General features: G+C 38.3%; 1 pseudogene; it reads right to left on the bottom strand.

Moving 5' to 3' along the window:
• Nucleotides 1-139,441: 139,441 nt before the first annotated feature.
• LOC138985433 (cytochrome c oxidase subunit 3-like) overlaps nt 139,442-144,179 on the bottom strand; it is a 7,782-nt pseudogene continuing 3,044 nt past the window's right edge.

The raw sequence follows: 144,179 nt of genomic DNA on the forward strand, positions 1-144,179 counted from the left end.
GAAATAGTCACAGGGAGCAAATGGAATGGAGGCGGTAGCAAGACGGGTGATTTATTTGTTTACTGTTTATGACTGTGCTGGGTCTTTGTTGCTGCTGCGCTCCAGCTTTGCCTAGTTGTGGTGAGCAGGTGCTACTTCTTAATTGTGATTCGCGGGCTTCTCATGGTGGTAGCTTCTCTTGTTGCAGAGCACAGGCTCTAGGCTATGCATGCTTCAGTAGATGTGGCACATGAGCTCAGTAGTTGCGGCTCTCAGGCTATATATAGTGCATGGCAGGCTTAGTAATTGCGACGTGTAGGCTTACTTGCCCTGAGGAATGTGGACTTTTCCTGGACCAGGGATCAAACCTGTGTCTGTTGCACTGGCAGGTTCCTAACCACTGGCCCACCAGGGAAGTCCAAGGTGATTTTTCTTTGATACAAGATTTTCTCTTTTAATCACTTTTAATTGAAAATTTAAGAATAGTTTAAAAAACTCCAGAAAATCCATATTAAGGGATTAGATGAAATCATGTGTGTAAAACTTTCAAAAATTGTGAACATTATCGAATTTAAATCATTTCATTCAATAAAAAATTACTCCAGAAAATATCAAAAGCAGAAACTCATACAATATAAAAATCTTTAATATCATGTCTTCTTAAAGGGGTAATTATGATACCACTCCCTTTAGTTACCTCGGGTACTGTTCCAAGAATGTTCAGAAGTTCCTGGTCACTCAAAAGAGCAAAGATGAGGCAAAATGATGTATGAAGGTATGTGAGAAAGACAAGAGATATGCAGGAGAGTGTCAGGGGACAGCCTTGATCAAGAGTAGCAGGTCAGAGGATGATGAAGGATGAAGAAAAAAGAAACAGGAGATCATAAAAGGAAACTGTTGTATAAATGTATGAGCCAACTAATACTGCTACTGCTAAGTCACTTCAGTCGTGTCCGACTCTGTGCGACCCCAGAGACAGCAGCCCACCAGGCTCCCCCGTCCCTGGGATTCTCCAGGCAAGAACACTGGAGTGGGTTGCCATTTCCTTCTCCAATGCATGAAAGTGAAAAGTGAAAGTGAAGTCTCTCAATCGAGTCCAACCCTAGCAACCCCATGGACTGCAGCCTACCAGGCTCCTCCGTCCATGGGATTCTCCAGGCAAGAGTACTGGAGTGGGTTGCCATTGCCTTCTCCCATGAGCCAACTAATATAGATCTCTTATTTAGAAATTTAAATATAATTTAAATTTGATAGAATTTCATCACTGTCTACAGCTGATCCAGAAATGTTCCAAAAGCCACACATGTAGCATTGGGCCATTTGGAATAGCAATTTTCCAAGGGAAAGTTTAGATTCTTAGATTCAACATACAATGATTAAGTTCAGGAAACCAAATAGTGGATTGAAGCCAAATTTTACATGAGCATCATATATAAACCATTAAAGGAGTCTCAACAGATATGTTTTTTTACTTTAAAATGCATATTGGAATTTATTTTAAAATCCAATAAATTCTCCATATGTAGTTAGTGGTAATAAATGGTCTATCATGGGAGAAATACCAGAATAGCCAGTCCTGTTCTTAACTCTAAACATCAAAAGGAGTCCACAGCAAAGCTTGCCTTAGAGAAAGTCACAATAAATATGCCCCTAGGCTGTTTCCAGTTTTATTTTCATTTTTAAGAATTGCTAGTTAAATACCACTGATAAAAGTAGGAAATTCTTGGCAAGGCTTTACCTTTATTTATAACAATGCTCCTTGAGTAATAACATGTGTTTGACATCCATGATCCCTCAAAAGAGATACTTGAGAAGGTATTTAGCTGCCTTTTTCTATAGGAAGAAAGTTTCTGAAGACTGTGACTAACTGCCCTGAGGGGACATATGTCAGAGCTTGGATTCAGCTTTCCTTAAGTGTCCTTTTCATATAAGCACAGAATCTAGAGCAGTTAGTTCAATGCCCTTGCGTTCTTGTGTGTCCATTACTGGTTCTGTATCTATGGACATACGCGTATAGGTTTTCAACAACTTACTGACAGAAGCACAAGGGTGCTGAGCTCAGACTCACGCCTCTGAGGAACTTTACTTTGGATGTTAGCCTATGTGCTAAACCTCATGAAATTTTATACATGGGCAGAGAACACAAGGACACAAGACAAGCAGTCTGATCATTAAGCCTCTCTTTCATTTAAAACAGGTTTTTTGAGCCAAAGCAACAGCATTTTATTTGGTAAGCATCTTTTTCTAATGCAATATGAGACATGACTTTAAAATTTACTCATAAAAGTGTGTATTTTATTCCAAATTTCATTCTCCTTTCAAATGTAGTTTTTGCATAACTTTAAGATATTCTGAAGGAACGATGCTAAAGCTGAAACTCCAGTACTTTGGCCACCTCATGTGAAGAGTTGACTCTTTGGAAAAGACTCTGATGCTGGGAGGGATTGAGGGCAGGAGGAGAAGGGGACCACAGAGGATGAGATGGCTGGATGGCATCACTGACTCGATGGACGTGGGTCTGGGTGAACTCCGGGAGTTGGTGATGGACAGGGAGGCCTGGCGTGCTGCGATTCATGGGGTCGAAAAGAGTTGGACACGACTGAGCAACTGAACTGAACTGAACTGAAGATATTCTGCTGCCGCTGCTAAGTCGCTTCAGTCGTGTCCGACTCTGTGCGACCCCATAGACAGCAGCCCACCAGGCTCCCCAGTCCCTGGGATTCCCCAGGCAAGAACACTGGAATGGGTTGCCATTTCCTTCTCCAAGATATTCTGCATGAATTAAAATTGGCTGTTTTTTCCTTCTCTTCTGATTACTATTCCAGTCCTCTTGGGATTGGCTTAGTTACATTAAAAGAATTTTACTTTATTTTTTCTTTACCCTGGATCTTCATCTCTGAACTTGTTCATTTACACCTTGAGTCAATGACATTATTCAACAGTGAAGTAAGGTCACAAAAAGTATTGATTATAGGTCAAATAGATTTGTGTGACTCTCACAGGATGTTGTGTAAAAGTGAGCTAAGTGGGACAATTCTTGTTTTCTGGTAAAGTAATTGAAATCTTTCAACTGTAAGGCTTTCTCTTTTCCATTTGTGAAACTTGGTTTGACTAGGATTTCTTTCCTTGAAAACATACTTTCAAGAATTATTTTATTTTTAAAACAGAACATGATCTCAATAGAACAATAAGCCAAGAATATGATCAGACAATTCAAAGAAAAGGAAATGACCTTTAAAAACATGAAAAGATGTTCAAGTTCATGATCATATGAGAAATGTACTTAAATATTATAATGGAATGCCTCATTTTTTAATTTATCAGTCTGGGAAAGATTTACAAATTTCAGTTCAGTCGCTCAGTCGTGTCCAACTCTTTGCAACCCCATGAATTGCAGCACGCCAGGCCTCCCTGTCCATCACCAACTCCCAGAGTTCACCCAAACTCATGTCCATCGAGTCAGTGATGCCATCCAGCCATCTCAACCTCTGGCATCCCCTTCTCCTCCTGCCCCCAATCCCTCCCAGCATCAGGGTCTTTTCCAATGAGTCAACTCTTTGCATGAGGTGGCCAAAATACTGGAGTTTCAGCCTCAGCATCAGTCCTTCCAATGAACACCCAGGACTGGTCTCCTTTAGGATGGACTGGTTGAATCTCCTTGCAGTCCAAGGGACTTGCAAGAGTCTTCGCCAGCACCACAGTTCAAAAGCATCAATTCTTCAGCACTCAGCTTTCTTCACAGTCCAACTCTCACATCCCTACATGACCAATGGAAAAACCATAGCCTTGACTAGATGGACCTTTGTTGGCAAAGTAATATCTCTGCTTTTTAATGTGCTATCTAGGTTGGTCATGCCTTTCCTTCCAAGGAATAAGCATCTTTTAATTTCATGGCTGCAATCACCATCTGCAGTGATTTTGGAGCCCAAAAAAATACTCTGACACTGTTTCCACTGTTTCCCCATCTATTTCCCATGAAGTAATGGGACCAGATGCCATGATCTTAGTTTTATAAATGTTGAGCTTTAAGCCAACTTTTTCACTCTCTTCTTTCACTTTCATCAAGAGGCTTTTTTAGTTCCTCTTCACTTTCTGCCATAAGGGTGGTATCATCTGCATATCTGAGGTTATTGATATTTAGCTATTACTTTATTTTGAGAAAGAGATAAAACATTCATTATGATATATAGTTGGGATGGTATAAATTATTGAAACTTTTGAAAGTCAATTTAACAATATTCATCAGTTAAATATGCAAATGTCCACTGCACTGAAATCTACTCCTAGAAATTTTTCTTATAGAAACCCTGTCATGCATACATAGAGATGTTTGTACACAGTTACTTGTTATAGCATCCATGTGTTGGAATACTTTGGAGCTACTAATAAGGAAAAGCTATAGAAATTGATATGAAATCAACTCCAAGTTATATTAACTAGCAAAAGTAAGATACAGTGCAAGTTTATAGAGTGCATTGCTACGTGAGTAAAAGAAAATGGCACTATATACATATACATGTTACTTATGTGTGGATGTGAAGTATAATGAACTGGTAAAATAAATGACCTCTCAAGTGGACTGCCAAATTGAGAAGCTAGGAGAATAAAGTGAACAGAAACTCACTTTTTAGTGTGTATCTTTTTCTCCTGTTCAGATTTTTTAAAAAACCATCAGCACTATACTTTTATTTTTTTAAAATAGCATTAAAAAAAAGGTAAAAACTTATGCCCTTAGCTACATGATGGTGTGTAAAATAAAAACAAAAAATGCCAATACATATAAAGGAGTTCTATTTACCTGCTTTAATTTGATAATGGTGATATAAAATCCTTAAAAAATGCATATTAATGATCTTAAGTTATACTTTATGATACTACAACAGATAAAAAATGATTTAGACAACTTACTGCTTTGTCTACATGGCAAAAACATGTTTGTTACACCCTTGTGTTTTCCACATCCATGCATAGTCAAGAAATTCACACCAGGATAGGCCTGACCATCTGGTCTGTTTCCTCCTGTCCTTTCATACTCTCCTCATTATTTCCCATGTAGATCAGTACTTGGCTAGCTTTTTCTGTAAAGAACCAGAAATTAAACACTCTAGGCTTCGTGGGCCAAGAGGAAAAATTGAGGATTTATCTATGTGTTTATACTACAAAAGAGAAAACAAATTTTTCTACTTTTTTATTGAATAAATTAAAAATATAGTAATTGAGAAAAAATGTACTGTAGGCCTACTAATGAGAAAAATAGAATTTTTTTCAGGGAGATGAATTTTGCTTAATTGGAGTTCAAGGTTAGTGTTCCCTATCAAGTTGATTGAAAATATTTGTAAAAACCTTATTTATCTCCTGAGCCAAATAAAAAGAGGTAGTAAGTCAGTTTGGGCCCAAGGGCTGTAGTTTTCCACTTCTAATTTTAAGACCAGTGTCTTCACCTACCAATCTACCTTCCTGTTGCTAGTATTTTGACAAGTGGATCCAATCTGCCTCAGAGATATACTAACCTCTAGTGTGACCACCCACTCTTCTGCTGAAATATTGCAATAATTTCCCACCACTCAGACGAGAGAACAAAGCTTGAGCCCTTTGGCCCATCATGCTAGGTCCTCCGAGCACACTCTTTGCCTAATCTCACCCTCATCTTCTTCCTTTCCAGCCACCAGTCCTGCTCTCATCCCAGACATACCAACTCATTTTGCTAACTCTGAACTACTTTCCGGCACATCACATGCTGTTTTACCACCTCATACTTGCTGCTTCACTGCCTGGAGTCTTCCCTTCCTTCCCTTGATGGGCTCCCAGTCACAGAGTTCTCACCACTCACCCCTCTAGGAAGACTGGCTGCTCCTCTCTCTACCCTACCACAGCAATATAACAATTTCACTACTTCTGTAGTTTGCCTGAACTTCCATTCTTGAATGGATAAATTTATTGTTTTTATTAGTGGTAGATTTCTATTGCCTTTCCTATCTCTGATTTATAATTGCTAGCCTCTAGAATATGCCTAGAACACAATAGTTACTCAATAATTTTTGGTAAACTGAGATATTATCAATTACAAAGCAATCATGGCGGTGAATACAATTGACAATACAACCTCCATCCACCCACTTGTTCAGTTGCTAAGTTGTGTTCCAACTCTGCAATCCCATGAACTAAAGCACAACAGGCTTCCCTGTCCTTCACTGACTCCCAGCTTGCTCAGATTCATGTCCATTGAATATGTGATGCCATCCAACCATCCCATCCTCTGTCACCCCCTTCTCCTCCTGCCCACAATCTTTCCCAGCATCAGGGTCTTTTCCAATGAGTCATTTCTTTACATCAGGTAGTCAAGGTACTAGAGCTTCAGCATCAGTCCTTCCAATGAATATTCAGGACTGATTTCCCTTAGGATGGGCTGGTTGGATCTCCTTGCAGTCCAAGGGACTCTCAAGAGTCTTCTCCAGCACCACAGTGTGAAAGCATCAATTCTTCAGCACTCAACATTTTTTATGGTCCAACTGTCACATCCATACATGACTACTGAAAAAACCATAGCTTTGACTATATGGGCCTTTGATGTCACTGTTTTCTAATATGCTATCTAGGTTTGTCATAGCTTTTTCTTCCAAAGAGCAAGCGTCTTTTAATTTCATGGCTGCTGTCACTGTCCACAGTAATGTTGGAGCCCAAGGGAAAAAAAAAAATCTGTCACTACTTCCACAGAAAAATACCCCAAGCTCCCTCTAGGAGAGCACATGTCATGGCAGTGTGGCCATCCAGAGCATATAGGGATCACCCCGATGTATCCAAGTAGCTCTCAATCCTCTAAACACTAAGCCAGTGAGTCATTAAATCAACCAGATCTTTGCATGACACTCCTTGAATCTGTGCTCACTGATAGCATCATCCAAAGTCCCTGATTTTGTTCTCTGAATCTGTGATTTTGATTTTGTTTTGATTTGTTATTTTAGATTCCACATATAAGTGAGATTATCCATCCAGTGTTTGTCTTTCTCTGTCTGACTTATTTCACTTAGTGTAATTCCCCCAAGGTACACCCATGCTGTTGTAAATGGCATGATTTCATTCTTTCTATGGCTTTTCATATATATGTGAATATATGAGATATATACATATGTAGGTATATAGGACAGATTATCCATCCATCCATTGATGGACACTTTGATTCTTTATCTTGGTTATTGTAAATAATACTGCAATGAATATAGGTGTGCATATATATTTTTAAATTAGTGTTTTAGATTTCTTCAGATAAATATCCAGTAGTGGAATTGCTGGGTCATATGAGAATTCTACTTTTAATATTTTGAGGAATCTCCATACTGTTTTCCATAGTGGCTGCAACAATTTGCATTCCCACCAACAGTGCACAAGTGTCCCCTTTTCCAACATCCTTGCTAATATTTGTTATTATCTTTTGATAATAGCCCTTCTAACAGGTATGAGATATTTCATTGTGGTTTTCATATGCATTTCTCTATTAATTAGTGATGGTGAACATACTTACATGTGTCTGTTGGTCACCCGTATGTCTTCTTTAGAAAAATGTCTCTTCAGACCCTCAGCCCATTTTTTCATCAGATGTTCGCTTTGTTGTTCAGTTGTATGAGTTTGTATGAGTTGTACCAGTTTGTTGTTCAGTTGTATGAGTTCTTTATATATTTTGGATATATAACAGATATGTAACTTGCAAATGTTTTTCCCGCTCAGTAGATTGCCTTTCATTTGTTTCATTTTGTTCATAGTTCTGTCTGCTGTATAGAAGCTTTTTAGTTTGATGTAGTCTCACTTGTTTATTTTTGTTTTTGTTACCTTTGCTTTTGGAGCCAGATTCAAAACTTCATCACTGGGACTGATGTCAAGTGGCTTACCACCTGTGTTTTCTTCTAGGAGTTTTATAGTGCTAGGTCTTACAGTCAACACTTTAATGCATTAGGGATTAATTGTTGTGTATGGTGTAAAACTGTGGTCTAGTTTCAATCTTTTGTGAATAAGTCTTTTTAAAGTAGTAAAGAATTCTGCTTCTGCTAAGTCACTTCAGTCCTGTCTGACTCTGTGCTGCCCCATAGACGGTAGCCCACCAGGCTCCTCAGTCCCTGGGATTCTCCAGGCAAGAACACTGGAGTGGGTTGCCGATTCCTTCTCCAATGCATGAAAGTGAAAAGTGAAAGTGAAGTCGCTCAGTCGTGTCTGACTCTTAGCGACCCCATGGACTGCAGCCTACCAGGCTCCTCAGTCCATGGAATTTTCCAGGCAAGAGTACTGGAGTGGGGTGCCATTGCCTTCTCCACACTCAAAAAAAGAACCACTACTCATTTGCACAAGTTAAATTTTCTATCATTGCTATTGTTCTGCTGCTGCTGCTGCTAAGTCACTTCAGTTATGTCCAACTCTGTGCAACCCCATAGATGGCAGCCCACCAGGCTCCCCCGTCCCTGGGATTCTCCAGGCAAGAACACTGGAGTGGGTTGCCATTTCCTTCTCCAATGCATGAAAGTGAAAACTGAAAGTGAAGTCACTGAGTGGTGTCCAACTCTTCACGATCCCATGGACTGCAGCCTACCAGGCTCCTCTGCCCATGGAATTTTCCAGGCAAGAGTACTGGAGTGGGGTGCCATTGCTATGTTCTAGGGGTTCCAGGAAGAGCTTTTCATCAAAATATTTTAATCTGTGTTTTCATATAGATAGTGACTGCTGTGTATAATTTGGGGGACTATGGTATTCCAAAGTATTTCCCATCATTATGGGTTTCTATGTTCCATCCTACAATAAAATAGCATGCAATAAAAATTTCCGAGTGATTATATTTTCTGATCATTACTGTTAAGGAGTTCCATGGCCTTTACCAAAGCTGGACCTTGTGCCTTGGATGTTCTTCCTAATGCTCATGATTTCAAATCTTACTCACAGTTTCGAATCTTATGGTTTCAAAATCCCCATCTTACCTGGCTTGCATGTCATGTAATCTATACCAGTCCTCACTCTAATATGTCCATTTAGTTTTCATGTTTTATGTTATTTCACTGTCAGCTTCTCAGAGGTCCATTTCTATTCTTGAAAGGGAAAGAAAACCTGTTGTATTTCTGTTCTAGACAGATGTGGCCTGAGGGAGAAGTATAATACAAGGTACCCTAAAGGTTATGAATGTATGCCTTCTAAGAATGTGCTAATGTGCGAGAGGATATAGATGCATGAGAAATGCATAGGCAATTGTGGGCATGCATAGAAAACACACGCGTCCGCGTGCACACACAATCTCTGTTTTAAATTAATTTAGTCTGGGCCTCATTATACAAGAAACATTTTTTGTTCATCATTTTGCCTTTTGTTTATTCAGCCTATCAAGAGTGCAGACTGTATCCAAAAAACAAACAAATATGATAAGAAAATATCACACATAGGTGATACCAAAGTGAAAGTGAAGGTGAAGTCACTCAGTTGTGTCTGACTCTTTGCAGCTCCATGGACTGCTATCAGGCTCCTCCATCCATGGGATGTACTGGAGTGGGCTGCCATTTCCTTCTCCAGGGGATCTTCCAAACCCAGGGATCGAACCCTGGTCTCTGGCATTGCAGACAGATGCTTTACCATCTGAGTCCCATAAATGGGTATTCAATAGCTTACCCACTCCCATAAAAACATTGTTTTGTCTATTGATTAATTGCACTGTTTTAAAAAACTGACTATTGTAAGCTCATTGTCACTCATGGCTCAGCTAATTAAAGCAGAATGGCACTAAAAAGAAAACTGAAAAAACAAGTACTGAGTAAAAGCCTTTGAACCATGGATGTAACCCCATGGTTTGCCTGTTCAGTTCTTTAGTTTGGTGCTCAAAATGCCTCTCAAGTGGACACGGACACAGCAAATGGAGTTTTTTACTTAGTTACATAATGGAACCTTAGAAACCCAACTCAGTTCCCTTTAAAAAATAATCTGTGCAGCATTATACTCATGGACTGTGTCCTGTTCAGCCAGAAAGACAGACTCAATCTGGACACGTTTCTTCTCAGGACTTTGAGTTCCAATACAAGGCTTCCAAATAGTGTTATTAATGATGAGTCAGTTCAAAATAGAAGTGGTACAAACCACGTATTAAGAGAAGCCACTTAAATTGAACAGCAGGAAAGAACTGAAACCAGAGAGCAGACTGGAGGCAAAGTATAGTTGACCCAGTTTGAAGGTAGCCTGCAATAGAAGTCTCTTCTGATCTACCAAATCAATTCCTTCAACCTATTCCTCAGTCTTTTTTTTTTTTTCCTGAGATGAAATCTATGCAGAATTTCTATTTATTGTTAATATTATCAATTTTTTCATTGAAGTTTGTACAAATACACTGCTTTTCCCTTCCTCTTCTAATTTTCTTTACAAAAACCAAGTTCACCCTAAGAAGCATTTTAATAGTCTTTTTCAGTTACAGTTTTTAACTTTGAGATGTCTTTTCTATTAATATCTCCCTTATATCATCCCTTTCTTGCATTTAATGGCTGAAACAACATTCCAAAATTCTTCCTTTACCAATATTATGTAATACTTGCTATTTTTTCCCTATGTCTTTCATCTATCCTAAGTGGTCTCTGACTTTTTTCTTTCTGAGTATTTGTTGGAAATGTCTTTGTCCTATTGTCAGAAATGTTAATTTTTTTCCTGATAATTTTCCATATCTACGTATATGCTGGCATTTGTGAAATAGTACAAAAATCTCAAGTCCTAAGCAACACAATAATCAAAAGAAAAAAACCCAGACACAGGTTGCTGTGCATAAACAGTAGTAACAGCCACTCACTCCCTCACAGAAAGCTATCATAACATTACTTAGGATCCCTTTTACATTCTAATTGTTATACTTTGGGTTAATTAATAAAATATTGACAAAGTGTTTAAACTTCTGTTAAAATGACCTGTGGACCCAAAGCAGTTAAGTGCTACTGATCAGAAACAAAATTTCAAATTTCTCCAAGTTTATCTCTGAGAAATATCTGTTAATATAAACATACTTCTCTGTAACTCTTTTTACCTGAATATATACTAAACATTGGGCTTCCCTGGTGGCTCAGTGGTAAAGAATCCAGCTGCCAGTACAGAAGCTACAGGAGATGCAAGTTCAGTCCTTGAATCGGGAAGATCCCCTAGAGGAGGGAATGGATACCCACTCCAGTATTCTTACCTGGAGAATCCCATGGACAGAGGAGCCTGATGGGCTACAATCCATGGGCTCACAAAGAGTCAGACATGACAGAACACACACTCATTGAGTCTATTTTAAATTATTTTTATTAAAATATAGTTGATTTACAATGTGTTAGTTTCAAGTTACTAGCACCATGACTCAATTATGTATATATTTCCCTGTGCTGTACAGTAGGTCCTTGTTGTGTACTCAGGAGTTTTTAATGTGTGAACAGCACTGTTCTTAATTGCTTATACAGTCGAGAGAGAGAATTCTTCAAGAGTTCCTCATGCCCTTATATGTCTTGCTAGGGATGTTAATAATGCAAGGTCTTAATAGCCCATTTGTTTGTTTAGTCACTAAGTCACATCGGACTCTTTTGTGACCCCATGGACTGTAGCCCACCAGCCTGCACTGTCCATGGGATTTCCCAGGCAAGATACTGGAGTGGGTTGGCATTTCCTTCTCCAGGGGGTCTTCTTGACCCAGGGACTGAACCTCTGTCTCCTGCATTGGCAGGGAGATTCTTTACCACTGAACCACCTAGGAAACCCTAATTAGCCATTATGCAAGCCATTTCTCAGGGTTGTATTTACAGCAAGGAATGCCAAGAAGGGAGTGGCAACCCATTTCAGTATTCTTGCATTGAGAACCCCATGAACAGTATGAAAAGGCAAAAAGATAGGACACTGAAAGATGAACTCCCCAGGTCAGTACGTGCCCAATATGCTACTCGAGATCAGTGGAGAAATAACTCCAGAAAGAATGAAAGGACAGAACCAAAGCAAAAACAGCATGCAGTTGTGGATGTGACTGGTGATAGAAGCAAGGTCCGATACTATAAAGAGCAATATTGCATAGGAACCTGGAAATATATGTCCATGAATCAAGGCAAATTGGAAGTGGTCAAACAGGAGATGGCAAGAGTGAACGTTGACATTCTAGGAATCAGCAAACTAAGATGGACTGGAATGGGTGAATATAACTCAGATGACCATTATATCTACTACTGTGGGCAGGAATCCCTCAGAAGAAATTGAGTAGCCATCATGGTCAACAAAAGAGTCTGAAATGCAGTATTTGGATGCAATCTCAAAAATGACAGAATAATCTCTGTTCGTTTCCAAGGCAAAGCATTCAATATCATGGTAATACAAGTCTATGCCCTGACCATTAATGCTGAAGAAGCTGAAGTTGAATGTTTCTATGAAGACCTACAAGACCTTTTAGAACTAACACCCCAAAAGATGTTTTTTTCATTATAGGGGACTGGAATGCAAAAGTAGGAAGTCAAGAAACACCTGGAGTAACAGGAAAATTTGGCCTTGGAGTACACAATGAAGCAGGGCAAAGGCTAATAGGCTTTTGCCAAGAGAACGCACTGGTCATAGCAAACACCCTTTTCCAGCAACACAAGAGAAGACTCTATACATGGACGTCACCAGATGGTCAATACCGAAATAGATTGATTATATTCTTTGCAACCAAAGTTGGAGAAGCTCTATACAGTGAGCAAAAACAAGACTGGGAGCTGACTGTGGCTCAGATCATGAACTCCTTATTGCCAAATTCAGACTGAAATTGAAGAAAGTAGGGAAAACCACTAGACCATTCAGGTATGACCTAAATCAAATCCCTTATGACTATACAGTGGAAATGAGAAATAGATTTAAGGGACTAGATCTGATAGAGAGAGTGCCTGATGAACGATGGACAGGGTTTCATGACATTGTACAGGAGACAGGGATCAAGACCATCCCCAAGAAAAAGAAATGCAAAAAAGTAAAATGGGTGTCTGAAGAAGCCTTACAAATAGCTGTGAAAAGAAGAGAAGCGAAAAGCAAAGGAGAAAAGGAAAGATATACCCATTTGAATGCAGAGTTCCAAAGAATAGCAAGGAGAGATAAGAAAGCCTTCCTCAGCGATCAATGCAAAGAAATGGAGGAAACCAATAGAATGGGAAAGGCTAGAGATCTCTTCAAGAAAATTATAGATACCAAGGGAACATTTCATGCAAAGATGGGCTTGATAAAGGACACAAATGGTATGGGCCTAACAGAAGCAGAAGATATTAAGAAAAGGTGGCAAGAATACACAGAAGAACTGTACAAAAAAGATCTTCATGACCCAGATAATCACGATGGTGTGATCGCTTACTGAGAGCCAGACATTCTGGAATGTGAAGTCAAGTGGCCCTTAGGAAGCATCACTACGAACAAAACTAGTGGAGGTGATGGAATTCCAGTTGAGCTATTTCAAATCCTAAAAGATGATGCTGTGAAAGTGCTGCACTAAAGTGTCAGCAAATTTGGAAAACTCAGCAGTGGACACAGGACTGAAAAGGTCAGTTTTCATTCCAATTCCAAAAAAAGGAAATGCCAAAGAATGCTCAAACTACTACACAATTACACTCATCTCACAGGCTAGTAAAGTAATGCTCAAAATTCTCCAAGCAAGGCTTCAGCAATATGTGAGCCATGAACTTCCAGATGTTCAAGCTGGTTTTAGAAAAGGCAGAGGAACCAGAGATCAAATTGCCGACATCTGCTGGATCATCGAAAAAGCAAGAGAGTTCCAGAAAAACATATACTTCTGCTTTACTGACTATGCCAAAGCCTTTGACTGTGTGGACACAATCAACTGTGGAAAATTCTGAAAGAGATGGGAATACCAGACCACCTGACCTGCCTCTTGAGAAACCTATATGCAGGTCAGGAAGCAACAGTTAGAACTAGACATGGAACAACAGACAGGTTCCAAACAGGAAAAGGAGTACGTCAAGGCTGTATATTGTCACCCTGCTTATTTAACTTATATGCAGAGTACATCATGAGAAATGCTGGGCTGGAAGAAACACAAGCTGGATTCAAGATTGCAGGAGAAATATCAACAACCTCAGATATGCTGATGACACCACCCTTATGGCAGAAAGTGAAGAAGAACTAAAGAGCCTCTTGATGAAAGTGAAAGAAGAGAGTGAAAATGTTGGCTTAAAGCTCAACATTCAGAAAACTAAGATCACGACATCTGGTCCCATCACTTCATGGCAAATAAATGGGGAAACAGTGGAAACAGTGGCTGACTTTATTTTGGGAGGCTCCAAAATCACTGCGATGGTGATTGCAGCCATGAAATTAAAAGATGCTTACTCCTTGGAAGGAAAGTTATGACCAACCTAGATAGCACATTAAAAAGCAGAGACATTACTTTGCCAACAAAGGTTCATCTAGTCAAGGCTATGTTTTTTCCAGTAGTCATATATGGATGTAAGAGTTGGACTATAAAAAAAAGCTGAGCACAGAAGAATTGATGTTTTTGAACTGTGGTGTTGGAGAAGACTCTTAAGAGTCCCTTGGACTGCAAGGAGATCCAACCAGTCCATCCTGAAGATCAGTCCTGGGTATTCATTGGAAGGACTGGTGTTGAAGCTGAAACTCCAATAGTTTGGCCACCTGATGAGAAGGGGTGACTCGTTTGAAAAGACCATGATGCTGGAAAAGATTGAGGGCAGGAGGAGAAGGGGACAACAGAGGATGAGATGGTTGGCTGGCATCACCAACTCAATGGCCATGAGTTTGGGTAAATTGCAGGAGTTGGTGATGGACAAGGAGGCCTGGTGTGCTGCGGTTCATGGGGTCACAAAGAGTCGGACACGACTGAGCAACTGAACTGAACTGAATGCCGAAAAATGAGATAATGTTTCCTATTAGGACCAAGAGCAGGCCAACTTACTGAATGTTATAAAAGAGTGGATTCCCCAAGCTTAGTGTTCCTGGGCTACAACACAAACCTACTGTGTGCATAATGTCTTCCTGGATCCTTTACATACAAACCTGATACTCTTGCTGCTTGCTGACCATCAATAGTGCATTCCTTTGTCTCCAGCACTGAAGTTGTATATATTTTGCTAATATCCATGAAAAAATAACAGTGTAAGTTATTAGCTTTTAAGCAGAGTAAATTAAATTCCAGCCCCATATGTGTGTGTGTGTGTGTGTGTGTGTGTAATTTAATCTCAAAATATTTTACGAGGTGAACACTACTCTAGCCCCATTTTTATAGACAGGGAAACTAAAACATATATAAGAAATTCAATCACTTACCCTAAATCACATGGCTGGTAAGGGTTGGAACAAGGATTTACACCCAGGCCATTTGTCTCCAGAGTTCATGTCTTTACCTCTATGTTTTTTATACCACTCTAAGGAGACATATTCCTTCCTGCGATTCATGGGGTCACAAAGAGTCGGATACAACTGAGCGACTGAACTGAACTGAAGGAGACATATTAATTCATTTATCATTTATGTTTTAAAAGACCTTTAATTACTTTTCTTAGGAGTAAAAGCTACTAAAGCTTAACTAAAAATTTGTATCTTAAAGTAGTATTCGCAATGTAATGAAACAGAATGACACACTTGTACAGTAAAAAAAAAAAAAAGTTTTTTTTCCCATGCCAGAATGTTACCAGAATTTGTGTATCTTTTACCAAACAGTAATAAAGAGAATAACGCAAAGTGATATTCTTCCTCTCTCCAGACCTTCATGGCATCTCAGACATTCTCCCAGGCCAAACTCAAGTGCCATTTCTCAACAAATCTTGCCTGAATAGCTGCATATGATCTCTCCGTCCCATTTCCATTTTCTGTCTGGCTGGAACTTAGCACCTTAGCCTGTGCATTCTCCTTATTCCGTGTTGGTCACTTCCCTTTCTAGACAGTTAGTTCCTTAAAGGCAATTTCTACTTATGATTCACCTTTGAGTGTGATGCTTTGCATCTGTTGAGAAATGATACAAAGTACTAGTTAAGAAATGATTAAAAAATAAAATAAAATCCAACAAGGAATTTTAAATATTTTTTAACAAAGAATGTTTGAAGCAAAGTAAGATATTCAGATTTCCTAAATCTCTGCTGTGATTGCCCGACAACAAAAGTAATGTTTTCTCACTGTAAATTATAGAAAAACATACTGAATTTATATTCACTGGTGTATTATTCATATATATACAAACACACACACAGACATACATATATATTTGCTTTCAGTTGAATGTTCTGATATTTTGAGGGTAAGAGGTGTGTATTTTCATCATGTTTTCCCACATGATAGCCATCACAAGGAAGATAATCACATCACATCTCTTCTGCCTTTAAAGCCCACACTGAAACCGACTGGTGTCATTTCAGGGGTACTCCAAAGAGCCCTGGTACCACAGTCCTATATGTCTCAGTGCCGAGAAAAATTCAGTGAAAGCAAAGTGATAGATAAGAAGTGATTTATTAAAATAGGATGCTTGTGAGGCTTACAAGTAAATGGGTGAGAAACGGCACACCCTGAGGTCTTAGTGGTTTACAGTTTTATAATCAAAGGAAAAGGAGAAGACCTTCTTTTTCTTGAGTAGATGTCATGTTTTTGTCTTCAGCTCCTCCTCCAGGTTGAGCAGGAGAGTTTTCTTGTCCCTACATGGTCAAGCTAGATCCACAAATTGTTGTTTCTGATGTGTGCAGAGAGCATGTCCTAGGGACCATTAACTTGCTGAGCTCACTTGGCAGGATGTGGGTCTTGTGCCACCATGGTTTTAGGGTATGTCCCATGCTTTTGTTCCCTGCTTTTGTTGCTAAACAAATCTGCTTGGGTTTGCAGTTAACCAAACCTGTATTCTCAAGTACTTATTAACTTACAGGGGTTTCCTATGTTTTTCTACTTACAATCCCCTAGTGGGATTAACTATTGAATTACCTATTGTGTCCCTTCCTTCTGTCCCTATCAACACCTGGCCTCCTCTCCAGTCTCCCCCACTCTCCAATCTATTCCACTACTAGATGGATTTTTTAATATTCTAATTTCTCTACACTGTGATTCTACTCAAAACCTTCAGTGACTCTCTGTTGACCATAATATAAAGCAGAACTCCTTGAGAGCATAGCCCTTCAGTCCAGATTTAACATGAGTGACACCTATTGCCTGCTTCTTTTCTACAGGAAACATTACTTCTGTCAAATTGACCTACTCATTATCTCACACATGTCCCTTGCATTTCTCTGCTTTTCTCATCCATGGGATAGAATACATCTAAATCTTTCACATTCTTCAAGGGCAAAATCAAAGCCATGCTTTTCTTAACACTCTGGTCAAGAATTTTGCCCCTATTCTCACATTTTTCCCTGTGGTGTCATGCTAGATTTACTTTATTCCATGTTATTCTTCTTACCTGAGGTGGGATTGTGATGTGTATTGAAATTTTTGCACTCCACTAAATGTCATCTTTCAAAGATTTCCCTCAGGAACTATTCCAATAATCCTCACATTATTTGAAATATTTCAAGGGCTCTTTCCTGGTAATAGCAGCACCAGCTTTGCTAGAGACCTAACCATTTTATTTTTACAAGCTCCCTTGGTTTCTGTAAAATAAAAAATATGGCCCAACCTGGTCATCCATCCTTTTTCTCAAAATCAATTTCCAATGATTTTTTTGTTCCTTTTTTAAAAAGTACTTTCTTTCAGAGGGAAGAAATTGACCACAATTGAGGACATCCTGAAAAATACACCATGGGTTGTAAAAGCATATACTCCTTGCCATGATTTAAAAAGAAAATCTTTTCCTTAGATTAACTGATAGAAATAAACAAAGGTCAGGTCTATGAGCATTTACATTAGTAACCAGAAGTTCCAGTCACCCTGTAGAGTCCTTTAGGGTTCATTTACATCACTTTTGGCAGTGACTTAGGCCATGGTTTTCCCATTAAAACTTTTTTCCAACTGGCATGACATGAAAAATTGAAATATTTTGTCATATTTAAGACTGTGCAATAATAAAAGAGCATACTCCATTGCCTGAAATTGCAGACAAATGTGCTTGCAAATTCTTTCTCTGTGGCCAGAAAAGCAATGGAGACTTTTACCATGGAGAGATTGACTATGAATTTCCTCAGTATTTCTGCCACTTCTAAAGGCATCAGCTGGGTTAAATACATTAATGTTTTACATCTGTGTATATGTTGATGTAAGACCACTGTCAAGTACATCTTCAGACAGAAAACTAGTGATGGTACATCTGCATTAAATAAAACCTAACTACATTGCCTTTCTCAGAAAGTCTGTGGGAAGATAATATGCCTCTACCACCATTTCCATTTGGTTTCATTTGTGGAAATGAGTGTTTTCCAGCTTTTAGATGATCTCTAACACTACAGAAGCCAAAAGTACAAGTTTAGAAGATTTTCATCAAGAACTCACTGAATTTTCCATGAAATTTTACTGAATAAGATCTAACAAAAATTCTTTTTTTTTTTTTGGTTACTTCTGATTTTCTAAAGAAAATATCTTAATTTTATCCATCATTGCTTTTTTTTAATCTATTTAAGTAACCATAGAAAGAGCTTTAATGAAATCTTTTATGACTCCTGCATCCTATATTCCCAATATTATTGATATAAAGAAATTATAACAAGAGTTTAGGAAGCTGTTTAAAAATCATTAAATAAACGCAAAATTTTGTATGTTTTATTTTGATATGTTTTTCTTCATAGCATGCTGTCACTCTCCACCCTTTTACCATATGTTATTTCTTCACTACACTTACTAACCTGATTTTATATTCTTTTGTTCTATCCGCTGATAGTCATGTATTATCTAGTTATCTACTAACCTGATTTTACACTCTTTTATTCTGTCTGCTGATAGTTACCTGTTATCTAGTTATCTGTGTCTCATTAGGATATAAGGAAGCCCCATGAGTGCAGGAAGTTTCTCTTCCTCATTATGATATTTCTAGCACGAACAGCAGTATATGTAGGTCCTCACTAAATATTTACTAAATGTAGAGATGATTTAATTTTCAGTAACTCCTAACTGACATAAATTTGTACATCATATCAGGAACTGGGCTGTAGTCTTGTAATAGGGGCTCATAACTGGGTATCCCTAAATTTATACAGCAACATTTGTATATATGCATTTCATGATTTGTCATACATTCTCTCAATAGATCATAAACCCCAAAGGGACAGAGGATTGTTGTTATAGAGGGGGAAAATGAGAAATTATCACTTATGCCAGGAAACATCTGGAATTGAGACAATGGAGAGAACCAACCATGGAGCTATTGGGCATAGGAAAGAGCCCTTTTGCATTCTGTTTGAATATTCCCCAGTGACGTTTTTCTGGAGATTCAGGACCAGAATAGAAAAAACCATCATGATGGAGACACATAGATGTGAATTATAAAATGCTAGAAGATAGTTTTATTTATTCAAATGAGTTCCCTGTATTTATCTGTCTCTGACATACTCACTGAAATCCTGACAACAACTGATATGTTGTCATCTGGAGCCCCAAATCCTCAACTTTTAGAATCTTGAAGGTTAGTTTACATTAACTATTTATCTATTTCATACCACACTATAATTTATTTAATATTTTCTGGGACTTTTGACCTTATGTCTTTAAAGGTTGAAATTTGTTTGGGCCAGTATGCTACTGGAGGAGTTTGGCAAATGTTAACAAGAAAAATAAATCATAAGGTGTTAGTTTGAAAATGAATCTGTAATCCTATGCAAGCAATAAAAACTGGAAAAAAAAATCTTATTCAGTACCCAGAAGAGAAAGTACTAATTCAAGCAGTGCAAGTAGTGAAATTTAGCTATTCTTTTTAAGCAAATTAAAGCATCACCTTAGTTAAATTCAAACCAAAAATTACACATTCTCAACAAAATTATCCATTCTCTCAAATATTACACATTCTCAAAAAGAATCCAAACTTACATATTAGGCCATAAAGCAAGATGTTAATCCAGGACAACCACAGTATGGCTTTTAGCACTCACTATAAATTACCTTGGTTCACACTGAACCCTGGCTCAGGGAAGACTACGGTTTGTTAGATTTATTCAAGCATTATCTCATTTCCTTTGCCAATAGTTTACTGAATTTACTTTTTTTTTTTTAAGTGGGTTTGCTTCTTTTTAGTTGTTTTTTCTCTTTCCCTTGTAATGTCATTTCATTGGATATTTGGGCTAGTAACAGAAGACCCTTAAGTCACCTTTAAAGAACAAAAGCATCTTTCATTTCACCTTTTACTTACCTAATAAGTAAGGCAATCTTTCGTGCTTGGTTGATTAAGCACTTGGATAGTATTGTCAAGGACCCAGGTATTTTCTATCTTTCCATAGGAAGATCATCACTGTTGGTTTAGCAAGATACCCAGGACAATTACAAATGCTGTATGCAAGCATGACAATTTCAAGAAGAGATAAGAATACTCTGAAGAGAAACTTCCCAGATTACCAATAGCAGGTTTATCCTTGTATTTTTGATGCCCTGATTAAGTCATATTTCTGATCTAACTACACACTCCATCTTCTCCTGGTTATGATAGTTATTTTTATTGTTGTCAGTTTTTGTTTTCTCGTATAGTTTTAATATCTTAATTAGTATTAATAAAATGATAGCACTTAGCCTTCAGACTGCAGACCTTTAAATCTTTCTAATGTTTGTGAGGAAATGCCAGCAAGGTTTAAAAAATATATGTCCTCTCTCAGCACAGCTATAGAAAAGCAGCTATTATTTTGCATTATAATGTCCATATTAAATTTAATTCTAATAAGGAAACTTTTTACAAGAGCTAAACTTCAACAATGGTTTTATATTATTGAAAAAAACCTTTAACCTCTGAAGTACTTGTAATGCTGAGTGGCTTATTTCATGTTGTCCAGATAACGGTATCAAATTGACATCACTATATTCTAAAATGTATAAACGTCCTGAGTTTATTAGGCCACAAGAGAATTAATTGACATTTTCGGGCTTTCCAGGCGGTGCTAGTGGTGAACCCACCTGCCAATGCAGAAGACGTAAGAGGCATGGGTTAGACCCCTGGGTGGGGAAGATTCCCTTGGAGAAGGGTGAAATGTTGTTGTTGAACCATGAAAGACGCCAGGATTCTTGTCCTCTGGAGGAGAATTCAATCCAGGGACAGAGATGAGGCTTGATCGCTCACAGCTTTTGTGTAATAGAGTTTTATTACAGTATAAAAGTGATAGAGAAAGCTTCTGACATACACATCAGAAGTGGGCAGAAAGAGTACCCCCTTGCTAGTGTTAGCAATGGAGTTATATACCTTTTAATTAGTTATTACAGTGAATCAAAAGAATGTCTCAAGTTTGTGAAAATTTTACCAGACCTACTCCCATAATGTACATTCTAAGATATCAGGACTAGTCAGAAGGTTTTCAGGAAGGAGAAACTGTCTTCCAGCAGGATACATTGTTGTTGTACAATCCCTAGTACAGAGTTTAAACTGAGTTGTGTAATTGACTAAGACTAAGGAATAGGAAAAGGAGTACGTCAAGGCTGTATATTGTCACCCTGTTTATTTAACTTATATTCAGAGTACATCATGAGAAATGCTGGACTGGAAGAAACACAAGCTGGAATCAAGATTGCCGGGAGAAATATCAATAACCCCAGATGTGCAGATGACACCACCCTTATGGCAGAAAGTGAAGAGGAACTGAAAAGCGTCTTGATGAAAGTGAAAGTGGAGAGTGAAAAAGTTGGCTTAAAGCTCAACATTCAGAAAATGAAGATCATGGCATCCGGTCCCATCACTTCATGGGAAATAGATGGGGAAACAATGGAAACAGTGTCAGACTTTATTTTTCTGGGCTCCAAAATCACTGCAGATGGTGACTGCAGCCATGAAATTAAAAGATGCTTACTCCTTGGAAGGAAAGTTATGACCAACCTAGATACCATGTTCAAAAGCAGAGACATTACTTTGCCAACAAAGGTTCGTCTAGTCAAGGCTATGGTTTTTCCTGTGGTCATGTATGGATGTGAGAGTTGGACTGTGAAGAAGGCTGAGCACCGAAAAATTGATGCTTTTGAACTGTGGTGTTGGAGAAGACTCTTGAGAGTCACTTGGACTTCAAGGAGATCCAACCAGTCCATTCTGAAGGAGATCAGCCCTGGGATTTCTTTGGAAGGAATGATGCTAAAGCTGAAACTTCAGTACTTTGTCCACCTCATGCGAAGAGTTGACTCATTGGAAAAGACTCTGATGCTGGGAGGGTTTGGGGGCAAGAGGAGAAGGGGATGCCAGAGGATGAGATGGCTGGATGGCATCACTGACTCGATGGACGTGAGTCTCAGTGAACTCCGGGAGTTGGTGATGGACAGGGAGGCCTGGCGTGCTGCGATTCATGGCATCGCAAAGAGTCGGACACGACTGAGCAACTGATCTGATCTGATCTGAAGGAATGTAGAGGGGAAAAAAAGTTTGTCCTTTTCTCTTCCTTGAGAATTCCAGACCCTTCCCTCCTTGGAGACCCCCAGACTTCTTATCAACCTACCTAGGAATTGACTCTCTCAAGGGTATGGCAACCCACTCCAGTATTCTTGCCTGGAGAATCCCACGGACAGAGGAGCCTAGTGGACTACAGCCCATAGGTCTTCAGTCAGATGTGACTGAAGAGACTTAGCACACAAAAACAAATAAAAGATGAGCTTTTGTATATCTGATTTAAGAGAGAAAAACTATTTCCAAACAAACAAAAACTGAGAGTTTGTCAACAACAAAGCCCGTGTTGTAAATATTAAAAGGAATTCTTCAGGCAAAAGAAAAATCATCCTAGAAGGAATAAGGAAATGCAGAAGGAATGGAGACCAATGGAAAGATAAATTAAAATGGGGCTAAATATAAACAAATATTGACCATATAAAAATTAGTAATGATACACATGGGGGTTAAGAAATATATATAATTTAAAATGCATGCAACAATAACAAATGTGAGAGTGAGTCAAAGGATTGTATGGTTGTAGTATTATTTGGGAAGTAGGCAAAACATTCATTTATATCAGACAGAGTTGTCCCATTGAAATATTATGTCATGCAAGCCACTAATGTAATTTTAAATTTTCTAGGTAGTCACATTAGAAAAAGTAAAATCAGTAACATCTGTTTTAATGTATTTTTATCTAAGTAACATTATGAAATTTTCAATATATAATCATTTTTTTTTAATATTGAGATATATTACATACATTTTTGTACTAAATCTTCAATGTTCAGTATGTTATACTTACAGCAAATCTCAACTCAGACTAACCATATTATAAATGCTCAATAGCCACATGCAGTGACCACTATGTTACATGAAACAATATCAGGCCCTAATAAATCAAGGATATATCTTTAAATCTTTACAGTTATCACTAAAATTACTAAAAGTAGAAGAATATATAGTCCTCAAGTATGAGAATAGGAAAAAATGGGATATTAAGTAGAATTACTAAAGTAATAAGTTCTAATAGTGCCCTGCCCAGATCTCCTTTATCTGGCCAGCGTACCTGCACTCCAACTGTTTTGAGTGTTTGCTGCTTATGGCACAAAGCTTCCCTCATCTGAAGAATTGCCCTTCACCAAAGGGGAACCAGTACCCCTGGAGGTTATTTTCCTGACCCCCAACAGGAAGTCAAACGCAATGACTGACAGACAGAGGGCAAAAAGACCTGGAACCCTTGGCAAAAGAGTAGACCAAAGGAACATAAAACAAGTGAGACAAATAAATATAGTAGATATAAACCCAAATATATCAGCAACTAAATTAAGATGTATATGGTCTGAGTACTATAGTTAAAAGATAAATACTATCAGATGATATAAATATGTTTTTAAAAAGCCGAACTATATATGCAGGTCAGGAAGCAACAGTTAGAACTAGACATGGAACAACAGACTGGTTCCAAATAGGAAAAGGAGTACGTCAAGGCTGTATATTGTCACCCTGCTTATTTAACTTATATGCAGAGTACATCATGAGAAACGCTGGACTGGAAGAAGCACAAGCTGGAATCAAGACTGACGGGAGAAATATCAATAATGTCAGATATGCAGATGATACCACTTTTACGGCAGAAAGCGAAGAGGAACTAAAAAGCCTCTTGTTGAAAGTGAAAGTGAAGAGTGAAAAAGTTGGCTTAAAACTCAACATTCAGAAAACGAAGATCATGGCGTCTGGTCCCATCACTTCATGGGAAATAGATGGGGAAACAGTGGAAACAGTGTCAGACTTTATTTTTGGGGGCTCCAAAATCACTGCAGATGGTGACTGCAGCCAAAAATTAAAAGACGCTTACTCCTTGGAAGGAAAGTTATGACCAACCTAGATAGCATATTCAAAAGCAGAGACATTACTTTGCCAACAAAGGTCCGTCTAGTCAAGGCTATGGTTTTTCCTGTGGTCATGTATGGATGTGAGAGTTGGACTGTGAAGAAAGCTGAACGCAGAAGAATTGATGCTTTTGAAGTGTGGTGCTGGAGAAGACTCTTGAGAGTCCCTTGGACTGCAAGGAGATCCAACCAGTCCATTCTAAAGGAGATCAGTCCTGGGTGTTCTTTGGAAGGACTGATGCTAAAGCTGAAACTCCGATACTTTGGCCACCTCATGTGAAGATTGGACTCGTTGGAAAAGACCCTGATGCTGGGAGGGATTGGAGGCAGAAGGAGTAGGGGATGACAGAGGATGAGATGGCTGGATGGCATCACCAACTCTATGGACATGAGTTTGAGTAAACTCCGGGAGTTGGTGATGGACAGGGAGGCCTGGTGTGCTGTGATTCATGGGGTCGCAAAGAGTCGGACACAACTGAGAGACTGAACTGAACTGAACTGAATTATATATATGCTCCTTATCACCCCACTCCAGTACTCTTGCCTGGAAAATCCCATGGATGGAGGAGCCTGGTGGCTTACAGTCCATGGAGTCGCTAAGAGTCAGACACGACTGAGCAACTTCACTTTCAATTTTCACTTTCATGCATTGGAGAAGGAAATGGCAACCCACTCCAGTGTTCTTGCCTGGAGAGTCCCAGGGACGGGGGAGCCTGGTGGGCTGCCGTCTATGGGGTCCCACAGAGTCAGACATAACTGAAGTGACTTAGCATAGCATAGCATATGAAAAATAAACTTATATATAAAAGGACTCAGAAAGATATACTCTACAAGCTCATGCCAAAAGAAAACTGATTTTGCTATACCAATATCACATATGATCTACTTTAAAGCAAGAAATATCTCTAGAATAATAATAAAAGTGTCCATCTACTAGGAAGATATAAAAATTATTTTGTATACACCTACTAATACAGTTGCACAATATGTAAAGCAAAATTGACAGGCTTAAAAAGAGAAATTTACAAATCCACAGAGAGGCAGAATTTAACACATCTTTTGGATAAGTTTCAAAATAAACATCCAAAAAAGCTTGAAGCTATAGTAAATCTGAACAACACTATTAATAAAATAATAGCATTGTTTCATTAAAATGCACAAAAGAATGGCACCATACACAATTTTGGCTAGTATATATATAGAACATTTACAAAATCAACCGTATTTGGGGCCAAAAAGCCAAACTCAAAAAATTTAAAAGGACTTGAACAAATTAAATGTGTTATTTCATCATAGTAGAATAAAACATGAACGTGAAGTCGCTCAGTTGTGTCCGACTCTTAGCGACCCCATGGACTGTAGCCTACCAGGCTCCTCTGTCCATGGGATTTTCTAGGCAATAGTACTGGAGTGGGTTGCCATTTCCTTCTCCAAAGTAGAAACCAATAACTAAAAGAGAAATAAGGTCCTCAAACATCTATAAGTTAAACAATGTGTTTCTATGTAACTAATGAGTTTAAAGGGAGAAGGCAATGGCACTCCACTCCAGTACTCTTGCCTGGCAAATCCCGTGGATGGAGGAGGCTGGTAGGCTGCAGTCCATAGGGTCACGAAGAGTCAGACACGACTGAGCAACTTCACTTTCACTTTTCACTTTCATGCATTGGAGAAGGAAATGGCAACCCACTCCAGTGTGCTTGCCTGGAGAATCCCAGGGACAGGGGAGCCTGGTGGGCTGCCATCTATGGGGTCGCACAGAGTCAGACATGACTGAAGCAACTTAGCAGCAGCAATGAGTTTAAGATGAAATTATAATGTAATGGTAAAATACATGAAGTGAATAATGACTGAAGTAACATATTTTGAGATATCTAGTTGAGCTATCACCAAGCTTAGAGAGAAATCTATAACTTAAATTCATGTCTGAGGAAAGTAAAAAGTCCGAATATCAATTGTTTAGATATTCATCTCAAGAAATAAAAGATACCAAATTAAACTAAAAAAGAGGAAAAAAGGAAAAATAAATATGAGAGTAAGGATAAATAATAAAAATAATAAAAAATAAAGGACAAAAATAAGAAACATAGATGCAAGAAAAAAATCAATGTCAAAAAGCTGATTCTTGGAAAGACTAATGAATTGACAATTGACTTCCTAGCAAGTCTAAACAATAAATAAATATATATGTATTTGTGGTATATATCACAAATAACATATATCAAGAGATGTAAGAAGTAAAAAAAAAAAAAAGTAAAACCACAGAGGGTGGCAGAAATAAATCTCTAGGCAATCTAGGAATAAAAAGATTGTCTATAATAAAAAAAATTTACTGAAAAATACAAATCAATAAAAGGGAATTATCTTAAACTACAGAATACTTATTGAATATTTTAAAGCTATCACAAAATTGTACTTAAGTATGAAATATTGAAAACTGACCTCTAATTTTGGGAATGGATGGGAAAATGTTGTCCACTATCAGCCTTTGTATTTGACATTGTACTGCAAATAATATCCAGAATCAGAAATAGATTATTGTTTGATAGCATCAAAAGTTGAATGGATGACTAAATGGTGATATATATTCACACCCTGGAGAAGGGAATGGCAACCCACTCCAGTATCCTTGCCTGGGGAATCCCATGGACAGAGGATCCTGGCTGGCCACGGTCCATGGGATTGCAAAGAGTCAGACACTACTGAGTAACACACACATATAATCATACAGTGGAATACTGTGCTGCAAGGAAAAATAATAAACTATGGCTACACTAAACAATATGAATGAATCTCATAAATAAAGTGATGAACTAAAGAAACCAAAGACAGGTGTATACTATATTATTTCATTTATATAAAGGTAAAAAATATGTAAAAATATATTGGTGGTAAATAAAAATAAAGATAATAGTTAACTTTGTGGCAATAATCACTAGGAAGGAGAAAACTGGGACTTCTGGGCTACTTCTTTGGTTCTCTGTTTCTTGATCTGAGTATATGATTACATGGGTTTGCACTTATAATTTGTGCTCCTTCTCTCTGTGTCTCTCTGATATTTTTAATGAAATATTTATTTAGAAACAAAAGTGCTTAATACTTATTAGATGTTCCTGGTTCTTTCTGGGGTGTGTGTGTGTATGTGTGCATGCGTATGCATGTATGCATACTTACTCGCTCAGTCGTGTACAACTGTCTTGGCCCCATGGGTTGTAGCCCACCAGGCTCCTCCATCCATGGGATTTCCCAGGCAAGAGTACTGGAGTGGGTTGCCATTTCCTACTCCAGGGGATCTTCTCAACTCAGGGATTGAACCTATGTCTCTTGCATCTCCTGCATTGGTAGGCAGATTCTTTACCACTAGCACCACCTGAAAGCCCATGAAAATATGTTTGTTGTGGAAGGCAGATTAAATTTTTTGAGACAACCTATTGAGTTATCGTTTGCTTTATATACCTTTTATAATTATATTTTAGAAAGAACATTTCATGTTGATTATTGTACATATACAATCACCATTTAATAACAGCTGAAATATAGAATGACCAACCTAGACAGCATATTAAAAAGCAGAGACATTACTTTGCCAACAAAGGTCCATCTAGTCAAGGCTATGATTTCTCCAGTGGTCATATATGGATGTGAGATTTGGACTCTAAAGAAAGCTGAGCACTGAAGAATTGATGCTTTTGAACTGTGGTGGTGGAGAAGACTCTTGAGAGTCCCTTGGACTGCAAGGAGATCCAACTAGTTCATTCTAAAGGAGATTGGTCCTGGGTGTTCATTTGAAGGACTGATGTTGAAGCTGACTTGCCACCTGATACGAAGAGCTGATTCATTTGAAAAGACCCTGATGCTGGGGAAGATTGAGGGCAGGAGGAGAAGGGGACAACAGAGGATGAGATGGTTGAATGGCATCGACAACTCAATGGACATGAGTTTGGGTAGACTCTGGGAGTTGGTGATGGACAAGGAGGCCTGGCCTGCTGCAGTTCATGGGGTCGCAAAGAGTTGGACACGACTAAGCTACTGAACTTAACTGAAATATAGAAAATAGAGAAAAACTATAAATTCTGTTACAAATTATGTTAAATAACCTTTTAAGTTTTCATTATTACTACTCACACTAAGAGTATGGTCTTTAAAATATGCTAAAAAGGATTTTTTCTAGTAGTGAGAAGAAAAGATGTAAAGTTTAGATCCATTATCTGGTGGAGGCAACAGAAATCTTTCAAGTATGAATAAGGTGAGCTAAGTCATTTGCCTAATGAGACCCTCAGCACTCTTTCAGTAATCTCATTTTATCTTTTTTTTAATGCAGCTTCCTCTATTGTGTGTATATTTATGTAGTTGATGCATAATCTTTTATATATTATACGTGTACAATACAGTGATTCACATTTAAAGGTTATATACCAAAGAGCACAATGAAATAGCAGTCCTCCAGACACTGTTTAGTTTTGACAGTGAGTACTCTTATTTTTTTAAATAAATAGAATTTTTAAAACATCTTCTTTCTCTCTACTTTTCTATTTTCATGGAGATCCATGTAGGTTATGGAAAGTCTGTGGAGGCTTGTGGGATGAGTAGAAAGTGTGAGAACTGCTGATTTCTGTTGAAGCAGTTGAGGTCTTAAGATGAATGGGGTTTCTGATCTACCACATTACATCACTTCTGGTTGTATCAAATTTACATCTACTAAGCAGCACAAAATTTTTGTGGCAGACGTCTTTTGCCCACAGTCTAACACAAGAACATATGGAAATTGAGTTAAATATTTGATTTGACTCAAAGCATAATACACACAGAAAAATGAAGCAGAAACATGTATATAAAAATATGAGCTTTTTTCACAAATCTGTTTCTACTCAGAAGGAAAAAATCTTATAATAAAATATTTTTGTGCTATAATAAAAGACTTCCTCTCTCTTTGCTTTTCTCTCCTCCGGTCTCTCTCTCTTTCTCAGTCTCTCTTGTACACACCCAAACAAAATCTGATTTTACAAAAAGCAGAAATGCAATTTAGATGGCCTGGGAAAATAATAGACAAATGATATCATAAATTTAGAAAATGCTATTGGAAAAATGTCTGGTATAAACAAATAGGGAAGCTGCAACGTATCAAATTAGGTAATTAAGCTCTTTCTTCTCTAAAGCAAAGGAATATCAGAGTGAAGAAAAACAGTAAGTTCTCCTTGGAAATTGAACCATGGGGTCGCAAAGAGTCGGACACGACTGAGTGACTGAACTGAACTGAACTGAAACATCATCCATAAATATTCATACCATAAGTTCCCTTTTAGACAAAAATTTTAGAATTTAAACAGAATTTTAAAGGGAACTTGTTTTTAATGCTAAAACCTCTGGAGGGTTTGTGTTGGATGGTTAATGGGTGCTTGAGTAAGTAATACAATAAATAATAGTCTTGAGTCACAACAAACCTTAATAGGCTTTTTCAGTAATCAAATATTAAAATTATTTCAATAAATATTTATGTTATATACTATGATATATTACTTATTTTTTCTTTAGTCAATAATCTTTTAGTGTAATCAAAATAAAAATAAATTGTATATTTACTTTCATTTTTACCATTTCCAACATTTTTTTTCTTTGTATAGACACAGGTTTCTATATGATAACATATTCCTTCTATCTAAAATACTTTTTAACTTTTCTTATAGTGAAAGTTTGTTGATAACGAATTCTTTTGTCTTTCCTTGTCTATAAAATCTTTATTTCTCTTTCATTTTTCAGTGATAGATTAACTGGGCACTAATTTCTGAGGTAATTGTTTTTTTCTCTTTCAGTGCTATAAAGATGCTCCTCCGTCATTGTCAGGCTTCAGTTCAGTTCAGTTCAGTCGTTCAGTCATGTCCGACTCTTTGCAACCCCATGAATTGCAGCACGCCAGGCCTCCCTGTCCATCACCAACTCCCAGAGTTCACTCAAACTCACATCCATCGCAGAGAAGGCAATGGCACCCCACTCCAGTACTCTTGCCTGGAAAATCCCATGGATGGAGGAGCCTGATAGGCTGCAGTCCATGGGGTCCCTAAGAGTTGGACATGACTGAGAGGCTTCACTTTCACTTTTCACTTTCATGCATTGGAGAAGGAAATGGCAACCCACTCCAGTGTTCTTGCCTGGAGGATCCCAGGGATGGAGGAGCCTGGTGGGCTGCCATCTATGGGGTCGCACAGAGTTGGACACGACTGAAGCGACTTAGCAGCAGCAGCAGCATGTCCATCGAGTCGGTGATGCCATCCAGCCATCTCATCCTCTGTCATCCCCTTCTCCTCCTGCCCCCAATCCCTCCCAGCATCAGGGTCTTTTCCAATGAGTCAACTCTTTGCATGAGGTGGCCGAAGTATTGGAGTTTCAGCTTCAGCATCAGTCCTTCCCATGAACACGCAGGACTGGTCACCTTTAGGATGGACTGGTTGGATCTTCTTGCAGTCCAAGGGACTCTCAAGAGTCTTCTCCAACACCACAGTTCAAAAGCATCAATTCTTCGGCACTCAGCTTTCTTTATAGTCCAACTCTCACATCCATACATGACCACTGGAAAAACCATAGCCTTGACCTTGTCAGGCTTAGATAGCTTCTAATAAAAAAGTTTATTATAACTCTTAGCTTTGTTCTCCTTGTGTATCTTTTTTGCACTAGTTGCTGTCTAGATTTTATCTTGGTCTTTAGTATTGGTGTGTCTAGGTGTTTTCTTCCTTTCTCTTATGTACTTTTCCTCCCTTCCTCATCCTCCCTCCTTTCTTTCTTCCTTTCTTTTCAGTATTTCTTCTATGGGTGTTCTATGAGTTTTTCAAGTCTTTGATTTAATATCTTTCACTATTTGAGAGGAATGTTTAGCCATTATATTTTCAAATATATCTTCTCCTCTTTCCCTCTTTTTATTTTGGAATTTCAGTTGCTCATATTTTAGACTGTTTGACATTGTCCCACAGTTCTTGGACCTACTGGCCTTTTCTTCCTTCTTTGTGTTTGCTTTGAATTTTTTATTTTTGACTGATCTTTATCTTTGTTATTATATCTTTATTTCTGGTATTTCCATTTCATAGTTTCCATTTTTATGCTAAAATTTTCTGTATGTTCTTGTATGTTATCCTTCTTTTATACTAGAACCTTTAACACATTACTCAAAGTTTTCCCTTTTAAATATCATGCCTAATTATATTGTCTCTTGGTAAAAAGTTACTTTATCTTGAATTTTTGGAATCACGTCATTTTTGGTTGAAAGCTGGATGTCACATATAGACCAGTAAAGACTGAGTTATATACAGATTATAGATATATGCCTAGAATTGGGCACACATATTCTTCTACTATACATTGGAGAGTTGAGTCAACTTAGTCAAAAGTTGGGGGGGTTCCCTGGTGGCTCAGATAGTAAAGCGTCTGCCCTCAATGCGAGAGACCCGGGTTCGATCCCTGGGTCAGGAAGATCCCCTGGAGAAGGAAATGGCAACCCACTCCAGTATTCTTGCCTAGAAAATCCCATGGATTGAAGAGCCTGGTGGGCCACAGTCCATGGGGTCGCAAAGAATCGGACACGACTGAGCAACTTCATGGAGTCAAAAGTTGAGTAGACTTTGGGTTTTGTTAGCTCAGTGTTAACCTTCTGCACACTACTGACTTCAGATTCCTCTGGAATCACCTTGTACTTAACGGGGAAGTTGAGTTTCCAGAGAATAATTTTTAATGTTCCATTTCCACTCTCAAGTTTAGTCTTCTTCTGTGAACGTAACCTCAAAGACGGTTTCTCATTTCTTGCCTCTCCTCCAATGATAGACTGTTGTTACTTGTTATTTGGTGTTAGCAAGCCTGGTGGTGGAGGGGGGAAATATTCTCTGTTTCGTCCTTTATCCTTTCTTAGGCAAGACCTCTTCTCACAGAAAGGGATTTTTTGGTGATTATGCCCCTTGGCTACTTGTAGTTGACTTCTAATAGTCTGGGCCAGGGGGAATTCCTTCCCTTCCCTCAGGAGTTAAAGGTGGTTTTTTGTTTTTGTTTTTTTCTGCTCCCTCTCCTATCTCCAATTATGTCTGGGAAAAACAGTATTTGCTGCCAGTTCCCCAGAGGCTTAAAGTTTTTATACCATAGAAAAAATAGAAGAAATGATCCAGGCATGGGTTTCTATATCCCTCACTGCTGTTCCCCTACCTGAGTCCTGTATTGCCAGGGGTCTCTTTCTGGTCTACGGCCCCCATTCTCAATCTATCTCATGGGAAACCAATGAAGGCCATGGAAAAGAATCTGGAAGTGGGTACAAAATGCCTTTGTGTCTATCATTTCAGGTATTCTACATTAAGACCCAGAAAACTGGTTTGTGGGCTAATCACTTGTTTTTGTAAATAAATATTCAATGAAGTGTGGTCATATTCAATCATTTGCATAATGTCTATAGTTGTTTTTGTATTATAAACACAGAGTTGAGTACTTGCAGCAGATACCTTGTGGCCCACAAAGCCTAAAATACTTATTATTTGACCTTTATATATAAGTTTTCCAATCAATGTTCTATATTCCTACACTAACCTAAAGTTAGCCATTAGCAATTCATTTAAAATTTAGGTAATTTCTACTTACCTACTTTTTGATTGCTCCATTTTCTTCCCATGCTCTATCCCAAGTAAACTCACTTCCCCATATTTTAATAAAGCCCCCTATCTTTTCTTAGTTTTCAGGTTGCTTGTTAACCTATGAAACTCAATTCTCTGGTTGAAGAAATGTTATTTTGTCAAAGTGCTGGTGTTTTATGGATTTTTTCTTACTTTTTTTTTTTTTTTTTTAGGTTTCTCTTATTGTTATGTTGGAAGTGATTCTGCTTTCAGTTTGTTTTTTTTTGTTTTTTTTTTTTTTTTTAACATTCTAGCTGAAGCCCCTCATTGAAATTTTAGTTTGGTATGCTATATATTTTTTTTTTTCCCAGTCCTGTGAAAGTTCTGGCAGCTCTATGTGGGGTTAAAGGTGACCTCCTCCAAAAAGGCTTATGCCATACTCCAGTCTGCTGCACCCAGAGCTCCATCCCTGTGGCAGTCCACTGCTGACCCGTACCTCCACAGGAAATACTCAAACACAGTTCTGTCTCAGTCTCTGTGGGGTCCCTGTGTCCTGGTGAGCACAAATTTTTTTGAGCTCTCTTACCTCTCTGGCAGGAATGGGGTTTGATTCTAAAGGTGAATTTGCCCCTCCTACCATTTTGCTGGGGCTTCTCCTTTGCCCTTGGATGTGGGGTATCTTCTCACAGCCAGTAAAGCAAAGCACAGCTGCCACTCCTAACCCTGGACATGGGGTATCTCCTCTTGGCCACTTGCCAGCTCCAGCACCACACAGTCACCACTTGCTGCTCTTGGAGGACACAAACAGAACCTTGTGCACCAGGACCCAGGAGAAAGGAGCAGTGACCCCACAAGAGACTGAACCAGACTTGCCTGTTAGTGTCTAGGAGTCTCCAGTGGAGGCTTGGGTTGGTGGTGGCCTACTGCAGGGTTGGGGGCACTGAGTGTAGCAGTACATGTATAGGATGTTTTGAAGGAGGTCACCATTATCTTCATTACCTCCACCATAGTTTGGCTCCACATAAACAGCAGGGAGGGAACACAGCTCCTCCCATCAGCAGAAAATTGGATTAAAGATTTACTGAGCATGGCCCTGCCTATCAGAACAAGACCCAGTTTCCCCCTCAGTCAGTCTCTCCCATAAGGAAGCTTCTTACATAAGCCCCTTAATCTTTCTCCATCAGAGGGCAGACAGACTGGAAACCACAATAACAGAAAACTAACCAATCTAATCACATGAACCTCAGCATTGTCTAACTCAGTGAAACTATGAGCCATGCTATGTAGGGCCACGCAAGACAAACGGGTCATGGTGGAGAGTTCTGACAAAACGTGGTCCACTGAAGAAGGGAATGGCAAGCCTCTTCAGTATTCTTGCCTTGAGAACCCCATGAACGGTATAAAAAGACAAAAAGATAGGACACTGAAAGATAAACTCCCCAGGTCGGTAGGTGCCCGATATGCTACTGGAGATCAGTGGAGAAATAACTCCAGAAAGAATGAAGAGACGGAGCCAAAGAAAAAAACAACACGTAGTTGTGGATGTGACTGGTGATAGAAGCAAGTTCTAATGTTATAAAGAGCAATACTGCATAGGCACCTGGAATGTTGGGTCCTTGAATCAAGGCAAATTGGAAGTGGTCAAACAGGAGATGACAAGCGTGAAAGTTGACACTTTAGAAATCAGCGAACTAAAATGGACTGGAATGGGTGAATATAACTCCAGTGGCCATTATATATACTACTGTGGGCAGGAATCCCTTAGAAGAAATGGAGTGGCCATCATAGCCAACAAAGAGTCCAAAATGCAGTACTTGGATGCAATCTCAAAAATGACAGAATGATCTTTGTTTGTTTCCAAGGCAAACCATTCAATAGTATGATAATTGAAGTCTATGCCCCAATCAGTAATGCTGAAGAAGTTCAAGTTGGATGGTTCTATGAATACCTACAAGACATTTTAGAACTAACACTCTAAAAAGATGTTTTTTTCATTATAGGGGACTAAAATGCAAAAGTAGGAAGTCAAGAAACACCTGGAATAACAGGAAAATTTGACCTTCAAGTAAAGAATGAAGCAGGGCAAAGGCTAATAGAGTTTTCCCAAGAGAACACACAGGTCATAGCAAACACCCTCTTCCAACAACACAAGAGAAGACTCTATACATGGATATCACCAGATGGCCAACACCAAAATCAGATTGATTATATTCTTTGCAGCCAAAGTTGGAGAAGCTCTATACAGTCAACAAAAACAAGACCAGGAGCTGACTGTGGCTCAGATCATGAACTCCTTATTCCCAAATCCAGACTTAAATTGAAGAACATAGGGAAAGCCACTAGACCATTCAGGTATGACCTAAATCAAATCCCTTATGACTATATAGTGGAAGTGAGAAATAGATTTAAGGGACTAGATCTGGTAGAGTGACTGATGAACTATGGAATGAGGTTCATGACATTGTACAGGAGACAGGGATCAAGACCATCCCCAAGAAAAAGAAATGCAAAAAAGCAAAATGGCTGTCTGAGGAGGCCTTACAAATAGCTGTGAAAAGAAGAGAAGCGAAAAGCAAAGGAGAAAAGGAAAGATATACCCATTTTAATGCAGAGTTCTAAAGAATAGCAAGGAGAGATAAGAAAGCCTTCCTCAGTGATCAATGCAAAGAAATAGAGGAAAACAACAGAATGGGAAAGACTAGAGATCTCTTCAAGAAAATTAGGCATACCAAGGCAATATTTCATGCAAAGATGGGCTCAGTGAAGGATAGAAATGGTATGGACCTAACAGAAGCAGAAGATATTAAGAAGAGGTGGCAAGAATACACAGAAGAACTATACAAAAAAGATCTTCTTGACCCAGATAATCACGATGGTGTGATCACTGACCTAGAGCCAGACATCCTGGAATGTGAAGTCAAGTGGGCCTTAGAAAGCATCACTCTGAACAAAACAAGTGGAGGTGATAGAATTCCAGTTGAGCTATTTCAAATCCTAAAAGATGATGCTATGAAAGTGCTACACTCAATATGAGAGCAAATTTGGAAAACTCAGCAGTGGCCACAGAACTGGAAAAGGTCAGTTTTCATTCAAATCCCAAAGAAAGGCAATGCCAAAGATCTGCTCAAACTACTGCACAATTGTTCTCAATTTTATGTCAGAAAGTGCAGAAGAACTAAAAAGCCTCTTGATGAAAGTGAAAGAGGAGAGTGAAAAAGTTGGCTTAAAACTCAGCATTCATAGAACAAAGATCATGGCATCTGGCCCCATCACTTCATGGCAAATAGATGGGGATACAGTGGAAACACTGGCAGACTTTATATTTTTGGGCTCCAAAATCACTGCAGATGGTGACTGCAGCCATGAAATTAAAAGATGCTTACTCCTTGGAAGGAAAGTTATAGCCAACCTGCTAAGTCGCTTCAGTCGTGTCCGACTCTGTGCAACCCCATAGACGGCAGCCCACTAGGCTCCTCTATCCCTGGGATTCTCCAGGCAAAAATACTGGAGTAGGTTGCCATTTCCTTCTCCAATGCAGGAAAATGGAAAGTGAAAATGAAGTCGCTCAGTCGTTCCCGACTCTTAGCGACCCCATGGACTGGAGCCTACCAGGCTCCTCTGTCCATGGGATTTTCCAGGCAAGAGTACTGGAGTGGGGTGCCATTGCCTTCTCCATGGCCAACCTAGATAGCATATTAAAAAGCAGAGACATTACTTTGTCAACAAAGTTCCATCTAGTCAAAGCTATGGTTTTTCCAGTAGTCATGTATGGATGTGAGAGTTGGTCTATAAAGAAAGCTGAGCACTGAAGAATTGATGCTTTTAAACTGTGGTGTTGCAGAGGACTTTTGAGAGTTCCTTGGACTTCAAGGAGATCCAACCAGCCCATCCTAAAGGAGATCAGTCCTGAGTGTTCATTGGAAGGACTGATGTTGAAGCTGAAACTCCAATATTTTTGCTACCTGATGCAAAGAACTGACTCATTTGAAAATAGCCTGATGCTGGGAAAGATTGAGGGCAGGAGGAGAAGGGGATGACAGAGGATGAGATAGTTGGATAGCATTGCTGACTCAATGGACATGAGTTTGAGTAAACTCCAGGAGTTGGTGATGGACAGGGAGGCCTGGCCTGCTGCAGTCCAAGGGGTCGCAAAGAGTCAGACATGACTGAGTGACTGAACTGATATATTTTTTAATTATAATCATCAAAAGTTGTTAATCAATGTGTAGTATAGATAGGACATATTGATAGGACAAAAGATAGGATATCAGGAGCTTCTTTAAAACTTGAGGACAAATTTAGAGACTGACACTCATGTAACCTGAAACTCATGTAAAAATGGAAAAGGTTGGCCATAGGAGATGGTTGGCATAGCATTCTTAAGCATGGTAACTATAATCAAAGCATATAATTCTTAAAATGCTACAGAATGTGTGTTACAATTCCAAACCCTGTTATATAGTCTCTCCATTTTCAAGAGAAATTTTAAAATATTTTGAACTAAATTAAAATGAAACACAACTTATCAAAACTTGTGGGATGTACCATCATCATTACATAGAGAAATTTATAACATTGAATGTACTTATTAGGACCGAAGAAAGACATAAAATCAGTAATATCAATTCCCACCTGATAAAATTAGAAAGAGAATGCTACCAAGTCCAAGCTCAATTTCCTCACATGATAGGCCAATTAACTGAGAGAGGAGGTTTATTCAGAAAGCTGGCTGACCAAGAAGATGGTGGACTAATGTCTCAAAATAACCTTCTTATTGGGGTCTGGATGCTAGGTTCTTTTATAGGACAGAGAAGTGGAGGAGTTGAAAGTGGAGACTATTATCTTGCAAATATATCTGGAATGGCCAACCTCAGGGAGTGGGTGTGTTAATTCTTCAAGCAGAGGGGCAGGGATCACCAAAGCAGGTAATTATGTATGATTATAAGAACACAGCAATAAAAAGCAAAGATTAAAGTCAAAGAAACAGATCCATGATGGAGTCAGTATTGCTCTTTTCTGTAACAAAAAGAGTAAATTAAATCCAAAGTAAGTAAAACAAAATGAATACTAGGAATTAAAGCAGAAATCCATTAGGCTGGAAGTAAGAAATCAGTAGAGCAATCAACAAAACAAAAAGTTGGTTCCTTGAGATAAACACATCAATAAATCTCTAGGAGGGCTAACTAAGGAAAAAAGAAAAAAGAGGATACAAATTACCAGTATCAGAAATGAAAGAGAGCCATCACTTTGGATCCCATGAACACTGTAAAGATAACAAAGGAATTGTATGAACAACTTTTGAGCCACAAATTTGATAATCTAGATGAATTGAACCAAATCCTTGAAACATTAATCTGCTAAAACTCAATAAGAAGCAATCTAAATAGCCCTATGTATATTAAATAAATTTTTAAAATAGTTAATAATCTTCCAATAGGGAAAGCATTAGTACCAGATGGCTTCACTCATGAATTCTATCAAATATTTAAGGAATAAATTATACCAATTCTCTAAAATCTCTTTTAGAGGATACAAGTAAAAGGAAAACTTCCTAACTCATGCTATGAGATAGCATTATCCTAATGATAAAACAGAAAACAAATTATAAGGAAATAAAACTACAGACCAATATCTCTCATGAACATACTTGCAAAAATCATCAACAAATTTTAGGCAGTTGAATTCAATAATATATGAAAAAAGTTATACCTCACAATCAAGTAGGACTTATTCCAGGTCTGCAAGCTTGCTTCATCACTCAAAAATCAACATAATCCACCACAATAACAGACTAAAAATAATACATTGGTAGATACAGAAAAATATTTGACAAACTCAAACACCCATTCATGATAAAAACTCTCAGTAACCTAGAATATAGAGGAATTTCCTCACCTTAATAAAACATAGCTACAAAAACCTACAGCTAATATTGCACCTAAAAATGAGAAATTGAAAGCTTTCCCTCTAAGATCAGATACAAAACAAGGATGTCTCCTCTTACAACTCCTTTCCAACATGTTGCTGAAAGTTCTATCCAAAGCAATGGGATAATAAAAGGAAATTATTTGTATACAGATTTAGAAGGAAAAAATAAAGCTCTTTGTTCATAGATGACACAGTCACCTTTGTAGAGAATCCAAAAAATTGACCCCCCCAAAAAAAATATTTGAGCTAATAAGTAATTATAGCAAGGTTGTAGGATACAAGGTTAATACACAAAAGTAAATTGCTTCCCTATATACTAGCAATGGGTGAATGGAATTTAACATTAAAAGTATGGTATCATTTACTTTAGCACTAAATGGCAAACCACTTCAGTATTCTTGCCTTGAGAACCCCATGAACAGTATGAAAAGGCAAAAATATATGACACTGGAAGATGAGCTCCACCTCCCCCAGGTCAGTGGGTGTCTGATATGCTACCAGGGAAGAGTGGAGAAATAACTCCAGAAAGAAGGATGATGCCCAGTTGTGGATGTATCTGGTGGTGAAAGTAAAGTCTGATGCTGTAAAGAAAAATATTGCCTAGGGACCTGTAATGTTAGGTCCATGAATCAAAACAAATACTTAGGTATCAGTTCAGTCACTCAGTGGTGTCTGACTCTTTACAACCCCATAAACTGCAGCATGCCAGGCTTCCCTGTCCATCACCAACTCACAAAGCTTGTTCAAACTCATGTCCATCAAGTCGGTGATGCCATCCAAACATCTCATCCTCTGTCGTCCCTTCTCCTCCTACATTCACTCTTTCCCAGCATCGAGTCTTTTCCAAGGAGTCAATTATTCTCATCAGGTGGCCAAAGTATTGGAATTTCAGCTTCAACATCAGTCCTTCCAGTGAGTATTCGGGACTTATTTCCTTTAGGATAAACTGGTTGGATCTCCTTGCTGTCCAAGGGACTCTCAAGAGTCTTCTCCAACACTACAACTCAAAAGCATCAATTCTTCGATGCTCAGCTTTCTTTATAGTCCAACTCTCACATCCATATATGACTACTGGAAAAACCATAGCTTTGACAAGACAGACCTTTGTTGGCAAAGTAATGTCTCTGCTTTTTAATATGCTGTCTAGCTTGGTCATAGCTTTTCTTCTTTTAATTTTATGGCTACAATCACCATCTGCAATGATTTTGGAGCCCAAAAAAATAAAGTCTGTCACTGTTTCCATTGTTTCCCCATCTATTTGCCATAAAGTGATGGGACTGGATGCCATAAACTTAGTTTTTTGAACATTGAGTTTTATGCCAACTTTTTCACTCTCCTTTTTCACTTTCATCAAGAGGCTCTTCTCCACTTTCTGCCATGAGGGGTGGTGTCATCTGCCTGTCTGAGGTTATTGATACTTTTTCCAGCAATCTTGATTCCAGCTTATGCTTCATCCAGCCTGGCATTTCGCATGATATACTCTGCATATAAGTATGTATGCAGAATGTACTTAGGTATAGACCCAACAAAATATGAACAAAATCTATACAAGGAAAACTATAAAACTTATTAACAAAATCAGAAAACTAAATAAATTGAAAGATATTTCATGTTTAGGGATAGAAAGACTCAATATTGTCAAGGTTTTTTCTTTCAATTTGATTTATAGATTCAATGCAATCCTAATAAAATTCCCCAGCAAGTTTGTAGATATTGACAAAGAGGTTCTGAAGAGGCAAAAGATCTAGAATAGCACATATTGAAGGAGAAGGACAAGGTTGGAAGACTGACATTACCCAACTGCAAGACTCACTATTAATATAAAGCTGCAATAGTCAAAACAGTGTAATATTAATGAAAAAAAAGACAAGTAGATCAATATAAGCCTAGAAATAACAACTGGATATACACATGCAAATAATAATAATAATAATAATAATCTAGATACAGATATTGTACCCTTCACAAAAATTACCTCAAAATGGATCACAGACCAAAATGTAAAGTGAAAAATTTTAAAACTCCTATAAAATAACTTAGAAGAAGGCATAGATGCCCTTGTATATGGTGTGACTTTTTAAATATTAATATAGCACCAAGCATAATGGGTAAGATGGGCTTATCAAAATTTAAAACTTCCATTCTTAAAAAACAATGTCAGAGAAGAGAATACGAGTCACATATTGAGAAAAAATAGTTGCAAAAGACAGCTGATAAAGAACCAAAACTATACAAAATATACAAAACTTAAAACTTAGGAATAAGAAAACAAGCAACCTAATTAAATAATGACCCAAAGACCTTAAGAGACATGTCACCAAAGAAACATAGATGGCAAATAAGCATATGAAAAGATGTTCTACATCATACATAACAAGGGGCATGCAAAGTAAAATAACAATGAGGTATCACTATAAATCTATTAGAGTGGCTTTGGCCAGCAAAGGTTTTGGACACCACCAATGCCGACCAGGAAGGGGAGCAACAGGAACTCTTAATCATTGTTGATGGGAACGTAAAATGCTACACTGAAAGGCGATTTGGTGGTTTCTTACAAAATTAAACATGTTCTTACCATACCAGCCTTGGTATTTACCAAAAGGAGTTAAAAACTTCCTGTATTTCCAAACAAAATCCTGCACATGAGTGTTTATAATAGCTTTATTCATAACTACCAAAACTTGGAAGGAACCAAGATAACCTTCAATAGGCAAATGGCTAAATCAACTGTTGTACATCCAGATAATGGAATTTTATTCAGCACACACAAAGAAAGCTATCAAGCCATGAAGAGACATGGAGGAAGCTTAAATCCATTTTATCAAATGAAGTAATCAATCTGAAAAAGCAACATATGTGTGGTTCCAACTATACAGCATTCTTGAAAAGGCAGAACTATGGATTCAGTAAAAGGATCAGTGATTGGAGAAAGAGAAATAAGGATGAATAGGAAGAGTGTAAAAGATTTTCAGAGCAGTGAAAATATTCTGCATGATACTGTGATAGAGGATACATGTCATTATACAGTATGTTAGCTGTAAACTACAGACTTTGGGTAATAATGATGTGCCAGGATAGGTCTATTAATTGTAATAAATATACCACTCTGGTGGGAGATGTTGCTTAATGGGAGAGTGTATGCATATGTGGACACAAGGAGTACATGGGAAATCTCTAGCTTCTCAATTTTTTTTGCGAACCTGTAACTGGTTTAAAAAGTATTATTTTAAAAATCATCCAAAATACCAAAATAAATGCCAAGAAAAAAAAAAAACACTTCTACATACTACAAGTATGTGTGTCTTACATATACTTCTATATAAAGAAACATATGCATAGAATAAATATAAAATAGCATGATTAAACTGAGCCAAAGGTATTGGTTATTTAATTAAATGTGAATTGGATATCATACCTATGAAAATTTCATATTGGCAGTCAAAACAAAGTACTGCTGCTGCTACTGCTGCTAAGTCGCTTCAGTCCTGTCCGACTCTGTGCGACCCCATGGACGGCAGCCCACAAGGCTCCCCAGTCCCTGGGATTCTCCAGGCAAGAACACTGGAGTGGGTTGCCATTGCCTTCTCCAATGCAGGAAAGTGAAAAGTGAAAGTGAAGTTGCTCAGTCGTGTCCGACTCTTAGCGACCCCATGGACTGCAGCCTACCAGGCTTCTCCGTCCATGGGATTTTCCAGGCAAGAGTACTGGAGTGGGGTGCCATTGCCTTCTCCGAAACAAAGTACAACTCTTCCCAAAAATTACTCAAAAAGATGATGATGCAGATTGAATGATGGCAAACAAAAATGTACATGCATACACAAATAAATAGAAGGAATCAGAATCTTGATTTCAAATAAGGCATAATTTAGCCTCCAAAATATAAAATGAGACCAAGAAATATACTTTATACATTTTTCATTATGCTAAGGACCAAAATGTATAATGAAAAATTTTATTAATATTTATACATAAAATAGCATAGTAGCTACTTTATAAAGCAGAAACCAAAGGAAATAAAGAGAAAAAACTAATAGACTAATATAACTGTCTTGAATTTAGTAAAATCAAGTGGGAAAAATTAGAAAAAGTATCAGAGCTCTAAATAACACCATAGAGTAGAACATATGGAAAAAATCCATATTAAACTCTGTGCCACAATGAAAGAGAACATCCTTTTTATTCAAATGGACATGCAACATCTGTGGTACCTAAGTCTACAACAAGTTCAGTTCAGTCGCTTAGTTGTGTCCGACTCTTTGCGACCCCATGAATCGCAGCACACCAGGCCTCCCTGTCCATCACCAACTCCCAGAGTTCACTCAGACTCACATCCATCGAGTCAGTGATGCCATCCAGCCATCTCATCCTCTGTCGTCCGCTTCTCCTCCTGCCCCCAATCCCTCCCAGCAGCAGAGTCTTTTCCAATGAGTCAACTCTTCGCATGAGGTGGCCAAAGTACTGGAGTTTCAGCTTTAGCATCATTCCTTCCAAAGAAATCCCAGGGCTGATCTCCTTCAGAATGGACTGGTTGGATCTCCTTGCAGTCCAAGGGACTCTCAAGAGTCTTCTCCAACACCACAGTTCAAAAGCATCAATTCTTCGGCGCTCAGCTTTCTTCACAGTCCAACTCTCACATCCATACAAGACCACTGGAAAAACCATAGCCTTGACTAGACGGACCTTTGTTGGCAAAGTAATGTCTCTGCTTTTGAATATGCTATCTAGGTTGGTCATAACTTTCCTTCCAAGGAGTAAGCGTCTTTTAATTTCATGGCTGCAGTCACCATCTGCAGTGATTTTGGAGCCCCCCCAAAATAAAGTCTGACACTGTTTCCACTGTTTCCCCATCTATTTCCCATGAAGTGATGGGACCAGATGCCACGATCTTCGTTTTCTGAATGTTGAGTTTTAAGCCAACTTTTTCACTCTCCTCTTTCACCTTCCTCAAGAGGCTTTTTAGTTCCTCTTCACTTTCTGCCATAAGGGTGGTGTTATCTACGTATCTGAGGTTATTGATATTTCTCCCAGCAATCTTGATTCCAGCTTGTGCTTCTTCCAGCCTAGCGTTTCTAGGGCCTAGAGTAGCTATTCCACGTTCAAGGTCAGAAGGGGCGGCAGGGAGGAGATACTCCTCGTCCAAGGTAAGGAGCAGTGGCTGCGCTTTGCTGGAGCAGCCGTGAAGAGATACCCCATGTCCAAGGTAAGAGAAACCCAAGTAAGACGGTAGGTGTTGCAAGAGGGCATCAGAAGGCAGACACACTGAAACCATACTCACAGGAAACTAGTCAATCTAATCACACTAGGACCACAGCCTTGTCTAACTCAATGAAAAAGCCATGCCCGTGGGGCCACCCAAGATGGGCGGGTCATGGTGGAGAGGTCTGACAGAATGTGGTCAACTGGAGAAGGGAATGGCAAACCACTTCAGTATTCTTGCCTTGAGAACCCCATAAACAGTATGAAAAGTCTACAACAAGCCTATTTTAAATTTTTAAAAATAGGTGTAGTATCATGATCATTTCAAAACATTCACAAATTCTTTCGTATTCCTAAAATTCAGGGAGAGAGTCTATATACCCTACCCCTGAACCAGAGCAGGCCTTTGTGACTGCATTTGAAGTTGCTAGGCCTTTAGAAACAGCCTTTGTGTCTGGGTGATAAGGGTTTATAATGTCCTGATAAAAGTGGGACAAATCATTTTAGCACACAGCATCACTTCTGTGCCTTTTATACTGTCCTCGGGGGTCATAGGACTGGAAGCTTGGGAACGACATTTCCCATGGAACCTTCCCATTAGAATTTATTAAAGCTAGCAAATGAGAGGCAATGGTGACACTCAATAGGTATATTCTTGCTACAGAAATGCCATGGTAGACCAGCAGTCGTTTGCTGAAGCTACCTCAGACTGCACACATTTCTCTCATCCTCTCTCATCTGTTGGCTGTGAGGTGGCTGTGGCTTCATATTAGCTTCCTGCACTTCCCTATGATCTCTCTTTGCCCCGCCCCTATGATTTCTTAAGTGCTGATATTAAATTTCTTTCTACCTGAAACATTTAAAGTAGTTTTGTTTTCATGACTATACCCTAACAAATACACCTGAGAGCAATCATGAGGGTTCCTTACCTAGCATATCAATCTTGTATAGTCCATTCTTCTTGAGCCAGAAAGAACTAATTCAGCATCTGGGAACCCAACTTCTGAGATACATTTTTCTATTTTATACCAACACTAAGTGAGGAAACAAAATATTGCTGTCCTAAACTCTCCCCTGTCTTGAGGTTCTGGAACTAAAAGGAGGTAAATATTTTCAACAAATTCTATATGTGATTGAATGCCAGGTTATTACAAACAGAAGCAAAGCCATGAGTTTATAGAGAGAGGAGAATTGTGCCATAAGTCTCCCCTGCTGCTAAGTCACTTCAGTCGTGTCCGACTCTGTGCAACCCCATAGACGGCAGCCCACCAGGCTCCCCTGTCCCTGGGATTCTCCAGGCAAGAGTACTGGAGTGGGGTGCCATTGCCTTCTCCAAGAGTCTCCCCTAGAGAGATATATAAATCATGATTCAAGCATTTCCGTGTCCCCTAGCCAAGTGTTATCTAGGAGTGTCCCAGATCAGTAATTTAATTCTCACAGAGTTGAGGTCATTGTTTTGTTGTCATAGTAAAAGAATGGTAGTTGTCACTGTGTTTGGACTAAAAGAGGAAGGATATATCTGTGTATTTCTAAGTTCTGTCCAAGAGAGAGCATGCCTGTGACAATTGGTATTGATTTTCTACATAAAAATATGCTTAGAAGGATGCTTCATTATAATGATAATATAAATTTAAGGGAGGAAAGCATATTTCCTTTACTTTTTCTATGCACTTAGCTTACGATTTGAATATCTGAGTGGACCACCTACCAGAACAGAGGGCCCTTACTCTTCAGACAAATAAATCAATAGGTAACCTAATGTGGAGGCCCGGAAGAAAACACACTTGTCTTGTGTGGTAAGACAAGCAGAAATGACCGTTGTGAAGGATGAAGATTTATACTCACAGATCCCTAGAAGCAAGAGATGCAGCACACCATATTCAAAGGAGCCACATGAGGAAGCACCAGAGTCAATCCAGGATCTAAAGACATGAGCAGAAAGCAGGGGCAAAACCCTTTGTTGTAGTTTTTGTGAGAAGGAAGAGGCAAGGCAGGGGAAGCCAGGATAAGCAGGTTTAAAATTGCATTGTGTGCTCTGAATAATTTTAGCAGGCGCTGGAGTGTAGGGGCTGTCCTGCATTGTCGGGCACTTTACCTGGGGTGATTAAGGTCGAGGAACACTGGTCTGGAGTGTAAGATGTAAGTATAAGAGTCTAACACAGGAGGGTTTCGAGTGGGGTCGGGGGAGGCCTCTGGACTTGTTTGCAATCAAAGATGTACTCCCAGGCAAGATGTTTGCTTTCTCTAGGAACTGAGTAACCTGGGAACAGTAATCTCTTCAAAGTCAGTGAGGTCCCAGATTCCAGAGCATCAAGATTACAGAAAATAAGAAAGTTAATAAAAGTTCATAGTGAGATTTTTTTCCATCAGTCCCCAGCCATACACCCCAGCATTAATTCTAGAATTTCTACATAGATCTGACCTAGACCAGGGATGACAATCTAGGTAGAGACAGAGTAACTTGGGTTCTCCATTCTTAGGGATAAACAAGTGGCTCAAATGAGGACTTATTAAAAGGCTATAAAGCTACCTCACAGAAATGAAGCTGGGCTTCATGGGGCAGGAGCTGGTATCTAGGAACCACTGAAGGTGCAAGAAGTTTCTCTTGCACTCTAGTGCTCTCTCTCTTTCTCTAAGAATCGATAATTCTAGTTACTCTTGTCATCCCTGATCTATGCCAGATCTATGCAGAAATTCTGGAACTCTTTAGAACCACATATAATCCTGTATCCCATTTATTCCATTCATCTTCCCTGATGTTTGGCTACACTGCCCAATTTCTCATTTATTTAGAACTGTGATCCTGTCTGAAAATGCCTGCCAGAGGCCCAACTCTATAGAAACTTTTAATTCATAGACCCCCTCACTATTTTGATCATAAACTCTGTGACTCAGAAAATATGTTTGGTGACAGGCTAGCCAGCAGATTGGCATCCAATAGGTGTCAATCCCTAGTTCAGTTTGTCATGGGGAAAGGTGATGACATGTACAAACATGACCAGAGAAACCCATCTCTTCAGCAAGGGGTAAGCTTGGAGCACAGCGTCCAGAGAAGGGAAGAGGAAACAGGCACCCTGAAACTGCCAACTACAATCATATATCCTACTGCCAAGAGTTTTTCAATTATCTCCATTGTCTAAGGGGATTAGTTTTTCTTGGTGTTTAAGAAGTTGCTAAAACTCTGATAGGACTTCTGGCTATTTATTCAGGGAGAAAAGTGGTAGCAATGAATTCTGCTCACTGAATATTTCCAACACTCTGCCTTCTAGGCACAGGGTATAGTTTCTCTTTCTAGCTCCCATTGGTTGGTTGAGGACATGTAGTCATTCTGGCCTAAAAGTACAGATAATGTGTGCCACTTTCTGGCTGAACATGAATTTCTTGGTGTGATATCCTTGGAGCTCTCTTCTGTCCCTTTCATGACAGCATGTTCCTGATAGTAACTGCTCTATCAGCCTGGGTCCCATATGGGCTCATAGCATGGGCTATTGCAAGAGCAAGAACAATATTCACTCCAACACTTTAAAACAGAGCTAACTGGGACTTCCCTGGGATTCTGCACTTCCACTGCAGGGGGCACAGTGTTCAGTCCCTGGTCAGGGAACTAAGATCCTGCAAATTGGCATCATGGTCAAGAAATAAATACATAAAACAATATAGAGCTAAACTGTCCAAGTGAATTTTCTGTTTTTGGCAATAACTCCACAGCACATGGATGTATTCTAGCAGAAAAGAAGGTTGTTGTTGACAGCATGTGTGTATTTGAGTAGTATTGGACTTGATGGCTGCTGAGGTCTCTTTCAGGTTTAAGAGTGGCAATGAAACTTATAGAGAAAACTGAGCTCTCTCCCCAGAGTTCTTAGCTCTTACATAGACACAGAGCTTTCTGAAGCCTACATGCAGACCAATTAAGAAGGCCTGAGTTTTATGGTTTTGTTATTCTAGTTAATTCCTGCCTAAAAGCTAAGTGGGGTGTCCTGTGACACGAGAGGCAGAAGCATGAACCTTCAGGAGCAGTACCAGGGAGAAGGAATGGAGGGGAAGTTCATTCTTAAGGCCAAAGTTGTTCATTCTGTCTCCTAGACCATAGGGTGAAGAGTATGTCCCTAGAATTAAGAAGCCTAGGGCTCTAGTGAGGACTTTGGTTCTAACAGATAGTTAACCCTGGGTTCTTCCACTCTGAGTTCTGCACCGCTGCCATGAAGTGGGGCAGCTTGACCAGATGATTCTCAAGGTCCCTTGAATAGTCTATGTCCCTTTCTACTAGAAGATGAGCATAGGACAGGGCTTAAAGTCTTATGTTTAGAGCAGAGGAAGATCAAAGCTGCACATGTGGCTTACATTTTCAGTGATTTATTTGTTTAATTTAAATAAAAAATATCATCATGTGCTTAAATACTTGAACAGTACAAAAAAACTGCATAATAATAATAATAAAATTGTTCTTCCAACTCTGCATTCCCCATACCCTGGATTCTTTCCCAGAGGCCATTAAAGATATGCACACATTATGCTATCTCCCCCCTTTTTTTAACCACAAATGGTAGCAAGATATAGGCATTAATATGTTCCTTGCTTAAACAATGAGTATCTTGGAATAAATTCCAGATCAGTACACATTCGTCTTCTTCATTCTCTTTAAAGGTCACATATTATTAATATTCTATTACATGTGAGTGAGTGAATAAGTGAGTGAAGTCACTCAGTCGTGTCCAACTTTTTGCAACCCATGGAATGTAGCCTACCAAGCTTCTCTGTCCATGGGATTTTCCAGGCAAGAATACTGGAGTGGGTTGCCATTTCTATTTCATAGATATAAACAATAAAACTATCCCCCTATTAATGGATACTTGCATTTATATTTACATATATATTTGCATTTATATTTACATATATATATTTTAATATATATATATAAAGTAACTAGCCTTCTGCAACTGGAATCAATGCTTTGTACTGATGAACCTTGTAGAGGGAGGAAAATATTTGGTTTTCTAGGGATTCTTAGATTCTTCATAAAACAGGTAAAAAGAAGTAGCATGTTTTTGTCTAAAAGAGTAGATCAAATTCTCATTTAGAGAACTATTTAATATTTAATCTATGTGCCTAGGACAACGAGTTTTTTTTTTTGCTTTAGGAAAAAAAAAAAAAAAGAATCCACAATTTATCATAAATTTTTAAAGGTCATAACATGTTTCCAAAACTCTCTTTGGGAACTCCTTATCTGTCATTGGTGGGCTGTTGTCAGCAAAATCGTACTAACATGTTTGACAGGAAACAAATAATAGACAGATTCTTCCAAAAATGTTAACCAGACTTTATAAAAGAATGTATATCCTCAGGATATCTCAGCCTGAACGATGTTGGCTTATTTTATACAGAAAACCAGAATTTCATCATTTTTTTCCTTGGAACAACTACAACAAATAGTTTTGTTAATCCTAAACACTTTCCAACAAATAAACTAAGACTCAGAAGCTAATTTTAAACTGTGTTGGGCCAAGAAGCCAACGTGGTTAATAGCCCATGTGAGTCATTTTTTTCCCTCTGATTACTTGGTTTATAGCATCTTGTAGCTTAATCAAACAACATACCACAGAGGCTAAAATTTCAAGAGATGGTGTCAATACAAATCAATACACAGCATAGCTTGTTTGCTTAAGAGACTGTGGTAGGGAACAGAAGGAAGGGCATTGCATTGTTTGTTATAGATCTGTAACTTGAATAGTTCCAGATCTTACCAGTTCGTGTTTATAAATGGGGTCACATTTACATATTCATTGACTCTAGCCCTTCTTATGTAAAACATGTATTTCATGAATCATGTCCACCCCCAATAAAACTCCTGCCCCCAAGCTCAGAAAAATGGCCTTGAATTCTCAGGGAATGTCTTAAATATATTCAGATGTGTCCTTCTCTAGCCTATTGTCATTGTTTATACTGCCTGAGGAGAACTGGTTAGGCTGCAGCAGAGGACATGACTGTGCTAATCCCTGGATCTGTATATACCACTGCCAAAAACCTAAGCAAACCCTTCAGGAATCCAAGAAGTTCTCAGATAACCCCAGTCAGGCCCCATTCACACAGTAATCCGTGCAAAACTCTCACCGAGCTCTGAGTTAGAGTTGGGTCATATGAGCATCGCATCATCTCCTCATAAACACTGACTTAACAACCTTTACCTGGAGCTCTGTTTTCTGTAACTCATATGACCGAGGATCAACTGGAGCATCCAATACAGACAGATACCAAGCTGTCTCCCCAACCCTACCCTACCACTCATTGGAACTGCTCTGTCTACAGAGCACATATGCAGTCTTATTCCTCCATCAAATGCCTTCTGTGACAGCAATGCATCAACCCTATTCAAAGTAGTCTGAATCCTAGTTTAGAAAAGGCTGAGACCACCCTCACTCCACCTCCACCACATACATACTTCTCCAACCCACCCTTCCAAATCTTTTCAGCCACCATATAATATATCAGATGACTTTATTTCACTCTTAGGATTCAGTTCAGTTCAGTTTAGTCGCTCAGTCGTGTCCGACTCTTTGCGACCCCATGAATCGCAGCACGCCAGGCCTCTCTGTCCATCACCAACTCTGGGAGTTCACTCAGACTCACGTCCATCAAGTCAGTCAAATAAAGCATTTTCCCATATTCCCATATTTCTGCAATAAGTTAAGAAATGTCTCTAAATGCCCAAAGTTATCTGTACAACAAAAATCATTGATTTCTAGAATTTTCAGGTTTTTCCTGGAATTGCCATGTATCAGGTATTCTCCCAGTAGTTGTTTTCTAGCACACTAGTCCCTTTATAGTATTTGTTCATGGTTTTACAATAGTCATGAACTTCAGGCTCTTATAGCATTTTTATTCTAAACTCTCAGCAATCAAATATTTTGTTCGGTGGATTCTCAGTGTGCATGTGATACCACGGTCTGGAGGAACATCACTGTGGGTCTATCAGTCACCATTGACTGAAAACATTCTGCCTTCAGCTACATGTTTACAGTTTCACGTGTGTTGGCAAAATATATTGATTAGTAATTTTGTTTTTCCTTATTTGATCATTCTTCTAGCCAGCCCAGAAGGCTTCTTCTATCTTGTGACTGTGATTAGCCCAAAGAACCTACAAGTTGAATTGTTTAAATTACTTGACTTATTCTTCTCAGCAGAATAGAAGCTATCTTTTTCCATTGGATTGGGTTCCTGTAAATGAAGCCTTAAGGCTTTTATCATGCCTCATATCATTTTTAAATGAAACTGGGCCAACAATGACTTCATCATTGCATTCCTAAAATTCAGGAGGCTAGAAACAAGTGACTGTATATAAAGACTGTACATGAAAAATAGAATGTGTCCCATGGAATTCTCCAAAACTCTTCCTAACAGACCCATTCTGTCTCAGAATGACATCACATGGGTCATGGGTCACAAGGACACTCTTACCAGAGACGACACATCTTCTGGGTTCTGCCAGAGTATGCCAAACATTGTCACTGGCAAACTCTAGGATCTCATGACCTTCCCAGGACATTTTCTGCCTCAGTGGCAGGAAAAATATTTATTCATGTGACCTATTTTCAAGGTAATGTGACAGCAATTATTAAACTCCAGGAGTATAGAAAGAATATGTGGTTGGCAGCCTCTTGGGTGGGCATTACCTACATGTGTAACATTTCATTCTACTTTTTCCTGTCAAGGCTGGTAATTCCTATAGAAGCCTTCCTTTGCAAGATTATAAATCACTGAAGTCTGTCTGTCTGTCTCTCTCTCTCTCTCTTACTCTGTTTCTCTCTTTGGCTCCTTCTCTTAACCTATTGAAATTGAGTAGAAGCAAATACTGCAAAAAAGCAAAATGGCTGTCTGGGGAGGCCTTACAAATAGCTGTGAAAAGAAGAGAAGTGAAAAGCAAAGGAGAAAAGGAAAGATATAAGCATCTGAATGCAGAGTTCCAAAGAATAGCAAGAAGAGATAAGAAAGTCTTCCTCAGTAATCAATGCAAAGAAATAGAGGCAGACAACAGAATGGGAAAGACTAGAGATCTCTTCAAGAAAATTAGAGATACCAAGGGAACATTTCAATCAAAGATGGGCTCAATAAAGGACAGAAATGGTATGGACCTAACAGAAGCAGAAGATGTTAAGAAGAGGTGGCAAGAATACACAGAAGAACTGTACAAAAAAGACCTTCATGACCAAGATAACCATGATGGTATGATCACTCACCTAGAGCCAGACATCCTGGAATGTGAAGTCAAGTGGGCCTTAGAAAGCATCACTACGAACAAAGCTAGTGGAGGTGATGGAATTCCAATTGAGTTATTTCAAATCTTGAAAGATGATGCTGTGAAAGTGCTGCCCTCAATATGCCAGCAAATTGGGAAAACTCAGCAGTGGCCACAGGACTGGAAAAGGTCAGTTTTCATTCCAATCCCAAAGAAAGGCAATGCCAAAGAATGCTCAAACTACTGCACAATTGCACTCATCTCACACACTCATAAAGTAATGCTCAAAATTCTCCAAGACAGGCTTCAGCAATACGTGAACCATGAACTTCCAGATGTTCAAGCTGCTTTGAGAAAAGGCAGAGGAACCAGAGATCAAATTGCCAACATCCACTGGATCATCGAAAAAGCAAGAGAGTTCCAGAAAAACATCTATTTCTGCTTTATTGACTATATGCCAAAGCCTTTGACTGTGTGGACACAATAAACTGTGGAAAATTCTGAAAGAGATGGGAATACCAGACCACCTGACCTGCCTCTTGAGAAACCTATATGCAGGTCAGGAAGCAACAGTTAGAACTGGACATGGAACAACAGACTGGTTCCAAACAGGAAAAGGAGTACGTAAAGAGTGTATATTGTCACCCTGCTTATTTAACTTAAATGCAGAGTATATCATGAGAAACGCTGGGCTGGAAGAAGCACAAGCTGGTATCAAGATTGCCAGGAGAAATATCAATAACCTCAGATATGCAGATGACACCACCCTTATGGCAAAAAGTGAAGAGGAACTCAAAAGCCTCTTGATAAAAGTGAAAGAGAAGAGTGAAAAAGTTGGCTTAAAGCTCAACATTCAGAAAATGAAGATCATGGCATCTGGTCCCATCACTTTATGGCAAATAGATGGAGAAACAGTGGAAACAGTGTCAGATTTTATTTTGGGGGGCTCCAAAATCACTACAGATGGTGACTGCAGCCATGAAATTAAAAGACGCTTACTCCTTGGAAGGAAAGTTATGACCAACCTAGATAGCATATTGAAAAGCAGAGACATTACTTTGCCAACAAAGGTCCGTCTAGTCAAGGCTATGGTTTTTCCTGTGGTCACGTATGGATGTGAGAGTTGGACTATAAAGAATGCTGAGCACCGAAGAATTGATGGTTTTGAACTGTGGTGTTGGAGAAGATTCTTGAGAGTCCCTTGGACTGCAAGGAGATCCAACCAGTCCGTTGTAAAGGAGATCAGCCCTGGGTGTTCTTTGGAAGGAATGATGCTAAAGCTGAAACTCCAGTACTTTGGCCACCTCATGCGAAGAGTTGACTCATTGGAAAAAACTCTGATGCTGGGAAGGATTGGGGGCAGGAGGAAAAGGGGATGACAGAAGATGAAATGGCTGGATGGCATCACCGACTGGATGGACGTGAGTCTGAGTGAACTCCGGGAGTTGGTGATGGACAGGGAGGCGTGGCATGCTGCAATTCATGGGGTCGCAAAGAGTCGGACACGACTGAGCAACGGAACTGAACTGAACTGAGAAGGAAATAATGAAATATAGCTCATGGAAATCTATAACTTAGGGAGGGAGGAAGGAAGAGAGGAAGGAAAAAAAAAGAAGTGAAGAAAGAAAAGCTATAGTCTAACTGTTAAATAGGTCTCTAAAATGCAAATAATATACTGAAGAGGTATTAATATTAAACTCAGGGGAGAATGTTTAAACTTGGTAATATAGAGAGTAGTTTTCGCAAGTAAAGATCTCAGTCTAGGGTAGTGTTACTATTTTCATGCAGTGAAACTAAGCAATCCACTCACTCTTCATGGATTAGAATTCCTTCAGAAACAGGATAAATATAGGCTTTAGATGAATTCTTTCCAGAGAGATCTGAGTCTGTCCAGAAAGAGATTAGTAAAACCTTTAAAGCCAGATAGCTAATGTTTCTTTCTCTTACATGTTAAGGAACCTGAGTCACCCCAAGAACTTAAGATCCTCTCTTCATCCTCCCTCTCCCCTCATCCTACCATTGTATTGGCCTCATTCATTTACGCATTAAACAAATATGTGTTTTCTCCCCAAATCCTCACTATACCCCTCTCTCTAAAAGCATTTTCAGTGCCATTTGTGTAAGATGACTGTAGAATTTATTGTCCAAACTGGGATATTTTTAGCTAGGACAAATGGCAAACCAAAGGAGATCCCAGGGCATTAAGTGTAAATCATGACTAGTCCATGAAATTGCTAGGTATTTTGAGAGAGAGAGACCACATTCACATAACTTGCATTACAGTATATTGTTATAATTGTTTTGCCTTATTTTGGGGAGTGGTGGTTTAATCACTATATCATGTCCAACTCTTTGTGACCCTATGCACTGAAGCCTACCAGGCTCCTTTGGCCGTAGAATTTTCCAGGCAAGAATACTGGAGTGGGTTGCCATTTCCTTCTCCAGGGGATCTTCCTGACCTAGGGATTGAACCTGCATCTCCTGCATTGGCAGCAAAATTTTTTACTACTGAACCACCTGGGAAGACCTTATTTTATTATTGGCTGTTGTTCATCTCTTACTATGCCTAATTTATAAATGAAACTTTATCACAGGCATGTACATATAGGAAAAAACATACTATACATAGGGTTCAGTACTATCTGCAGTTTCAGACATTTATTGAGGGTCTTGTAACATATCCCCTGCGGATAAGGAAAGACTACTGTAGTTTTTAAGAACCTGTGGTAGGAATTTGTCATAATTGACATTACAGTGTTTTAACATGATGTGGAAAATTCTTAGTTCAGTTTTTCAATTATCAAGAGAAAACGATTAAAGTGACACAATACAGGCATGATCTTATATAGAGAGATAAGCATAGTAGCATAGAGATAAGCATAGCATATACTAGGTAAATGAGAAGAAACAAAATGAAAACAAACAAAAAAATTGCATCTCTTTGTCATTGACTTCTTAGAAAATACTAAAAGTAAAATGGATAAGAATAATTTCTAAAATAATTAATTCAAATTTTATGTAGATACAAGACTATACCCAAGAAAATGTAGTTTTTTTTCCTCTCATCTTAATCCAATTTACCAAAACTGATTATACCTTTGAAGGAAAACATCAGAGTCACAAAAACAGAAAAACAATGGAACCTTTGACCTATAGTAGTGTTCTCTGGCAGAAATGCCATAATTATATGCAGTATTTCTAGCAGTATAGGCATGGGGATGGGGAAAGAGCTGATTGGATTGATACAGGGCAAGAGTCCACAAAGAAGGTGCATTATAGAGAAAAGGTTTCATTTCTCTTTAAATCAAACCTATTTCACCTATCATTTATAATTATTCCTCCCCCCCCCCAAAAAAATATAATCTTTGAAAAGAGCTACAAGTTGTTGTTCCGGAGAAGGCAATGGCACCCCACTCCAGTACTCTTGCCTGGAAAGTCCCAGGGATGGAGGAGCCTGGAAGGCTGCAGTCCATGGGGTCGCTGAGGGTCGGACATGACTGAGCGACTTCACTTTCACTTTTCACTTTCATGCATTGGAGAAGGAAAGGGCAATCCACTCCAGTGTTCTTGCCTGGAGAATCCCAGGGACGGCGGAGCCTGGTGGGCTGCTGTCTATGGGGTCGCACAGAGTCGGACACGACTGAAGGGACTTAGCAGCAGCAGCAGCAGCAGCAGCAAGCTTATTAACTCTTACCCAAGCAGCCTTTATTCAATAACTGCCTCATGCAGTTATTGAAGTACCATGTCATTTACCTTCTCACTAAAGAACATCTTTAACTATTATGGGAACCAAAATAGTTCCCATAATTATTGTTTATCTGACAAAGTTTTTATTTCCCCTTTTGAGGAATAATTTCAAAAGGGACAAAATTCTTGGTTCATGTACTTCTTTTCCCAACATTTTATTTCATTCCATTTTCTTCTTGTTTGCATGGCTTCTGAAGAGAAGTCTGATGTAACTCTTATCTTTGCTTCACTATAGATAATGTGGGGTTTTTTTCCCTCTAGTTTCTTTCAAGATGTTTTTCTTTATTTGATAAAATACCTAGTGTTGTTTTTCTTTGGAATTTATACAGCTTCATGTTTTCTGAACTTCCGGGATGGGTAGTTTGGTTTCTGACATAGGAAAATTCTATTATTATTGTTTCAAGTATTTCTTCTGTACCTTTCTCTCTCCTTCTGGTAGTGCCGTTACACTTAAGTTACACTTTTTTGAGATTGTCCTTGGATATTCTATTGGGTTTGTGGGGGTGGGGATTTGTTGTTGTTTGGGGGATTTTGTGTTTTAGCCTTTCTTCTGTTTACTTTTCAGTTTAGGAGGTTTCTATTGAGATACCTTCAAACTGAGAAATTCTTTCCTCAGCCATGTCCAGGCTACTAATAAGCCCATCAAAGACATTCTTTATTTCTTTTACAGTATTTTTTTTAATCTCTAGTCTTTTTGTGTTTTTTTGCAGAATTTTCTCCTTTGTTTACATTGCCCTCATCTGTCTTTGTATATTTTATTCATTAGAACCCTTAACATAGTAATCATAGTTGTTTTAAATTCCTACTGTGATAATTCCAACATCCCTGCCCTATTTGAGTCTGGTTCTAATGCTTAATCTTTGTCTTTAAGTTGTGTTATTCACCTTTAGTATGTATATAATTTTATTTTGGTAGCTAAACATAATATGCTGAGTAAAAGAAACTGTTTTTAAGTAGGCCTTTAGTAATATGGTAAGGGAAAGGAAAGTATTCTATAGTCCTATAATTACATTTCAGTCTTTTAGGCAGGCTGTACCTCTGGACTGTGAGCTCCACATTTGCTTATCAGTTCCTGCAGAGCCCTTAGATGGGACAGGATGTCTATAGCAGGCTAGAATTTGGTATTTCCTTTCCTGTGCTTAGAAGGCTAGCACCAGCTGGAGTTGCACATCTCCCTTCCTCCAGGTCAGTTAGGCTCTGATAAATCCCCGCAGATTAGCCTCTGGTTAGTTTCTCCTAGGGACAAACCTTGTTAAGCACAGAATGTCCAGTGTATTTTGAAGTGGTTCCTTTCCCCCTCCCCCTGTCCGAAGCAAAAGGGGATTTTTTCCCCCAATATTTACTGTGAGAACTCACTTGAGATACTAGAGGTAAAACTTATAAAACTGTGAGGGGTTCCTGATGACCAAGTCCCCTTAGAATTTTAATCTCTCATTTTTTTCTTCGATAAGCCTCCAAAAACTTGTCAGTTACAGTTCATTTTATTTTACTGCAATACCATCTCCAAAGATATTTCAGCTCATGAGCTTCTGCTCCAAGAAATTGTAATTCTCCATATTTGCCTGGCAGTCACTTCAATTTGGGAGGCAGTGGTTTGCCCTATGACCTCACTTTGCTTTCATATGGAAGAGTTGTTGATTGTTCAGGTTTTAACTTGTCATTAGAATGGAGTGGCAACTTCCAAGCTTCTTATATACAGGACTGGACACTACTTTAGTTCCTTCTTTTATTCATTTTTTCATTTAACATGTTTCAAGCCCCAGCTCCATCCAAAGCCTTGTGCTGGAATATGTAAGAAAGAGAGATCGTTAAGACGAAGACCACATCCTCTGGTCTGAGTAGCAGAAAAGATCAGTAAAAAAAAGCCTACTAATGATACAACATTGAATGTGTTAGAGGCCATTAAAGAGGTAAATCCAAGTGCCCTTTGAGGATGGATTATTTGTACTCTTATTTCTGGAGTAATCAGAAGCATTCAGTTTTTAATTTGACGTTGCAGAGAGTGTGTGCTAAGTCACTTCAGTGGTGTCTGACTCTGCAATTCTATGGACTATAGCCCACCAGGCTCCTCTGTCCATGGAATTCTCCAGGCAAGAATACTGGAGTGGGTTGTCATGCCCTCCTCCAGAGGATCATCCCAACCCAGGGATCTAACTGGCATCTCTTATATTTCCTGCATTGGCAGGCGGGTTCTTTACCACTAGCACCACCTGTGACAGGGTGGCACTAAACAGGGGCCTCAAATCAGAGGAAGACCATGTGCAAAGGCACAGAGATGAAAAGATATGCTCTGTGGCTGAGGATGGCAAGAGCCATGGGTATGTGAAGGGGAGGGTGTGCTAGGGGTAGTGGAAGAAGAGCAGACTGCGAAGGTGAGCAGAGCCCTACATGCCCCCTTTGGGGAGTAAGTTCGATGTTATTCAGTAGGCAGTGAAGACTAAGAATGAGGCTTCCCTGGTGGCTCTGCAGTAAACAATCCATCTACCAATGGAGGAGACACGGGTTCAGTCCCTGGGTCCGGAAGATCCCCTGGCATTGGCAATGACAAACCACTCCAGTATTTTTGCCTGGAAAATTCCATGGACAGAGGAGCCTGGTGGGCTATAATCTATGGGGTCACAAAGAGTCAGACACAACTGAGCACACACAGGCACAGTAGGAAGATCAGAGCCTGCCCAGGAAATTTTGACTGGCTGATAAGTATTCAGTATTACCATTTTAAAAGACCTGTAGGAGTTTCCTCAGCTGGTTTGAATTTAACTTTCTGTGGCCACGGGTTTATCCTCAAACTCCAAAACTCCTCCTTTTTGATTTAGCTAAAAGTTCATTTCACAGAAAAAAACTGGATGCTTTTTTCCCAAATTGAATATCAGGAGCAGAGGAACAGCAGCTCCAGCCTCTTGATCATGTGGGGCAGCTTCCATACAATATGCAGTCTGTCTTTGCTCTCATCCTTTATGTTCCAGGTCAATTCCTATTTTTAGTTTTCATTTTTTAATCTAAGTAATGCTTTGAGAATTTTGACAATTTTAGTAGCTACTGCTTCAGCATCATAAAGTTTACCTAAATTAGAATTAATAATAGTTTAATAATAAAAACTCAAGAAAAATTCTTCTTCAGCATTAATTTTGTTATAATTCAGATTATATGAATTTTGATTATAAAAATATAAAGTAAACCTGCTGAAATAAAGACAAGTGAATTTAATGAAATGAATAGAATTTAATTTTTATACATGTCTTTATTTTGTTCATAGTAAAATTACTGAATCGTCAACAAAACATTTAGACATGTAACCTTAATAACTTATTTTTCTTTTATCTATTTTTTTAATTGAAGTACAGTTGATTTATAATATTTTAGTTTCAGGTATATAGGAAGGTGATTCATTCATACACATATATATATTTTTTCATATTCTTTTCCCTTAAAGGCTATTATAAAACTTTGAGTATACTTCCCTGTACCATACAGTAGGTCATTGTTGGCTATTTTATACATAGTAGTATGTTTATGTCAAACCCAAACTCCTAATCTACCCCCCTACCCCCCGGTAACCTTAAGTTTGTCCTCTATGTCTGTGGGTCTATCTTGTTCTGTATATAAGTTCATCTGCATGGTTTTTTTTTTTTTTTTAGATTCCACATAGAAGTGCTATTATCCAATATTTTTCTCTGGGTTACATCACTTAATATGATAATCTCTAGGCCCATCCTTGTTTCTACAAATTGGGTTATTTCGTTCCTTTTTATGGATGAATAACTTTCCATTGTATAAATATATCACATATTCTTTGTTCATTATTCAGTTGAACATTTAATTTGCTTTCATGTCTTAACTATTGTAAATAGTGCTGCAATGAACATTGGGGGGCATGTATTTTTTCAAATTGTAATTTTCTCCAGATCTATGCCAGGAGGAAGATTGACGAGTAACATGGTAGCTCTACTTTTAGTTTCTTAGGGAATCTCCATAGTGTTCTCCATAGAGTCTGTACAAATTTGCATTTCCACCAACAACATTCTTGTTGTTGTTCAGGCACTAAGTCATGTCCAACTCTTTGCAACCCCATAGACTGTAGCACACCTGGCTCCTCTGTCCTCCACTGTCTCCCAGAGTTTGCTCAAGTTCTTGTCCATTGACTGGGTGATGCTATCTAATCATCTCATCCTCTGCCTCTCACTTCTCCTTTGCCTTCAATCTTTTTCAGCATCAGAGTCTTTTCTTTTTTTTTATTGTTTTTTAATAGATACAATCTGTAAAATATTTTATTTTTTATTTATTTTTTAAATTTTATTTTATTTAACTTTACAATATTGTAGTATTGTAGCTTCAGATTTCAGCATCAATCCTTCCAATGAATACTCAGGGTTGATTTTCTTTAGGATTGACTGTTTTGATCTTCTTGCTGTCCAGGGGACTCCCAAGAGTCTTCTCCATCACCACAATTCAAAAGCATCAATTCTTTGGTGCTCAGCCTTCTTTATGGTCCAAGTCTTTCATCCATTCCCTCATAGCTCATTTGGTAAAGAACACACCTGCAATGCAGGAGATCCTGGTTCGATTCCTGGGTCAGGAAGATCTGCTGGAGAAGGGATAGGCTACCCACTCCAGTATTCTTGGGCTGCCCTTGTGGCTCAGCTGGTAAAGAGCCTTCCTGTAATGTGGGAGACCTGAGTTTGATCCCTACCCACTCCAGTATCTGGCCTGGAGAATTCCATGGACTATACAGTCAATGGGGTCTCAAAGAGTCAGTCAGTGAGTGACTTTCACTTTCTCTCATCTATACACAACTACTGGGAAAATCATACCTTTGACTATATGGATGTTTGTTGGCAAAATGATGTCTCTACTTTTTAATATGCTGACTAGGTTTGTCATAGCTTTCCTTCCAAGGAGCAAGCATCCTTTAATTTCATGGCTGCAGTCACCATCTGCAGTGATTTTGGAGCCCAAGAAAACTACTTCAACTATTTCCCCTTTGATTTGCCATGAAGTGATGGGACCTGATGCCATGATCTTGGTTTTTTGAATGTTGAGTTTTAAGCCAGCTTTTTCACTCTCTTCTCTCACCCTCATCAAGATGCTCTTTAGTTCCTCTTTGTTTTCTGCCATAAGGGTGGTGTCAACTGCATATCTGAGGTTATTTATATTTCTCCCAGCAAACTTAATTCCAGCTTATGATTCATCCAGTCCAGCATTTCACATGACATACTCTGCACTTAGTTAAATAATCAAAGTGACAATATATAGGCTTGTCATACTCCTTTCCCAATTTTGAACAAGTCCCTTATTTCATGTCCAGTTCTAACTGTTGCTTCTTGACCTGCATACAGGTTTCTGGTTCCTTTCTCTTCACACCCTCTCTAGCTTTTATTATTTGTAGACTTTTTGATAATGACCATTCTGACCAGGGTAAGGTGATACCTCATTGTAGTTTTGATTGCATTTCTCTGATAATTAGCAAAGTTGAACATCTTTTCATATGTCTTTTGGTCATCTGTATGTCTTCTTTGCAGAAGTGTCTATTTAGATCTTCTGCCCAGTTTTTGCTTAGCTTGTTTGTTTTTATATTGAGCTGTATGAGCTGTTTATATGTTTTGGAGATTAATCCCTTGTCAGTTGTATCATTTGAAAATATTTTCCCTCATTCTGTAGGTTGTCTTTTCATTTTGCTTATGGTTTCCTTTGCTGTGCAAAAGCCTTTAAGTTTAATTAAGTCCCACTTATTTATTTATTATTTCCATTACTCTAGAAGAGTTGTGATTTATGTCAAAGAATGTTCTGCCTCTGTTTTCCTGTAGGAGTTTTATAGTATCTGGTCTTACATTTAGGTCTCTAATCCATTTTGAGTTTATTTTTATATATGGTATTAGGGAATGTTCTTATTTCATTCTTTTACATGTAGCTGTCCAGATTTCCTAGTGCTAGCTATTGAAGAGACTGTCTTTTCTCCATTGCATATTCTTGCTACCTTTGTGATAGATCAGTTAACCATAAGTATGTGGGTTCATTTCTGGACTTTCTATCCTGTTCCATTGATCTGTGCATCTGTTTTTATGCCAATACCATGCTGTGAGGCTTCCCTAATGGCTCAGTTGCAGTTTGCCTGCAAAGTGGGAGATCTGGGTTCAATCCCTGGGTTGGGATGATCCCCTGGAAGAGGGCATGGCAACCCACTCCAGTATTCTTGCCTGGAGAATCCCCATGGACAGAGGAGCCTGGTGGGAAAGAGTCGGACATGAGTGAGTGACTAAGCACAGCACACAGCACCATACTGTTTTGATTACTATAGCTTTGCAGTATAGTTTGAAGTCAGGACGCCTGATTTTCTCCAGTTGTTTTTCTTTCTCAAGATTGCTTTGGATAAATCATCCTTAATATGTTGCTATTTCACTTATATATAAACTATATATTTATACATAATTTTCTATTTTGTATGATGAAGGTATATTTATAATACTTTCATTTATGTTCAGTCACATGAAAATTATAGCTTTGCACATATTTTATAAGATTATAGCTATGAAAGTATACTTGTTTCACATAAATTAGGGCTGGAATAGGAGCTGGAGATAAAGCTTAAGAAGCCATCAGTGGGAGTCATAGATCTAGATGAATCATAAAACTGAGGGACTGTGTAGAAAGTACATGGTTTAAATTTTCTCTTAGTAATTATGCCAGATAGAATTATCACCTTGTCAAAAATCATCACAACTTGTCTGAATCACAGCTAAAACTAAAATTCCCAGTTTTTTCAGGTAATTAGATGTTTAAATATAGGCTCTAGTTTTATAACTTAACTATCATTAAATTCAAGAAGGTGGCTTCATAAATATTTAAATAGTAAATATAAAATCCCCTAACTATACACTTTTTCCATGAGAAATGGATATCTCATCAACAAATATGCCTTCGGATTTCATCTAAAATGGACGATTTTATAGGGACCAGCAAAATGGCTAAAGTAAGAGCAGGCAAATCCTATAAAAATTTTCTTTGTACCGTCCAGCTCCTTCTAAATTGTGTGTCTGTGTGTGTGTGTGTGTGTGTGTGTGTGTGTGTGTGTAGGTGGCCCTGATCTAAGACATTTTTATATCTTTATATTAAGATATTAATAATACTAAAGTTGAAATTAGTTATTTTCCTTGATAAATGATGAATGTTTCCTCAAGCTAAAATAATTCATTCCCAAAGAAAATACAATATAATAAGATATTTCTGAGGATTGTGGCCAAGATGGCAGAGCAGAAACCCTCTAAGCTCACCTCCTCCTGCAGGCACACCAAAATTGCCACTACTTACAGAAGAGCTATGACCAACCTAGACAGCATATTAAAAAGCAGAGACATTACTTTGTCAACAATGGTCTTTCTAGTCAAGGCTATGGTTTTTCCAGTGGTCATTTATATGTGAGAGTTGGACAATAAAGAAAGCTGAGCTCTGAAGAATTGATGCTTTTGAACTGTGGTGTTGGAAAAGACTCTTGAGAGTCCCTTGGACAGCAAGGTGATCAAACCAGTCAATCCTAAAGGAAATCAGTCCTGAATATTCATTGGAAGGACTGATGCTGAATCTGAATCGCCAATACTTTGACCACATGATGCAAAGAACTGACTCATTGGAAAAGCCCCTGATGCTGGGAAAGATTGAAGGCTGGAGGAGAAGAGGGCAACAGATGGTTGGATGGCATCACCGACTCAATGGACATGAGTTTGAGCAAGCTCCAGGAGTTGGTGAAGGATAGGGAAGCTTGGCGTGCTGCAGTCCATGGGTCACAAAGAGTTGGACATGACTGAGCGACTGAACTGAATTGAACTGAGCAACTATTTATAAGGACAACCTGAAGACTAGCAGAAAAGGTTTTCCACAGATAATGGTATAAGGAAGAAACCACAACAAAATAGGTAGGAAGGATAGAAATGGTATGATCAGGACCCATACCCCTGGGTCAGCAAGCAACAAATAGGAGGAATATCACAACTGTAGAGGTTCTTCCCAAGGAGCAAAGGGGCTGAGCCCCACCCCACATCACACTTCCTAGCTTAAGGGCTCTAGACCAGGAAGATGAGTCCTAAGACGTCTGGCTTTGACAATGAGCAAGGCCTTATGTTTGTGAGAACTGAAAGGCAATAAGAAACAGGCTCTACATTTAAAAGGCACGCACAAAATCTGACATCCTGTAAGTCCCAGCACAGAGGTAATAGTTTGACAGAAAACCGGGTCAGACCTGCTTGCTGATATTGGAGAGCCTCCTGCAAAGGCAGAAGACAGGTGGGACTCCCTTTGCATATGGAGATGCTAGCTGCTGTTTGGGAAGCTCAGTACCTCAATGATGCTGTCACGGACAACCACCATTTTAGAATTCTCCTTCTATCTTATTGGCATTAAAGGCTTGCCCTACCCGATAGCAAGTCTGAAGCAGCCGCACATCCCCAGGCCAAATAGCCAGCCACATGGGGACCCAACCCACTAATGGGGCTCATGGCTACCATGCAAGCAAGGACTTCATATCCAGCTGACTCAGAGTGCAGCCTCACCTACGAGCATGCCCACAGTAGTCACCCCTACCACAACAGAGGGGAAAATGCACCCCACAACCCACAAATCATATAGCTCTGGTGACCATAGAGGAATGTGCTGCTGGGCCCCACAGGATGTCTATTTACAAAAGACCACTTCTCCAAGATCAGAGATGTAACTGACCTTCCTAATGCATAGAAATAAATATAGAGAATTAGGCAAAATGAGAAGATAAGGGCATATGCTCCCTAAAAAAGGACAAGACAAAAATCTCAAGAAAAGAAGTAAATGGAAATAGTAATCTACCTAATAAAGAGTTCAAAGTAATGATCATAAAGATACTCACCAAACTGGGAAGTAGAATGGATGAACACAATGAAAATTTTAAAAGTTAGAAAACATAAAAAGAACCAAACAAAACCGGAAAAACACAACAAAAGATTAAAAATATGGAAAGCATCAACAGTAGATTGGAAGATACAGAGGAATGAATCAGTGATCTGGTAGACAAAGTAGTGGAAATTACCCAAATTGAACCAAAACAGAATTTTTAATGGGGATAGTTTAAGAGACCTCTGAGACAATATCATGTGAAATATGCACGGTCCCAGGAGAACAGAAAGGAAAAGGGGCAGAGAAATTATTTGACGTAATAATAGCTGGAAATTTCCCTAACCTGGAGAAGAAAATAGACATGCAGGTCTAGGAAGCACAGAGTCCAAAACAAGAGCAAACCAAAGAGGTCTACACTAAGACACACTGCAATTTAAATGGTACAAATTAAAGGGGGATCTTAAAAGCAGCAAAGGAAGAACAACTAGTTACACACAAGAGAATTCCCATAAGGTTATTAGATAACTTTGCAACATAAATTTTGCAGTCTAGAAGAGAGGGGCACAATATATACAAAGTTCTGAAAGGGAAAATCAGACCTAAAACCAAGAATATTCTTTTCAACAAGGCTATCATTCACATTGGAAATAGAGACAGAATTTCACAGAAAAGCAAAAGCCAAAAGAGTTCAGCACTGAACTGGTATTATAAGAAATATCAAAGGGTCTTTTCTAAGTAGAAACAAAAAGGGCACAACTAGAAATACAAAGTTAGCAAAGGAAAAAGTAAATCTCATTAGTAAATGCAAACAGAGTAAAGACAGTGGATCAACCATACATGTATGCTGCTGCATACATGAGACTCACTTCATATCTAAAGAGAAACAGACTGAGAGTAAATGTATAGAAAAAGGAATTTCATGAAAATAGAAATAAAAAGAAAGTCAAGGGAACATATTTAGAAAAAACTGACTTTAAAACAAAGTCTGTATAAGAGACAAAGACATTGAATAAGGATAATAAATCCATTTAATAAGGAGATAGTGTGATTGCAAAAATATACGCACCCACTGTATGAACATTTAAATGAATAAAAAAGCAAATATTAACAAATAAAAAGGGTGAAATTGATAGTGATGCAATAATATTTTAGTTCAGTTCAGTCACTCAGTCGTGTCCGAATCTTTGCGACCCCATGAACCGCAGCAGGCCAGGCCTCCCTGTCCATCACCAACTCCCGGAGTCCACCCAAACCCATGTCCATCGAGTCAGTGACAACATCCAACCATCTCCTCCTCTGTCGTCCCCTTCTCTTCCTGCCCTCAATAGTTCCCAGCATCAGGGTCTTTTCAAATAAGTCGGCTCTTCGCATCAGGTGGCCAAAGTATTGGAGTTTCAGCTTCAACATCAGTCCTTCCAATGAACACCCAGGACTGATCTCCTTTAAGATGGACTAGTTGGATCTTCTTACAGTCCAAGGGACTCTCAGGAGTCTTCTCCAATACCACAGTTCATAAAAATCAATTCTTCAGTGCTGAGCTTTCTTTATAGTCCAACTCTCACATACATACATGACCACTGGAAAAACCATAGCCTTGACTAGAAGGACCTTTGTTAGCAAAGTAATGTCTCTGCTTTTGCATATGCTATCTAGGTTGGTCATAACTTTTCTTCCAAGGAGTAAGTGTCTTTTAATTTCATGGCTGCAATCACCATCTGCAGTGATTTTGGAGCCCAGAAAAATAAAGTCAGCCACTGTTTCCACTGTTTCCCATCTATTTGCCATGAAATGATGGGACCAGATGTCATGATCTTCGTTTTCCGAATGTTGAGCTTTAAGCCAACTACTTCACTCTCCTCTTTCACTTTCATCAAGAGGCTTTTGAGTTCCTCTTCACTTTCTGCCATAAGGGTGGTGTCATCTGCATATATGAGGTTATTGATATTTCTCCCAACAATCTTTATTCCAGCTGGTGCTTCCTCTAGACTAGCGTTTCTCATGATGTACTCTGCATATAAGTTAAATAGGCAGGATGACAATATACAGCCTTGATGTACTCATTTTCCTATTTGGAACCAGTCTTGTTCCATGTCCAGTTCTAATTGTTGCTTCCTGACCTGCATATAGGTTTCTCAAGAGGCAGGTCAGGTGGTCTGTTATTCCCATCTCTTTCAGAATTTTCCACAGTTTATTGTGATCCACACAGTCAAAGGCTTTGGCATAGTCAATAAAGCAGAAATAGATGTTTTTCTGGAACTCTCTTGCTTTTTCGATGATCCAGTGGATGTTGGCAGTTTGATCTGTGGTATACAAAGTTAATATGCAGAATCTGTTGTGTTTCCATGCATTGATAAAAACTATAAGAAAGATAAATTGAGATAACTATTCTACTTACAATTATATCAAAAAGAATAAATTACCTAGGAGTAAATCTAACCAAGGAGGTAAAAGAGGTATACCCTGAAAATAAGACATTGATGAAATAAACTGAAGATACAAATGGAAAGATATACAATGAAAACAAAAGCAAAATAAACAAATGGGACTATAAAAGTCTAAAAAGCTTTTGCACAGCAAAAGGAACTATCAACAAAATGAATAGGTAGCCTAGTGAGAGGGAGAGGATATTTGCAAATGATGTATCTCATAAGGGGTTAATATTCAAAATATACAAAGAACTCATGCAGCTCAACAGTGAAAAGCAAACAAACCAACTAGAAAATGAGCAGAAGGTCTGAAAAATTTTTTTTCCAAAGAAGACATACAGATGGCCAACAGACAGAAGAAAAATTTCTCAACACGACTAACCATCAAGAAAATGCATGTCCAAACCACAATGAGATGTCATTTCACACCAGTCAAAATGGGTCTAATCAAAATAACAACAATTGTTGACAAGGAAGTGGAAAAAAAGGAGCCCTCATGCAATGTTGGTAGGAATGTAAATTAGTACAGCCACTCTGGAAAACAGTATGAAGTTACATCAAAAAATTAAAAATAGAACTGTCATATTATCTAGCAGTTTCACTTCTGAGTATTAACCTGAAGAAACAAAAACACTAATTTGAAAAGATTATGCACTTTAATGTTCATAGCAGTATTATTTATAATAGCCAGTGGAATAACCTAAGTGTCCATCATAGATGAATGGATAAAGAAGATGTGGTATAAACACATAATAGAATATTAGTCATAAAAATAAAATCTTGCATTGACATAGAAAGACCAAGACAGTATTACGCTAAATGAAAAAAGTCAAAGAGAGAAAGATAAATACGAAAACAAAATGAAAACAGATCATAGATACAGAGAACAAACAAGTGTTATCAGAAAGGAGAAGGATAGAAGGCTGGACAAAATAGATAAAAGGATTAAAAGGTAGAAACCTCCAGTTATAAGTCACAGGGATGTAATGGCATAAGGAATATGAAAAATAATGTAATAAGTTGATATGGGGACCAATGGTTAATAGACTTATCATGGGATCACTTTGTAATGTATGCAAATGTCAAGTCACTGGGTAGTACACCTGAAACTAACATAATAAGTCAACTATATTTTAATAAACATAGTTTCGGTATTAAAAAAATAAGGTACCACTCAGCTCATCACAGACTCATAATTATGCATAAAAGGTAGCTAACTTTTGCATTTAAAAGAATAAAAGAGATGTTATCCATTACACAACAAATTACTCTGCTATCCAAAAAACTATTCTTAATCTCTGGTTGCTGGTGGGGTGTGAGTTTGTATGACAGGACCTAGTTAAACCTGGTAACACACAAGCAAAGTGGGCAATCTTGGGTCTAGGTTTTAGGGACCAGACTGAGTCATGCAGGGCTATTAGCTGAAGAGCGTAGGCAAGTCCATTCCAAGGAGAAGTCAAGTATAAGCACAAAAGGTGCAGCAGCAGACCTGAGAGTTAACGGGCCTTTTAGCTCAGTCAGTAAAGAATCTGCCTGCAATGCAGGAGACCTGGGTTCGATTCCTGGGTCAGGAAGATCCCCTGGAGAAAGAAATGACAACCCACTCCAGTATTCTTGCCTGGAGAATCCCATGGACAGAGGATCCTGGTGAGCTACAGTCTATGGGGTCGTAAGAGTCGGACAGGACTAAGCACACAGCACATGAAATAAGAGACAGCAGACCAGGCAAGAGGTCAGGAACCAAGAATAGGAACAAATCAGGAAATGGACTACCCCAGAAAGGCAAAAAATGACAAGATCAACTCTAGGGTCCATGGCTACTACTATACTTGGTGCTGGCCATATGAAATCAGAGCTATTAGATTGGCTGAGTTAATGGCTCAGGGCATGGTCAGACAGTAGAAATGTCAACAAACACATAAAGCAAATCTAAAAACTTCCCTTTTAAAAAATCAGGTTTCTTACTATATCTAGGAAAAGATTTAGTTGGCAGCCATATGGCCCATCCCCTTTCTCAACAATCACCCCCTGAAAAAAGGAACATTTTAAGTAGTCATTATGAAACTAAATCCTCTAAGAAGTATCTTCGCCAAGTTGGACACTTTCCCTCACCATATCCCAAGGAAACCTCATATGCCCTCTTTCTTGTACAACAAAGTTCTTGGAATTTGTCCTTTTATATTGGCATGTGAACAGTAATACTTTAAAACTCTCAGTTAAAGATTATCAAAGATACTCTAGAAACATTAAATGTCATAATTCCAACTCCTTAATAGCAAATAGAAATGAAATCCAAATGTTTGACCACATAAAATTCAGGATAAAAATTTTCACTATGCCTGAGATGTTAATAAAGAAATCAAATGGAACATGATTTTATTTGACCTGAGGTAAAACTTTAAGGTTTGTATATTTCCATGACATTAATTTTTCTCTACTATTTAGTAAGGCCAAAATATAAGGTAAATGGTTAATGAGGTACTACAAAATCACTTTTTCTCTTCACTTTATTGCTAATTTTTTTCTTAATTTTATTTTTATATTTAATTATTACAGTTTCTCAATTCAAAGATTTCTAGTATTTTCTACTTCGGCTTTTCTGAAACCAGAGTCTTTCTTACAATTCACATGTATATTTATTGCAAATATTCTTTTTCCTTAGAAGCTGTTACTAATTTGAAATTGCTTCTTAGAACTGAATTAAGAAACTACAGCATTAAAAATTTTTAATAGTCTTATAAAAAAAAAGAAATTTAAGAAGACATATCTAGATTAGTGAATAAATCCTAAATATGCTGCAGAGAATCTGCTGATGTGAAGCTTTAGGTAGTTGTTTGGATAGGAGATTGAGTACATTCATTTATTTTCTCTGCCTCCCTGGATTTCATTAAAATCATATCAAAGTGAAAAAAACCCCTTCTCCAGGGAATCTTCCTGACTCAAGTGTCAAACCTGGGTGTCCTATATTGCAGGCAGATTCTTTACCTTCTGAACCACCAGGGAATCCCTCTAAGAAGCATATCAAATCATTTCTTGACCTCTTGACTCAGATCGAGTGTAAAAAGCATATCACCCAAGGACAAAGGGAAAAGGAAAAAAAAATGCCAATCACAAAATTTCAGAAGCTATAAAAGAGATGGATAAGTAATAGCTGACTTAGCAGTAGCAAAACTGAATCATAAAAGCTAACTCTAAGCCAGGTAGGAAAAATAAAGAAATAAAATTCACATTGCAAAACCTTAAAAGCACAGGAATTGAAGATATTATCAGGTTATTTTAGAGGAAAAAGATAGAGTAAAACTGAAGGGTGATTGAGTTAAAGAGGAAAAAAGCAAACAAGCAAACAAAAAACTGGTTTCTAATATACTAGCACAGATAAGAGAAATTACAGACATTTTATAAAAGAAAAAACAATAGGATGCCTGAAAAAAATGTCTTGGAAATTAAAACCTTGATAAGTATAGGGAAAACAAAGTTTAGGAAGTATCCCACAAATTAGATTAAGAGCTGGAAAATAAGATAAAATAAGTGAGAAAATTAGAGGATTAGCCCAGAAGTTCTGACATCTAAATAATAGGAGCTTCAGTAAAAGAGACAGTAGAGGGAAAATATTATGGCTAAAGTAATTCAAGAAAATTCTAAGAAGTAAAGTGTAAAGTAAAGTGAAGTTGCTCAGTCGCTCAGTCGCATCTGACTCTTTGCAAAACCATGGACTGTACTGTGACCCCCATGGACTGTGGCTTGACAGGCTCCTCTGTCCATGGGGTTTTCCAGGCAAGAACACGGGAGTGGGTGACAAAAATTTTTTTCAGATTGAAAGCACACACATAGTGCCTAATATAACGAGTAAAGTGATCATCATAAACTTTCAGAACACTAAAATCAAATATAAAACCCTAAAATCTTGAAGAAAAAAATTGAAAAATCACATATTCTTCCAGTTATTGGTGTCATGCAACAAATTCTCCCAAAGCTTGGTGACTTAAACAACAATGTTATGCACTTTGATTTTGTAGGTCAGTAAATTGGACAGGGTACAATAGAAATGACTGTTTCTTTTCTGCAACATCTGCAACTTCAGCCAGGAAGACTCACAGATAACCCAACAGATGGATGGAATCATCTGAAGTCTCATTCACTCACATATTTAGCATTTGATGCTATCAGCGGGAACCTAGCTGGGGCTGTTGACAGAAGCATTCCCGGTGGCCTCTCTCTTTGCCCTGATTTCCTTAGAGATAGGTGTCTAGAGTATTCAGACTCTTGTTTTTCTTACATTTTTTGTTTTTTAAAAATTTATTGAGGTATAGTCAATGTACAATATTGCATGTGTGTGGTAGTATGTAAAAGAGAATGACATCCTTTTTCCATGATAGAAGTTAATTTTAAAAAGGCATAAAAGTGAAAAATTCTGAAGAAGCAATTTAAGCATGTTATTTAGAATGTGAAGAGAAGAATCAGCCAAAAAATTTAAAGGAACTGTTTCTGCAGAATGGGAAAGGGGAGACAGAGGATTTCTGCTTTTGTAATAAAACTTCAGGAACAATTTATATGCACGTATAATATTGCCAAAAGCAGAACATAAGCAAGAAAGAAGGGGCTTAGAAATTTCTCAGTTAAATTTGTCTCTGAGGGTTTTCAGAGTCGTAGGTTTGTATTGTTGCTGGCGGCTGTGGTGGAGTTTTGCTGTGTTGGGTGATAGTGTTTTTCAGTAGGGGAACTTTTCATATTAACCTGGCTAAACATTAGAATCACCCCATTCTTGAGGCTCACCCCTAGATATTTTGGCTAATGATCCAGAGTGGGAGATAGTCCTAGGAATGTTTCTAAAGCTTCCAGGTTGAGAACTACTGCACTTGAAGTGGGTCTGCAAGATTTCTCTGGAAAGAGCCAGGTAATTACTTAGACTTTGGCACATATGGCCTCTATTACATGTTCCTCTATGTTTTTGTTTTTGTTTTGCTTTACAACCCTTTAAAAATGTAAAAACCAGGCTTAGCTCATGGGCCATACCAAAACAGGCCCTGGGTCAGATTTGGCCAGCAGGCAGTAATTTGCTAACCATGGTGCAAGAGATCCCTGCCTAGTTATCCGTCAGCACCTAGTACTCAGCTTCCTTCTTGTTCATGGCTATTTCAATTAAACATTACATATTCTCCACATAAGTTTGTTTTTATTTCCCTCTGGAAAGCTTGTGACAGTAAAGTATTTGAAAAGGTACAAATATAAAGGCGAAGGTGAGAAAGGTGAGGCGATGGCTGCAGATGAGGAATATCAGTAAATCACTGGAAAAGAAAAACAACTAACAAATAGTTGGAAACTGGCACCTGACCAGGCAAAGGGGGGAAAGCTAACATGTGGGCCCCATACTAAGGGGATTACAAGTGTGAATTTAGCCAAAATGCCCACTGGAAACTTATTACAGCCTCAGGACCTGAAGGCACAGCAGAAAATGGGCTAACGCCACATGTAAGGGTGGTAAACGGAGAAGGCAATGGCAGCCCACTCCATATTCTTGCCTAGAGAACCCCTTGGACAGAGGAGCCTGGTGGGCTGCCATCTATGGGGTCACACAGAGTCGGACACGACTGAAGCGACTTAGCAGCAAGGGTGGTAAAAGAGAGCCTATCCCTAACTCCCTCAAAGCCCCAAGGCAGAGGAATATAGGATTTTTCACTGTGAAACTGAACACCTCAAGAGAATATACTTCATATTTCCTGTAATAAGACCACCTTTTTGCCATTTATCTGTCCTACAGTGAAGTCTGCTAGCCGACTGTGCTTGCACTTCGTGATTCCATTTGCTTCTTAGTATCTCCTTCTAAATATGAGTCAGGAGCCAAGCATTGCCGTACACTTGAGAAAAGTCTCTAATACAACAAGAGGCCAAAAATAACAGGAATGGAAGCCAAAGAAAACAAAGCATATGCAAGGAAAAAATTAGAGAATGTATTTCAATCATGAAATAATTATAACAGTTTATTTAAAAGGAACCAAGTAAGAACTTTAAAGCAGTTAAACATAGAATAACTAAAATAAAAATTCAATAGGAAATTCTGAAGATAAAGTTGTAGAAATTTCTAAGAAAACTAGACTAAAAAGACAAATGGAAAATTGTTTTTAAAGTTAAGAAACTTAGAGGATTAGTATAGAAGGCCCAACACCTCAAATAATAGAAGTTCAGGAATGAAAGCTCAAAAAAAATAAAGAGAAAAATCATTACAGAAGTATTTAATAATATAAGACAGTTTCCAGAATCAAAGGACAAAAACCTCCAGATGGGAAGGGTTTATCTCACATGTAGTGCATATAGTACATACATCATCATATATGAATGATAACACAACACAATGCAATTTTAGAACCCCAGGATACAAAGCAAAGAGCCCCTCCCCATACCCTACCCCATATCCAACCTTTTAGGAAAAGAAAACAGTTCATTGACTAGAGGAATGGAAAATCAAATAGAAAGACTTTCCACAGCAAGACTAAAATTTAGGGAAAGGGAATATACAGAGCCATGCTTTTTAAATTCTCTGTGAAAAAAAGGTTTTTGATTTAAAAGTTTTACTACACCAAATTTTTGGGAGTTGATTCTGTGTCTTTAGTTCTGAAATGAGTCTCTTATAAGTAGGATATACAGGGATCTTGGTTTTTTAATCCTATCAGCCATTTTGACTGAGCACATTTGATTCAAGTATTCAGTCCACTGACATACAAATGGTAGGTATGTCCTTATTGCCATTTTGTTATTCCTTTTCTGGTTGTTTTTGTAACTCTTCTCTGTTCACTTCTGCTTTTATTCCCTTATGGGTTGATGGTTTTTCTTTAGTAGTAAGCTTGTGTTCCTGTCTCTCTAGTTTTTGTGTATCTATTGTAGGATTCTGATTTGTGGTTACCATGGAATTTATATACGTTGACCTATAACTATATCTGCTTGTTTTAAATGTATAGTCATTTAAATTCAAACACATAATAAAAAATCTATAATTTTTACTTTCCTCTCCTTTATTTTGTGTTTTTGATGTCATATTTTACACCTTCATGTTTATCCCTTTACTGATTATTATAGCTATAGTTGATTTTGCATTTTTTGTCTTTTAATTTTTGTAATAGCTTACTTACATGGTTGATTCTGTCTTTACTATAAATCTGCTTTCACTAGTGGGATTTTTCCTTTTCTTAGATACTTACTTCTTGTTATAGCCTTTTCTTTCCCATTTAGAGAAGACTTTTCAACCTTTCTTTTAGGATCAGTTTAATATTGATGAGCTCTTTTGATATTTGCTTATATGACAGGTTCTTTGTATCTCTTCAATTATAAATAATAATGTTGCTGGTAAGAGTGTCTCATGTCTCAGCACTTGGAATATAGCATGCCACTCTTTTCTGGCCTACAAAGTTTTTGCAGAAAAATCAGTTGATTACTTTATGAGGTTCCCTTGTATATGACTCTTTATTTTTCTCTTGCTACCATTAGAATTACGTCTTTAATTTTTATCATGTTAATTATGAAATATCTTGGCATAGATCTGTTTGTGTTCATCTTTTTTAGGACCTTCTGTGCTTCCTACACCTAAATATCTGTTTCCTTCTTCAGGTTTGGAAAGTTTCAGCCATAATTTTATTAAATACATTTTTGACCCCCTTCTGTCTCTCCTTCTGTTTCTGAGACCCCGATAATGCATTGGTATGGAGATCCCTTGAACTATTTTCAGTTTTCAATTTGTTTTTCTTTTTGCTGTCCTAATTGGATGATTTCCATTATTATATCTTCCAAATCTTTATCACTTAGTCTGCTGTTCATTCCTTCTAGTGTGTCTTTCATTTCAGTTATTTTATTCTTCAGTTCTGACTAGTTCCCTTTTTTTATATTTTCTAGCTCCTTGTTAAAATTCTCAGTCTGTCATCCTTAATTTTCCCTTTATAACATTTTTATTACTAGTATTTTGAACTCTTTTCCTGGTAAATTATTTCTGTTTTGTCCATAATTTTTTCAGGTTTTCCTTGCTCTTTCTGTTAAAACAAATTCCTCTGATTCTCATTTCACTCATCTTTTTCTATCTCTATAAAATTACATGAAACAGCTTTCTGTGGAGTCTTAAAGGGATTTTCTTGTGTGGGAGTGTTCCTATACAGTCTGGCTGTGCCTGTGGCTTTGGTGGGAGAGCTGGATCTGACATAAACACAAGTCACATCTTTCCCCAGGGTGTGTTGGCAACTCTCAACTTGGGGGGAGATGGGGCTTGAGATGAAGAGGTTAGGGCCAGAGCCAGGTGTGAGCTAGGACTTCTCCTCTGCTCAGTGGCTGTCATTGTTCAGTCTGGTGTGGGAGCAGGTTTCAAGTTTCTGGAGCAAAAGATCTGAGGGTCAGGTTTGAGATTCCCTTTTAAGTGAGTGTTCTCCCCTCTCCCAGAACTGGCATCCTCTCCCCAGAGGTGAACAATGCTGGAGTAAAAGGGGCTGGTACAGGCACTTGGTGTGAGTCTGGGCACAGGCTGCCTCAGCGTCAGCTTTAGTCAGCAACTAGAACCACTTCTGATGTGCTGTCTTGTAGGCACCAGTAATGGCCAGGTCAGAGTCACCTTTATGCCTCACAGCCAAGCTCTTCCCTTGCACGCAACAGCCCTCACCGCAGTGTGGCGCTGTGACACGAGACAGGTGCAGCCAGAGCAGTCACTGGGCTCAGAGACTGGTGCAAGCTGACTGGTCATGGGAAACATTAGGTGTCGGTCAGCATTAGACATAGTTTCAACACACTTTTTCTGCCCTGTTTCAGGAGTAAACTGGCATGTGTGCACTCCTCACAAATGGAGTCCAAGCTTCTCACAGTTCTCCTGTTAGTCCCACCAGCCCTCTAATCAGTCTAAGATACTCATCTTCCCAGTGTCAAACCCCAGGGCTGGGATGCCCAATATGTAGCTCAAAGCGCTCACTCCCTAGAGAGGATCTCTACTTATGTAATCTTCTGCCTCTTGTAAGTCCCGTCCCAGGGCACAAATCTTGACCTAATCACTTTTCTTCCCTTCCTGTCTGGATCTTTCTTACAGCCTTGGTTGTAAGAAGTCTTTCTGCCAGTATCCAGTTAGTTTTCAGTGAGAATTGTTCCTCATGTTGATGTGTTCATTGGGGAAGATGAGTTCCGCATCTTCCTGCTCCACCATCTTGATCTCTTCCGTCTTAATCAAAATTCGTATATAATTAGATTGGAAGATTGCAGTAGGGGAATTAGTAGAAGAGGGACTGTGTAAAATGAGGTTAACCATTTCTTTTTAACAAAAACAATATCACTAGATGATGTCTAGGATTGGTGAAATAAAACGTAATTTTAAGATGAGCATATTGTTTGGAAATAGAGTGGTACATACTTTAAATATTAGCTAAAAATGTAAAAATATATGGATTCTAGATAATAAGGGAAAATATGCATAAATATCTTCAATAAAAAGTATTATTTTAACAAGTATGTAATACAAATTTCAAATCACTAGTAGCTTAAAGTACTTCCTCCTTAAAAGGATATGCTTTAACAGGATTAAAGTAGAATTAGTTTTAAGAACCCAAATGAGAAAACTATAAGCAGTTTCTCTTGTGTAAATTCTAACTATAAATATTTCTGTACTTATTTTATTTTTAAATATTCAATTTATTTTGTTAGTGAAAAAAGCAAGGAAAAGGAATATGCACAAATGATTCCCAAACTTTTAGAGGAATATAATGCAGGCTATATATTTTAAGAAAACTATGCATGCATATAAATTTATATGAAGGATAACTTTGCAAGGATGCAGCTGATGTTGGGAATGATGGTTACCTATGAGGAAAAGAAATGTAGTCTGGAGATCAGAAATAAGGGGAAGAGTTGCTTTTATCTACATAAATTTTTGTATTTCTTATTTTAAAATATCCTTATGAATGAATTTGATTATATTAGAGGAAGGGAGATTTTTACCATGATGAAAAAAAACAGCAAATTAATTACAGTGTGTGCATTTTATATCGTGTTAAATATTATATATAAATAAAACAAATATTTGCATTCATGTCATAATTCTGACATAAGATATACAAGAAAAGGAGAAGTTTGCAGCGTGGAAATGTAAAATGTGGGTTTCTTTTGGAATTTGCTGAGTTTAGTGCCAATGAGATATCCAGAATCTGGAGTTCATTTGAGCCATTTGAGCTAAAGGTAGTGCTGTGAAAGCCATAAGATCATCCAGGGAACATCTAAAGAATGAAAGGAGTTGGTCAAAGCAATAGTAATTTAAAGGACAGCACAAGAAAAGAGATTGAGATGAAGCCAAAGAATGTGTTAAGAATGTCAGTCACAGTTGCTTTCACATACTCTGCCCTTTCTAAGGAAGCTGCCCTGCTTAACGGACTGTCATAAGTAATAGCGCTTAACTCTCGTTGGCCTCCAGTTCCTCTCCTCTCCATAGCTCATTGGTTCAACATGGGCACCAGACCTGCATCCATCCATGCACCCATCCATTTACACACACACACACACATTCTACTTTCTATAAATGCTTGACAGGTAAGAGATGGGGAAACAGCCATGGATTTCAGAAGAGGGTATGAGGAGATATTAGAAACATGAAGTAATAAGAAATATAAACACTTTGAAAAAAGAACTAAGACATACACACAGAGAGAAAAGTCAATCAGTAAAAATAGAGAATATAAAATCAGAAATCTCCTCCTCCTTAAAGAAGAGTGTCAACTTTAATGAATGCACAACTGTGAGGAAATCTCTAAAAGTACTCACATAATGTGTTTAAATCCCTTCTATATTGTTATAAGAAAACTGAATTTATGACCTAGGAAAAAAAAGCAAAGAACTTTGGTGAGCTAACTAATCTCATTAACATGAAGTTCTAAAGTATGATTATATATGACTCAACTCAGTTTTATATCATTGCAGATATTTTTTAGCCTCCCATTCTCTGTAAAGACATTCTGTCTAAAAGTTATTCTTCTTTAGCAGATATGTCTGACTTTCTGATGTGAGGTTCATAAAATATATATTGAATAATTTTAGAAAATCCAAAATATGACTAATATTAGAGAACTGACAGTTTGTGAATGTTAGTTACTGCTTATCTGTCCCTGCTGTGCTTAATCACTCACTCATGTTCGACTCTTTGCAACCCATGAACTGCAGCCTACCAGGCTCCTCTGCTCATGGGGATTCTGCAGGCAAGAATACTGGAATGGGTTGCCATGCCCTCCTCCAAAGGATCTTCCCAACCCAGGGATAGAACCCAGGTCTCCCACATTGCAGACAGATTCTTTACCGACTGAACCACTAAGGAAGCTTATTATGTCAGATATAAATAGTTTTAAAATGTACCCCGGGTGTTCTGAGGGTCTTTTTTTTTTTTTTTTTCAGTCTTAAACCGAATCATTTATTCTGTACACATTATAAAAAACTGCAGCATGATTCCCACTGTCTAGAACCAGAATACCTCTGCTGTCTCCCCTCTGCAGTGGTTCAAATCTTTTTTTCTGATAATCACACTTAAAATGTAGAGCGTTGTTCAGGATTTTCAGAGTAAAGAACTGAGAAGATCCTCTGAAAGAAACTGAATTAATAGTGAATTTTCAGTATGGATCAGAAATTTTTTTGCCACAAAGATAGCATATTTACATGTTATTGGGATTAAGCTGTGGACATTTTGGTAGCTTATGGCAACAGTTTGTGAGGACGTGAAGCAACTAGAAGTCTCATATATTGCTATGGAAGTGTAAATTAGTACACATTGTGGGCAATGTCTAGCACCTATGAATGCAAAACAGTTGCCTGCCTCTGAGCCAGCAATAACACTCCACATATAAGTGTAGGAGAAGACAGGAGAAGTAAGTAGGATAGATAGGAGAAGTAAGTACATTTGTCCACCAAAAGACATTGAATAAGAATGTTCGTATCAGTACTATTCATAGTAATTCCAAATTGTAAAATACACAGATGCTATCAAAAGTAGAATGGATAACTAAAGCAAGTGTATTCAAACAATGAAGTACAATACACTAATAAGAATGGATGATCTACAAATACACATAATACCTTGGATGCTGCTGCTGCTGCTGCTGCTGCTGCTGCTAAGTCGCTTCAGTCGTGTCCGACTCTGTGCAACCCCAGAGACGGCAGCCCACCAGGCTCCCCTGTCCCTGGGATTCTCCAGGCAAGAACACTGGAGTGGGTTGCCATTTCCTTCTCCAATGCATGAAAGTGAAAAGTGAAAGTGAAGTCGCTCAGTCGTTCCCGACTCTTAGCGACCCCATGGACTGCAGCCTACCAGGCTCCTCTGTCCATGGATTTTCCAGGCAAGACACATATCACAAAAATAATGTTATGCAAAAGAAGCCAGACACAAGAATATATACTGTATGATCCCATTCATTAAAAAGTTGAAAAATTAATATATTCTCTTAATTCAGATGATAAGAAGAGAACAAGGGATCAGAAGTGATGGTAATGTTCTATTTTTTGATCTGGTGTTGATTACACACATATTCAATTTCTAAAAATCTATTGAGCTGTTTTCTTATAGGAGATATACAATTCTGTGTGTTCATATTTCTGTTAAAAAATTTTAAACTATGCTGCTTTATTGTTGCAGATGGGATTTTTTATAAAAATTGAGTGCTATGCTTACGATGTGTACATTTAATTTTTAAAAGTCTTCCTCAATTTCACCCCAAATTATGATACTAGAGACACACAGTATAGGAAGAGGAGACTTATCATTTGTGTCTCTAGGGCTGGGGCTAACAGGTTCTGCCAGAGGCTCCTCACTCCAAGTTCCCTCACTGCTCCTCTCCACCCATAGATAGATGTGAGCTAGATAAGTCGCTCAGTCATGTCCTACTCTTTGTGATCCTATGGACTGTAGCCTGTCAGGCCCCTCTGACCATGGGGATTCTCTAGGCAAGATTACTGGAGTGGGTTTTGCCACACCCTCCTCCAGGATATCTTCCCAACCCAGGGATCAAACCCACATCTCTATGTCTCCTGCACTGGCAGGTAGGTTCTTTACCATTAGCGCCACATGTGAAGCCCCCATTCAGTTCAGTTCAGTTCAGTCGCTCAGTCAGGTCCAACTCTTTGCAACCCCATGGACTGCAGCATGCCAGGCCTCCCTGTCCATCATCAATTCCCAGAGCTTACTCAAATTAATGTCCATCAAGTCAATGATGCCATCCAACCATCTAATTCTCTGTTGTTCCCTTCTCCTTCTGCCTTCAATCTTTCCCAGAATCAGAGTCTTTTCTAATGTGTCAGTTCTTCATATCAGGTGGCCAAATATTGGAGTTTCAGCTTCAGCATCAGTCTTTCCAATGAATATTCAGGACTGATTTCCTTTAGGTAGACTGGTTGGCTCTCCTTGCAATCCAAGGGACTCTTAAGAGTCTTCTCCAACACCACAGTCCAAAAGCATCAATTCTTCAGCACTCAGCATTCTTTACAGTCCAACTCTCATGTCCACACATGACTACGGGAAAAACCGTAGCTTTGACTATACAGACCTTTGTTGGCAAAGCAGTCTCTGCTTATTAATACGCTGTCTAGGTTGATCATAGCTTTCCTTCTAAGGAACAAGCATCTTTTAATTTCATGGCTGCAGTCACTATCTGCCAGTGATTCTGGAGCCCAAAAAAATAGTCTATCACTGTTTCCATTGTTTCCCCATATATTTGCCATGAAGTGATGGGACTGGATGCTATTATCTTAGTTTTCTGAACGTTGAGTTTTAAGGCAACTTTTTCACTCTTCTCTTTCACTTTCATCAAGACGCTGTTTTGTTCTTTTTTGCTTCCTGCCTTAAGGGTGCTGTCATCTGCATATCTGAGGTTATTGATATTTCTCCCGGCAATCTTGATTCCACCTTGTGTTTCATCCAGCTTGGCATTTCTCATGATGTACTCTGCATGTAAGTTAAATAAGCAGGGTGACAATATGCAGCCTTGACATACTCCTTTCCAGTTTTGGAACCAGTCTGTTGTTCCATGTCCAGTTCTAACTGTTGCTTCATGACCTACACACAGATTTCTCAGGAGGCAGGTAGGTTGGTCTGGTATTCCCATCTCTTGAAGAAGTTTCCACAGTTTATTGTGATCCACACAAACACTTTGGTATAGTCAATAAAGCAGAAATAGATGTTTTTCTGGAACTCTCTTGCTTTTTCAATGATTTAATGGATGTTGGCAGTTTGATCTCTGGTTCCTTGAACATATGGACGTTCACAGTTCATGTACTGTTGAAGCCTGGCTTGAAGAATTTTGAGCATTACTTTGCTAATATATGAGATGAGTGCAATTGTGCAGTAGTTTGCACATTCTTTGGCATTGCCTTTCTTTGGGATTGGAATGAAAACTGACCTTTCCTGGCCTGTGGCAACTGCTGAGGTTTCCAAATTTGCTGACATTTTGAGTGAAGCACTTTCACAGCGTCTTTTTTTAGGATTTGAAATAGCTCAACTAGAATTCCATCACTTCCACTAGCTTTGTTTATAGAGATGCTTCCTAAGGTCCACTTTGACTTCACATTCCAGAATGTCTGGCTCTCAGTAAGTGATCACACCATTGTGATTATCTGGGTCATGAAGATCTTTTTTGTACATTTCTTCTGTGTATTCTTGCCACCTCTTCTTAATATCTTCTGCTTCTGTTAGGTCCATACCATTTCTGTTCTTTATTGTGCCCATTTTTGCATGAAATATACCCTTGGTATTTTCTTGAAGAAATCTCTAGTCTTTCCCATTCTATTGTTTCCTCTGTTTCTTTGCACTGATCACTGAGGAAGGCTCTCTTATCTCTCCTTGCTATTCTTTGGAACTCTGCATTCAAATGGGTATATCTTTCCTTTTCTCCTTTGCTTTTCACTTCTCTTCTTTCACAGTCATTTGTAAGGCCTCCTCAGACAACCATTTTGCCTTTTTGCATTTCTTTTTCTTAAGGATGGTCTTGATCCCTGCCTCCTGTACAAAGTCACAAACCTCCATCCATAGTTCTTCAGGTACTCTATCAGATCTAATCCCTTGAAAATATTTCTCACTTCCACTGTATAATCATTAGGGATTTGATTTAGGTGATACCTAAATGGTCTAGTAGTTTCCCTTACTTTCTTCAATTTAAGTCTGAATTTGGCAATAAGAAGTTCATGATCTGAGCCACGGTAAGCTCCCGATCTTGTTTTTGCTAACTATACAGAGCTTCTCCATCTGTGGCTGCAAAGAATATAATCAGTCTAATTTTGGTATTGACCATATGGTGATGTCCATGTGTAGAGTCTTCTCTTGTGTTGTTGGAAGAGGGTGTTTGCTATGACCAGTGCATTCTCTTGGCAAAACTCTGTTAGCCTTTGCCCTACTTCGTTTTTTACTCCAAGGCCAAATTTTCCTGTTGCTTCAGGTATCTCTTGACTTCCTACTTTTGTATTCCATTCCCTATAATGAAAAAGACATCTTTTTTGGGTGTTAGTTCTAAAAGGTCTTGTAGGTCTTCATAGAACCATTCAACTTCAGCTTCTTCAGCGTTACTGGTCGGGGCATAGACTTGGATTACTGTGATTGTGAATGGTTTGCCTTGGAAATGAACAGAAATCATTCTGTTCTTTTTGAGATTGCATCCAAGTACTGCATTTCAGACTCTTTTGTTGACTATGATAGCTGCTCCATTTCTTCTAAGGAATTCTTGCCCACGGTAGTAGGTATAATGGTCATATGACTTAAATTCACCCATTCCAGTCCATTTTAGTTCACTGATTCCTAAAATATCAATGTTCACTCTTTCCATCTCCTGTTTGACTACTTACAATTTACTCTGATTCATGTACCTAACATTCCAGATTCCTATGCAATATTACTCTTTACACCATGGACTTTATTTCCATCACCACTCCATAGTTACATGATAAGTAGATAAAAGGCTGTTGAAATCAACTTAGTTGAAAGGATTACAACCTGAGAATTATCAAGAATTACTTCTTATTATCTAAGTATTGGAGAAACTACCAGTTAGATATTGGGGGAGGATGGGTGTTAGATTACGATTCATTTTGATGAGATGAGTTTCAAGTGATTGTTACACATTATTACTGCATCTCAACTTCTTTAATTACAAAAATAGGGATAATATGTGCCCTGCTTACCATCTAGACTTTGGAAAGGAGTCGACTATGTAAACACATTCTAGTAACACAAAACATTTAACACAAAAGTGTTAAAATACTCTAGAGCAAAAATGACTTCTGATTCTCTGATTTTTTTAGGAAGAGGGATTTTTCTAGACAGCAGTCTCATGCTCCATCTTTAGCATGCTAACTTCCAGGTGGAGTGAATTTACCTAGTTGAAGAGCTCAAAATAAAGTATCAGGCAGGCTGCTCCCCTTCTTTTGAGAGCAGGCATGAAGAGGTTCACGTTCTGAATCTCCTTCAAGGTTACAGGAGCCAGTCTCCAGGCAAAGGCCTTCAGTTTTGAGGATGGCTTATGACTTCTGTAGTCTCACATGAACTCAACTGGGAAAAGGTAGGAATTAAGTCCCTAATTCTATGGATCTGTACTAGCAGACACACAACTATGTCCCTTTCTAATAGCCAAGAAGCTGACTTTAATCTTGTATCTACCTGAAACATTTGCTTCTATCTCATCTTTTTAAAGAACACTGGCAGAAAAAAAAAAAAAATTACTCTTTATTGTGCCCATTCAAATGCTAATAAAAGCTAAAGTATTAATTTTTGCAACATTACTTCCATTTGTTGCTATTACAGTCCGCATCTGTGTTCAGTCATAATCCCTTCTCTTTCCTTGAATCATTGATATCTGTGAAATAACTATAATGGTTTTCAGAGTCCAAGATTTAACTTGCATTTTTTTTATCATGTGGCATGTAAACTCAATTAAGCAAACATTTTTATGTGGCTACTAAGTGTCTGACAAGCATTAGACTTGGGGGATCAAAAGAATAGTGTTCTTAAAACAACGCTTGTATCCTGGTTGTTTTTTATCAAATTTTCTTTGTGGGAACTCGTTTTATGTTCTGATGTCAGAAATGTTAATGGGGAAAAACAGCATCAAAGGCCTGATGATTGTGTTTGTTTAATATAAGACAGATATTCTTTTCTTGCTGCAAAAATCTTTATGGTTTCTATTTGGTCTAAGCCTCGGGAGAATGCTCCAAGGTGGTTAAAAAGCTGCCAAGTGGCTGCAGAGAGGGGGCTTCAGGCAGAAGTCCTTATACCAGAGAGACTCCTCAAAGGCCCCTGGGCTCCAAGCCTCTTAGTTGTGGTTGTGGGTGAGGCTTTAGAAGAGATTCTTGCCCAGCCTGCGGAGGTTGGTCAGGTGGTCACCCATCTTCTGGATGAGTTTCACCTCCTCACCTAGGAAGTGGCTCTCCAGGAAGTCACAGAGGTAGGGAGTCTGTATGGGCAGAACTCAGGCCATGCAGATCCCAAAGGGCCTGCTGCAGGTTCCTCTCCAAAAGAAGAGAGGTTTCCATAGTATCCTGTGTTTTATCCCACTCATCTTGAGATGGCTTCTGTGTGTCATGGGACAGGGTGCGGCCGCTGTACTGGTTTTGGATTTTCAAGAGACGCTGGGTGCCTTCATGCTCCTCCTCGTCCAATTCATGGAAAAAGTGGCCCACACCCTACACAGCCACATTGTCAAGGTTGAAATAGAAGCCCAAAGAGAGGGAGGTGTAGGAGGCCTGCAGATGCATGTTGACCAGGCGGCTATGACAGTGGCCTCTACCTTGGTGTAATAATTCCTATGAATGTGGGAGCTCATGGTTGATCAGTAATAAGAATTTAAGCTCAAAAAATGGTGTTAACTTGGCCCAGTGATTGAGGACAGCTGAGTGGCTGATTCTGAAAGTTGCGACTAGAAGAATATAGTTGGAGGATAATCGGAGGCTGGAGTAAGGGGTGTCCCTGGGTAAGTTCTATCCAAGCACTGTTGAAGCAAGAGACAGATCCACAGGATCTGTGAATGCAATGTCTCTTTTTTCACCTTTATATTCCAGTGTATAACCCAAAGATTTAGATTTCTCATTCCAATTAGGCTGTAATCTTAAAGTTTATTTTACTATTACTTGCTTGTGAAATGAGATATCTAATCATTAGTAATCATTATAACATCAATATTTAAGTGAGAGAATAAAAGCAAAATGAAATAAACAAGCAAACAAAAACAGTTCAGGTTCTTTTCATTAAGAAAATGGCATCAGGTGGTCTTTTTATTTTGGCAGCACTACATGTCGTGTGGGATCTTAGTTCCCCAATCAGGGATGAATCCACACTCCCTTCTTGGAAGCATGGAGTCTTAACCACTGGACCACCAAGGCGTCTTTCTTTTTTTAATGATAGATATAATTGACATGTATCATTATATTAGGCTCAACTGTACAACATTCAATATTTGTGTAATATTGTGAAATGACCACTGCAATAAGTCTAGTTAATGTATGTCCATCACTACATATAGTTACATATTTCTTTCTTCTTTGTGATGAGAATTTTAAAAATTTATTCTTAGCATACCAACTTTCAAATGTGCAATACAGTATCATTAACTATAGTAATCATGCTGTAAATTACATCTCCAGAATATTTTATAACTGGAAGTGTGTACCTTTTGACTCCCTTCACCCATTCTAGCCACCCTTCACCCACCACTTAATGGCAACCACCAGTCCCTTCTTTGAATCTATAAACTTTTTCATTATTGTTTGTTTTTAAGATTTCACACATGAGAACATACAGTATTCATCTTTCTCTGACTTATTTCACTTATCATAATGCCCTTAATTTCCATTGATGTTATTGCAAATGGCAAGATTTCATTCTATTTATGGCTGTATAATATTCCATTGTGTGTATACATACCACATCTTTATCCATTTATGTGTGTGTATACGTATATATAAATATTTGATTTCTCATTCCAAAAACACACTCACACTATACATATGTGGCCTGCCCAGGTGGTATGGCCTGCCCAGGTGGCTCAGTGGTAAGGAATCCACTTGCTAAATAGGAGACGCAAGTTTGATCTCTGGATCAGGAAGATCCCCTGGAGAAGGAAATGGCAACCCACTCCAGTATTCCTGTTTGGGAAATCCCAGGGACAGAGGAGCCTGGTGGGCTATAGTACATGGGGTTGAAAAAGAACTGGACATGATTTAGTGACTGAAAAACTATACACACACACACACACACACACACACACACAAACACACACACACCACATCTGCTTTATCCATCAGTGGGCACTTAAATTTTTCTGTATCTTGGCTCTGCTGCAATGAACATGAAAGTGTAGATAAGTTTTCCAGCTAATGTTTTTATTTTCTTTGGATAAATACCCCAACGTGGAATTACAGGATTGTATGGTAGTTCAAATTTTAATTTTTTGAGGAACCTCAATACTGTTCTCCACAGCAGCTACACCAGTTTGTATTCCCACCAACACTGCATGAGAGTTGCCTTTTCTCCACATCCTTACGAACGCTTAACATTTCTTACCCTTCTGATAATAGCCTTTCTAATGTATGAGGTGATATCTCATTGTGGTTTTGATTTGCATTTCTCTAATGATTAGTGATGTTGATCATCTTTTTATGTACCTGTTGGCCATCTGTATGTCCTCTTTGGAAAAAATGTCTATTCAGATCCTCTTCTAGCTTCTCAATCAGATTGTTTGCCAATGAGTTATGTGAGTTCTTTATATAGTAAATATTTGACATAAGAAGCCCTTATCTGATACATGATTTGCAAATATTATCTCCCATTTATCGTTTGCCTTTTAGTTTTGTTGATAGTTTCCTTTGCTGTGCAGGGGCATCTTAGTTTCTTGCAGCTGCACTTGCTTATTTTTATTTTTTCTGTCTTTGTTTTTGGTGTCAAATCCAAAAAAATCATCATCAAGGCCAGTGTCAAGTGGCTCACTGCTTTGTTTTCTCCTGGAAGTTTTATGATTCCATGGTTTACATTTAAGTCTCTAATCACTTGAGTTAATTTTTGTGTATGGTGTAAAATATTGTTGTCTAGTTTCATTCTTTGACAGATAGCTGTCTGGTTTTCCCAGCACTATTTATTGAAGAGGCTTTCTGCCCATTTTATATCCTTGCCTCCTTTGTCATACATAAATTGTTCATAAATATGTGGGTTTATTTTGGGGCTATTTTCTTTCATTGATCTGTGTGTCTGTTTTTATGCCAATATCACTCTGTTTTGATTACTATAGTCTGCAACAGTATTAGAAATCAGGGAGCATGATACCTCCAGTTTTGTTTTTTCTCAAGACTTCTTTGGTTATTGGGAGATCTTCTGTGGTTCAAAGCAGTCTTATGGACTCTGTTGCAGAGGGAGAGGGTGGGAAGATTTGGGAGAATGGCATTGAAACACGTATAATATCATGTATGAAACGAGTTGCCAGTCCAGGTTCGATACTGGATGCTTGGGGCTAGTGCACTGGGATGACCCAGAGGGATGGTATGGGGAGGGAGGAGGGAGGAGGGTTCAGGATGGGGAACACATGTATACCTGTGGCGGATTCATTTTGATATTTGGCAAAACTAATACAATTTGTAAAGTTTAAAAATAAAATTAAATTAAAAAATAATAAATAAAAAAACAAAGCAAATTTTAGAATTGTTTGTTCTATTCCTGTGAACAATGCCATTGAAATTTTGATAAGGATTGTGTTAAAACCTGTAGGTTACTTTGGTCAGTATGGACATTTGAACAGTATTCTTCCAATCAATGATCATGGAATCTTTTCACTTATTTGTGTCCTCCCTAATTTCTTCATTAATATTTTGTAGTTTTCAGTATATAGGTCTTTCAACTTTTTGGTTAATTTCATGCCTAGGTATTTTATCCTTTTTAAGGCAATGTAAATGAGATTAATTTCTTAATTTCTCTTTTTAATAGTTCATTTTTAATGTATTCAACTGCTTTTTGTACTCTGCAATGTTACTGAGTTCACTATTCTAATAGTTTTTTGGTGGGCTTTTTAGGGTTTTCTATAATTTGTCATCCAAAAATAGTGACAGTTTTACTTTTTCCTTTCCAATTTGAGTGACTTTTCTTTTTCTTGTCTGATTTATGTGGCTAGGATTTCCAATACTATGTTGAAAAAGACTGATAAGAGGCAGCATCCTTGTCTTGTTACTGATCTTAGAGGAAAAGATTTCAGCTTATCACTGTCGAGTATATTATTAGCTGTGGGTCTGTCATATATGGCCTTTATTCTATTGAGGTACATCCCCTCTTTACCCAGTGTGTCAAAGTTTTTATTATAAATAGATGCAAATTTTGTAAAAATATTTTTCTGCATGTTAAGATGACTATGTGATTTTTATCTTACGTTTTGTTAATGTGGTATATCACATTGATTTTTGTGGGTATTGAGCCATTACTGCATCCCTAGAATAAATCTCAGTTGACCGTGGGGTATGGTCCTTTTAATGTTTTTTAGAATTTGGTCTGCTAATATTTTGCTGAGCACGTTTCAGTTCAATTCACTAATTCAGTCGTGTCCAACTCTTTGTGACCCCATGGACTGCAGCACACCAGGCCCTCCTGTCCATCACCAACTCCTGAAGTTTTCCAAACTCATGTCTATCAAGTCAGTGATGATATCCAACCATCTTATCCTCAGTGATGATATCCAACCATCTTATCCTCTGTCATCCCTTCCTCCTCCTGCCTTCAATCTTTCCCAGCATCAGGGTCTTTTCAAATGAGTCAGCTCTTCACATCAGGTGGCCAAAGTATTGGATTTCAGCTTCAACATCAGTCCTTCCAATGAATACTCAGGACTGATCTCCTTTAGGATGGGACTGGTTGGATCTCCCTGCAGTCCAAGGGACTCTTAAGAGTCTTCTCCAACACCACAGTTGAAAAGTATCAATTAGTCAGTGCTCTGCTTTCTTTACAATCCAAATCTCACATCCATACATGACCACTTGAAAAACTATAGCCTTGACTAAATGGACCTTTGTTGGCAAAGTAATGTCTCTGCTTTTGAATATGTTGTCTAGGTTGGTCATAACTTTCCTTCCAAGGAGTAAGTGTCTTTTAATTTCATGGCTGCAATCACCATCTGCAGTGATTTTGGAGCCCAGAAAAACAAAATCAGCCACTATTTCTACTGTTTCCCCATCTATTTGCCAAGAAGTGATGGGACTGGATGACATGATCTTAGTTTCCTGAATGTTGAGCTTTAAGCCAGCTTCTTCACTCTCCTCTTTCACTTTCATCAAGAGGCTCTTTAGTTCTTCTTCACTTTCTGCCATAAGGTTGGTGTCATCTGCATATCTGAGGTTATTGATATTTCTCCTGGCAGTCTTGATTCCAGCTTGTGCTTCATCCATCCGGGGTCCTCATGATGTACTCTGCATATAACTTAAATAAGCATGGTGACATTATACAGCCTTGATGTACTCCTTTCCAATTTTGGAACCAGTCTGTTGTTCCATGTCCAATTCCAACTATCGCTTCCTGACCTGCACACAGATTTCTCAAGAGGCAGGTCAGGTGGTCTGGTATCCCCATCTCCTTCATAATTTTCCACAGTTTGTTGTGATCTACACAGTCAAAGGCTTTGGAATAGTCAATAAAGCAGAAATAGATGTTTTTCTGGAACTCTCTTGCTTTTTTGATGATCCAGAGGATGTTGGCAATTTAATGTCTGGTTCCTCTGCCTTTTCTAAAACCAGCTTGAACATCTGCAAGTTCACAGTTCACATATTGCTGAAACCTGGCTTGGAGAATTTTGAGCATTACTTTACTAGCATGTGAGATGAGTGCAATTGTGTGGTAGTTTGAGCATTCTTTGGCATTGCCTTTCTTTGGGATTGGAATGAAAACTGACCTTTTCCAGTCCTGTGGCCACTGCTGAATTTTCCAAATTTGCTGGCATTTTGAGTGCAGCACTTTCACAGCATCATCTTTTAAGTTTTGAAATAGCTCGACTGGAATTCCATCACCTCCACTAGCTTTGTTGGTAGAGATGCTTCCTAAGGCACACTTGACTTCACATTCCACGACGTCTGGCTCTAGGTGAGTGATCACACCATCATGATTATCTGGGTCGTGAAGATCTTTTTTGTACAGTTCTTCTGTGAATTCTTGCCACCTCTTCTTAATATCTTCTGCTTCTGTTAGGTCCATACCATTTCTGTCCTTTATCGAGCCCATCTTTGCATGAAATGTTCCCTTGGTATCTCTAATTTTCTTGAAGAGATCTCTAGTCTTTCCCATTCTATTGTTTTCCTCTGTTTCTTTGCATGATCACTGAGGAAGGCTCTCTTATTTCTCCTTGCTGTTCTTTGGAAGTCTTCATTCAAATGGGTATATCTTTCTTTTTCTGCTTTGCTTTTTGCTTCTCTTCTTTCACAGCTATTTGTAAGGCCTCCTCAGACAACCATTTTGCCTTTCTGCATTTCTTTTTCTTCAGGATGGTCTTGATCCCTGTCTCCTGTACAATGTCATGTACAGTGTCATAGTTCATCAGACACTCTGTCTATCAGATCTAGTCCCTTAAATCTATTTCTCACTTCCACTTAATCTTAAGGGATTTAATTTAGGTCATACCTGATTGGTCTAGTGGTTTTCCCCACTTTCTTCAATTTAAGTCTGAATTTGGCAATAAGGAAGTCATGATCTGAGCCACAGTCAGCTCCCAGTTTTGTTTTTGCTGACTGTATAGAGCTTCTCCATCTTTGGCTGCAAAGAATATAATCAATCTGACTTCAGTGTTGGCCATCTGGTGATATCCATGTGTAGAGTCTTCTCGTGTTGTTGGAAAAGGGTGTTTGCTATGACCAGTGCGTTCTCCTAGCAACACTCTATTAGCCTTTGCCATGCTTCATTCCATATTCCAAGGCCAAATTTGCCTGTTACTCCAGGTGTTTCTTGACTTCCTACTTTTGCTTTCCAGTCCCCTATAATGAAAAGGACATCTTTTTTGAGTGTTAGTTCTAGAAGATCTTATAGGTCTTCATAGAACCCTTCAACTTCAACTTCTTCAGTGTTGCTGGTCAGGGCATAGACTGGATTACCGTGATATTGAATGGTTTGCCTTGGAAATAAACAGAGATCATTCTGTCGTTTTTGAGATTGCATCCAAGTACTGCCTTTCGGACTCTTTTGTTGACCATGATGGCTACTCCATTTCCTCTAAGGGATTCCTGCCCACGGTAGTAGATATAATGGTCATCTGAGTTAAATTCACCCATTCCAGTCCATCTTAGTTCATTGATTCCTAGGATGTCAATGTTCACTCTAGCCATCTCCTGTTTGACCACTTCCAATTTGCCTTGATTCATAGACCTAACATTCCAGGTTCCTATGCAATATTGCTCTTTACAGCATGTTTACATCTATGTTAATCAGGGATATTGACCTGCAACTTTCTTTTTCTTTTGGGGTCCTTGTCTGGTGTTGGTTTCTGAGTGATGTTGGCCTCATAAAATTAGTTTTAGATTGGCTCATTCTTTTCTATTTTTTGAAAGAACTTAAGAAGAATTCGTATTAATTTTTCTTTAAATATTTGTTAGAATTCATCAGTGAAGCCATCATGTCGTGGGTATTTGTTGAGAGATTTTTGATTACTGATTCAGTATCCTTACTAGAAATTGGTTTATTTAAACTTTCTATATTTCATGATTCTGTTTGGTAAGTTGTATGTTTCTAGGCTATTTTTAAAATTTTGTCTTCTAAGTTGTCCGGTTTGTTGGCATATAATTGTTCATAGTAACCTTTTATGATCCTTTATAGTATCCTCTGTAGTATCAATGATAATGTCCCCTCTTTCACTTTGGTTTTATGAGTCCTGCCTCTGTTTCTCAGTGAATCTAGCTAAGGTTTGTCTATTTTGTTTAACTTTTTAAACAGCCAGTTCTTAATTTTATTGATATTTTTTATCATGTTTTTAGTCTCTATTTCATTATTTTCACTCCACCTTTCTTTCCTTTTCTACTAACTTTTAGACTTAGTTTTTATTTTTCTAGTTCCTTGAGGTGTGAAGTTACATGTTTATCTGAGATGTTTCTTGATGTAGGCATTTATCACTAGAAACTTTTCTGTTAAACTGCTTTTGGTGCAACCCATAATTTTGGTATATCATGTTTTCATTTGTCTCAAGTTATGTTTTTATTTCTTTTTATTTTTCTTTGACCCATTGGTTATTCACTAGCATGTTGTATAATCTTCACATATTTGTGAATTTGCCAGTTTTCTCCTGGTAATTATTTTTAGTTTCATAATGTTGTGGTCAAAAAAGGTTATGATTTTAAATCTATTAAGATATCTTTTGTGGCCTAAGATATAATTTATTCTGGAGAATGTACTATATACTCTTGAGAAGATGTATATTTTGTTGCTTTTAAACAGAATTTTTTGTATATGTCTTTTAAGTGTATCTTGTATAACATGTTATTAAGACCAATATTTTCTTATTGATTTTTTTTTTTTTTTGGTCTACATGATCTATTCATTGAAGAAAGATGGACTATTTAATCTCTTAATATTGTTATGTTGTTATCTATTTCTTCTTTTGTTATTGTTGTTGTTCAGTCACCCAGTCATGTCTGACTCTTTGAGACCCCATGGACTGCAGCACAACAGGCCTCCCTGTCCCTCACCATCTCCTGAAGTTTGCCCAAGTTCATGTCCTTTGCATCTGTGATGCCATCCAGCCATCTCATCCTCTGACACCCTCTTCTCCTTCTGCCCTCAATCCTTCTGAGCATCAGGGCCTTTAAAAATGAGTCAGCTGTTGGCATCATTTCTCCCTTTAGGTCTGTTAATACTTGTTTTATATCTTTAAGTGCTCCAATTTTAGGTGTAGAAATATTTACAAATCCCACAGCTTCTTGTTCAATTAACCTGTTTATTATTGGGTAAAGTCTATTATTACAGTCTTTGTCTTAAAATCTATTTTTTCCTCTTTTTCTTCATTTTCCTTCTCTTTCTCATATATGCATTAGATAAAACAGTCTCTTATTAGTCTTTTTGTCTTAAATTCTTATTATTATAGTCTTTGTCTTAAAATCTATTTTTTCCCTCTTTTTCTTCATTTTCCTTCTCTTTTCTCATATATGCATTAGATAAAACAACCACTTCTTCCAGCCTTGAAGGAGTAGCCTCATACAGGTGATCAGCCTTGTCCTAGCTCTTGATTGTCTTTCAAAGCTCTGATTACCCAAGGAGCCAACTTCATTCCTAGTGGCTCCCCATAGTTGAAGGTGTGCAAAGACCTGTCAGTGTCCCAATGGGGAGGAGTTCAGTTGGCACCTAGATTCAAGCTGACTAGAAACCAGACTCTCATCGAGCAGGTTTTAAAGTATGCAAATATGGCTTGGGAAAACCATGAAATGCCATGTCTATCTCTTCCCACTGCATTGACCTCTAGGGTAACAGTTAAGAACTGTTTTATTGTTTGTTACCATCCTGTTGAATCTGAGAACACAAAGTCCTACTAGCCACCATATCTAGGCTGTCAAAGGATGTGTCTTCTTGGTGGCAGCCACAAAAACCAGGACACCAGATATGTACACAAGCTCCTTTCTCAAAGATACCAGCACCATGGGTCTGGGCAAAGGGGGAGCACAAAGATCACACCCATCTGTCTCCCCAGTCTCTGGAGAGGATAGTACTAAGTCCTTAAATCTGTATTTAATTATAAACCATCAAGCCACATCTAGAAAGATAAGCTTTCACAGAAAGATTCAGAGTGTATTTTAGTCTACTACCACTGTGCTATGCTTAGAAACTGTTTCTCCACTTGCTACAGTGCCCTGGGACTTGCAAACATAGACCCTGCTGGCCACCAGAGCCAGGTGACCAATGGATGTTCCCTGGGTGGAAGCTGCAGAAAGGGGGCACCAGATGTGTGTACAAATTCCTTTCTGAGACATACTGATGACTGGCACTGAGGCAGAGAAAGAAGATGAAGGTATTACCTACTCCCCAGGGTCTTTGGAGAGGGTTATAGTAGGTCCTTACGTGTATTTTTGGTTAGAAGTCCGCTCTCAGGTCATAGTTATGAAGATAAGCAAATAGGACTCTTTCACAGGAAGACAGAGCATTTTTCAATCAGCTGCCTCAGCTCTGGACCTTGGGAGTAGCCAAATAAGTCTGTGCAAGCCCTCAAAGAGTTGTTTCTCACTAGAGCCTTGTGGGGCTTGTGGACACATTGGTTTTCAAAGCTAGATATTTTGGGGACTCATCTATTAGGATCAGGTCTTAAAAGTTGGGATGCCTGATACAGATTTCAAATCAGTAGCTCCTCAGAGAGAAACAGGGGCTTTCCTGATAGCTCAGTTGGTAAAGAATGCTCTTGCAATGCAGGAGAGCCAGGTTCAATTCCTGAGTCAGGAAGATTCCCCTGGATAAGGGATAGGCTATCCACTCCAGTATTCTTTGGCTTTCCTTGTGGCTCAGCTGGTAAAGAACCCATCTGCAATATGGGAGACCTGGGTTTGATCCCTGGGTTGGGAAGATCCCCTGGAGAAGGGAAAGGCTACCCACTCCAGTATATTGGCCTGGAGAATTCCATGGACTGTATAGTCCATGGAGTTGCAAAGAGTCAGACACAACTGAGTGACTTTCACTTTCACTTTCTTTTCAGAGAAACACTGACTTGTGAGTTCCCTTCCACTTGTAGGTCTCCATGCCGGGGTGGGGATTACAATGAGATTGTGTCTCAGCCTCTCCTACCTATTTCAGTGTGAGGGTTTCTCATTTACCCAATGTGTAGAAATTGCTCACCTAGTTTTCAGGTTTCTTTCAGAGGAAATTTTTCTACATGTAGCTTTAGAAGTGGCATGTCAGTGAAGAAGGTCAGTTTAGGATACTCCTACATGGCCATCTTGAACTACAACTGCTGGCACCAGGCTTTTTAAGCTTTATGTCATGATTATTAAATAAATATACTCAATAAACAATAAAACAAGCAATAATAGACTTCCATGGTCTTTGTGCTTCTGGTAGCCACAGAAGAGAAACATCACAGTTGTGAGCAACTTCTAAGAATATAAAATATTTTTTATTAGTTGTGTATCAGAATGAGCCTTTGACTCTGCCTCTGAAGATTAGGTGCAGGTCCTTCCAAAGACCTGGAATTAGATGTAAACTTTGGCAACTATTAAAGATCTCATAAGCATCTGTCTCTGCTAACTCATGGGATCAGGAAAAGTGGGGAGTAAATATTAGAGTGATTTGAAACCTAGTAAGCAGGAGAAATCATGAGAGAGATTCTAGTTGCTCTGATTATTTCAAATCCCTTGGCCTGGCTCAACTACATCTCAGGCAGGCAACATAGAGAACGTATGGCTGTAATTACTGTGGGTAATCATTGGGAAACCATGGAAAACAGGAGAGGTGCCAGGAGACTGAAGAATGGAAAGTGTTGCTCCAGTTTTCAGAAGAGGAAGTTAGATTTATTGAATTACAGATCACGGGGGCTGACAAAAATCCTAGAAGGGATATGTTTTTTAAAAGAATACCTGAACATTTAGAAAAGGAAGCATGAAGACCAGAATTAGAATGGCTTCATCAAGAACAGGTCACTGCAGACTAACCCAAATTTTTACCCCCCCCAAACTCTTTTACCCCCAAAATATCTTTTATCCACCCAAAAATCTTTCCTTAGGGGCTTTCCATATTAAATGCATGGAAATAAACCCAATCAAGTGTTGTCATTGAAAATAGTAAATGCTAGAATAGAAAACAAATTTCTCTAATTTTTTTGTTCTCTGAAATTTTACATTTTTTCACTACAGTTATTTTTATTTATTTATTTATTTAAGGATAATTGCTTTACAAAATTTCAAGCCTCAATATGAATCAGCCATGCTGCTGCTGCTAAGTTACTTCAGTTGTGTCCAACTCTGTGCCACCCCATAGACCACAGCCCACCAGGCTCCTCCCTCCCTGGGATTCTCCAGGCAAGAATACTGGAGTGGGTTGCCATTTCCTTCTCCAATGCATGAAAGTGAAAAGTGAAAGTGAAGTCGCTCAGTCGTGTCCGACTCTTAGCGACCCCATGGATTGCAGCCCACCATGCTGCATGCTCCTCCATCCCTGGGATTCTCCAGGCAAGAGTACTAGAGTGGGGCGCCATTGCCTTCTCTGTGAATCAGCCATAGGTATACATATATCTCCTCCCTTTTGAACCTTCCTCCCATTTCCCTCCCCCATCACACCCCTCTAGGTTGATACACAGCCCCGGTTTGAGTTTCCTGAGCCATACAGCAAATTCCTGTTGTCTATCTATTTTACATATGGTAATGTAAGTTTCCATGTTACTTTTTCCATACATCTCACCCTCTCCTCTTCCCATGTCCATAAGTCTATTCTCTATGTCTGCTTCTCCACTGTTGCCCTGTAAATAAACTCTTCAGTACCATTTTTCTATATTCCAGATATATGCATTCAGTTCAGTTCATTCGCTCAGTCGTATCCGACTCTGTGACACCATGAATCGCAGCACGCCAGGCCTCCCTGTCCATGACCATCTCCCGGAGTTCACGCAAACTCACGTCCATCGAGTAGGTGATGCCATCCAGCCATCTCATCCTCTGCCATCCTCTTCTCCTCCTGCCCCCAATCCCTCCCAGCATCAGAGTCTTTTCCAATGAATCAACTCTTCACATAAGGTGGCCAAAGTACTAGAGTTTCAGTTTAGCATCATTCCTTCCAAAGAACACCCAGGACCGATCTCCTTTAGAATGGACTGGTTGGATCTCCTTGCAGTCTAAGGGACTCTCAGGAGTCTTCTCCAACACCACAGTTTAAAAGCATCAATTCTTCGGTGCTCAGCCTTCTTCACAGTCCAACTCTCGCATCCATACATGACCACTGGAAAAACCATAGCCTTGACTAGATGGACCTTTGTTGGCAAAGTAATGTCTCTGCTTTTCAATATGCTATCTAGGGTGGTCATAACTTTTCTTCCAAAGAGTAAGCGTCCTTTAATTTCATGGCTGCAGTCACCATCTGCAGTGATTTTGGAGTCCAGAAAAATAATACAGTTTATGTTTATACTGTTTCTGTTTATATACTGTTTATACAGATACAGTTTCTACTGTTTCCCCATCTATTTCCCATGAAGTGATGGGACCAGATGCCATGATCTTCGTTTTCTGAATGTTGAGCTTTAAGCCAACTTTTTCACTCTCCTCTTTCACTTTCATCAAGAGGCTTTTAGTTCCTCTTTACTTTCTGCCATAAGGGTGGTGTCATCTGCATATATGCATTAAAATACTGTATTTATCTTTCTCTTTCTGACTCACTTCACTGTGTATAATATGTTCATCCACCTCATTAGAATGGACTCAAATATATTCCCTTTTATGGTTGAGTAATAGTCCATTGTGTATATGTACCACAACTTCTTTATTCATTCATCTGTCAATGGACATCTAGGTTGCTTCCTTGTTCTAGCTATTGTAAATAGTGCTGCATTGAACAATGGGATACGTGTTTCTCTTTCAATTTTGGTTTCCTCAGGGTATATGCCTAGGAGTGGGATTGCTGGGTCATATGGTGGTTTTATTTCCAGTTTTTTAAGGAATCTTCATACCATCTTCCATAGTGGCTGTATCAATTTACATTCCTACCAACAGTGCAAGAGTGTACCCTTTTCTCCACACCCTCTCCAGCATTTATTGTTTGTAGGCATTTTGATGAGGGCCACTCTGACCAGTGTAAGGTGATATCTCATTGTAGTTTTGATTTGCATTTCTCTAATAAAGAGCGATATTGAGCATCTTTTCATGTGTTTCTTAGCCATCTGTATGTCTTCTTTGGAGAAATGTCTTTTTAGGCCTTTTTCCACTTTTTGATTGGGTTTTTGTTTTTCTGGCATTGAGTTGTATGAGCTGCTTGTTTATTTTGGAAATTAATCTTTGTCAGCTGTTTCATTTGCTATTATTTTCACCCATTCTGAGAATTGCCTTTTTACCTTGCTTATAGTTTCCTTTGCTGTGCAAAAACTCTTAAGTTTAATCAGGTCCCACTTGTTTACTTTTGTTTTTATTTCTATTACTCTAGGAGGTGACTCATAGAGGGTCTTGCTTTGATTTATGTCATCTAGTGTTCTGCCTATGTTTTTCTCTAAGAGTTTTATAGTTTCTGGCCTTACATTTAGGTCTTTAATTCATCTTCAGTTTATCTTTGTGTGTGGTGTTAGGAAGTGTTCTAATTTCATTCTTTTACATGTAGTTGTCCAGTTTTTCCAGCACCATTTATTGAAGAGGCTGTCTTTGCCCCATTGTATATTCTTGCCTCCTTTGTCAAAAATAAGGTACCCATAGGTGCATGGGTTTATTTCTGGCCCTTCTATCTTGTTCCATTGGTTTGTATTTCTGTTTTTGTGCCAGGACCATACTGTCTTGATGACTATAGCTTTGTAGTATAATCTGAAGTCAGGAAGGTTGATTCCTCCAGCTCCATTCTTTCTTAAGACTGCTTTGGCTATTCAGGGTCTTTTGTGTTTCCATATGAATTTTGAAATTTTTTGTTCTAGTTCTGTGAAAAATACCATTGGTAATATGATAGGGATCACATTAAATCTGTAGATTGCATTTGGCAGCATAGTCATTTTCATAATATTGATTCTTCCTACCCAGGAACATAGAATATCTCTCCATCTGTTTATGTCATTTTTTATTTCTTTCATGAGTGTCTTATAATTTTCTGTGTACAGTTCCTTTGTCTCCTTAGGTAAGTTTATGCCTAGATATTTAATTCTTTTTGTTGCAATGGTGAATGGGATTGATTCCTTAATTTCTCTTTCTGATTTTTCATTGTTATTATATAGAAATGCAAGTAATTTCTGTGTATTGATTTTGTATCCTGCAACTTTGCTAAATCCACTGATGAACTCTAGTAATTTTCTGATACTATCTTTAGGGTTTTCTATGTACAGTATCATGTCATCTGCAAACAGAGCTTTATTTCTTCTTCTCCAATCTGGATTCCTTTTATTTCTTTTTCTTCTCTGATTACTGCAGCTAGGACCTCCAAAACTATGTTGAATCATAGTGATAAAAGTGGACACCCTTGTTTTGTTCCTGATCTTAGGGGGAAGCTTTCAATTTTTCACCATTGAGAATAATGTTTGCTGTAGGCTTATCATATATGGCCTTAACCATATTGAGGTAGCTTCCTTCTATGCCCATTTTTTGAAGAGTTTTAATCATAAATGGATGGGTGCTGCATTTTACCAAGGGCTTTTTCTGCATCTGTTGAGATTATCATATGGTTTTTATCTTTCAATTTGTTAATATGGTGTATCACATTGATTGATTTCTATATATTGAAGAATCCTTGCATCCCTGGAATAAACCCAACTTGATCATGGTGTTTGAGCTTTTTGATGTGTTGCTGAATTCTGTTTGCTAAAATTTTGTTGAGGATTTTCACATCTATGTTCACCAGTGATATTGGCCTGTAGTTTTCTCTTTTTGTATTGTCTTTGTCTGGTTTTGGTATCAGAGTGATGGTGGCCTCATAGAATGAGTTTGAAAGTGTTCCTTCCTCTGAGACTTTTGAAAGAGTTTTAGAAGTATAGGCATTAGCTCTTCTCTAAATGTTTGATAGATTCTCCTGTGAAACCATCTGGTCCTGGGCTTTTGTTTTTTGGGAGATTTTTTATCACAGCTTCAATTTCAGTGCTTTTAATTGGGTTGTTCATAATTTCTATTTCTTCCTGGTTCAGTCTTGGAAGATGAACTTTTCTAACATTATCTATTTTATTGACAAATAGTTGTTCATTAATAGTCTCTTATAATCTTTTGTATTTCTGCATTGTCTGTTGTAACCTCTCCTTTTTCATTTCTAATTTTGATTTGATTCTTCTCTCTTTTTTCTTGATGAGTCTGGCTAAGGGTTTGTCAATTTTGTCTGTCTTCTCAAAGAACCAGTGCTTAGTTTTATTAATTTTTACTATTGTTTCTTTCATTTCTTTTTCATTTATTTCTGCTCAGACTTTATGATTTCTTTCCTTCCACTAATTTTGTGTTTCTTTGTTCTTTTTTCTCCAGTTGCTTTAAGTGTAAAGTTAGATTGTCTATTCGACATGTTTCTTGAGGTAGGATTGTATTGCTATAAACTTCCCTCTTAGAACTGCTTTTGCTGTATCCCATAGGTTTTGAGTTGTGTTTTCATTGTCACTTGTTTCTAGAAATTTTTTTATTTCTTCAGTAACCTGTTGGTAAGAAATGTGTTGTTTAATTTCCATGTGTTTGTGTTTCCTACAGGTTTTTTTCTTGTAATTGATATCTAGTCTCATAGCTGGGGTCAGAGATGCTTGATATGATTTCAATTTTCTTAAATTTACTGAGGTGTGATTTGTGATCCAAGATGTGGTCTATCTTATAGAATGTTCCATGTGCACTTGAGAAGAAGGTGTATTCTTCTTCATTTGGATGGGATATCCTGAAGATATCAAGAGATCCATCTCATCTAATGTATCATTTAAGACTTGTCTTTCCTTATTAATTTTCTGTTTTGATGATCTGTCCATTGGTGTGGGTAGGGTGTTAAAGTCTCCTACTATTATTGTGTTACTGTCAATTTCTCCTTTTATGTCTGTTAGTGTTTTTCTTATGTATTGAGGTGCTCCTGTGTTGGGTACATAGGTATTTACAATTGTTATGTCTTCCTCTTGGATTGATCCCTTTATCAATATGTAGTGGCCTTCCTTATCTCTTGTAATCTTTATTTTGAGCCTATTTTGTCTGATATGAGGGATTGAAAGATGAGAGTGAAAAAGTTGGCTTAAAGCTCAACATTCAGAAAACGAAGATCATGGCATCTGGTCCCATCACTTCATGGCAAATAGATGGGGAAACAGTGGAAACAGTGGCTGACTTTATTTTGGGGGGCTCCAAAATCACTATAGATGGTGATTGCAACCATGAAATTAAAAGACACTTACTCCTTGGAAGGAAAGTTATGACCAACCTAGATAGCATATTCAAAAGCAGAGACATTACTTTGCCAACAAAGGTCTGTCTAGTCAAGGCTATGGTTTTTCCAGTGGTCATGTATGGATGTGAGAGTTGAACTGTGAAGAAAGCTGAGCACCGAAGAACTGATACTTTTGAACTGTGGTGTTGGAAAAGACTATTGAGAGTCCCTTGGACTACAAGGACATCCAACCAGTCCATTCTAAAGGAGATCAGCCCTGGGTGTTTTTTGGAAGGAATGATGCTAAAGCTGAAACTCCAATACTTTGGTCACCTCATGCGAAGAGTTGACTCATTGGAAAAGACTCTGATGCTGGGAGGGATTGGGGGCAGGAGGAGAAGGGGACAGCAGAGGATGAGATGGCTGGATGGCATCACTGACTCGATGGACGTGAGTTTGAGTGAACTCGGAGTTGGTGATGGAGAGGGAGGCCTGGCGTACTGGGATTCATTGGGTCACAAAGAGTCGGACACGACTGAGCGACTGAACTGAACTGAACTGAACTGAACATATTTGTCCTGTGAGATTTCAAATATTTTATGGGCCAATGGCTACTATTGGCCTCCCCTTACCTCTTTGAACAAAAAGTATCAATTGAGTCTACCTGTTCTCTCCCCATTGGATATTTGGTTTGTGGAAGATATGTAACTCATTCTTTTAGTTCATGGGTCTATGGAGCCAAAGGAGCCACATCCAAGGAACTACCACTGTTCTTAGACTTGATTTATATAATGAGATACTGAACCTCAAGCTTGTTGTCATAATTCAGATAAGGCTTTTGATTATCTTAGAATTGGGGTTAATATAATTTCTCTGTGGGAAGAATGTAAATAATAAAACGTGGACTCTAGAAAAAAAATGGCTACATATATATTTACATCCGTGTGTGTGTGTGTGTGTGTATATATATATGTGTGTGTGTGTGTGTATATATATATATATGATTTTGCATCTGTTTCCATCAAGAAATAAACTCTAGGGACTCCTGGCAGTCCAGTGGTTAAGACTTTATCTTCCAAGGCAGGGCATGTGGGTGTGAACTCTGGTCAGGGAGCTAAAATCCCATGTGCCTCACAGCCAAAAAACCAAAATCTAAGAGAAGCAATATTGTAACAAATTCAATAAAGATTTTTTAAATGGTCCACATCAAAAAAGAAAAAAAAATAATAAAGTACTGTTAAAAAAAATTGATTCTATTTCTCTGTCCCTGAACTCTGAGTTTGGTCATGTGTTTTGTTCTGGCCAACAGGACAAAATCAAGCTGATTAGAGCAGAGACTTTAAAGGCATTTATCTGTTGAGGCTTGACCTTTCTTGATGCATTTGAAACTAAAGACCATGGTGTAAATATGCCTCTGGTAAGCTTTCTGCAAGATACTTGGCCACATGGAGAACTGAGATGACATGGCCAAATTCTACCAATCTACAACATGTGGATAAGGCTAGCCATGATCATTTGCTGCAAGAGGGCTTATGACGTACCCATGTCTGCTGCACCCAGAGCCCCTGCCCCTGTGGCAGTTCACTGCTGACCCGTACCTCCACAGGAGACACTCAAACACAGTTCCTGTCTCAGTCTCTGTGGGGTTTCTGGGTCGTGGTGCGCACAAGTTTTGTTTGAGCCCTCTAAGCATTTCTGGCAGGTATTGATTCTAAATGCAACTTTCACTTTCAATTTTTGGGCTTCCCAAGAGTCCCTTGGACTGCAAGGAGATCCAATCAGTCCATCCTAAAGGAGATCAGTCCTGGGTATTCACTGGAGGGACTGATGCTGAAGCTGAAACTCCAGTACTTTGGCCACCTCATGCGAAGAGTTGATTCGTTGGAAAAGACTTTGATGTTGGGAGGGACTGGGGGCAGGAGGAGAAGGGGACAACAGAGGATGAGATGGCTGGATGGCATCACCGACTTGATGGACGTGAGTCTGAGTGAACTCTGGGAGTTGGTGATGGACAGGGAGGCCTGGTGTGCTGCAATTCATGGGGTCGCAGAGTCGGACACGACTGAGCAACTGAACTGAACACCAGCTTTCTTTTGCTTCCTATGTGCATGGAATATATTTTTCCATCCTCTCACTTTCAATCTATATGTGTCTTTAGGTCTGAACTGGGTTTATCGTAGACAGCATATATATGGGTCTTGTTTTTGTATGCATTCAGCCAGTCTGTGTCTTTTTGTTGGAGCATTTAATCTACTTAAATTTAAAGTAATTATTGATATATGTGTTCCTATTGCCATATTCTTAACTGTTTGGGGTTGATTTTGTAGATCTTTTTTCTTCTTTGGTATTTCTTGATTATATAAGTCCGTTTAACATTTGTTGTAAAGCTGGTTTGGTGGTACTGAATTCTCTTAACTTTTGCTTGTCTGAAAAGCTTTTCATTTCTCCATCAACTTTGAAAGAGATCCTTGCTAGGTACAGTAATCTTGGTTGTAGATTTTTCCCTTTCAGTACTTTAAATATATCCTGCCATTCCCTTCTGTCCTGCAGAGTTTCTGTCGAAAGTTCAGCTGTGAAACATATGGGTTTCCCTTGTATGTTGCCTGTTGCTTCTCCCTTGCTGCTTTTAATATTCTTTCTTTGTGTTTAGTCTTTGTTAGTTTGATTAGTATGTGTCTTGGTGTGTTTCTCCTTGGATTTATCCTGTATGGGACCCTTTGTGCCTCTTGGACTTGATTGACTATTTCCTTCTCCATGGTGGAGAAATTTTCAACTATAATCTCTTCAAAAATTTTCTCATACATACCCTTTCTTTTTTTCTTCTTCTTCTGGGACACCTATAATTCGAATGCTGGTGCATTTGATATGGGCCCAGAGGTCTCTAAGACTGTCCTCAGCTCTTTTCATTCTTTATTTTATTTTGCTCTTCAGAAGTTATTTCCACCATTTTATCTTCCAGCTCACTGATTCACTCTTCTGCTTCAGATATTGGTTCCTTCTAGAGTATTTTTAATTTTAGTAATTGTGTTGTTTGTCTCTGTATGTTTATTCTTTAATTCTCCCAGGTCTTTGTTAAATGATTCTTACATTTTCTCCATTTTGTTTTCAAGGTTTTTGATGATCTTTACTATCATTATTCTGAATTCTTTTTCAGGTAATTTTCCTATTTCCTCTTCATTTATTTGTACTTCTGTGTTTCTAGTTTTTTCCTTCATTTGTGCAGTATTTCTCTGCCTTTTCATTTTTTTTTTTTAAGTTATTGTGTTTGAGGTTTCCTTTTCTCAGGCTTCAAGAAAAGTTGAATTCTTTGCTTGAATAAGGTTGAATTCTTTCTTCCTTTTGGTTTCTGACCTCCTAAGGTTGGTCCAGTAGTTTGTGTGAGCTTCATATAGGGTGAGATTTGTGCTGAGTTTTTGTTTATTTGTTTGCTTGTTTTTCCTCTGATGGGTGAGGTGGTAATCCTGTCTGCTGATGATTAGGTTTGTGTTTTTGTTTTGTTTCTTGTTTAGATGAAGCATCCTACACAGGGTGTTAATGATGGTTGGGTGATGCCAGGTCTTGTATTCAAGTGGTTTCTTTTGTATGAGGTCTAACTATTTGATACTCCCTAGGGTTAGTTCTCAGAGAAGGCAATGGCACCCCACTCCAGTACTCTTGCCTGGAAAATCCCATGGATGGAGGAGCCTGGAAGGCTGCAGTCCAAGGAGGTCACTGAGGGTCAGACACAACTGAGCGACTTCACTTTCACTTTTCACTTTCATGCATTGGAGAAGGAAACGGCAACCCACTCCAGTGTTCTTGCCTGGAGAATCCCAGGGACAGCAGAGCCTGGTGGGCTGCTGTCTATGGGATCACACAGAGTCGGACACGACTGAAATGACTTGGCAGAGGGTTAGTTTTCTAGTAGTCTAGGGTCTTGGAGTGAGTGCTCCCACTCCAGAGGCTCAGGAATGAAGATTCCACAAGTGGTTTGTTATGGCATTGAGATTAAAACAAATATCCAAAAATGAGAAACCAAAGATGAACCCCAGACAAATGGCAGTTACAAAATTAGGCAAATAATAATTAAAATAATGGAATATACACATATACATATATACCCATGAGCAAAATGAAAACAGTCCAACAAAAATATAGTAGATTTATCTGGCAAACAAAGGAAATAAAAAAATTATATTTACCAGTTAAGAACAAAACTAACTTAAGCACAAACTGGAAAACAAAACTAAAGCAAGGTGCCAAGTTGGGAATAAAGCAATGAAAACAAACTAACAAATTTTTTGAGAGTAAAGGAAAGAAGAAAGAATAGATATGCAAAATTAAATAGAGGTAGATGAAGAAGATTTATATACATTAAAGATTAACTGCAAGGGGAAAAGAACAGTAGGAAAGGCAAACAAAGGAATAAATGTAGAAAAATATAATAGGTTTTTAAAAATTAAAATTATAAAACAGAGAAAAGAGAAAAAAAAGGAGGAAGTATGAAGAAAGGGAACAGTTATTTTACTTTAATTCTCATTTTTGTAAGCAATGACATTTTATACAAACAGCTATGTACCTTCTTATATAAGAATTATTTTTTCTCCTCAGGTGGTTTATTACATCTCACACTTGTTTTTCTTATGTCCTGAAGCAGGCCATAAGAGAGAAAAAAAGCTGATAACTACAACTAGTACTAAACATAATTCTTAACTATATCTTACATAAATGACATACATAGATTTTTGCTTTTAAGTGTTGAACTTTATTGTGTTTATTTTTTAGCTTTATTGGGATATAATTGACAAAATTGTAATATATTTAAAGGGTACAATGTGATGGTTTAATATATGTATACATTGTGAAATGATTCCCATAATCAAAGAATAAATTTAATTTCTGTAGTTTTGGAATCTATTTTACAAAAGCAGTAAGACCCAGAATGACAGTTCTTACAATCTTCAACAATGAACATAATTTGCCTGTGTTGTAATGTTAAACAGGCTGACTAACCATAATTTAAGGATTAGACAAAACTAGAAGGATAGTTACTGTAATGTATTATAGAATTAAAACTTTAAACAGTCAACAGCTTGGAATAATGAGCCAAATTGAACAAAATGAATTTGAAAGGGGAAAATAAAAAAATAAAAATCCTTTTGAGCATCTATTCAAATTGGGTACTTTGGGTTCAACATCTCATTTAACAGGAACAAATGTTAAGCTTTACATTAGAATCAGACAGCAGATTTAAAATAGGGCTGGTGAAACTTCAGTTTTCGGGCATCTTACCTTCATGGACTCTTTCCAAGGCTGCCCCGTAGGGCCACAACGTTAGTGTTGCCAAATAAATACAGGATGTCCAGTTAAGTTTGAATTGCAGATAAATAGTGAATAAGTTTTTGATTTGTCCCAAATATTGCATGCATTCTACATTTTTATTGGGTTGGCCAAAAAGTTCATTTGGGTTTTTTTTTTGTAATATCCAATATTTGCTAGTTAAATCCTACACAGGGAAGAATAACTACCCCATACTGGGGAGTCATCCTCTCCGCCCTACTGGTAGTCTTAGATCCATAGCTGAGGTTTACAAGTTACCAGCTCTACCTCTGCATCTTCCAGGCCCCAGTGATAATCCTGTTCCAGAAGGACCTCAAAGAGTTTTTTAGGCTCTCTGATGCCAAGGAAAAGGACATGAATGAAATTCTGTCCTGATCCTCACTCAAGGCTTGTTGATAGACTTTATGAGATTATGAAGGTACACCACCTCCTCCCCTGCCCACAACAGGATTAGTGGAAGAGGTGCAACAGGAAACAGCAGTACCTAGGACTTGAAGAACCTAGAAACCGAAGCTGCCAATGACATCCAGATTGAAATCAAATGCTCCAGTCATCTGAGGATCTGCCCCGTTAAGTAGTGCCATCTCAGTAAAATTGGAGCTGGAGTTGCATGGGTAGCATTACCAGTCATGAGCTCTAAAGCTGAAGGAAACATCACTAAACCATCAATACTTTACAAATAAACTTGACTGACCATCCTAAGGAAAGACGGGATTAGTTTTTTATTCTCTCCTTTGAAAACATTATGAAACTGCTGTGATAAGATATAGCAACCAAAGAATATAAAATCAAAAAAGAAAAAAAGTGATTTAGAAGTATGTCAGGAGTTAATTTATTAAAATTATAATTAATTTTCTGGATTTGTGCTATTTCTAAGATTTGTCCATCGTTTATGTATTTGTAGTTTATTACAATTTTTAAATTTAAATATAATTTTCAAATTAATATGTCTCTAATTTTTATTCACAATGTCATATGCTTTCCTCTTAAAAGGCCTTCAAAATTGTACAAGCTTTAAGCCCCACAAAAGTTGGGTCAGTCCTTGAATGGAATAAATTAACAGAGTAAAGCTAAATACTACAGCTAAAGGAGAGAATGAACAGAGTGAAAATGGATAACCAGCATCTGAGCGTCTATTACTATGTTTCAAGTTCATTGCTAATAATGCTAACTGATAAGAGCTTTCTATGTGCAAGTACTATGTAAAGAGCTTAACTCACAGCATTTTTGCATTTCATCAGCATGATACTGGGAGAAAAGCAGTCTATAAATACAATCTCCAAGGTGGAGAGAAACTGAGGCTTAAATATCAAGTAATTTGCTCAGGTTATACATCTATTCATTGCTGGAGATAAAATCCAAACTGAGGTTACCAAAATAATACCCTTTCTTCTCTTCTTCTCATTCACCTTCCTTTCTTTTACGCCAGAAAAAAAAACAATATTTTGAGCAATTAATACTGGGACACCAATATTCATGTGCTCCTTTATCACTAGGTTAGCATTTCTATTGAGTATGTACCATGTAAAGTAACTCAAGTTACCTCAAACTCCAAAGTATTTATAGGGATGTTTAAATATCTTTTATTTTACTTGTATATAGAAAAACCATTAGTCACTCTTCAAAAATGTATTGTCCCAGGAGAAATTCTGGGATTTTGTTTTTTCACTGGGAATGGACTGCCTGACAGCCATCTTTGATGAGAGAATTGCCTGTCTGAGAGTGGAGGCAGTAAGGTGATTAAGTGAGCCAAAAGAGGGGTGAATCCAGCTCCCAGTGGTGTCCTCTGGGCTATTCAAGCTAAGTGAGATGAAAATATTCCTATTTGCCTGATCCAGGTTGGAATGGATTTTCTGTCATTTACATCTAGAAGAATTCTGACAGATACAAGTTTCCAAAGAGGAAAATGACTATTCTGGAATCAGTAGTGGTTTTTGCAGCCAATGGAATAGAGTGATGCTAGCTATTTTAGTCTTTAAAACTTTTCTACAAATTTTAAAAACTTAGATCAAATCTGTACAGTTTAGATCAACAAAAGTAAATTCAGTAACTTAATACTGGTCACTCACTTGCTTATCACCTTCACACATGCTTGGATGGAAATGACAGCAGGAAAGCACACGCATCTTCCATGAAGCATCTGATACAAAGGTAGGAGGAAGGGCTTTCAGTGGGGATTGGGTGATAGGGAGGAAGCATAATCTCATTAGAGATAGTCAGAATGATGAGAATGAAAGAAAGGAAAGGAAGACTGAACTAAATCTGGAAGCAAATATTTCTGAAAAGGGAAAAACACATGAGATCGATTAAGAACATCAAGGAAAGAAATGACACTTTTTTTCGTTTTAGTAGTAGAGGACCTAGAAGACCCTAAAGAACTTATACAGGAAAAAAAAAAATTAACAGATAAACCATAGATCAGAAATTACAGGAAGAGGCTAAACTTCAACTGACAATAAAAACTTTGCAGTAATTATAAAATCTATGAAGTAGATGCTATGAAGGATCTTGAAGACTTCAGGGTTTTAAAAGATACTAAACAATTAAAAATAACACAATATGCGGGCTTCTCTGGTGGCTCACAGATAAAAAATCCACCAGCCAATGCAGGAGATATGGATTCCATCCACGATCAGGGAAGATCCCATATGCCTCGGAGCAACTAAGCCTGTGTCCCACAACTATAGAGCCTGTACTCTGGAGTCCAGGAACCACAACTACTGGGCCCACGTGCTGCAACTACTGAAGCCTGATCACCTAGGGCCCATGCTCAGCTACATGAGAAACCTATGCATTGCAACTAGAGAGTGGTCCCCAGCTGCCACAATTAAAGAAAGCCCATGCACAGCAATGAAGACCCAGAATAGACAAAAGTTAAATAAATAAAAATTTAAAAAATAACAAGTGAAGCATATCTCTATATTATATTAAGATTGTTTGAAGAATTAGTTTGAAATAATTGTATTTCAGTCTAAATTGACAATTGCATGAAAATTACCTGGCTCAGAGGTAAAGAATATACCTGCCAATGCAGGAGATGTGGGTTCGATTCCTGGGTTGGTAAGATCCCCTGGAGAAGAAAATGGCAACCCACTCCAGTATTCTTGCCTGGAAAATCCAATGCACAGAGGAGCCTGTGGGCTATAGCTCATGGGGTTGCAAAAGAGTCAGACATTATTTGGTGACTAAACAATCAAACAAACAAAAACTCAGTTCATTGACAGAGTTACACAATTTGGGGAAAAGAAACAAGAAAGGCAAAGTTAGCCAAACAAGAAAGGCATGGATTGCAGAACGAGGGGTTAGTGGCTGGTCAAGGGTTTGGGGCCAGGCAATCTGAAAGACCAAGGATTTCTTGGAAAAGAACAAGATTTGCAGACATTTCATCTTCTAATGCCTTCGCTCTGTTGTCTAATCCCTTCAGCATGTAGCTTAAACTTTTTCCTTTGAGTTTTGCCAAATATTACATTCAGAACTATTGTGGTCATATGCTAGACATTTTATTCCTTAACACTGAAGTGCTCAAGTAACAAGGGGTCTCAGAGCAACAAAGGGTTAAACTGATCTTGCAGGAATAATGTTGTGATCCCAAGATATCTTCCCCCAGCTGTATATGCTCTGTATCATCTGCTTCCCTGGTGGCTCGGTGGTAAAGAATCAGCCTGCCAATGCAGAAGATGGAGAAGAGGAGATGTGGGTTTGATACCTGATCTGGGAATAGGAAATGGCAACCCACTCCAGTATTCTTGCCTGCAGAATTCCATGGACAGAAGAGCCTGGTGGGCCCCAGTCCATGAGGTTACAAAGAGTCAGACTTGACTGAGCAACTAACACAGACTCATCCCCTTTTATTGATAGTCAATGAGACAGTGGCTACGACTGAAACAGCTATAATCTGGCTACTTTATATTTAAAAAGATGAAAGAGATTTTGCAGATATAATCAAATCCCAAATCAGTTTGAGTTCTTTAACAGGGAGATTATCTTTGGTAGGTTTGACCTAATCAGATGAGCTCTTAAAAAGGTTGAGTTCTTCCTGAAGAAGGGGGTTAGAAGGATGAGAGAGTCGTGTGGCATCTCAATGTGTGGAGGGAGCCATGTGGCAGGGACATAAGAACAGCACCTAGGAACTATGAGAGGTCCCCAGTCAATAGCCAGCAAGAAAACTGAGTCTTGTGTCCTACAACTTCAAAGAACTAAGTTCTGCCAGCAATCCGAATGGTGTTGTAAGCAGATGTCTTCCCAAGTCAGCTTCTACATGAAAATGCAGCCGACTGACACCTTGATTCCAGCCCTTATGAGGCCCTTGTGAGCTTCTGGCTAAAATGTGCCAGACAGCTCCTGACCAACGAATTGTGAAATAATAGATTTGTGTTATTGTTCTGAAGCAGCTGAGTTTGTGGTAATTTCTTTCACAGCTACAGAAAACAGAAACAATTAGGAAATTTGGCTGCTACTATATATTTTTTTTAATCTTGTTTTACTTGTGGTTATCTGTAGCTGCTGGGGTTACTAAATTGGGACTCAAACATATAATATGGATGAATATGAGCCATGTTCTCTAGTGGAGTCTTAGTTGTCCCTCTCTGAACTACATAAAAATATGTCAGGAAAAGCTGTATATAATAAGCATATGTGATGTGCTCCTAGAAATGCAATCTTTGTTTTGTTTTTGTTCAGTTGCTCAATTGTGTCCAACTCTTTGCGACTCCAAGGACTGCATCACAACAGGCTTTTCTATAATTCACCATCACTCCAAGTTTGCTCAAATTCACATCCATTGAGTTGGTCATGCCATCCAACCATCTCGTCCTCTGTCATCCTATCTCATCCTCTCATCCTTCTCCTCCTGCCTTCAATCTTCCAGCATCAGGGTCTTTTCCAATGAGCCAGCCCTTTGCACCAGGTGGCCAGATATTTGAGCTTCAGCTTCAGCATCAGTCCTTCCAATTCAGGAATTCAGGATTGATTTCCTTTAGAATTGACTGGTTTGATCTCCTTGCAGTCCAAGGGACTCTCAAAAGTCTTCTCTAGCACCACAATTCGAAAGTATCAATTCTTCAATTCTCAGCCTTCTTTATGGCCCAACTTTCACATCTATATATGACTACTGGAAAAACTGTAACTTTGACTATATAAACATCAGCAAAGTGATGTCTGTGCTTTTTAATACACTGTTTAGGGTTGTCACAGCTTTCCCTCCAAGGAGCAAGCGTCTTTTAATTTCACAGTTGTAGTCACCATCCACAGTGATTTTAGAGTCCAAGAAAAGAAAACCTGTCACTGCTTCTAGTTTTTCCCCCGTCTATTTGCCATGAAATGATGGGACCAGATGCCATCATCTCAGTTTTTTGAATGTCGATTTTTTTTCTCAATAAATTTTTTTTACATATAAATTTATTTATTTTAATTGGAGGCTAATTACAATATTGTATTGGTTTTGCCATACATCAGCATAAGCCAGCTTTTTACTCTCCTCTTTCACCCTCATCAAAAGGATCTTTAGTTTCTCTTCACTTTCTGCCATTAGAGTGGTATCATCTACCTATCTGAGGTTGTTGATATTTCTCCTAACCTTCTTGATTCCAGCTTGGGATTCATCCAGCCTAGCATTTCACATGATGCACTCTGCATAGAAATTAAATAAACAGGGTGTTTATACAGCCTTGCCATACTCTTTTCCCTATCTGGAACCAGTGTATTGTTCCACATCTGGTTCTAACTGTTGCTTCTTGACCTGCATACAGGTTTCTCAGGAGGCAGGTAAGATGGTCTGGTATTCCATCTCTTTAAGAATTTCCCACAGTTTGTTGGAAACATAGTCAAAGGCTTTAGCATAGTCAGTGAAGCAGAACTGACTGCTTCTTTATTTCAGTTTTTATGGAATTCCTTTGCTTTTTCTATTATCCATCAGATGGTGGCAATTTGATCTCTGGTTCCTCTTCCTTTTCTAAATCCAACTTATACATCTGGCAGTTCTCAGTTCATGTACTGTTGAAGCCTAGCTTGAAGAATTTTGCACAGTTGCATTGCTAGCGTGTGAAATGAGCACAACTGTACCATAGTTTGACCATTCTTTGGCATTGCCTTTCTTTGGGATTGGAAGGAAAACTGACCTTTTCCAGTCCTGTGGCCACTGCCGAGTTTTCCAAATTTGCTGGCATATTGAGTGCAGCACTTTCACAGCGTCATCTTTTAGGATTTGAAATAGCTCAGCTGGAATTCCATCACCTCCATTAGCTTTGTTTGTAGTAATGTTTCCTAAGGCCCACTAGACTTCACACTCCAGGATGTCTGGCTCTAGGTGAGTGACCACATCATCAGGGTTACCTGGGTCATTAAGACCTTTTTTGTACAGTTCTTCTGTGTATTCTTGCCACCTCTTCTTAATCTCTTCTGCTTCTGTTAGGTTCTTATCATTTCTGACCTTTATGTGCCTATCTTAGAATGATATGTTTCCTTGATAGCTCTAATTTTCGTAAGAGATCTCTAGTCTCCCATTCCATTGCTTTTTGACAATGAGGGTGACTCCATTTCTTCTAAGGGATTCTTGCCCACAATAGTAGATATAATGGTCATCTGAATTAAATTCACTGAATCCTGTCTATTTTAGTTTACTTGATTTCAAAAATGTCGATGTTCACTCTTGCCATCTCGTGGTTGACCACATCCAATTTACCTTTATACAGGGACCTAATATTCCAGGTTCCTATGCAATATTGTTCTTTACAGCATCAGACTTTACTTGCACCACTAGACTCATCCACAACTGGGTATCATTTCTGCTTTGACTCAGCCTCGTCATTCTTTCTGGAGCTTTTTCTCCACTCTTCGCTAGTAGCATATTGAACACCTGCCCACCTGGTGGGGAGGCTCATCTTCCAGTGTCATATCTATTTGCCTTTTCATACTGTTCATGGGTTTCTCAAGGCAAGAATACTGAAGTAGTTTGCCATTCCCTTCTCCAGTGGACCACGTTTTGTCAGAACTCTCTACTTTGATGCCTCCATCTTGGATGGCCCTGAACGGCATGGCTCATAGTTTCACTGAGTTACACAAGGCTGTGATCCATGTGGTCATTTTGGTTCATTTCTATGACTGTGATTTTTATTCTGTCTGCCCTCTGATGGATGAGGATAAGAGGCTTGTGGAAGCTTCCTGAAGGGATTGGCTGTGGGGAAAACTGGGTCTTACTCTGGTGGGTGAGGCCATGCTTAGTAAACTTTAATCCAATTTTTTGCTGACAGGTAGGGCTCTGTTCCCTCCCTGTAGTTTGGCCTGAGGTGGCCCATTCCTTGAGTCTGCAGTCTCTATGGTAGTGTTAATGGCACCTCCTCCAAGAGGACTTATGCCAACATGCCACACCTCCCAGGACTGCTGCTACCAGTGCCCCTGATCCTAGAGCAGGCCACTGTCGACCCACACCTCTGCAGGAGACTCCCAAACACTCAGAGGTAGGTCTGGCTCAGTCTCTTGTGGGGTCGCTTCTCCTTTTTCTTGTGTCCTGGAGTGCACAAGGTTTTGTTTGTGCCTTCCAAGAGTCTCCATTGCCCCCAGCTCTGTGGATGTCCTGTAATCAAATATGCTGACCTTCAAACCTGGAGATTCCCAGTCCCTTTACCAGATCCCCAGGTTGGAAAGTCTAAAATGGGGTCTAGAACCTTCACAACAGTGCTTTGGTATAATTCTTTTCCAGTTTGTTGGTCACCCACCCAGCAGCTCTGTGGTATGATTCCACGATCAACGGTGGTGCTAATGGTGACCTCCTCCAAGAGGACTTATGCCAACACACCATACTTCCCAAGATGGTTGCTGCCAGTGCCCCTGTCCCCATGGCAGGCCACTGCTGCCCCGTGCCTTCACAGGAGGCCCTTAAACACTACAGGCATTTCTGGTTCAGTCTCTTGTTGGGGGAGAATGCTCCTTTCCCTTAGGTCCTAGTGTGCACAAGGCTTTGTTTGTGCCCTTCAAGAGTCTCTGGTGGGTATTGCATTTGACTTTAATATGATTGCATCCCTCCTACCATCTCGTTGTGGCTTCTCCTTTGTCCTTCAAAGTGGGGTATCTTTTATTTTGGTGGGTTCCAACATCCTCCTGTCAATGGTTGTTCAGCAGCTAGTTGCAGGTTTGGTATTCTTGCAGGAGAAGAGGAGTGCACATCCTTCTACTCTGCCATATCGAAATAGGATTGAAAGGGTTTCATCTTAAAGTGGAATAAAAGGATTTAAAAGATGCATTACAAAAGTCATTTATTTCAGAGTGGAAATACTACAGCTGAAAGGGCCATTTTACTTGATATTAAAGAGGAAATAATGGAGAAAAAGAAGGGAGTGGGAAGGAAGGAAAAATATCAAAATCTACTAAATTAAGCCTGAAACTTGCCATTTTTATGTATCTCAAACCAGTATGTGGAATCTCTTGAATGCAAATGTACTATAGTTTTCTTTATTAGAACATTTCTATGAATTCAACTTTTCATCAGAGGAAGGAAATTCTTGATCCATTTTATTTGCCTGTTTTATACATCTGAGAAGTGTTTTCTCTTTCTTTCCCCTAAACTGCATTAGAAGTACTTTCACAATATAGGTATTAACTTTCCTATCCAAGACATGCTTAACAAACTAAACCACTTAAATACACTTTGGCAAACTGTGTCAAAAGTTATGGCCTCTGCACTGTTTTATGAAACATTGCATAAAGTCATTGTTCTAAGACATAAAAGCTTGGTCAGGATTAGCTGGTAACTACAAAATAAAATCCTGAATATCTGAAAAAGGTACATAACAATGTGTTATTGTAACCTACCATTTTTTGTGAAGTCAAGAGCTCTATGGAAGTACAGTTGTCCCTTTAACAATGTGTGTTTGAACTGCAGGGCTCCACTTTTACATGCCTACTTTTCAATAGTAAATACTACAGTACTAACATGACCCTTGGCTGGTTGAATTCAAAGATGTGGGGAAACCATAGATATGGAAAGCTGACTATAAGTTATATGCAGATTAACTCTCATGTCATTCAAAGGTCAATTGTATATACAAGGATATCACTGGAAGGATACAAAATTTTAAAAGGAAAAATAAAATGTAGGAGGAGAATCTTGTGGACTGAAATTCATGGTAAAAGAACGACTAAGTTGTCATTTTATATCCTTTAGTACTGTTAGAACTTTTTTAAACATTCAGGTATTATTTCTATATGAAACAAAATAAAATCCTCATTATGTTACAAAAATATCATTGCATTAATCTTTTTTCAGCTTGCAGTATCAATTTACTGTTTCACTAGTAAGTTTTTATTGAAAGAATACAGTAGCAGTCAGCAGGCCCATAAGGTCCCGAAGGCCTTGTGGTCAGTGACTCTTCATCATTTACAATACAATAGCATATTTGGGGAACTGGTCATTTCTTTTCCCCTTCAGAAGTGAGAATGCATTTGATTATAGTAAGTGATTCTTTTAACGTGGTACTATATTCAATTTTCTGGGGAAGGAAATGGCAGCCCACTCCAGATTTCTTGCATGGAGAATCCCGTGGACAGAGGAGCCTGGTGGGCTACAGTCCATGGGGTTGCAAGAGTTGGACACGACTAAGCGACTAAACCACCACCACCACCATATTCAATTTGCTAATATTTTGTTAAGAACTTTTGCATCTATGTGCATCAGGAATGTGTTGTGCATGTGTTGTGTGTGTTTGTGTGTGTGTGTGTGTGTGTGTGTGTGCGTGCTCAATCATGGTCAACTCTTTCCAGCCCCATGGACTGTAGCCCATTAGGCTCCTCTGTCCATGGGATTTCCAAGCCTAGCACACAGAATGGGTTGCATTTCTTCCTTTAGGGGATGTTCCCAACCCAGGAATTGAAACTGTGTCTCCTATATCAGCAGGCAGATTCTTTACCACTGCACTCCTATTGATAACCTCCTATTGATAATAAGGTTGAGGGTTGTTATGATTGGTATTTTATTTCATGTATGTGATAGTGATAATGTAGTGGTGGTTGAGTTGCTTATGAACATTATGAATAAGATGATATAGATGGCAAGGTTTAGCATTGTTATTAGATCAGATCAGATCAGTTGCTCAGTCGTGTCTGACTCTTTGCGACCCCATGAATCGCAGCATGTCAGGCCTCCCTGTCCATCACCAAATCCCGGAGTTCACTCAGACTCACATCCATCGAGTCAGTGATGCCATCCAGCCATCTCATCCTCTGTTGTCCCCTTCTCCTCCCACCCCCAATCCCTCCCAGCATCAGGGTTTTTTCCAATGAGTCAACTCTTCGCATGAGGTGGCCAAAGTACTGGAGTTTCAGCTTTAGCATCATTCCTTCCAAAGAAATCCCAGGGCTGATCTCCTTCAGAATGGACTGGTTGGATCTCCTTGCAGTCCAAGGGACTCTCAAGAGTCTTCTCCAGCACCACAGTTCAAAAACATCAATTCTTCAGCGCTCAGCCTTCTTCACAGCCCAACTCTCACATCCATACATGACCACAGGAAAAACCATAGCCTTAACTAGACGAACCTTTGTTGGCAAAGTAATGTCTCTGCTTTTCAATATGCTATCTAGGTTGGTCATAACTTTCCTTCCAAGGAGTAAGCATCTTTTAATTTCATGGCTGCAGTCACCATCTGCAGTGATTTTGGAGCCCCCCCAAAATAAAGTCTGACACTGTTTCCACTGTTTCCCCATCTATTTCCCATGAAGTGGTGGGACCGGATGCCATGATCTTCGTTTTCTGAATGTTGAGCTTTAAGCCAACTTTTTCACTCTCCACTTTCACTTTCACTTTCATCAAGAGGCTTTTTAGTTCCTCTTCACTTTTTGCCATAAGGGTGGTGTCATCTGCATATCTGAGGTTATTGATATTTCTCCCGGCAATCTTGATTCCAGCTTCTGCTTCTTCCAGTCCAGCATTTCTCATGATGTTCTCTGCATAGAAGTTAAATAAACAGGGTGACAATATACAGCCTTGACGAACTCCTTTTCCTATTTGGAACCAGTCTGTTGTTCCATGTCCAGTTCTAACTGTTGCTTCCTGACCTGCATACAAATTTCTCAAGAGGCAGATCAGGTGGTCTGGTATTCCCATCTCTTTCAGAATTTTCCACAGTTTATTGTGATCCACACAGTCAAAGGCTTTGGCATAGTCAATAAAGCAGAAATAGATGTTTTTCTGGAACTCTCTTGCTTTTTCTATGATCCAGTGGATGTTGGCAATTTGATCTCTGGTTCCTCTTCCTTTTCTAAAACCAGCTTGAACATCAGGAAGTTCACAGTTCACATATTGCTGAAGCCTGGCTTGGAGAATTTTGAGCATTACTTTAGCATTGTTATAGGGGGGTTGTAAATAGGATTACTGTCATTCATCCTATATGAGCAATGAATACACTATGATTTTTCATAGTTGTGTCTACTTTAGTCCTCCGCAGCTCCAGTTATAATGGATAATATGATACAGTTAGTATTAAATTTAAGTTAATTGATGGTGAAATTTGGTACAGCACAGATATGGGTGCAAGTTTTTGTCATGTTAATAGGATTAAGCTGGATGCTAGTGAAATGCTTTATGTAAATTCTCATACTCAGAAGTGGAATAAGGATATTCCTAATTTTATGATCAAAGCTATTGTTATCAGTATAGATGTTATTGGATTAAATAATTTTGTGATGGTTTATTGGCCTGAGAATAACAGATTCACAATAACAGTTATTATGAGTAATATACAGTGGACTATGTTAAAAAATATTTAGTTGATGCTTCTGTGGCTTATGGGTTAAATATTTTTATTATAATAGGGATGATGGCTGCTGCTCAATCACTTCAGTCATGTCCGACTCTGTGTGACCCCGTAGACGGCAGCCCACCAGGCTGTTCTGTCCCTGGGATCCTCCAGGCAAGAACACTGGAGTGGATTGCCATTTCCTTCTCCAATGCATGAAAGCAAAAAGTGAAAGTGAAGTCACTCAGTCGTGTCCGACTCTTAACAACCCCATGGACTGCAGCCTACCAGGCTCCTCCGCCCATGGGATTTTCCAGGCAAGAGTACTGGAGTGGGGTGCCATTGCCTTCTCCGATGATGGCTAGCATCTTTATTTCAAATCCAATTCAGATAAGTAGTCAATGGGAGCTGATTATAATGGTAATAACTCCTGAGATAATAGTTGCTAAGATAATGATAAAGATGATGGGATTTATTAGTACCGAAAGAGTATAAACCAACATTTTCAGGGTATGAGCCCTGATAGCTTAATTAGCTGACTTTACTTGTAGAATGTGGTTTTTCAGAGTAACTATATTAGTTGGTCATATCAGAATCGGGGATATGTGCTTGAATTCATAGGAAGGAGATTGTTAATAATAGTGACTTATTTTTAATAATAGTGACTTAGTGAAAAAATTAATTACATATAATTCTGGTGTGTATGGGTTGTGGAATGCCCCTAAGAATAAAATTGTTGTGAAGATGTTTATCATGATAATGTTTGCATATTCTGCTATTAAAAACAGGGTGAATGACCCTACTGTGTATTCTACGTTAAAGCCTGACATGAGCTCAGATCCTCCTTCTGTTAAGTCAAATTGGTCTCTGCCAGGGTAGAGATAAACCATATTATAGCTAATGATCATGATGGGAAAATTAATCATAGTTGTTCTTGTATGATGATAAGGGTAGAGAGAGAGTGAAGGACTAGCTTATTAAGAGGACTGATAGGAGAATAAATGCCAGTGTTACTTTATATGAAATTGTCTGTGCTATTGCTCGTAGAACCCCAATTAGTGTATACTTTGAGTTAGAGGCTCATCCTTATCATTGAGTGGAGTATACGGCTAAGCTTGATATGGCCAGTATAAATAGAACTCTGCGGGGAGCGAGCTCCGCCTCTGGCAAAGGTCATGAGGAAGGAGGCTCGGCATACGCAAAGGCGGGATCAAGCCTCAGGAGTCTCCCTGGAAATTCTCGAGCAATCTACCCCTAAAACCAGAGTCTGCCTACTTTCTGCTTTGTGCTTTCACCTACACCTCTGACTTTACGGGGGGCTGTCCCCCACGACCTCTCTGAAAAAAGAGTTAGCTTACAGCTCCAGTTAATAATTCCTGGGTGTGACAGTGTTTAACCTACAAACTCCTTTGGAAATCCTCTAGCCTGCCTGAATAGGTTTTTCCGGCCACATGTGATTGTTCAGAGCCTCCCAACTGTGAGAGGCAGGAGATGTTCTAAACTGTCTAAACACAGATTCTTTTGAGTAGTTAAAAGATTGATTAGAAATTGTATTGGTGAAGGGATTTTCACTTGTTGAGCCAATGTTTGCTGCTAAGTTTCCATATCCCTTACCTGCTGTGTCCCTGGCAGTGTATTGATTAATATAGTTGGTGTAAGTAGTCGCTTTAATGTTTGTAACCTGGGACCCTTGAGTTAATTCTTTTTCTTGTAATAGCCCACCACACCTTTGCTCTGTAGGAATGCAACTTTATCTAATGCTTTTTGGAGGCTGGCGCCTGACTTGAGAATAATCACCTTTAGAAAAAAAGCCTCCGGGCCAGAAGATGATGCAAATCACCTAAACTTTTGCATATGATATGTTTGCAGGAAGAAAGCCTGGCTTACTGCATGACTCTACCCCTTCCCCCATTATCCTCTATGCATAACTTAAGGTATAAAAACTACTTTGGAAAATAAAGTGGGGCCTTGTTCACCGAAACTTGGTCTCACCATGTCGTTCTTTCTCTTACCTTCTGGCTGAATTATTCAGCCTCTTTTCTACACTGAATTTCCTCACTGAGCTATCCTTATTTCAGCCTCTTTTCTCCACTGAATTTTCCTACTGAGCTATCCTCATTCTATTACTCTTTATATCCTTAATTAACGTTTAATTAAGCAATTGTTTCCTGATCTTCACCGACGCCGTCCCCGCTTCGAATTCCCTGGATCAGCCGGGGCTGGTCCCCGGCAGAACTCCTAGGTTTATATTAATAAGAGGATAGTGTATAGGTCTTCCCTTGTAGTTCAGCTGGTAAAGAATCTGCCTGCAATGTGGGAAACCTGGGTTCAATCCCTCCTGGGTTGTGAAGATCTCCTGGAGAAAGGAAAGGCTACCCACTTCAGTATTCTGGCCTGGAAAACTCCATGGGTCGGACATGACTGACTCCCCACTTTCACTCACTTTCAGTGTATAGGTAGGGATACTCATATGGTTAAAGGTAGACTCAAGGCTAGGATGGGTGCTAGAATGAATATTGAGATTGATGTTCTGGCTGGTCATAAGGGTTCCTTAATAAACAGTTTGCATCAGCAATGGGTTGAAGTAGACCTTATGGTCCTATGACATTTGCGCCTTTTTGGAATTGCATGTAGCCTAGAACTTTTCATTTGACTAGTATTAAAAATGCTACAGCTAAAAGAATGGGGAATATGAGTATTAGAATGTTAATAATGAACATTTTGTTAAGGAGGATTTCAATCTCTGATTATAAAGGTTTAAGTTTTACACAATTATCAGGCTCTGCCACCTTAAATAAACCCGGTTCTTGAGTAGGAGTTTTTTAACTTATTAATTAAGATGAAATCATTAATTGTTTTAAGGTACTTATTTAAAGTTGGCCTTATTTCTCTTGTCCTTTTGTACTGGGAGAAATGGAAAATAGAAACTGCCCTGGATTACTCTGGTCAAACTCAAATCACATAGGACTCTAATCATTGAACAAATGAAACTTTAATAGTGGTTACTCTACTGGCATGTCCTGATCCAACACCAGAGTCATAAACCTTATTGTCAATATAAACTCTAAAATAAGGTTTTGCTGTTATCCCTAGGGTAACTTGTTCTGTTGATTAATTTCTTGGATCAATAAGTGACAATGTGATTTGACTGGTAGCTCTAGGCTTTAAAAATCACTCAGAGGATTTTTTTCTCCGAGGGTACCCCAACCAAAATTATTAACCCAGTAAAAGTTTTGTTATTCCTTAGTGGCTTAATTTTGGTTTTTTTGGGGGGCGGTGGGGGTGTGAAGGTTAATTAATTAAAGCTCCATGGGGTCTTCTCATCTTATTAATTTATTCCCACCTCTTGGGAAGGTCAATTTCACTGACTGAAAGTAAGAGACAGTAAAATTCTTGTGTGGCCATTCATACAAGTCTTTATTTAGAGAACAAATGATTATGTTACCTTTGCATGGTCAGGATATCACGGCTATTTAATGATTGTCACTGAGTAGGCAATGTCTCTAATACTAGTGATGCTAGAGGTGATGTTTTTGGTAAACAGGCTGGGTTTGTGTTTGTCAAGTTCCTTTTACTTCATTTAATCTTTCCCTGAGTGCATGCCTATGTTGGGTTAACAGTACAATTAATAAATGATTTAATGTTAAGTTATTTTTATTTACTGTTAACTGTCAGAATAATATTAGTTGCTAACATAAACTTATACAAGGAGAAATGTTTCTTGTTACTCATATTAACATCATTGCTCTCATCAAGAAACAAAGGGAGAAAAATCAAATCAATAAAATTAGAAATGAAAATAGATCACAATAGACAATACAGAAATACAAAGGATCATAAGAGACTACTATCAGCAATTATATGCCAATAAAATGGACAAAGTGGAAGAAATGCACAAGTTCTTAGAAAAGTACAACTTTCCAAAACTGAACCAGGAAGAAATAGAAAATCTTAACAGACCCATCACAAGCACAGAAATTGAAATTGTAATCAGAAATCTTCCAGCAAACAAAAGCCCAGGGCCAGATGGCTTCACAGCTGAATTCTACCAAAAATTTAGAGAAGAGCTAGCACCTATCCTACTCAAACCTTTCCAGAAAATTGCAGAGGAAGGTAAATTTCCAAACTCATTCTATGAGGCCACCATCACCCTAATACCAAAACCTGACAAAGATGCCACAAAAAAAAGAAAACTACAGGCCAATATCACTGATGAACATAGATGCAAAAAATCCTTAACAAAATTTTAGCAATCAGAATCCAACAACAGATTAAAAAGATCATACACCATGACCAAGTGGGCTTTATCCCAGGGATGCAAGGATTCTTCAATATCCACAAATCAATCAATGTAATACACCACATTAACAAATTGAAAAATAAAAGCCATATGATTATCTCAATAGATTCAGAGAAAGCCTTTGACAAATTCAATGTCCATTTATAATAAAAACTCTCCAGAAAGCAGGAATAGAAGGAACATACCTCAACATAATAAAAGCTATATATAACAAAGCCACAGCAAACATTATCCTCAATGGTGAAAAATTGAAAGCATTTCCCCTAAAGTCAGGAACAAGACAAGGGTGCCCACTTTCACCATTACTATTCAACATAGTTTTGGCCACAGCAATCAGAGCAGAAAAAGAAATAAAAGGAATCCAAATTGGAAAAGAAGAAGTAAAACTCTCACTGTTTGCAGATGATATGATCCTCTACATAGAAAACCCTGAAGACTCCACCAGAAAATTACTAGAGCTAATCAATGAATATAGTAAAGTTGCAGATATAAAATCAACACACAGAAATCCCTTGCATTCCTATACACTAATAATGAGAAAATAGAAAGAGAAATTAAGGAAACAATTCCATTCACCATTGCAATGAAAAGAATAAAATACTTAGGAATATATCTACCTAAAGAAACTAAAGACCTATATATAGAAAACTATAAAATACTGGTGAAAGAAATCAAAGAGGACACTAATAGATGGAGAAATATACCATGTTCATGGATCAGAAGAATCAATATAGTGAAAATGAGTATACTACCCAAAGCAGTCTATAGATTCAATGCAATCCCTATCAAGCTACCAATGGTATTTTTCACAGAGCTAGAACAAATAATTTCACAATTTGTATGGAAATACAAAAAACCTTGAATAGCCAAAGCAATCTTGAGAAAGAAGAATGGAACTAGGGGAATCAACCCTGCCTGACTTTAGGCTCTACTACAAAGCCACAGTCATCAAGACAGTGTGGTACTGGCACAAAGACAGAAATATAGATCAATGGGACAAAATAGAAAGCCCAGAGATAAATCCACACACTATGGACACCTTATCTTTGACAAAGGAAGCAAGAATATACAATGGATTAAAGACAATCTCTTTAACAAGTGGTGCTGGGAAAACTGGTCAACCACTTGTAAAAGAATGAAACTAGAACACTTTCTAACACTATATACAAAAATAAACTCAAAATGGATTAAAGATCTAAATGTAAGACCAGAAACTATAAAACTCTTAGAAGAGAACATAGGCAAAACACTCTCCGACATATATCACAGCAGGATCCTCTATGACCCACCTCCCAGAATATTGGAAATAAAAGCAAAAATAAACAAATGATACCTAATTAAACTTAAAGGCTTCTGCACTACAAAGGAAACTATAAGCAAGGTGAAAAGACAGCCTTCAGAATGGGAGAAAATAATAGCAAATGAAGCAACTGACAAACAACTAATCTCAAAAATATACAAGCAACTCCTACAGCTCAATTCCAGAAAAATAAATGACCCAATCAAAAAATGGGCCAAAGAACTAAATAGACATTTCTCCAAAGAGGACATACAGATGGCTAACAAACACATGAAAAGATGCTCAACATCACTCATTATTAGAGAAATGCAAATCAAAACCGCAGTGAGGTATCATTTCACGCCAGTCAGAATGGCTGCGATCCAAAAGTCTACAAGCAATAAATGCTGGAGAGGGTGTGGAGAAAAGGGAACCCTCTTACACTGTTGGTGGGAATGCAAACTAGTACAGCGACTATGGAGAACAGTGTAGAGATTCCTTAAAAAACTGGAAATAGAACTGCCTTATGACCCAGCAATCCCACTGCTGGGCATACACACTGAGGAAACCAGAATTGAAACAGACACATGTACCCCAATGTTCATCGCAGCACTGTTTATAATAGCCAGGACATGGAAGCAACCTAGATGTCCATCAGCAGATGAATGGATAAGAAAGCAGTGGTACATATACACAATGGAGTATTACTCAGCCATTAAAAAGAATACATTTGAATCAGTTCTAATGAGGTGGATGAAACTGGAGCCTATTATACAGAGTGAAGGAAGCCAGAAAGAAAAACACCAATACAGTATACTAACATATATATATATGGAATTTAGAAAGATGGTAATGATAACTCTGTATATGAGATAGCAAAAGAGACACAGATGTATAGAAGTCTTTTGGACTCTGTGGGAGAGGGAGAGGGTGGGATGATTTGGGAGAATGACATTGAAACTTGTATAATATCATATACGGAATGAATCGCCAGTCCAGGTTCAGTGTATGATACTGGATGCTTGGGGCTGGTGCACTGAGACAACCCAGAGGGATGGTACGGGGAGGGAGGAGGGAGGGGGATTCAGGATGGGGAACACATGTATACCTGTGGTGGATTCATGTTGATGTATGGCAAAACCAATACAATATTGTAAAGTAATTAACCTCCAATTAAAATAAATAAATGTATATTTTTTTTAAAAATCATTGCTTCTATTATTTAGTAGATTAGTCCAGTACTGGGTCTAGGAGTTGATTATTTGTTATTGGAATTAAAGCATTTTTGTTGTTGAACCTTAATGCTTTCTTAATTGATGGCTGCTTTTAGGCCAACTATGGTATTGCTTGTTTTTACTCTCTGGTAAAGGTTGTACCCATTTCTAAATGGCTGTACCTTTTTAGACTAATTTTAAAAATACAGTGTGATTTATGGAGATTTTTGCATTTTTTAAAGTTGAACTAAAATTCATTATCTGGGCAACCAGCTATCACCAGACTCATTAGGCTTGTCACCTCTACTTACAAATCTTCTCACTATTTTGCCACATAGGTGAGTTAGTTTCAGATAAATATTTTTAAGTGTCTCGTCTGGTTTCAGGTTATTTAACTTAAGTTCTCTTTGTTAAATTTTTGCTAGTTAACTCATCATGCAAAAGGTACAAAGGGTAATCTTTGCTTTTTAGTACTTTTAATTTTTTCTTTCATTGTTTCCTTGTGGTACTTTCCCTATAGCACCATGGATTCTTTAAATTTCTATCTCCTATACTTTAAATAGTTTACTAAATGCTTTATTTAATTCTACTGTGTTAGTATAACGGGGAAAATAGTGGGCTAGTTTTGGCTCAAGACATTCACAAATTATGAAATCTTCTTGGTGTAAACTAGATGTTTTGTTTAAGCTATGCTTTGACTTGTCCAAGCACACTTTCCAGTATGCTTACCTTGTTCTGCTTGTTTCCTCTCATATAGTTAATATCTGTAAAGAATTTTAAGCATTTTATTTATTTGAGGAGGGTGTTGGTGGTATGTGCATGCTTCATGGCCTTATTCAATTAAGCACTCTACTTTTAACTTACCATTAAATGTTCTTAATTTTCATAAGAATTTTTGTATGAAGTTTTCTTAAAATAGAAAATGTAGCCCGTTTCTTTCCATCCCATATGTTACACCTTGACCTAATGTTTTTATGTACTATGATTATGCTTGTATTCCTTTTGAGGGTTTGCTGAAGATGGCAGTATATAGACTGAATTAGCAAGGGTTGGTGAGGTTTATAGGGGTTTATCGATTATAGAACAAGTTCCTCTAGAAGGGTGTGAAGTACTGCCAAGTCCTTTGAGTTTTAAGCTGTTGCTGTTAGTACTCTGGTGAATATTTTTCATGTAATTATTTGTGTTTAGGGCTGAGCATAGTGGGATATCTAATCCCAGTTTGGGTCTTAGCTGTCATGTGGCAATACTATTAAAGTTACTTACATCATTTGGTTTTATTATAATTATGGCTTTTTGTGGCTTAAGTAAAATTTAACTTTATTTTTGTAAAATCTCTTTAACATGCCTTACTTCATGTCTCTATTAATTTGGGTTAATTGTATGACTGTGATGGCTTGCACGAAATTTACCAATGCTGTTTGGTATAACTGAGTCAAACTTTCATTCATAGGTTTAATTTTTATCACTGCTCTTTTTCCCATGGAGGTGTAATTAAGCAAGGCGTTATGAGCTACTATGCTAGTGGCCTTCATATCTGCTCCTTTTAATCTTAGTGATATAGAGGACATTCTCACTGGGATGTGGATGCTTGCATATATAATTTTTATTTAAAATTTATAGAAAGGCTGGGACTAAGCCTATATGTTTATGGAGTTGATATACTCATCTAGGCATTTTCTTTAGTATTTTTTTTTTTTTTAATTTTTAAAAGAAAATCCATCCTGAACCTTCCTCCCTCCTCCCTCCCCATACCATCCCTCTGGGTCGTCCCAGTGCACCAGTCCCAAGCATCCAGCATCGTGCATTGAACCTGGACTGGCATCTCATTTCATACATGACATTTCACATGTTTCAATGCCATTCTCCCAAATCTTACCACCCTCTCCCTCTCCCACAGAGTCCATAAGCCTGTTCTATACATCAGTGTCTCTTTTGCTGTCTCGTATACAGGGTTATCGTTACCATCTTTCTAAATTCCATATATATGCGTTAGTATACTGTATTGGTGTTTGTCCTTCTGGCTTACTTCACTCTGTATAATAGGCTCCAGTTTCATCCACCTCATTAGAACTGATTCAAATGTATTCTTTTTAATGGCTGAGTAATACTCCATTGTGTATATGTACCACAGCTTTCTTATCCATTCATCTGCTGATGGACATCTAGGTTGCTTCCATGTCCTGGCTATTATAAACAGTGCTGCAATGAACATTGGGGTACACGTATTTAAGCAACATTAGCAGTCCATGTTACTGAACAGCTGTGAAAATACTTATATAAATATTTTGAGTAATTCTTCTTGTATCTAGTTTTAAGGTTTTGATAAATTGGTTTGTGGATCTAGGGGGATGCTTGTCCATGCAGGTTGTAAATATCTAAGGCAGGGGGAGATAAAGGAAAATAATGGAGTATCATTTAGTATATGAAATAATATTATGTCCTGATTCCATTGACAAAATTACCTGCCTCTCATTATGCTGATAGTTCAGTTCAGTTCAGTTCAGTCGCTCAGTCATGTCCGACTCTTTGCGACCCCATGAATTGCAGCACGCCAGGCCTCCCTGTCCATCACCAACTCTCAGAGTTCACTCAAACTAATGTTTGAAAACTAATGTCCACATAAAATCTGTTCAAAGCTGTTCAGTTCAGTTCAGTTGCTCAGTCATGTCCAACTCTTTGCAACCCCATGAATCGCAGCACGCCAGGCCTCCCTGTCCATCACCAACTCCCGGAGTTCACTCAAACTCATGTCCATCGAGTCGGGGATGCCATCCAGCCATCTCATCCTCTGTCGTCCCCTTCTCCTCCTGCCCCCAATCCCTCCCAGCATCAGAGTCTTTTCCAATGAGTCAACTCTTCGCATGAGGTGGCCAAAGTATTGGAGTTTCAGCTTTAGCATCATTCCTTCCAAAGAACACCCAGGACGATAGTTAGTGTTCATTTAAGTCCAGCTATAGTCAAATGTATCAGGTTAGGGCCTCAGATAACCATAACTGAGTCCAGGCATTCCCCCAAATTAAAAAATACCAAATGTGGGACACCACAGTTGTGTGAACATGGGCTGATTAGTCATGAGTCCATCAAGAGGTCTTACTTAAAAGGAACAAGTGGGCAATTTTCAGTAAGATGGTCCTGAAGAAACAGATGTCTGATAAAGTTCTGTCAATAGAAATCCCCACAAGTTATGTGCCCAGAGTGAGAAGAGGTGTACCTGCCATGCAGGTTGGTGGTTTCATGAGGTTTGGTGACTTAGCTCGTGATCTAATGGACAGGATGTATGTTGACAAGGACTTATCTGATGTAATGTACTATGTATGGTCAATAATTATATGTACCATGTGATATTAATCATGTTACATACATGCTTATATGGAGAAGGAAATGGCAACCCTCTCCAGTAGGCTTGCCTGGAAAATCCCATGTAGAGAGGAGCCTGGTAGGCTACAGTCCGTATGGTCACAAAGAGTCAGACATGACTGAAGCAACTTAACACACACAAACACATGCTTATGTGCTTGGGCTAAATAAATTAATTTCCAATTATACATATTACATACTAGTAGCATATATATTGGGCTTCCCTGGTGGTTCAGAGGCTAAAGCGTCTGCCTGCAATGCAGGAAACCAGGGTTCAATTCCTGGGTCAGGAAGAGCCCCTGGAGAAGGAAATGGCAACCCACTCCGGTACTCTTGCCTGGAAAATCCCATGGACAGAGAAGCCTGGTAGGCTTCATGGGGTCACAAAGAGTCATGGGTATGTGGACATGCAGATATGCATGAAGTAATAGAAGGAATTTTTAAATTACTGAATAATTTTAATACTAACATAGTATTTAAATGTATTATAATAAAAAAAATTTCATGGACTAGCTTAAGTAGAATTTCAGCTTTGGGTGTTAATGTTGGGGCTTTAGCCTCTTCCTTGAGTCTTAAGGAGATTTAGTGTTCTCCTTTTCTGACTTACAAGATGAGGGTAATGGATATACCATGAAGACTCTTTATTTTTGGAGATTGTCTTCAATAAGGCTAGTTACTGATATTAATATTGGGATAAGGAAAAAGTATGTAATAGATGCTAGTACCACAATTTATGTGTACATAATAGGTTTTTCCAGTGGCCATGTATGGATGTAAGAGTTGGACTGTGAAGAAAGCTGAGCACCGAAGAATTGATGGTTTTGAACTGTGGTGTTGAAGACTCTTGAGAGTCCCTTGGACTGCAAGGAGGTCCAACCAGTCCATCCTGAAGGAGATCAATTCTGGGTGTTCTTTGGAAGGAATGATGCTAAAGCTGAAACTCCAGTACTTTGGCCACCTCATGCAAAGAGTTGACTCATTGGAAAAGACTGTGATGCTGGGAGGGATTCGGGGCAGGAGGAGAAGGGGATGACAGAGGATGAGATGGCTGGACGGCATCACCGACTCAATGGACATGGGTTTGAGTGAACTCTGGGAGTTGGTGATGGACAGGGAGGCCTGGTGTGCTGCAATTCATGGGGTCACAAAGAGTCGGACACGACTGAGTGACTGAACTGAACTGAACAGCTTTGAACAGATTTTATGTGGATATTAGTTTTCACTTCCTTTGGGTATATACCAAGGAGTGTAATTGCAAAATCAATATTTATTAAACTACTTCAACCTTTCTCCATATAATCTTATGTTATAAAATGTCCTTAAAAAAAATAAAATGCAGCTTTATTCTTAAATATTGGGAAATATAATGGTTGTATCTTCTATTGTAGGTAGATAAAAGTCCAATTAAATATATTTAAAGAATCCTAGGAAGATTATATCCTCTTCCTCTTCTGACATAGTTTGTTCTCTGGCTTTTACAGGGGCTAACATGTCCCTCTAGAAATCATAAAGTTCAAATGCTGGCTGGGCATGTTTGGTTAGTAGAGATTAGGTCTCACTGCCAGCCCTTTCCAGAGAAGGCAATGGCAAACCCGCTCCAGTACTCTTGCCTGAAGGGTCCCATGGGCAGAGGAGCCTGGTAGGCTGCAGTCCATGGGGTCCCTAAGAGTCGGACACGACTGAGCGACTTCACTTTCACTTTTCACTTTCATGCATTGGAGAAGGAAATGGCAACCCATTCCAGTGTTCTTGCCTGGAGAATCCCAGGGACAGCAGAACCTGGTGGGCTGCCATCTACGGGATTGAACAAAGTTGGACATGACTGAAGTGACTTAGCAGCAGCAGCAGCAGTAGTTGTCCAATAATAATAAAGGGGTGCTCTACTGGTTGTCCCCCAATTCATGTGTTAGGAGGTCTGCTACTAGAATTCAGAACACACATTAGCTGAATTGTCAGAATACCATGCTTCATTGTTTAGATGTATGAAGTAGTGGTATTAATACCAAGATTAGGATAGAAACGATTAGAGCTAAAACTCTACCTAGTTTGTTAGGGACTGGTCACAGGATTGCATATGTAAATAGGAAGTATCATTCTGGCTTGATATGGGGAGGTGTATTAAGAGGGTTTGCTGGAGTGTAGTTACCTGGGTCTCTAATAGGTTAGGTGAAAATAGGACTAGTATCATTAGTACAAGAACTAGGAACAAACCACCTAAGAGGTCTTTAATTGTATAACATGGATGAAACGGGATCTTGTCTATGTCAGATGAAATTCCTGTTGGGTGTTGGATCCTGTTTTGTGGAGGAATAGTAAATGGACTATAGCAAATTCTTCAATAATAATGACTGAATGAAGTGGAGGGTAAAGAACTGTGTGAGGGTTGCTTTGTCTCCTGAGACGCCCCTCGGATTCATTCAACTAGGTTTGTGCTGATATATGGGATTGCTAAGAGTAAGTTAGTAATTTCTGTTGCCCTTCAAAATGGTGTTTGTTCCCAAGGTAATGCATAGCCTATGACTGCTGTGGTTATTACTGTGAATAACATGATAACTCTGATATTTTATGTTTCTAGAAGTGTGTATAATCCATAATACAGGCCACATCCTACATGTATGCTGCTGCTACTACTGCTAAGTCACTTCAGTCATGTCCGACTCTGTGCGATCCCAGAGACAGCAGCCTACCAGGCTCCTCTGTCCATGGAATTGTCCAGGCAAGAGTACTGGAGTGGGTTGCCATTTCCTTCTCCATGTATATATTGGATAATTTGGGCTTTCATGGTGGCTCAGGTGGTAAAGAATCTGCCTGCAATGCAGGAGACCTGGATTTGATCCCTGGGTTGGGTAGATCCCCTAGAGAAAGACATGGCAACCCACTCCAGTATTCTTGCCTGGGGAATCTCCATGGACAGAGGAGCTTAGCGGTCTACAGCCCATGGGGTTGCAAAGAGTCAGACATGACTGAGTGACTAAGCACACAGCACAGATCAGATAATTCATACATAATTCATGTCTCAGCAAATGTGTGTGACTTATGATAAGGCTCTTATTGTGTCTGATGTGTGATGTATTGCTAAAAATAGGCCCATTAAGATTTGTAAGTTTGGGAGGGAGATACAAGACGGAGGGGACATAGGTATACCTATGGCTGATTCATGTTGATCTTTGGCAGAAACCTACATAATACCGTAAAGCAACTATCCTTCAATTAAAAATAAATAAATTTTTAAAAAGATTTGTAAGATTAAGTAAATGCCTAGTAAAGAACAAAAGTTTCATCACGATGACATGTTTGATGGGGCTGGGAGATCAATGAATGTGTGGTTAAAAATTTTTATTAATGGGTGTGATTTTCTAATGTTGGTCATTAGGTTTCTTGTAGTAATGACACCCCACTCCAGTACTCTTGCCTGGAAAATCCCATGGACGAAGGAGCCTGGTAGGCTGCAGTCCATGGGGTCGCTAAGAGTCAGACGTGACTGAGCAACTTCACTTTCACTCTTCACTTTCATGCATTGGAGAAGGAAATGGCAACCCACTCCAGTGTTCTTGCCTTGAGAATCCCAGGGACGGGGGAGCCTGACGGGCTGCCATCTATGGGGTCGCATAGAGTCGGACACAACTGAAGCGACTTAGTAGCAGCAGCAGCAGTTGAATAACAATGATGGTTTTTCATATCATTAGTCATGGTTAAATTCCATGAAAGAATAATGATAACATACATTATATTTAGTTTAAGTACTATTTTTGTGATTGGTTTTGTGGGGTTTTCTTCAAAACCTTCACCTGTTTATGGAGGGCTTGGGTTAACTGTAAGTGGTGGTGTTGGTTGTGGTACTGTATTGAATTTTTGTGAGTCTTTTTTATGATTAATGGTATTCCTGATTTATTTAGGTGGGATGTTAGTGGTATTTGGTTATACAATGGCTATGGCTACTGAGCAATATCCTGAGGTTTGGGTTTCTAAGAAGACTGTCTTAGGAATATTTCTTTCAGGCTTAATTATGGAATTTTCAATGGCTTTTCTACACAATGAAGGATGAGAAGAAGCGATTGTATTTAAATTTAATGGTCTAGGAAACTGAATAATTTATGATACAGGAGATTCTGGGTTTTTTAGTGAGGAGGCCATGGGGATTGCAGCATTGAATAGCTATGGTATTTGATTAGTGATTGTGACTGGTTGATCGTTATTGATCAGTGTTTTGGTTATTATGGAAGTTACTTGTGGAAATTAAATAAGATTATGCAATGAGCAAAGTAATGAGGAAAGAAAGTATTAATTAATTTATTGATTAATCCTTTTTAGTCTGATACTAGTATATGTTTTTATCTGAATAAGGGAGGTGGTTTTTGGTAAATGTTCTCTAACCAGATTAAGTCTAAGAGAGAAGAAGCTGATTTTTGGCTTGTTAAGTTTAAATAAAGGGTTAGATGGTGTATAATAGTGGGAAATATCCTAGGATGTTGGAGAACTTGAATGCTTGATGAACAGTTGAACTTCAAGTTGTGTGCCACATTACTAATTTTGAGTGCCAGGATAAAGCTTAGTATAATTTACAGCTAGCGTGGTTGGTTTGAGGTGACAGGGTATAGTTATTTAGGGGATTGTTTTTTGGGGGATATTGTTCAAGATAATAAAACCAGCAAAAATACTTCCAATTAGTAGATGTTTAATAGAATTAACTAGGAGGGCATTGTTCTCAAAAATTATTGATGTAGAAAATCAAGGCTGTCCTTGAGGACATAAATAATATGGCTTTGAAAAAGGTGTGAGTATAGATATGAAGGAATGCTAGGTAAGGTTGGTCAATGCCAATTGTTACTATTATTAAGCCTAATTGACTGTAGGTAGAGAAAGCAATGATTTTTTTTAATATCATTTTGGGTGAGGGCTTATATTGCTGTGAATAATGTAGTGATAGCTCTTAGGCACAATATAACTGAATAAATTTATTATTTTTTGTTGAAGGATAGAAGCGAATGAGTAGGATGATGTCTGCTAATACTATTGTGCTTGAGTGGAATAGGGAAGAGATGGGTGTGGGACCTTCTATTGCTGAGGGTAGTCAGGGGTGTAGACCAAATTGGGCAAATTTTCTGGCTGTGGCTAGTACAAGACCCAGTAGAAGTAAGTTTGAATTATCTATATGGAGTATAAAGATTTGTTGACGTCTCAAGCATTAAAGTTGGGCAAGAAGCATGCTATTATTATAATAAACCCAATATCACCAACATGGTTATATAAGATTGCTTATAGGGCTTCTGTGTTTGCATCTGCCTGTCCATATCCTCACCCAATAGTAGGAAGGATATCGTTCTTCTCCTTCTCAGTAGATTAATTATTGGAAGAAGTTATTAGTGATGACAAGAACTAGTACTGTGATGAGAAAAAGGAGTAACTATTTAAAGAATGAGTTAATATTGGGATCTAAGTGCATCTATCATACTGAGAGTTCTATAATTGATCATGTGACAAGTAGCACTACTGTACAAATATCATTGAGAAATAGTCTATTTTGAAACTGATCGACAGTTTGCGAGTTTGAACTGTAATTCAGTGCCAGTTTGAGATAATTATTTTTGGCATATATAAATGAATGTTATTGTTGTATTAAACTGATGAAGGCATATGAAATAGTTTTTACATACAGTGGATATGTGGTTTTGTAGATGTTAGTGTCTGCTATTATAATAGGTATTGTTAGTATAAGTAGGGTGGCTAGGGTGAAAGAGGAGAATAAGTTTATTAGTTTTATTTAGAGTTGCACCGATTTCTTTGGTTCCTAAGACAGATGGATAATTACTACCCTTAAAAGTTTGAAAAAGACGTGTTCTTAGTCATGGGAACAGAATTAACAGTTCTTGCATAATTTTTCTATAAATAAGGTACAGTCTTCTGTTACTAGATTCACAATCTAGTGTTTTTCTAAACTATATTTAAGGTAAAAAAGACCTAGAATGATTTTTGAGTTTAAGGATAGTAGAAGGGGTGCCATCTATGGGGTCGCACAGAGTCGGACACAACTGAAGGGACTTAGCAGCAGCAGCAGCAGAAGGGGTAAAATGTGTGATGATATGAGGGCATTTTCTTGTGTAAAAGATAGAAAGATATTATTAATATGGTGTGTATGTTTTGCTCACTGTGTTGTAATTAGCATATATAAAGACAATAGAGCACTGACTACTATATTAACTCCTATTAAAATAATTGTAATGTTTGATCATGAGAAAGATAATATTACTCCAAATAGTTCTCCAATTAAGTTAATAGTTGGGGGTAAGGCTAGGTTTGTAAAGCTTGATACAGTGGAAGTGACAAACAGATTGAAGGGACTAGATCTGATAAACAGAGTGCCTGAAGAACTTTGGACAGAGTTTTGTAACACTGTATAGGAGGCTCTAACCAAAACCATTCCCTAGAATAAGAAATGCAAAAAGGCAAAATGATTGTCTGAGGAGGCCTTACAAATAGCTGAGAAAAGAGACTAAAAGGCAAAAGAGAAAAGGAAAGGTATTTTCTGATTTCAGACTTCCAAAGAATAGCAAGTAGAGATAAGAAAGCCTTGATCAATGCAAAGAAATAGAGGAAAACAATAGAATGGAGAAGACTAGGGATCTCTTCAAGAAAATTAGATACCAAGGGAACATTTCATGCAAAGATGAGCACAATAAAGGACAGAAACAGTAAGGACATAATGGAAGCAGAAGATATTAAGAGGTGGCAAGAATACACAGAAGAATTATACAAAAAAGATCTTCACAACCCAGATAATCACAATGGTGTGATCACTCACCTAGAGCCAGACATCCTGGTGTGTGCAGTCAAGTGGGATTCAGGAAGTATTACTACAACCAAAGCTAGTGGAGGTGATGGAATTCCAGTCAAGCTATTTCAAATCCTAAAAGATGATTCTGTGAAAGTGCTGCACTGAATAAGCCAGCAAATTTGGAAAACTCAGCAGTGCTTACAAGATGGGAAAAGTTCAGTTTTCATTCCAATACCAAAGAAGGACAATGCCAAAGAATGTTCAAACTACCACAGATTGAACTCATTTCACACTCTAGCAAGGTAATGCTCAAATTCCTTCAAGTTAGGCTCCAACAGTACATGAATCAAGAACTTCCAGATGTACGAACTGGATTTAGCAAAGTCAGAGGAACAAGAGATCATATTGCCAACATCCAAGGGAATTCCAGAAAAACATCTACTTCTGTTTCATTAACTATGCCAAAGCCTGTGACTGTGTAGATCAAAATAAACTGTGGAAAATTCTTCAAGAGATGGGAATACCAGACCACCTACCTGCCTCCTGAGAAACCTGTATGCAGGTCAAGAAGCAACAGTTAGAACTGGACATGGAACAACAGACTGGTTCCAAATCGGGAAAGCAGTACATCAAGGCTATATATTGTCACCCTGCTTATTTAACTTATATACAGAGTGCATCATGCGAAATGCAGGGCTAGATGAGCTCAAGCTGTAATCAAGATTTCTGGGAGAAATACCAATAACCTCAGATATGCAGATGACACCACCCTAATGGCGGAAAGTGAAGAGGAACTAAAAAGCCTCTTAATGAGGGTGAAAGAAGAGGGTGAAAAAGCTGGCTTGAAACACAACATTCAAAAAACTAAGATTGTGGCATCTGGTCCCATCACTTCATGGTAAATAGATGGCGAAAAAATGGAAAGAGTGACAGACTTTATTTTCTTGGGCTCCAAAATCACTGCAGATGGTGACTGCAGCCATGAAATTAAAACATGCTTGCTCCTTGGAAGGAAAGCTATGATGAATTTATCATATTAAAAAGCATAGATGTTACTTTGCCAACAAAGATCTGTACAGTCAAAGCTATTGTTTTTTTTTATTTAAATTTATTTATTTTAATTGGAGGCTAATTTACTTTACAATATTGTATTTGTTTTGCCATACATCAACATGAATCTGCCACGGGTGTACATGTGTTCCCCATCCAGAACCCCCCTCCCACCTCCCTCCCTATACCATCCCTCTGGGTCATCCCAGTGCACCAGCCCCAAGCATCCTGTATCCTGCATCGAACCTGGACTGGCGATTTGTTTCTTATATGATATTATACATGTTTCAATGCCATTCTCCCAAATCATCCCACCCTCTCCCTCTCCCACAGAGTCCAAAGGACTGTTCTATACATCTGTGTCTCTTTTGCTGTCTCTCATACAGGGTTATTGTTACTATCTTTCTAAATTCCATATATATGCATTAGTATACTGTATTGGTGTTTTTCTTTCTGGGTTCCTTCACTCTGTATAATAGGCTCCAGTTTCATCCACCTCATTAGAACTGATTCAAATGTATTCTTTTTAATGGCTGAGTAATACTCCATTGTGTATATGTACCACTGCTTTCTTATCCATTCATCTGCTGATGGACATCTAGGTTGCTTCCATGTCCTGGCTATTATAAACAGTGCTGCGATGAACACTGGGGTACACGTGTCTCTTTCAGTTCTGGTTTCCTCGGTGTGTATGCCCAGCAGTGGGATTGCTGGGTCATAAGGCAGTTCTACTGTTTTTCCAGTATTCATGTATGGGTGTGAGAGTTGGACCATAAAGAAGGCTGAGCACCAAAAAATTGATGCTTTTGAACTGTGGTGTTGAGAAAGACTTTTGAGAGTCCCTTGGATGTAAGGAGATCAAATCAGTCCTAAAGGAAATCAACCCTGAGTACTCACTGGAAGGACTGATGTTGAAGTTGAAGCTCCAATACTTTGGCCACCTGATGTGAAGAACTGACACATTGGAAAAGACCCTGATGCTCATAATGATTGAGGGCGGGAGGAGAAGGGGATGACAGAGAATGAGATTGTTGGATTGTATCACCGACTCAATGGACATGAATTTGAGCAAACTCTGGGAGATAGTGAAGGACAGAGAAGGCGTGCTGTAGTCCACGGATCACAAAGATTCAGACACAATTGAGTGAACAAAAAGCATAGTCGTCAGGTTGCTATAGTGGAAGAAACATTGGTAGGCCTCAAACTAGAATTATTATTCAGCTGTGCATTCACATGTAGTTTGAATTTTCCAGGCAAAATAATATAGATGATGTAAGGCCATGGGCGATTATTAGGGCAGTGTCTCCTATATAGCTTCAGGGTGTTTGGATAAGAATAGCTATAATGACAAGTGCTATATGGCTGACCGAAGAACAGGCAATGAGTGGTCTTAGGTCTGCCTGACATAAGCAAATTAAGCTAGTTAGAATTATGCCCCATAAGGACAGTATAATGAATGGATATCCTATGAAGTACGTTTGTGAGCTTAGAATTATTTTAACTCATCATGTACCATAGCCTCCACGTTTTAGCAATACTGCTGCAAGTACTGTGGAACCTGCAATGTGGGCTTCTACATTTGCTTTAGGTAATCAAAGGTAGAGGCCATAAAATGGTAGTTTTACTCTGAAGGCCATTGTGCATGCTAGACATGGATGTTGGTTGAGCTAGATAGTGGTTGAGCTCAGTATTGGAGTAGTAGGAAATTTAAGGATCCTACTGAATTTTGAATATAATCTAGTGTCAGTAAGAGAAGGAGAGACCCTGTTAGTATATAAAATAAGATGAGATCTGCATTAAGGTGTTCTGTTTGGATCCCCATCAAATAATGATAAAGAGCATTGGAATTAGTGTGCTTCAAATAGGATATAGAAGAGAATTAATTCTATGGCCACAAATGTTATAATTAAAAATAGTTGTAATATAACTAATATGTGTGTGTCAGTCAGTCGTGTCTGACTCTCTGAGACCACATGGACTGCAGCCCACCAGGCTCCTCTGTCCATGGAATTCTCCAGGAAGAATACTGGAATGGGTTGTTATTTCTTTCTCCAGGAGATCTTCCTGACTCAGGAATCAAGCCCTGGTCTCCAGCATTGCAGGCAGACTCTTTACTGACAGCCATGAGCAAAGCACATAACTAATATAGTAATATACAATTTTGAGGGGTTTAGGGATTCTTTTAGTAAATGGTGTTGGCTTGCCATTAGCATAAGGGGTAGTAATTATGTAGTTAAAATCAACAGTGGAGTTGACAAGGAGTCAGAGGAAAAAAGCTAATGAGAAATTGAGGTTATTGTCATTGAACTGATTAAGAAGAAGAAGTCATGTGATTCTAATTAGTAAGCTGTGCGTGGTGGTGTTGATCCAGATTATGTTATTTTCTGATAATCAGGTTTAGGGGTATTAGTATAATTATAGGAATAATAATTTTTAGCATTGGAGTAGATTGAGGTTGTGTGTGTAATCAGTGCCATGCATGTTTGATACTATTAATTACTAATAGAGACAATCTGAGCACTGCTTTGCAGGCTGCAAATACTAATAGCACAATGGGCATTATATTAGCTAGGGTGAAATGTGTGTTGAGGATTACTAGGGTTGCCATTTAAATAAGGATAACATTATTCTTTCTAATCATAGTAAGGATGGTATTAAATGTGATTGATATATTAGCCTATAAGGGATACAGTGAATGCTATGATAATATTTATATATACTAAACACACTTAGTAATTATGAATTTAATGACAATCGAATGAGTCAAAATCATTTGTTTTAAACTAAAAACCATATTCAGTTCTCTCTAACCCTTTTTGGGTTCATTCATAGGCCAGGCTTGCTGCTAATAATATTAGAAAAAAAGCTGTAATAAGTATGGTATTTAAGTTATTTGTTTGTGATGCTCAGGGAAGTGGCAGGAGGAGTGCAATTTCTAAGAAGGAAGGTAATGGCTACCAGAAAAAATTTTACAGAGAAGGGAAGATGAGGGCTGATCCCATGGGGTCAAATCTGCACCCCCTAAGGGCTTGTTTTTCCTGAGTAGACATTTAATTGCGGAAGCCAAAATGCAGTAATAACAAGCAGTGTGGCTAGAATTAGATTTGTTAGTAGTGTCAATATTAGGTTTATTCTTCTTTTTTGGCTATACTAAAACTAACTGATTGGAAGTCGGTTGTGCTATTTAATACTAAAAGCACATGAGCCTTATCAATAGATAGATACCTAGAGGAATTGTCATACTACATCTATGAAGTGTCAGTACCATGTGGTGGCTTGAAAGCCAAAGTGATGATTGGATGTAAAAGGAAATCTTAATTAACATAAAAAATAAACAAGGAAAGTTGATCCAATAATACATGTAATCCATGAAATCCTGTGGCTACAAAGAAAGTTGAGCCTTAGAATCCATCTGATACGGTAAATGATATTTTGCAGTACTCTGAGGCTTGTAAGTGTGTGAAATAAATGCCCAGGGCAATTGTGATAAAAAGAGCTTGAAGTACGTGATTTTGATTTCCTTCTGTGAGGCTGTGATGGGCTCAGGTGATTGATACTCTAGAGGCTAGTAGTACAGAGGTATTCAAGAGCAGGACTTCTAAGGATTGAGACAAATGCTTGTAGTAGGTCAGCATCCACCCAGCTCAGGTGCTGGAGCGAGACTTGAATGATAAAAATGGCAAGAATGGCAAGAAATAAGACCTCTGAGATGATTTAAAAAAAAAAAAAATCCACAGCAAAGTCCTTTTTGAACAGTTGGTGTATAGTGACGTTGAAAGGCACTTTCTTGAATATCTCATCATCATTGATACATTGTAAGGGTATTTGTTAATAAGCCAAGTAGAAGTGGTGTTGTTGAGTTAAAATGGAATAGTATAACTAGACCAGATGTTATTAAAAGGACTGAGAGTGGTCAGGGGCCAGGGTTTACTATATGGTAGGCGTGGGTTTGGTGGATCTCACACACACACACTTTTATGTGTCGTCATGTAAATAAAGGTTTACTAATAGTGTGAATATTTAGGTTTGAATTATGGCCATGGCAAATTCAAGAATGGTGAGTAAAATTAGGGCAAAAAGTGTAAAAGGGCTGTGGTGGTGCTGATGCTTCTTAATGCCAGGGTGGCTCCTCCAGTTAAGTAAATTAACAAGCATCCTGCTGTAATGCTGGCCGTTAGCCCTACAGCTACAGCTATTGGTTGAATAAAAAGGCTAATAGTTTCGATAAAAAGTTTAGTGATTAGGGGGACCGGTGTCACTTGTAGAAAATGGGCTGATGATACTTTAGTTTTATTGCAGAAGCCTATAATTACGGTTCCTGCTCATAGAGGGATTGCTATACCGAGATTTATTAATAGTTGTGTGGCTGATGTAAATCAGTGTGGCAATAATCCTAATAAATCTGTTGACCCAATAAATAGAATAAGTGATATTAGTGTTCAAGTTTGTCCTTTACTGTTATGAATGCTTATTATTTCATTGTTCAGTGTTCATATTTTCATTGTTCATTGTTTTGGTGAGTTGGACCAACCATTATTGAAGAGAGATTAAACAATTATTAACCAATTGGTCAGATGTTGGAAATAGTATGCTCTGGAATATAATTATTAGGATGACAATAATTGTTGGGGTAATAAAAGAGGCAAATAAATTTTCATTTATTTTAGTGCTCAAGGGGTGTTCGTTTCTGTATTTTAGTAGATGTTGGTTCTGGATTTTAACAGTAATTATATTTTGAAATTTGTAGTTGAAATATAATAAATAAGATAAAAACATTGATAAAATATTAATAAATCATGTTGATGTGTCTAGCTGTGGCATATCATTAAAGGGAATTTAACTTCCAATCTCCAACTTAAAAGGCTAGTGCTAGCTTAGCTTAATGAATCTATAAGTGAGTGAAGTGAAGTCGTTCAGTCATGTCCAACTCTTTGCGACCCCATGAACAGTAGCCTACCAGGCTCCTCCCTCCATGGGATTCTCCAGGCAAAAGTACTAGAGTGGGTTGCCATTTCCTTCTCCAGGGGATCTTCCCAACCCAGAGATCGAACCCAGGTCTCCCACACTGCAGGCAGACGCTTTAACCTCTGAGCCACCAGGGAAGCCCAATGAATCTATAGTATTGATGCAAATCATTTTTCAAAGTGTTTTAGCGCTACCAACTTGACAATTGGTATAAAACTGTGATTTGATCCACAAATTTCTGAGGATTGTCCATAGTATAATCTTGGTCGTGTTGATAGGGTTGTTTGGTTTAGGCACCCTGGTTTAGGTACAAGTCTTGAAAGTAGTACATCTTCTGAGGAAATTAACTTTCAGATAGTTATTTCCATAGGCAGCACAACCTTATTATCTATTTTCAATAGTCACAACTCTCCTGATCTTAACTCTATTGTTAGAATTTTGTAGGCATCAAAATTCAAGTCTTCATAATCTGTATATTCAAAACTTTAGTACCAATAGTGTCCTATAGTTTTTACTGTAAGAGATGGATTGCTGATTTTGCCTATCTGTACTATTAGAATTCATAGTGATGGAAGGGCAGTTAAGATTAAGATAATAGCCAGTAAGATTGTTCAAATAGTCTCTACTTCTTGTGCATCTATTGTGCTAGTGTAAGTTTTGTTGTTAATATAAGTGAAATAATATATAGAACCAGCAAGCTAATTTTAAAAAAATATTATTAATGTGTGATCTTGAAAATGTAATAGTTATTCTATAATAGGTTTTGTTGCATCTTAAAAGCCTAGTTGTAGAGGATATGCCAATAAGATATACAGGCTTTTCACCTACGACTTCAACAAAATTATTTAATATTTTACTAATACCTTGTTAATCGAGAAAGATGTAATGGCTATGATGTTGGCTTGAAACCAGTAGTTGGGGGGTTTGACTCCTTTCTTTCTTATCTATTTTAAATTGACATATGTAGGTTCTTCAAATGTGTAGAAGACATCCATTTAATATGGTGGAAGACATCCATTTAATCATTCTAGCCTTGTAGTAGTTAAGTCTACTGTCAAGACTTCTTGTTTTGTTGCAAATGCTTCTCAGATAGTAAAAACTATTACTATTACTGCCGTTAAGGAAATGAATGAACCTATAGATGAAATAGTATTTCAATAGAGATATTGGTCTGTAATTTTCATGTCTTGTAGTATTTTTGGTATCAGCATGATGCTGGCCTTCAAAAATAAGTTTGGTAGTGTTCCCTTCTTTTAGTTTTTTAGGCAAGTATGAGAAGAATTGAAATTAATTCTTTATATATTTGATAGAATTCACCAGTAAGACTGTTTAGTCTGGGGCTTTCTGTGTTGAGAGGATTTTGAGTACTGACTCAATCTCCTTACTTGTTATCAATCTATTTAAATTTTCTACTTATTCATGATAAGGTCTTAATATGTCATATGTATCTAGGAATTTACCAGTTTTTTCTAGGCTATCCAATTTGTTGGCATATAATTTTTCATAGTAGTCTCTCATTCTTTGTACTTCTATGGTACCAGTTGTAATGTCTCCTCTTTCATTTTTGAGTTATTTGGGTCCTCTCCTTTTATTAATTAATCTAAATAAAGGTTTATCAACTTTGCTTACCTTTTCAAAGAAACAGCTCTGAGTTTTGTTGATACCCTCTCTTGTTTGTCTGGTCACTTTTTCTTTTATTTCTGCTCTGATACTTGTTATTTCCTTCTTTCTGCTAATGTTAGTTCTTTGAGGTTGCAAAATGAGATTATTTGAGATCTTTCTTGTTTCCTACTATAAGAAGACTACAAGAAAACATACTTATCACTATGAATTTGCATCTTAGAACTGATTTTGCTGCATCCCATAGGTTTTGATATATTGTGCTTTCTTTTGTTTCATGATATTTTTTTATTTCCTTTTTGACTCTTTGACCCCTTGGTGTTCAGGAGTATGTTGTTCAGTCACCACACATTGTGAATTTTCTAGCTTTCTTCCTAACTAATTTCTACTTTCAGACTGTTGTGGTTGGAAAAGATATTTGGTGTTATTTCAGCCTTCTTAAATTTGCTAGTACATGTTTAGTGACATATTGTGTGATCCATCTTGGAGAAGGTTCTATGTGCCCTTGAATGCATATTCTACTGCCATTGAATGGAATGCACTGTGTATGTCTGTTAGGTTCATTTAAAGTGTCATTCAAGTCCATTATTTCCTTACTGATTTTCTCTCTGGATTATACTGTTGAAAGTCCCCTACTATTATTGCATTGTTGGCATTTCTCCCTTCATATTTGTTAATAATTATTTAATATACTCAGGTGCTGCAAAATTGGGAGTACATATATCTGTAAGTATGTATCTTCTTTTTCATTATATGATGACCTTCTTTGTCTCGTCCCTGGTGGCTCAGATGGTAAAGAATCTGCCTGCAATGCAGAGATGCAGGTTCAATCCCTGGTTCATGAAGATCCCCTGGAGAAGGGAATGGCAACCCATTCAGAATTCTTACCTGGAGAATCCCATGGATAGAGGAGCCTGGCGGGCTACAGTCCATGAGGTCACAAACAGATACGACTGAATGACTAACGCTTTCATTTTTTCTTCTTATCTATAATTGTATCTTCTTAATGAACTGACCCCTTTATCATTCTATGATGACTTTCCTTGCCTCATAATTCTTTACTCGAAGTATATTTTGTTTGATATAAATATAGCTATCCCTGTTCTCTTTTGATTTCCATTTGCTTGAAATAATTTTTCCATTCATTCACTTTCTGTCTAAGAGTGTCTTTAATGTTTCAGTGAGTATTTTGTAGGAAGTATATAGATAGGTCTTATTTTTTATTCATCAACCACTATGTGTCTTTTAGTTGGCAAATTTAAACTATTTACACTAAAAATAATTGATAGGTAAAGACTTACTATTGACATTTTGTTCACTGTAGCCTAATTGTTTTGTGGCTCCTTAATTCCTTTCTTATTGT

The sequence above is a fragment of the Bos mutus genome, chromosome 1 (genome assembly GCF_027580195.1).
Source record: "Bos mutus isolate GX-2022 chromosome 1, NWIPB_WYAK_1.1, whole genome shotgun sequence".
Classification (NCBI taxonomy): Eukaryota; Metazoa; Chordata; class Mammalia; order Artiodactyla; family Bovidae; genus Bos; species Bos mutus.